Here is a 144179-nt window from a genome sequence, read left to right as displayed (position 1 = left end):
TAACCTTACTCTTAATGAGAGTAATTATGAGGAAGCTATAAAACTCCTGAAGTTGAACTATTGCAACAAAGAGTTAAGTATAGCTACCCTCTATTATCAACTACTAGATCTGAATGCACCAAACAGTAGACCAGAGTCACTTCAAAGCTTCAGACTAGAAGTAGAGTCTCTAGTAAAGGCCTTAGGTACCAAGGTCGATATACCTGGTTCTGAATGGTCTATCAAGCTATTGTTACAGAGGAAATTACCTCGAAATGTCTTGACAGAGCTCTGCTCACATTATAATACTGAGTTTCTTACTCTCGATCAAATTTTCGAGGGGTTGAGGATCACAGTTAATAGGTTAAAGACTCATGACAAAATTAAACCTGAGTCTAAACCAATTAGTGCTGATATTTCAGTCAAACCCAAACAGACTCCAAGTAAGTCTAATAAATATAAATCCATATCTACTCCATCCACTAGGAAAAGAAGTGGAAATGTAGGTACCTATTCAGTATCTTCTTCAGAGATAACCAATGACTCGTCTACTAAAGAGACTAAGTCTATTAATCAGAGAAAGTGTCTGTTCTGCAATCAGGAACACACCACTTACCAATGCTCTGCTTATCCTACGTATAATGCTAGAGTTAAAAGGTTACAGGAATTGCACAAATGCACCAAATGTATGGGCTCTCATGATCCCAAGAAATGTGCAGTAGCACTACGTACCTGCAACCGTTGTAACCAAGGTGTACACCACTACGCCTTGTGTAGAAAATCTTCTACACCAACCATGACCACTGGAGAGAATTTTACTAATTCTACTGCAGTGCAATATTGTAAAGTACATCACGAAGTGAATGTACTTGCTACTGAGTCAGGCAATAATACTACTTTGCCTACAGCTCAACTTAAATTAATAAATCGAAGATCTAGAATTAACACTAGGGGTCTTTTTGACCAAGGTTCACAGAAAACCTTCATTACACAACAGTTGGTAGATGAGTTAAATTTAAAACCTGCCAAAAGTGTGAAGTTAAACATTTCTGGTTTCCTGTCAAATAGTGGACCTCGTGACTACAAGGTAGTTAAATTACTAGTTAGATTAGGATCCTCTACTAGCCCAATCCATGCGGTGGTAGTGGATAAAATTCCTACGGACCTGCAGGTCACAGGATTAGCTCGCACTGCGAGACACCTTAAGCGAAACCGCATGAGGCTAGCGGATCATAAAATAAATTCCGATTGCCTCACAGATATTGGAATATTAATAGGCGCGGATCATTATTACAAGTTTATCACTGGATGCACTAGGCAACATGGTATGAATTTGTTGTCGTCCGCAGGTGGCAAATTGCTCACAGGACCCGTGCTTTTCAGACAAGGTCCAGCGTCCACAAACCAACAATCCAATAATGTAATTGTGGCGTGACTAGGCTTAGAGCAGTCACCCCTACGCTTCAGGGAAATAGCCGAGGACATTGAGTCTGACCCACCAATACATCGTTTGTGGGATTTAGATACGTTAGGCATCATCCCTGAGCAACCAAGTCCTGATGATACGTGGACTTACCAGCAATATCTGGATACAGTTGTCTACTCAAATAAACAATACTGGGTAAGACTCCCATGGAAGTTAGATCATCCACAACTTCCAGTAAATTATTTTATGGCAGCCTCACAATTGCAGTCTCAATTAACACGACTGCAGAAGCAGCCAGACAAACTAACCATGTATCACCAACTTATCCAACAACAACTTAACAATAAGTTCATTGAAGTTGTTGAACACGATGACCGAAAAACAGGTCATTATTTACCTAACCATGCTGTGGTGAAAGACTCATTGACAACACCTATTCGTATTGTCTTTAACTGCAGTGATAAAGTAAAGCCGAGCAGTGTGTCTTTAAATGAATGTCTCCAAACGGGACCTAGCCTAACACAAAGGCTACATGACTTGTTGTTACGATTTCGCACAGGCATTTTTGCCTATACAGCTGACATCAGCAAAGCCTTTCTCCGAGTAGGATTGCAGGAGGAAGATCATGACTACACAAAATTCCTCTGGTTCAAGGATCCACTGGATCCTAATAGTGAAGTAATCACCTATCGGTTTGCCTCCGTATTATTTGGTGCTACGTCCTCACTGTTTCTTTTGCAAGCAACATTAGACACGCATCTGAGGAAATCAGACAGCCCTTATAAGGCAACCATTAGCGACAACTTGTATGTCGACAACTTCCAGGGGACAACTAATGATCAAGCTGATCTGGTAGAAATCTACCATGAGGCTAACCAAGAACTGTTAGGAGCCAATATGCCTCTACAGTCATGGGCCTCAAATAATAAACTGCTTAACCAGTTAATCGAGAAAGAATTTCCCGATTATCAGGTACCCAGTAAATTAAAGGTTCTAGGCGTGGAATGGAACACCAGCACTGACGAGATGAATGTCAAGTCAGTGCAAACTGATAATTCAACTCTTACCATGAGAACACTGCTCTCATTTGTCAGTCAACCATTTGACCCTTTAGGCCTACTTAGTCCTATATTAATAAGGGGCAAACTCCTAATGCAGGAGTGCTGGCAGAAACATATGGGATGGGATGATCCGTTATCAAGTGAGTTACAAGCCAAATGGCAAATACTCTCAACGGATTTTAATCAGTTAGGCGTTTTGAAATTTCCTCGTAATGCTTCAGGACCAAACTTACCCACCAATTTGCACGTTTTTTGCGATGCCTCTGGCAAAGCATATGGCGCAGTAGCCTATTTAGTTAACAGTGCTCAATCAATTTTACTTACATCTAAAGCAAGAGTTGCTCCCATCAAGAAGAGATCCTTACCTCAGATGGAGTTGACTGCATTGCTAGTGGGAGTAAGATTAGCCCATTGCCTGGCAAAGACACTCAATAATATCCACTTTGGTGAGATTGTAGTGTGGTCAGACAACGAGGCAGTATTACAATGGATAAGAAACAATAACAACAAAACTCCTTACGTCAGTAATCGCGTCAGGGAGATTCATGATTTATCCACAGGATATAAGTTTAGACATGTCCCTACTAAGGACAATCCTGCAGATTATTTATCAAGAGGATTGACATTAAAACAACTTGTCAAGTCTTCGCTGTGGTTCAATGGACCTTCATGGCTTGTTGGTGGTCAGTGGCCCAAACAAAAGCCACAAGTCATAGTGACCAATATCACCACTCCCATGACGGAACCAGAGCCTCAGCGAACATTAGCCATTGATCCTCGTCATTATTCCAACTTAAGCAAATTGTTACGAGTTACTGCGCACGTGTTTGATTTCCTCGCCAAAATAGGAATTCGACATAAATTTCCCAATCCTGTCCACTATTGGATCAAGCGTGCACAGAAAGAGACTTACGGAAGCGAATTTGAGAATCTTCCGGATAAACTCACTAAGTCTCTGGGCATCTGGTACGATGCCAACACTCATAACATACTACGATGTGGAGGACGTTTGCTGCATGCAAAGATTGACTTAGACACTAAGAATCCCATTCTTTTACCTCGTCACCACATCATAACTAAACTTCTTGTCTTACATCACCATCAATATGGAACACTACATGGTGGAGTTTTAGATACTCTCACCGACCTTAGACAAAAGTACTGGCATCCTCAAGGTCGTCAGACTGTTAAGATCATTATTAAATCTTGTGTAATCTGTAAGAGATACGACGCTAGAGTCTGTCCTTACCCAGGACCTCCCCCACTCCCAGAAGAGCGAGTGGTTCATCTTCGTCCTTTCGAAACCACTGGAGTTGATTATACAGGAGCCTTACTCCTCACTGGTAACCCAAATAATATACCAGTGAAGGCGTACATTTGTCTCTTTACATGTGCTACAACCAGAGGCGTGCACTTAGAGGTCACCCCAGACATGAGTGCTGAAGCTTTCATTCAAGCTTTCCGCAGATTTGCCGCCCGCCGATCATGTCCTAGATTAATGATATCAGACAACGGATCTAATTTTGTGGCAGGAGAAAGTTGTTTGCGAGAAGTCTGGAACCACCCTGAAGTACAGTCAGTCTTACAAAGAAGACAATGTCACTGGAAATTCATAGCACCGAGAGCCCCTTGGCAAGGTGGGTTCTATGAGCGAATGGTAGGCACAGTCAAGAAGTGTCTAAGGAAAACTTTACACCGACAAAGGGTCAGTTACTCAGAACTCCAAACTATAGTTGTGGAAATCGAGGCGCGAGTCAATAACCGCCCAATCACCTACCTGTCTGATGATTACACCCAGAGAGAACCACTGAGCCCCTCTCACTTGATCCTTGGAGGTCTACTGAGCCCTCTCATCCCGTTAGCCGAAGAGGACCCTGTAGACCCGTCCCATGTGACCAGAGGAGACTTGGTGGAAAGCTACCAGCATCTTTCTAGAGTTATTAACAGGTGGAATGAGGTGTGGACTCGAGAGTACCTCACAGCTCTACGAGAGTACCACTACGGAGCTTCGAGTCCTTACAATAAGGTGCAATTAAAGCCAGGAGACCTAGTGCTAGTCGACAGCGATGGACCGAGGTCAGAATGGCCTATTGGTAAAATTATCACCATTCATCCAGATCGACAAGGTGTCCTAAGAGTGGTTAAAGTCCTATGCAGAGGCAACACTACTCTAAAAACTTTAGAGAAGCTGGTTCCCCTTGAACTGACTGAACAAGAATATCAGCCAGATCCAGTTACCCCAGTAATTTCAGAGGACGATGAATTTGTTCCTCCAAGCAACCGCCCCACTAGAGCTGCAGCTCAACAATGTAGGCGGAATTTGCAAGCCTATTACAACTCTGAAGAAGAGTAATTTCCTTCACTTCCCACTGAGATAACTATATTGATGCTACGATGTGATATCACGTAACAAAACATTAAATGTCACTATGACCCAGGATATCGTATCACTGTAGATTCTGTTAGTTTAAATTGGGTGAGTTAGATTCTACAAATATTGTGTAGGCTACAAGCAACATGTTTCATTTGACATGTAAATAGCAAGACTCAAGTTCTTGTAAGTCCTTGATCAATCCGGGACGTTCGTTATGTGTGTACTAACATACTAACATATTAACATACTAATGTACTAATCTTAATATCACTTCGGGATAGGTCAGTACAACACAGTACACTACGACCCTAGAATCCTCCCCCCGGAGTTATGTTGGAAATTTCCAACACCGAATACAACACTGTTGTATTCTCATTACTTATTACTAACAATACTAATTATTGTAGTAAGTAAAATTAACAACACGTAGAATTCTCATGTACTAATAATTTCATCTGTGCAGTAGGCTAGGATTCTCACGTCACCTGACGCCAGTATTGCGTCAGATTTCCTTACAGTAAACACATTATATCCAATGTATGTGAGAATTAAACACGATTCTCTATACCTAAGGCATTCTGTATGATAACTAATTGCAGATTAATTGACTTCCAACTAAAAGCCGAATAGAGCGTTGGAGTCATAGCGTCTATCTCGTAATAACGTTAACGTCACCAGTGAATGCCATGGGGAGACATTAATTCCTCTCCCTTATATATTTACTATTCTTAAATTGGTAAATAATAATAATTTCCTCCTCTAAATAATAAACCCGTCCAGTCTTCAACGTTTCAAGCGTAAATGCGAGAAATATTAATGTTCGTGACAATAATTTGTTTTATGAACGCGGATGCGGCGTGGGTAGAGGAAGGCCAACTCAGTACACGCGGAGAGCCGCTCAGAGGCAGACCTGCGTATTCCGTACTCACAAGGAGATGCCATTGTCCAGCCACTAGGGCAGACGTTATCCATCCTCAGATGAAAGTCGCCACTGTGAGGCGTGAATAACCTTGCAGATAATATCTTCAGCTAGTGCTGGTGTCAAATAAGGAACCTTTTAACCTGGTTCTTGACGACACGTGACCGGCCAGCGAAGCGCGTCACTATCTAGGATAGGTCAAACCGGAGCCTGGGACGCGAAGCACGGCAATCTTAATACTTATACAGTGCCCACAGCTAAGTATATTCCTTTATGTGATGCATCAGGTAAAAGTCTAATGGTAGCTGGGTGATTGTCCGTTATGACGCACGATAACATCTAATAACAGGTGATTAAATTCTGTCACCTGTAACTCTCAATTTCTTGAATATAGATTTAGTAGTTAAATTAGTTACTACTGTACATATTTGTCTTGCAGCACGAGAGAGGAACTCTCCATGCCGCCTTCTCCAATATTAATCCGTCCCTTTCGTCAGCCGACCGAGTCCAGAGAATAAGAGGAACTTCCATGGCTTGTCTAAAGGAATCATCATTAAGCTAAGACTATATTTTTTCATGATTCTATTGCAATTTCTTATGTGCAGAATCCCTCAGGATTAATATGTGGTTTACTGTAACTCTCATTGCTATACTCATAATCTATGTTTCCATCTATGGTAATGATAGCAGTTTCAATATAATTTTATAGGATTAGATTATTATTAATTGAATTAGTGAACGAACCACACTAATTCCTGGACGTACTTACCTCCAGTAATAACCCCCCAATGTAGGTGCTTGAGGGTTTGATTCATTTAATAATACAGCCCATTAATTATTTCTATGATCATAAATTCTAGTATTTTTATCCATAGTTACTGGTTTCATCTAGGAATTATTTAATGATCAGAAATTCTCAGATTCCCTCTTTACTATAAAAGTGGGTGGTCCTTCGTAATTTAATTTACTACATTAATATTTAATTAATCAGATTCAAGCCCCAAATATCCCACACACTACGACACAACCCCACCACACTACCACACACCCCACCACACTACCACACAACCCCACCACACTACACACAACCCCACCATACTACCACACAACCACGCAACACTACCACACACCCCACCACACTACCACACAACCCCACCACACTACACACAACCCCACCACACTACGACACAACCCCACCACACTACCACACACCCCACCACACTAAAACTCAACCCCACCACACTACACACACCCCACCACACTACCACACACCCCACCACACTACCACACAACCCCACCACACTACACACAACCCCACCACTCTACCACACAACCCCACTACACACCCCACAACAATACAACACAACTCCACCACACTACCACTCCCCCACCACACTACCACACCCCCCTCCACACAACCACACAACCGCCCCACACTACCACACACCCCACCACACTACGACACAACCCCACCACACTACACACAACCCCACCACACTACGACACAACCCCACCACACTACCACACACCCCACCACACTACCACTCAACCCCACCACACTATGCACAACCCACCACACTACCACACCACACTACCACACACCCCACCACACTACCACACAACCCCACCACACTACACACAACCCCACCACTCTACCACACAACCCCACTACACACCCCACCACACTACAACACAACTCCACCACACTAACACACCCCCCACCACACTACCACACCCCCACCACACTACCACACAACCCCACCACACTACCACACATCCCACCACATTACCACACAACCCCCACCACACTGCACACAACCCCACCACACTACGACACAACCCCACCACACTACACACAACCCCACCACACTACGACACAACCCCACCACACTACCACTCAACCCCTCCACACTACGCACAACCCCACCACACTACCACACAACCACACACCCCACCACACTACCACACAACCCCACCACACTACACACAACCCCACCACTCTACCACACAACCCCACTACACACCCCACCACACTACAACACAACTCCACCACACTACCACACCCCCCCACAGTACCACACCCCCACCACACTACCACACAACCCCACCACACTACCACACAACCCCACCACACTACCACACACCCCACCACACTACCACACAACCCCACAACACTACCAAACACCCCATCACACTACCACACAACCCCATCACACTACCACACACCCAACCACACACCCAACCACACTACCACACAACCCCACAACACTACCACACAACCAACCACACTACCACACACTACCATACACCCCACCACATTACCACACACCTCACCACACTACCACACAACCCCACAACACTACCACACACCCCACAACACTACCACACACCCCACCATATTACCACACATCCCACCACACTACCACACACTCCACCACACTACCACACAACCCCACAACACTATCACACACCCCACCATACTACCACACACCCCACCACATTACCACACACCCCACCATACTACCACACACTCCACTACACTACCACACACACCCCACCACACTACTACCTTGACTTGTATACCATGCAAGGTGATGGAGAAGATCGTGAGAAAAAACCTGGTGTCACATCTGGAGAGAAGGGACTTCGTGACAAATCGCCAACTTGGGTTCAGGGAAGGTAAATCTTGCCTGACTGGCTGAATAGAATTCTACGACCAGGTGACAAAGATTAAGCAAGAAAGAGAGGGCTGGGTGGACTGCATTTTCTTGGATTGTCGGAATGCCTTTGACACAGTACCGAATATGAGGCTGGTACATAATATTATAGTTGTGTGGGTTGTTGGTGTTGTCATGTTGTTCCTCCTTTACGGGCAACCCAACCCACAACTCGGTAGAGTGCTTATACCTCACTAGGAGATCTCACTAGGAGTAGTGGGAAACGACTCATAGACCGTGCGTTTTGCTCCTTCCGGCACACAGTCTATGAGTCGTGCATTTTTCGTTGCCCCAGTGACCCATTGACGCACGGTCTATGAGTCGTGCATTTTTCGTTGCCCCAGTAACCCGTGCACAGGCATCGCTAATGGTCAATGACGTCATCAGCTAGCCAGTCTTCATCTTCCCTGAATAAGTCCGTTTTCTGTTATAGTGTATTTATGCCCATTTTCAATATTTATAGTAAAGGGGGATTAAAAGGCCGCCTTCTGTCAAGCCTAATGTACAATGATGTCATCCATTATAAGCTCGTTTTTCTCAATAATGTATTTCCATACTGTTTCCCATTTTTCTAGGATCATTTCAAAGCTAAGATTTCATATTAACACAATAAATGAGTTCAGCTCTGTCACCAAAGGAGTATTTACCCAGGTCTTTTTCCTAAATCTAAAACCTATTCCAATTTATACCCATTGTTTCGTGTTCTATCTCGTGTTTATAGCCTATTAATATCCCCCTTTATCATGTCCATTCTTTAACACCTCTATCATGCCACCCCTATTTCTTCTTCGTCTATCTAGAGAATGTAATTTAAGCTTTGTCCATCTTTCTTCAAGGATCGTTTATTGAGCATAGGGCAAATAAAATTGAAAACCCACTATCATCCATTTGTTTGAAAACAGTCCCCTGCCAGGCGTGGAGACTTCAATGCGATTTCAGTACTAATCCAATATTACTGTATAAACTAACAGTCCCCTGCCAGGCATGGTGACTTCAATGCAATTTCAGTAGTAATCCAATATTACTGCATAAACGCATAAATATATATATGCGCATCTCACATTTACTGAAAACATATCTACCACACCTTACTGTAGCATATAACGGATCAAAAATACTCATTCAGTAAAAGCAAAGCCTCTTATGTTTTTTAAATAAGTCCTTCTGCAGTTACCTTCTTTTTCTAACGTCATCATCCCTACTACGGGGCCAACGCGCTAAATGCGGATTCCAGGAGGTTCACACATAAGTGTGAACTTTATACCTCAACTGTACTTTGTGCTTCACCAGAGACGATATTCAGCTACAATGGCTCGTATTTTTGCTCATTGCTCATATTTTCTGATATTCATAAACCCTATCAAACCATCCTAACCTAACCTAACTTATTATATATAACAAACAAATACATTCTACAGACCAGTTGTTGTTGTTGTTGTTTAGTGACATAGTGAAAAGCGACCTCAGGTATAGGGATAAGGTATTGATGGCCATTAGCATATAGGTGTCAAGGTATTACAGCACCTGACTGGTCAACTATGTATGACGTCACCAGATAACCAATGCGCCCTTTGGCGTCCTACTGGCATGTGTATTTGATGTTATTATTAAAAAATGACTAGACTATCCATCCCCTACCTAACCTAATCAGAGGTTTAAGAATATACATTGTATAGGTTTCTATTATTTTATTGGTAATAAAGTTTACATTCTAGTCTTAACAGTAAAATTGTAATGGGGAACAAGCATGATATTTAAGACGTTGATCATAGCAATCCCAGATCCTGGTAATTTTTTGTGAGACCAGTTCCTCTGCCACATCATATCTGGAACAAAGAATAAAAACCATATAAGCAACACATAATAATAATAATAATAATAATAATAAATCAACAATAATATGAAAGACGATATATAGCAAACATCTAGAAATATACTTACAGCTCAGTAATATGAGGATTCATCACACAGCGATAGACATTTATCCTGTCCATCTATGCAAAATGTCTTTTTGCAGTTAGGCATTGCAAAATTAGAATATGCAAATTGAATTATCTTCCTATCGTTCATATTATATTCCCCATATTCAAATAAAGTTTAAAATTTATGTAGTGCAGCTCTCAAGTTAAGGTTGCATAATTGATAGAAGAAAAACATGGCATAGGCTCCACAATAATAGGAGTCCATGCTCTGAATGCGTTTTGTGAACATGTATACTCTATAATCTTCAAAATAAGAGAGGAATTCCTGTAAATAACGTGAATGGAATTCCGTCTTCAGCCCAAAACTGTCCATCAGAGCGATAATGGCTCCTGAAGGTTTATTGTGTACATACACAGTCATCCAATGACCCATCATCGTTGCAGGGGATTTCTCATCTAAAGTATTTAAAATAAATACCACTGGCTCTTTATTCAATATCTTAAAGATTCTCCGTACATCGTTCGCTAAATAACATCCGATATATATGGCTTCTTCCCCTAAATATATATTTTTCAACCCATTGTTTATTTCAAAACAATTCATGTTTCTTAGGCTCTCGTTTCACAAATAATACGTCGATCAGCATTAATTTTCATAACCCCAGTAGTAGGACCAAACAGCAGTATAACTTTATTTCCCACTATGGCTGTATTAAATTCCAATGTAATTCTTAAATTCCCTGTCGCTTCCAAGGAAACTGTACCCTTTATTTCTTCTGGTAATAAATTAAAGACCAGCAGAGTTTGTCCTTTAACGAACGATTCGTAGGACAAAATATTATCTAACATTAAATCCTACGGCATTCAGGACCGTATAATATAATTTCGAACATTTATGGGGGAAATCACACGCGATATTAAATAAACTCGTGCCGTTCACCGAGATATATACGTTGCTCAAGGCGGAATTGTTAAAATATAATGGGTTTAAGGTATAATCTCCAGAAATGGCTTCCATATCAATAATGGCCATGTATAATTTCTCAGGGATCACTCCACCCCAGGGCTGGTCCATAGTTAACGATTTTTGGCCCTGACTTAGAATATAGGTTTTAAGTAGGGTTTTATCAAATATATACGTTACTGCTCCATTATTTTGGGCGAGTGCTCTGTTAATAGCTAGTAGCCCAGAAGGGAATGGGGTTAATCTATCGATCCATAAGCGGGCCATATTTATATTATATTTATAATTAGCAGTTGCTGTATCACTGCCAATAACCCATTTATCACTATTTAACTCCAAACGTATTCTTACATCTACGTTATCCAGTAAATATTCGCTAATAGATGCAATATCCAGCAATAATTTAAAGCACGTATAAATGCCCTGTTCTTTCATATTAGCCATTTTCTCATCCTGATCTATCGTGGTCGTAGCAAAATACTGCGTATCAATTTTATTAGGTATCGTTAGCGCCTCTTCTTTATAAAAATACGCTAGATGCTTAAAACCATCAATTTTACTTCTGGAAAGAGTCGTTAGCAGCTTTATATACGCCCAATAAGAAAATAAAGAATTATTTTCAACTACTTGTTCGTTAAAATACACCACCACTGTTTTAAAAAGTGTTTGTGATAAACCATTGGCGACAGTCACTTTTTTGCCCGAATCTATTGCGGCGTCAGCTTCTGTTAATTCTATGCCCACTTCTAGGGCTAGTGATGACATATCCAGGAAATGACCAGGAATGCCAGGGATTCTAAATTCGATATTCGAGTCCTTAAATTTATTAATTCCTAAATTAACAGGTAAAATATCAATATTTTTCCTGCTTGCTATAGTGGACTCAATCATACGTGCTGAATTAAGTTTGGGAAATCCATCTGTTACAGCCACTGTGTAACTTTCCAAAGGGGATTGTAGCCCCGCTCCTAGTGTAGTAGTAGTATTCATGCTGGATGCTATGAGAGGAATGAATTGCAATTTATGCAAACACGTCATTATATCTCTTATTCTGTTTTGTGAAACTGCGAATAAGTGCTAATTTGGTGGCCTTAGCCTTTCTCTTAGACTTTGTCCGCCTTTTACCACCACCTAAAATCTGACGCCCAACTCCCTTCAATGATTCGATCCCATGCTTCTTCATTGACTTTCTAAAGGAATGTTCTGTTTGCATGTCTTGCAATACATTCTGACCCATACTTAAGACGGCAGGAGCAAGGGTTCTCATTAAAAATGGGGCTGCTTTACGGGCTAAACCAGTGAGGAAACTGAATATACCACCTCCTCTTATATGACTCCTATTGAATATTCTAATATCACTCAGCCCACCTCCTTTATATGAGGCAGGTGGGCTAATTAAGAATAATATTTCGTCTACAGACGGAGGGATGAAATTGACGCGCATTTTGTAGCTTGCAGATGAGTAATGAGGCTCGGAACTGTAATGTCCTTATTATATAGACCCAATTCGGGGTCGTATATGTAAAACAGCTGTTGTGCTTCCTCGTTTATCGAAATAAATAGGAGTCCCATTAGGATCGGTTACTGCAATACTTATACTATCCAGTACATTTGTATTTAGAGGTTTATATAGTTTCCTATTCGTGCTTTCACCGCCCTGCAAAGACACTACGTCTAATGTATTCACTGTATTCACAATTCCCATACATCGTGGGCGCAATTTTATCGCAATAAACACACAAGTAATCCATCATGCCCCTGGGTTGTGGAGGGTAGAGGCACGTGTCTGATATGGGTGTTTCATCCAAATAATTCTTGTGTACGTATATATCATAATTTTTATGCTGTTCAGTTCCTAAAACCTTGCCAATACTCGCCCCAAAAGATAGGGAAATCCTGCATATTGCTCGATTATCGTCATAATACAATACATTCTCATCGCTGCTCGCGGTATTGAACTTTACTCTATTGGAAACCGATCCATATTTAATATATGCATCAGCATATCTTGGGAAATGCGTCTTATAGACATCAGACACAAAACTCAAATCGTTCATTGAAAATATATGGGTAATTTCATTATTGATGGCGTATATAATTTCCTTTATGCCACCAGCTAAAATATTAGTTTTCGGTAGAAATTTGGAATGTTTGTAACTAATTCCTTTAGCATCTAGGTACATAATTCTCACGCGGATATAACTTTCCAGATCATCCGATCTTATTATGTAATATGACGAAGGCAATAATATATTCTGGAGACACATTTCGTAGGAACGTCTAGAATCCAGTACAAGTTGATTATACAGTCTGTTTTCAAAAGCACTAGGTTCATTATTAGGAAATAAATCTGTATTAGAAACACTAGTAGCGTAAATAACGTGGGAATCCATTGCTGGACTAAAAATAAATAAAATGGACAATGAATAAACTAAAAAACAAAACAGAACATCTATTTATACACTCACCTTTAATAAGCTAGCCAAGTTGCTCCTCCGCCAACTATAGGGCGTTTAGTTTCTCCAGCAGCTGTAGTAGGAGCATACGCCCGTTTTCTTCTTAGTACCACGTCATCATTAAATACTTGTTTACGAGATTCTGTATTCCTAAACATTTCTCGTGGAGTTGAGGTTAAAGAGATGAATAATTTAACCAGCGGTAATTTTTCTCGTGGGAATACAGAGCGGTGAATTGTCATTTTAGTTAAAATATCATCAATTATGTTTATTCCAGTCACTGGCATTTGCAGATTCCCATTGACGTCCCATTGCACCATCTTGCTTTCATCAAAATAATTCAACAGCGAAGTAGCATAATCATGATCTTTAGCTTTCAATTTTAAATGTACCAAATGTATTATTGAAGGATTAGCTCGTACTGAAACTGGTGCTACTGGAGTACTTGCTGCCTGTGTTGGAGCTACTGATGGCGCCACTTCTGCTTTTTTAACTACTGGTAGTTTAGCAGGTCCCTCATCGATGGATTTACGAGGTACTAGATAATATTCTTTCATTTTTTATTTATTAAATAGCCTGGAAATTAAACTAGCAGCTATGGGTAATAATATACCGAGGATACTGCCTCCTTTGCGAGTCAATAAAATGCGTTTTTTGTTCGAAATTGAGGGTTTCTTGCAAGCCAGCGAATGCAAGGTGTCTCTGTATTTCTTCAATTTGACTATAACTTTCTTTTTAACCGGAAGCCTATTTTTCAGAAAATTGTTGAAAATCTCTGACAAGCAATGAATATGTGGTTTTTTAAACTGTGCAATAAATTTTTTCCTAGCTGAGGAATTGAGTTTGCTCAGCAAGGTCACCAACTCTCTGTACTTGTATACTAATGGCTTCTTCATATCTTCAACAAATCATCAGCATCAATCCACTGATCAAATGAAGAATCGTAGCCTTCGTACCTTACTTTATACTGTAATTTATTATTAGGCAATGTACGTTTGCGTAGTACTTTCTCAATATTAAATGCAACTGGTAAATGGGTTAGGGTTAATTCTTCCTTGTAAAACCCTCCGTCAATGGGCTTGTTATTCAAATCTTGTAAAAAATATAATGGGATAGGCTGACTTTTATCTATACGAATAATTCTGAAAATTTCTTCGTGTTTTGTCTAGCAAAACCTTTCTTGAATGTCGAAATTCTGTTGGAGAGAGTAATGCGAACTGTGTCCCCGACAGCTAGTAGCGAACTAAGACCCGCTTTAGGTTTGTCCTTACTTTTATACATGAGATTGAACTGTTTCTTTATATCTTGTGGACGAGATAAAGCATGGACGTCAACTGGAGTCCGTCCACCTAACCCTCGGTGGGGTGTTGTGTTATAGGCCTTTATGATATCAGGCAATATGGGCAGATATCTAGAGGTATTGTGCACAGTCATATATTTATAAATCTTAGTTTTCATGGTACGTATAAAGCGTTCTGCAATTGCGGCTTTTGTTTCTTGAGAAAATACGCTATACAGTTAAATATTTTTAGCTGCAAGCATTCGTTGCATATGAGAATTATAAAATTCAGCTCCTCGAACTGTATTTATTTTACGTATTCCTTGGAAATATGAGGATTCCAATAAGTTTTTCAGAGCTTTACTCACAGTCTGTCCATCTTTGCGTATCAGAGGTGCTACTTGCACATACTGTGAAAAAATATCGACACAGACGAGAATGTATTTAATATCATCATTGTGTTTAGCTATTAATCCCATTTCTGCTAAATATATACGGGGTTTAGGACTCAGCACCTTTCTTCGTTGAAATTTGCGAGGTTTTAATGCGTGCAAAGTGTAGGCTTTAGACGATTTCAAGTATTCTTTCACATCTGATAAAGTAATATCTGGCTTTAGGGTTTTAGCAGCTTTATACAACCTATTGACCCCCCCTAACCCTCCTGTGGATGCGGGGTTATAATAAATTTTATCTAGTACATGCTCCATCTTCTAATAAAGTGATATCGGATTGTATGGTTTTAGCTGTTTTATACATCCGATATACCAACCCCCCTAACCTCCCCTTGTGGTTGTTGTTGTTGTTGTGGGGAATACATCCTATACACCCAACCGCCCTAACCTCCCCTTGTGGTTGTTGTTGTTGTTGTAGAGGACACATCCTATACACCCAACCGCCCTAACCTCCCCTTGTGGTTGTTGTGGGGAATACATCCTATACACCCAACCGCCCTAACCTCCCCTTGTGGTTGTTGTTGTTGTTGTAGGGGACACATCCTATACATCCAACCGCCCTAACCTATCCTTGTGGTTATGATTGTTGTTGTGGGGGACACATCCTATACACCAAACCCCCCTAACCTCCCCTTGTGGTTGTTGTTGTTGTTGTAGGGGACACATCCTATACACCCAACCGCCCTAACCTCCCCTTGTGGTTGTTGTTGTTGTTGTGGGGGACACATCCTATACACCAAACCCCCCTAACCTCCCCTTGTGGTTGTTGTTGTTGTTGTAGGGGACACATCCTATACATCCAACCGCCCTAACCTACCCTTGTGGTTATGATTGTTGTTGTGGGGGACACATCCTATACACCAAACCCCCCTAACCTCCCCTTGTGGTTGTTGTTTAGTACATTCACCATTGGTATACAATTTCGTATGGATGCTCAACAACAATATTGCTATGGAAGGTGATGCGTTCAGGGGTTTTCACTCCTAAATCCACCAATAAATATCCATAGGGTTTACTGATGGCTTTCTTGTAGATATCCAAAAGCTTTTTAGAATTTTGTTTTCCAAATAACTGCCGCCCTAAAGTCTCAATTTGAGCTAATTCTCTAGATTTCACTAATATGAAATGGGAGGCGTTTAAACTGATACTTCTAGCATATTTCCCAGAGAAAAATATATTTTGGGTAATGAATATGCACGAAATAGCAAGATGTCTGCCTTTAGTGAAGATATCAAACACAATTTTGGAATTGGCAGATTCGATGAACAAGTCATCGATAATGTTTAAAATAGGTGAATCGTCTGTACGTTCATCTAAAGGGTTAATAATTTCAGGTTGAGCTATTATTTTCTTGTTAATTACTGGATCGTCTAGCAATGCTCTGTAACTGCCGCCGCATATAATAATACTGGAGAATTTCAGATGGTATTTTTGTACGAGTTTAGTGCACAAATAAGATTTTCCACCATTGGAAAATCTTGCAATGATTATTCTGCTAGGTTCATTGAAAATATCGAGTTGTTCTTCAGTGATAGGTGAACTATCCATGATGCGTGTTGGGTTTGTACTGACATAAGTATGATAAGGTTATTATATTTAAACATGGGAGGTTTTCATAGAAACATCAAAGCATACATTTCATATTTTTTTATTTTTTTTTGCATAGAACATTTTCAAAACATAGGTTAGGGGGCACGGTTTTATAAAAACATCAAAGTATACATTTCACAATTTTTTATTTTATTTTTTTATATACAACAGAACATTTTCAACATAGATATACAACAGAACATTTTCAACATAGGTTAAGGGAGACTGCATTTTCAGAACATCAGTGATTAGTCAGGGGCCCCGCAATTTTTTCAAACATCAATGACAGGTTAGGGGAGGTAGCAATTTTCTAACATCAATGACAGGTTAGGGGAGGTAGCAATTTTCAAACATCAATGACGGGTTAGGGGAGGCAGCAATTTTCAAACATCAATGTCAGGTTAGGGGAGGCAGCAATTTTCCAACCCAAAGATAGGTTAGGGGAGGTTGCAAATTTTCTATCACCAATTTCTTCAGTCACTAATTGTGAGGATACGTCTTGTTCACCAGTGCATCGCGTTTTCCCCACATGTTGAATATGGGATGGAATCCACGTCTCACAGGACGTGCAGCAGCAGCAGCAGGTGCAGGTACATCCTCCTCCTCCTCCTCATTCTCTTCTTCATTAATTTCTGCTCGAGGTATATCGGGGTGACCATACGCCAAAGACTGTGTAGGACTCAGTACATAACGTTTATCGTCAAAGGCGGACAGTCCACGTTTTGTAGTGAGACAGGTACACATACGGCCTTTAACATTCCTAATAGATCTGGATTGGAACCTCTGCCCAATATTTAACTCTAAAGCACTTTAGAAAGCAGCATGAGTGAGTTTAGACTGATGATAAGTGGGAATTCCTTTACAACGACAGATCTGAACCTGATCTTGAGTGAGAATTGAGTACATTTTAGGCTTCAATGCAATGAGTTCCTTGATAATTTTGGCTCCAACTTCCGATTTTAGCAAACCCAATTGACCTTTGCGGGAGTCATCGAAATAGGGATTTTCAGGAGGGAAATTACTGAAATCCATATGCTGAGATAAAGGCAGTTTATTTAATTCCTCAAAAGCATTTGGACAGCTTAATTCAATCAAATACGAATCTGTATCCGTATACAGCAATCTAGCTTTGTCTCCATAATGAGCTTTGACGGTATTGTACCAAAAATCATATAGGATCCTCTTAGCTATTTGCAAGATCTGGAACCCCAGATAGGTTGGTGTATTGACTTTAAGTGATTGTTTCTTAACTGTGCAAACACTCTGTCTTCACTTAACAAAATGCTCCGTTTGAAGAACAGATTGCGTGCATGCTTTTGGAATTTGTCTCGTGATGTAACTAAATAATGCTGATCGCCATATTTACTCACATTTGTCAAACTCTTGCCGTAAATTGCATATGATACCAGCTTGAAAGCTTTACCCTTAATGGCGCAAGGTGTATTTGCACGTTCACGAGCATTTGTTTCGACAAATTCCTTAAGGTACTTGCTCTGTTGGAATTCATAAACTGCATTTACCTTAGCCACTTCCAATCCCAATTTCATCAGCATCTGAAGCAAATCTAAACTCACCAAGTAATCTTTTTGAGGGAGATGTGACGCAATTAATTTATTGTTTTTCTTGGGGAGTTTACGATCATCGGTATTTAAAATATGTTTGCTATAATCGGAGAGAAGATCAGTTGAAATATTAGCATGCGACAGGGTTAATGGCAAGTCATCGGTGTATCGAGCCACCTCAGGTGCGACATGTTTGGTATCACACATGACCCAATACCCTTTATCCCCATCACATGTAATATTTCCCAATCCCTGTTCGAGCCAATCATTGCATTCGGCAGCAGATAATTTACGGATCCCACCTTGAGGAAGCAGTTCTGTCATACAGGTGTCGTATAAGCCATTAAAATCTAAATAAAGAATATATATATCGGTGCTAGAAGGATCAGCACCCGTATGCTCATTTTGTACACTTGTGTGTTGCCGCACAACAGAGGTAAATCCGCCTCTTAGATTTCTACGCAATACATCGTACAAATGGGGATCAGAAATAGAGTCCAAGACAACTTGACTCTTAAACAAGAAAACGTCCCATGCAAAACTAGATAACGAGACATAGTGTGTAATGTCTAACTTGTACAGCTCAAGCATGGTCTTGCGCCATACAGTGAACACATCACACAATAGTCCAGTATCTACTTTCAAATAGACCTTCAAGTAATCCCCATTGGTCTTGCATTCCGCTAATCTGAAGACTTCTTTAGCCTGTGTATAATCGGTCTCGCTTATGGCCTCGTGCTTTAAACTATTGAAAAAGGCTTCGGGAGGAGGAAGAGCCGGTTCATTTAATTTCTCCAAAGATGAAATGTAGTCATAACAGAAGACCTGTTTGCCTGTCTTTAATAAATGGTGGGCAGCTGCAGGGACGTCATCTAGCATAACTGAGGTTTAAGTGGTGGGTTTACCTTCCATGATATGTTCTTTAGCTAGTTTTTCCAGCCCACCATTTAGTAAAGCCAGACTATCCATAAACCGAAGTTTACCGATATCTACTTTCATGAACTTAAATCCATCTTTGGAGGCAATATCAATTTCACGGTTAGGGAGGTTGGACAATTCATTTAAAATTACCCCGAGGTCATAAGCTGCATTGTGAGAGAATGTATACAGATATTTATAAGAATTTCTGCACAACATGTTGCATCTTTGGCAATAGGCAGCTAGATAATTATTAAATTCAATAGCATGATCATGATGACGGTGCTTGTCGTTATCTGATTTAAATGGCCTATAACACATTCCACATGTGGTCTGACGTCTATAGGCTCGCCAATGTTCACGTGTCATAGATATTTTGTATTTAGGCATGGTAGATTTGATTCTCTTCCATGCTTTCTCCAAAGTCTCTATGAAATGATTCACAGGGTCATCCCCCATATAAGTTAATTTATCTACCACCTCCAATTCCCTGTTGATGATGATGAAAGCATATGCCACGGCTTTGTGACGCTTCTCAATCATACCTTGGGGATTGGAGGGGTCCAACAAGCACTCGAAATCATAATATGCTGTGTGAGACGGCCCATAAGCACGACCGTAATTTTTGAACTTAATTTTATGTCCTTCAGGGTAAAATTTCAATGTTTGTTTAACTTCGCATGACTCTTCGTGATCCCGCATCGCATCAGGTGACAAATGAATTAAACATAAATGACAGAAAATATGATTATCTGCGGCTCTGGTTAATTGACGACGCATGTTGCGAACATACTGATTGAAATCTTTAATGAGCACAAGATGCTGATCCTCCAACATGAGCAAAGGTACTTTAGGAGCGGAATGTTCCCTGCCTTTTCTAGCTAAGCTAATGTAGTATCTATTATCTTCACGCGTAAGCACATAGATAAATATACTTAATTTATTTATGCTTTCTATTTTATTGATGTTATCATACGTTATGGGAATTTCAATATCCTCACTCCAACGGACGAATCTAAGACACCACCTGGCTGACTTGCAACGTGCTCTGATATTGTCTAAATGCATCCCCCGAGCTAGACATATATATGCCGCTAAACATTGGATCAAACATATATTTTGTTCACCTTTAGGGTTGAAAATATGTCTTGAACCACACAATTTATCTGGATAAGGTACGTATTTTCCTAGACGGATGGGATGCTGAACAGCTATGGAATTGATATAAAAACCAGAAATGCTCTGTATACCTAGACTCGAACCTTCTGTCTCGGCAAAGAACTCTTCTAACTTATTGTCCAGTTCAGCAATCCATTGATCTACGACAACACTAGCCTCATGCCTAGATACAGTGCGTTGCTCGGCCCTTATAGGTAACTCTCCCTCAAAATCAGGTTCATTTTCTTGATTAAGCCGTTGTAAATTAAAAGAAAAATCGGGGGGATATCAAGAGGGCAGGAGGGAAATTGGGGTGAACGGCATCAAACAAGGATTCTATTTGCTGAATAAAATAATCACGATATATAGTCAAATAATGGGCAGGATCTCCTTGGGCATGATCTGGGATGCTATATGAATGGCGTATGTACCCCCAATTGAAATTATTAATCACTTCAAGAACTTCGGGTTGAGGAGGAAGTAAAACATCTACCTGCTGCTGCTGCTGTTCCTGAGGTGGTGGAGAATTAGCGATAGGCTGGCTGGCTTCCACATCTGAATCTGCTTCCCAAACCAAATGCAGGGAGTCCTCATCCTCTAGATGGCTACCTAGAGTAAAAAGAATTGAGATTTTTAATAAAAAATAATATAAATTTAATATAGGAATGTTTACAAATAAATAATGCAAGGTTATGGAAATAATTACTGAGGATGATACTTACGATCTAGACTTGGCCTGCTATTGTTACTATCTTCTAATGGCGGTGTACGAGCTTGACTAGTGCTAGGTTCTCCAGCCTCATTCCCTCCTCCACGAGGATATTCCTCATCCAACTGTTCAACAGATGATCCTGAAAAAAAAAAACATTAATTATTTTTTGTAGATGTTAGTTAGCATTCATAACATATATATTTTTAAATGACTGATTAATGATGGGAATAGTGCAATATTATCTCAGATTAATAAAATTAATAATGAATACTGATGATGGATATTAACTTACTTTTGCTCTGAGGCTGTAACAAACTAGGCTGTTGTAAGAATTATTCCAGAAGGTTCCAGAAGTTCGAGTAGGGACCTGACCTCTCAACAACGCCCAGTCCCCTGGGAATTAGCAGGTCTGAGTCACAAATGGCGGGCATCTTTGTTCATAGTTTTGTATAATGAACCATCCTATAGTATTCAGTAATTTAGAGAAATTAGCCTTTATTCATTTTGCATTAAAATTGTATTGTATAATAGTACTGGATACAATATCAAGAGTATTCTAATTATTGAGTTTAAGTCACCATCAGTGACGTCACGAATCAGATCTAACTTGTAAGGCGGAGTGACCGGCGGTCATAGGTCATCAGGGTTGACATGTCTACTATTTCTCAAAGTTCAATTAACCATTTAGGGGATCGGGAACAGCTCTGCCGTTAGATGCTTGTGTAATTTAATTTCAGTAAAATAATTCAACCAGTCTGGATCAATTCAGTACAAACAGAGGTTAATTGTTATAACTTAAACCTGGCTAAGTAACTGGTAAGCGAGGCGGAAGGATACAATGTTCTAGTCTGGGCTAGATCAGACGAGGACAGATCAGTGTGGACACAAGAGCGACTGGGAGAGGCCAACCATCTTACCTCTCCCCAAGACCAGCCCAACATCTTTAGCTGGTTGCCCAAGGTATAGTTGCTATGGTTATGTATAGGAATAGTCTTCATTGCCACTCAGGTCAAGTAGGGAGTGTTAAAGTGACAGGGAGTGAACATATTTAGATTTTGTTTTAGTTCTTTTTTCTTTTAATAAATTAATTAAGGAATAAATTGCATTTTTATTATTTCCATGTGTTTTATGTGTATACTTGTCCTGGTCACGTGGTCCACACGAGGCAGAGTTGGATTGGGCGCCGATTCTAACATCGAATCATTCCCGTGTAATTAATTTCACACTCTTAAGTTTCCACGGTCACCGGTTATAGTGGGGATCAAGCCCCAAGGTTGATTAATTAGCGTGATCGATCCAGACCTCGATCATTGCTCGGTGTTGCTGGTCTGGTGGTGGCAGCGTAGAGGCGACTCTAGGGTTTTGCTCAAAGCCTAGGTCACGCCATACTGGTTGTAGAATCCTAAGTCGGTCAATCGTCTTAGGACCACGTGGCGTGGAGTTGGCTTTGGTAAAAGTTTTGGAGTCCCTTGGTAGAGAATAAAAAGTAAGAATACGGGTAGAGGGAAAAGAAGGAAAGATAAGTAGAGAGGAACCCTACCCCGTGTTACAATGGTGGCAGCGGAGGGATTCCTCTCTACTTATCTTTCCTTCTTTTCCCTCTACCCGTATTCTTACTTTTTATTCTCTACCAAGGGACTCCAAAACTTTTACCAAAGCCAACTCCACGCCACGTGGTCCTAAGACGATTGACCGACTTAGGATTCTACAACCAGTATGGCGTGACCTAGGCTTTGAGCAAAACCCTAGAGTCGCCTCTACGCTGCCACCACCAGACCAGCAACACCGAGCAATGATCGAGGTCTGGATCGATCACGCTAATTAATCAACCTTGGGGCTTGATCCCCACTATAACCGATGACCGTGGAAACTTAAGAGTGTGAAATTAATTACACGGGAATGATTCGATGTTAGAATCGGCGCCCAATCCAACTCTGCCTCGTGTGGACCACGTGACCAGGACAAGTATACACATAAAACACATGGAAATAATAAAAATGCAATTCACGGGTAGGGTTCCTCTCTTCTTATCTTTCCTTCTTTTCCCTCTTCCCGTATTCTTACTTTTTATTCTCTACCAAGGGACTCCAAAACTTTTACCAAAGCCAACTCCATGCCACGTGGTCCTAAGACGATTGACCGACTTAGGATTCTACAACCAGTATGGCGTGACCTAGGCTTTGAGCAAAACCCTAGAGTCGCCTCTACGCTGCCACCACCAGACCAGCAACACCGAGCAATGATCGAGGTCTGGATCGATCACGCTAATTAATCAACCTTGGGGCTTGATCCCCACTATAACCGATGACCATGGAAACTTAAGAGTGTGAAATTAATTACACGAGAATGATTCGATGTTAGAATCGATGTTAGAATCGGCGCCCAATCCAACTCTGCCTCGTGTGGACCACGTGACCAGGACAAGTATACACATAAAACACATGGAAATAATAAAAATGCAATTTATTCCCTAATTAATTTATTTAAAGAAAAAAAAACTAAAACAAAATCTAAATATGTTCACTCCCTGTCACTTTAACACTCCCTACTTGACCTGAGTGGCAATGAAGACTATTCCTATACATAACCATAGCAACTTCACCTTGGGCAACCAGCTAAAGATGTTGGGCTGGTCTTGGGGAGAGGTAAGATGGTTGGCCTCTCCCAGTCGCTCTTGTTTCCACACTGATCTGTCCTCGTCTGATCTAGCCCAGACTAGAACATTGTATCCTTCCACCTCGCTTACCAGTTACTTAGCCAGGTTTAAGTTATAACAATTAACCTCTGTTTGTACTGAATTGATCCAGACTGGTTGAATTCTTTTACTGAAATTGAATTACACAAGCATCTAACGGCAGAGCTGTTCCCGATCCCCAAAATGGTTAATTGAACTTTGAGAAATAGTAGACATGTCAACCCTGATGACCTATGAACGCCGGTCACTCCGCCTTACAAGTTAGATCTGATTCGTGACGTCACTGATGGTGACTTAAACTCAATAATTAGAATACTCTTGATATTGTATCCAGTACTATTATACAATACAATTTTAATGCAAAATGAATAAAGGCTAATTTCTCTAAATTACTGAATACTATAGGATGGTTCATTATACAAAACTATGAACAAAGATGCCCGCCATTTGTGACTCAGACCTGCTAATTCCCAGGGGACTGGGCGTTGTTGAGAGGTCAGGTCCCTACTCGAACTTCTGGAACCTTCTGGAATAATTCTTACAACAGCCTAGTTTGTTACAACCCCCCCGCTCAAGCACTTAGTAAACCTTGTTAATTTGTAAAAAAATCACGAGGTTTAGTATCCAAACCCAGAATTCAACTCATGCCACAAACAAAAGCTAACCTAACTAATAAAATTTGACAAATAATAGTCCAACATCATAATAAACATGTTCACATTTCATAAATTTCTCAGCTGTCAACTGACTGCAATCCTCTAACATCAGGAAACATACATCCTATCCTTACTGACATAGCTAAATAACATGTCCCTACTCTACCATCAAAGACTAGCTATTAAACTCTCTTGGCTCTTCACTAGCCAAGTCCATGTGTCCTCTAGAGCCGGCCACACCGTGCTCAAACAAACATTAGAGTTATATCTTCAGACTGAACTTTCAGTCATCCGGGAGCGTACTACGGAACTATCAGGTACACATCCGTGTACTAACCACTCCCCATCAATGTCAACCTTGACATGTTAAGAAACACACCTAATGTTTATTACATGTATCTAAAAATATAAAAAAAATTCCTATACTATATCACAGGTTTCAGCTGACTGTACAGCCAAGTGTTCTCACTCACTAGAAGTGTCAATGTTTATATTGGTCCGCCTCTCCTGTGTTCAAACATTCTGCAAAAATAACACAACATAATTTTCCATAACCGTTTGTTCTGGGCTGAGACAATTCTGAGGTCTCAGAATCGTATCTGGTGTTAGACTCCGTATCGTCATCAACATCCAGATTCATACAAAATGGACAGGTTTCGGGGTCGCGACCTGTGGATCACAGTAATATTATTTATGCGAATAAAAACAATATTTCTGAAGCTGGTAGGCAATATTTTTTTTATAAAATATCACATGCTGCTGGTGTAATTCTATATAAAATTATTTGATAATAAACGAAGCAAGTGTTGCTGATATTAATAATACTCATGACTGGTGCAGAAGATTTTGGAGCACGAGGTGCAGACTGCATCATAATGTCCACGAGGGATATTAACGCACTGGAGACAGCATAACACACACTCACGACGCGAGTTGGCTGTATATGAAATACGACATTCAATGCACCTTACTTCGCACAAGTGCAATTTCCCCTGCTTTGGCTTATTGCAGAAAGGGCAAGTTTCCATGGTTGCGTATTGTTGTTGAATACTACAGAGGTCTGGTGAAATATCCAGGAGCGATGTTGGCTGCTTGTGATGGCTGGGAGAGCTAGAGATGTACTGACCTATTTGACTGGGGAATTACGGCCAGGTCAGCTTACCAGCTGTGCTGCCAGACGTTCGATGCTTCTAACAATTGCGGTACGACATTTGGGCATCTATTCTAGTTTTGAACTTATTACGGCATAATGAATGATTACAGTCGCAGATGACTAAAATGTATATTCTTAAACCTCTGATTAGGTTAGGTGGGGATGGATAGTCTAGCCATTTTAGAATAATAACATAAAAAAATAATACATATGCAGGTAGGAAGCTAAAGGCCGCATTGGCAATCGGGTGACGTCATACATAGTTGACCAGTCAGATGCTGTAATACCTTGACACTTATATGCTAATGACCAACAATACCTTATCCCTATACCTGGTCTGGTGACGTCATACATAGTTGACCAGTCAGGTGCTGTAATACCTTGACACCTATATGCTAATGGCCAGCAATACCTTATCCCTATATCTGAGGTCGCTTTTGGTGATGTCGCCAAACAACAACAATACCTGGTCTGTAGAATGCATTTGTTTGTTATATATAATAAGTTAGGTTAGGTTAGGTTAGGATGGTTTGATCGGGTTTATGAATAACAGAAAATATGAGCAATGAGCGAAAATACGAGCCATTGTAGCTGAATATCGTCTCTGGTGAAGCACAAAGTACAGTTGAGGTATTAAGCCAGATTAAGAGTTCACACTTATGTGTGAACCTCCTGGGATCCGCATTTAGCTCGTTGGCCCCGTATTAGGGATGATGACGTTAGAAAAAGAAGGTAACTGCAGAAGGACTTATTTAAAAAACGTGAGAGGCTTTGCTTTTACTGACTGAGTATCTTTGATCTGTTATATGCTACAGTAAGGTGTGGTAGGTATGTTTTGAGTGAATGTGAGATGCGCATATATATATTTATGCGTTTATGCAGTAATATTGGATTACTACTGAAATTGCATTGAAGTCACCATGCCTGGCAGGGGACTGTTAGTTTATACAGTAATATTGGATTAGTACTGAAATCGCATTGAAGTCTCCACGCCTGGCAGGGGACTGTTTTTCATACAAATGGATGATAGTGGGTTTTCAATTTTATTTGCCCTATGCTCAATAAACGATCCTTGAAGAAAGATGGACAAAGCTTAAATTACATTCTCTAGATAGACGAAGAAGAAATAGGGGTGGCATGATAGAGGTGTTAAAGAATGGACATGATACAGGGGGATATTAATAGGCCATAAACACGAGATAGAACACGAAACAATGGGTATAAATTGGAATAGGTTTTAGATTTAGGAAAAAGACCTGGGTAAATACTCCTTTGGTGACAGAGCTGAACTCATTTATTGTGTTAATATGAAATCTTAGCTTTGAAATGATCCTAGAAAAATGGGAAACAGTATGGAAATACCTTATTGAGAAAAACGAGCTTATAATGGAAGACGTCATTGTACATTAGGCTTGACCGAAGGCGACCTTTTAATCCCCCTTTTCTATAAATATTGAAAATGGGAATAAATTCACTATAACAGAAAACGGATTTATTCAGGGAAGATGAAGACTGGCTAGCTGATGACGTCATTGACCATTAGCGATGCCTGTGCACGGGTTACTGGGGCAACGAAAAATACACGACTCATAGACCGTGTGTCAATGGCTCACTGGGGCAACGAAAAATACATGACTCATAGACCGTGCGGCAATGGGACACTGGGGCAACGAAAAATTTACAACTCATAGACCGTGCGTCAATGGGTCACTGGGGCAACGAAAAATGCACGACTCATAGACCGTGCGTCAATGGGTCACTGGGGCAACGAAAAATGCACGACTCATAGACCGTGCGCCGGAAAAAGCAAAACGCACGGTCTATGAGTCGTTTCCCACTACTACTAGGCGCTTCTGGCTCTTTGAGAGGGGCTCAACGTCACACGTTTAGGGGATGCGGCTCCAACACTTAGCCTCGTTGACACGTGCACACACCCACTCGAGCCGCTGTGACTCCCCACTCTCTCCTTATGTGATATGATCTCCTCAATCCCCTTTGACTTACTAGTTTTCCGTCCTACCCTGTCCACAGCAGTGGTTCTTGGTTCTTTCTCTTTCTCTCTCTCTCTCTTCCTTTACTATTTCCTGGGAAGCTTCACTAGGACAAGGGCAAACACCAGCAAATTGGAATACATTTACTGGACAAAGCACATACACAATACATACACACATATAATAATAATGAATCCTATGCTCTATACTATTACAATCAGGTTGCACTCCAACCCATCAGAACTATCATCAGCTTATCAAGTGGTATCCTATCTCCTGATTCACCGCCTAATATTACCAACCTCCTCAAGTAGGACAAGTCTTATATTACAATGTTGCACCATCAGCAAGAGAATATATATATATCTATGAACATGTACAAGGAAAATCAACATATGATTGCAATAACATAAATATATCAGTATAATAACATAAATATATCAGTATAAATGTTCCTTGATACACAACAATGATCAGTCGATCACCCTATCAGTCCTAGAACACATACATTGTAGGTAATCCAGCCTACGACTGTAACTCTATGCTTCAGTATAAAACACTCCTTGACATAAGAATGCAAACAATCACCCACCTCTCACTGCGTCTTGCACGCTAATGACAACCAAACACTCGATTACCTCCCTACAAGTAATCATTTAGAACCTCCCTTCCACATCTGGAAGTTCACTACCCTGATCTCATCAGGTTCTTCCGGGTTTAACTACCAGGATCCTCTGCAGCTCCTCCAGGCTGCTATCATGAAGTTTCCTTGAGCATCTACGGTGCTTCACTCTTCTGCTAGGGTCCTCCACAGCTCTCTTGGCTGCTACACCATGAAGTTTCCTCGAGCAACTATAGTGCTTCACCACCTCTACAGAAGCATGGAACACTCCTCTTCACTGCTTCTACTCACAGCTCGAGGTCCTCTCTTCCACTACCTTGGAGTCTCATCAATTACTCCCTCTGTACTGGCTTCGAAGTTCTCAGCAACTTCTTCCCCAAAGACAAACCTGCAACCCATCGACACTCCAATAAAAATGTTTCCCCTTCAACACATAAATAAAAATAATCACACAATATGTTTGCGTCAAACCTCTATCTGTCCTCTACATACTGTGAGAGTGGACTCCCCCGTTGGGCGGGTCCATGCTCCACCTCGCCCTGCGGGCCTCCACACTCTCCTCCGCGCCCCTCAGTCAGTTGGCTTCAAACGGTCGACGGGAGAGGATGCGCTGCTCGTCCCTCCAGCTGTCTCTCTCATCTCCGTCCTCTTATTTAGGCTTCCTGCCTTACCAAAACATTTCTAACTCATCAATAAACATTGCTACTGTCGCTGGGCACACGACCAACTACAAGCAATCACTATGAACTGGCTTAAATCGTGCTTACCACAGATTGTCTCGTCGAGGGCGCTCCTCCCTCTGATGAGCCTGGTCTGGGCGCTTCCACAGCCCACGAAAATGTCTCTGGGCGGCATAATAAACACTCCTTGCCATCCAGGACTTGAGACCACACATCCCCAGCTCAATTCCACAGCTGGGACGTCTACACACTTCTCTTCTCTTGGAGATATATCACTAGTGGTTCCTTTCTGACGGGAGCTCAAACGGAGCGCGGCTTTCCCCCTGCGATGTCTGGCCTCAAGTGAGGTCAAAGCCCTCCAGAAGCAAGCCTCACGCCTCCAGCAAATTATCCACATCTCCTAACCAGTCATTTATCTGTTTTCTTCTTCACTGCCCATAATCTCAAATTGTTATTTAAATCCAACAAACTATTTTACATCTGTGTTATCACCTCCATATTTCCTAGACCTTCCGGTTAGGTCAGGCTCGCTGAATAACTCTCAAGGGGGAGACTCGTTTCTCCTGTAGGCTGAGATCATAACAATAAGCTGGAGAGACAGGCAGGTGTAGCTGGTAAGGTGCTCCAGTGGATAAGGGAGTACCTAAGCAATAGGAAGCAGAGAGTTACGGTGAGGGGTGAGACCTCCGATTGGCGTGAAGTCACCAGTGGAGTCCCACAGGGCTCTGTACTCGGTCCTATCTTGTTTCTGAAATATGTAAATGATCTTCCGGAGGGTATAGATTCATTTCTCTCAGTGTTTGCGGACGATGCCAAAATTATGAGAAGAATTAAGACAGAAGAGGACTGTTTGAGGCTTCAATTAGACCTAGACAAGCTGAAGGAATGGTCGAATAAATGGTTGTTAGAGTTTAACCCAACCAAATGTAATGTAATGGAGATAGGTGAAGGGAGCAGGAGGTCAGATACAAGGTATCATCTGGTAGAGGAAATTCTTCAGGAGCCAGAGAAAGAAAAAGACTTGGGGGTTGATATCACGCCAGACCTGTCTCCTGCAGCACATATCAAGAAGATAACATCAGCGGCATATGCCAGGCTGGCCAACATACGAACGGCATTCAGAAACTTGTGTAAAGAATCATTCACAACTTTGTATACCACATATGTCAGGCCAATCCTGGAGTATGCAGCCCCCAGCATGGAGTCCATATCTAGTCAAGCATAAGACTAAACTGGAAAAGCTTCAAAGGTTTGCCACCAGACTAGTACCCAAGCTGAGAGGTATGAGCTACGAGGAGAGACTAAGGGAATTAAACCTCACTTTGCTGGAAGACAGAAGAGTTAGGGGGGACATGATCACCACATTCAAGATTCTCAAGGGAATCGACAGGGTTGATAAAGATAGGCTATTTAACACAAGGGGCACACGCACTAGGGGACACAGGTGCAAACTGAGTGCTCAAATGAGCCACAAAGATATTAGAAAGAACTTTTTTATTGTCAGAGTGGTTGACAAATGGAATGCATTAGGAAGTGATGTGGTGGAGGCTGACTCCATACACAGTTTCAAGTGTAGATATGATAGAGCCCAATAGGCTCAGGAACCCGTACACCTGTTGATTGACGGTTGAAAGGTGGGACCAAAGAGCCAGAACTCAACCCCCGCAAGCACAACTAAGTGAGTACAACTAGGTGAGTACAATACTACTCACCCCACAATACTATCACACACCCGACCATAGTACCACACACTCCACCACACTACCACACAACCCCATAATACTACCACACACCCCACCACACAACCACACACCTCACCACACTACCACACACACCATGTATATCAAAATGGTATCAAGATTACACAATAACGAATGTACAAGCCTTCTCCAGAGATCTCGTTGATACGATTACTACCTACTATGACACATGGGTGTGTTGGGGAACAGGTCGTAAGCCTAACAGAAGTGGGCAAAACCTACCACCCCCCAAGTGGGTCCTTGACCCCGTATTTGTTAAAGAACATGAACGAGTAAAGAAACTTGGAGATACGTACAAACGAACCAAAGCACAAGGTGACTTGCATGCATTTCTAGTTGCAAATAGAGAGGTGAGAGACATGAGCAACGTTATACGTAATAAACATTGGGAAGAGTTTCTACAAAGTATAAATGAGCACACAACACTTGTTGAAGTTTGGGAAAAGATACGAAAAATCTCTAGAAGCAGCCCAACCAAACCGCTGCACCACAACCCACTAGAACAAGCAAACATCCTCCTTGATCAATGGGCACTAACATCGAGCTACGACTCACTCCCAATTAACAAACAGCACAAACTTGATTACACACGCCCCAATAGGCAACGAACCATCAATCTTGCCTGTACAGCTATCGGCGTGTCGGACCTTAATGATGTAACTGAATGGGAATTAAATCATGCCCTAAAGATGGGAAAATCAACTGCTCCTGGAGAGGATGGTATTACTTACAGTCTACTGAGATTAGTCTCACACGTACCAGGTAATCCATTATTAGTGTTGTACAGAATGAGTTTACGTGAAGGAGTATTACCTGATGCTTGGACAAAGAGTGCCATTGTTCCAATCCCCAAACCACACTCAGATAATTATAGACCCATATCTCTAACATCGTGTGTTTGCAAAGTGCTTGAACGTATTGTTCTTAACCGACTCATGTATCGTATACAGGGGCACCTGTCACCTCAACTGTTTGGATTTATGCCTGGGCTCAGTACACAACACTGTTTTGCTGAGCACTTCGCACATATTGAAGCTTTCCTTCAAACAGTCTTCATCGACCTAGCAGCAGCTTTTGATACAGCAAACAGAGAAATCATACTGGAACAGCTTGCCGAGCTGGGAATACAAGGAAAATTACTCAAATGGATAAAGGGCTATTTGTCTAATCGAACAGCATATGTTTTGTTTAACGGTGTTAAAAGCACAGAGAGCAAACACTTTGAACAGGGAACTCCACAAGGTGGGGTCCTCAGCCCCTTGTTGTTCAACGTTCTGATGCATAAACTTATTAAAGATCTTCCAACTAATAATGAAGACACTGTCATTTGTTATGCTGATGATTTATGTTTACAGGCTGCCACCGAGCCTAGAATGCAAGTTCTGCTCGACGCTTTTGCTACTAGAGCTGAGGAATGTGGCCTCCTTATCTCTGTACAGAAAACTCGCGCCCTCATTCCATGTGGTATTCCACCAGCCAATTATCATATAGATGAGCGAGCACTTGAGAACTGCGAGTCTTACAGATACCTTGGTGTCCCCATTAACGACCCTGGGTACCTTTCTTCTCTCAAGAGGAGACTGTGGGAGAGATTAAAGCCCTTGCGGGTCTTGTTGGTGTCAATCATGGACTTAACGTGAGACTTGCTAGAATGTTTTATGTATCATTTATACGCTCTGTGATTGACTACAATGCTTTACATCTCACACTGTATACTGACAAAGAGCTGAAATCTCTTGAAACCTTGCAAAATGAAGCTATGCGTCTCATCCCTGGGGCTCGAAAGTCCACGAGAATAGTTAATATGAGAGCAGAGTTAAAATTACCTACCATAAGTGAGAGAATTTTGTCTATTAGCAAAGTTTTCGGCGTGAAGGCATTAAGTAGATCTAGACAACACATGAAGTTTCAATCTAAACTTTCTAATATGCTGCACTCACCTGAGGTCTATAGAAGAAGAACGAAATCTGATTATGTATATTGGTTCTACAAGGTAGCCAACTCCATCAAAATATTAAATATGTACCCAACTCAACTAATGATTAATCAGCCAATTACTCCATGGGATAACTGGGATCTATCAGTTGATTTTGTAAATGCTCCCAAGAAAGATAGTGTGCACACTACATTATTAAAACAGTTAACACTGAAAAGCATCACTGAAAGTACTTAGAGAATGGGTAACGATGTGTATCAGTGCTATACCGACGGCTCTGTAGAAGAAGGTGGACGATGTACCGGATGTGCATGCAATATATTTGAACAATCTTCTCTCGTACATACAGCAATGAAGCGCGTCAATGACTGGGCAAGTACAACTCAAACCGAACTTGCAGGCATATACCTTGCCACTGAATTTTTAAAAGACAAAGGCAGTGGACTTATATACTGTGACTCGCAGAGTGCACTCCTGGCATTGAACGCACATAGTAGTGACACCCAGAAAATAGTCAGTGATATTCGAATGAATGTTTTAGCTGCCAAAGAAAATAGATTTGAGATTAAATTCCTATGGATACTATCACATGTTGGCATCTCAAGGCATGACACTGTTGATATGCTTGCTAAGACAGCCTGGAGAAAACCAGTGGTAGAAATTGATATGGGTGTTTCATTAGCAGTGACAAAGAGAATACTTAAACAAATATTTAATGAAAATCTCACCGACCTAACAAATTCACAAAGACCTGAAAGTTGTAGCATTAAATATTATGATAGATATCGTGAGGAGACATTCACATATGGGACTAATAGAACAAGAACCCGGCAATGTGATGTTATAGTGCCCAGAATACGCCTGGGATATAGACGTATCTGGCAGCTTCTCAAAACCCAAATGTCGAGTACACAATGTGTCAACTTTGTGAAAGAGAAAACATGCACTCTCTTGAACATTATATTGTAGAATGTCCCATACTGACTGACTTTCGCCCTCCTGGGCTAAGGAATGATGAACTCTGTAATTATTATATGAGTACTGGAACACTTGATGATATATTGGACTTGTATCCAAGATTGACCATGTAATATATCAATCATACAATGTATATATATGATGTAACTATATAACCTGAGCTTGTAAAAGCACCTTCAGTGATTAAGTGCTTAATTGCACACTAGTTTCTTTATCAGCTATCTCACCCTGTCAGAGTAAATGAGACAAATGTATGTGAATGCATGTGTGTGTGTATATATGTATGTATATGTTACATCATATATATACAATGTATATATATGATGTAACTATATAACCTGAGCTTGTAAAAGCACCTTCATCACCTTCAGTGATTAAGTGCTTAATTGCACACTAGTTTCTTTATCAGCTATCTCACCTTGTCAGAGTAAATGAGACAAATGTATGTGAATGCATTTGTACTCACCTAGTTGTACTCACCTAGTTGTGCTTGCGGGGGTTGAGCTCTGGCTCTTTGGTCCCGCCTCGCAACTGTCAATCAACAGGTGTACAGGTTCCTGAGCCTATTGGGCTCTATCATATCTACACTTGAAACTGTGTATGGAGTCAGCCTCCACCACATCACTTCCTAATGCATTCCATTTGTCAACCACTCTGACACTAAAAAAGTTCTTTCTAATATCTCTGTGGCTCATTTGGGCACTCAGTTTCCACCTGTGTCCCCTAGTGCGTGTGCCCCTTGTGTTAAACAGCCTGTCCTTATCAACCCTGTCAATTCCCTTGAGGATCTTGAATGTGGTGATCATGTCCCCCCTAACTCTTCTGTCTTCCAACGAAGTGAGGTTTAATTCCCGTAGTCTCTCCTCGTAGCTCATACCTCTCAGCTCGGCTACTAGTCTGGTGGCAAACTTTTAAACCTTTTCCATTTTAGTCTTATGCTTGACTAGATATGGACTCCATGCTGGTGCCGCATACTCCAGGATTGGTCTGACATATGTGGTATATAATGTTCTGAAAGATTCCTAACACAAGTTTCTAAAGGCCGTTCTTATGTTAGCCAACCTGGCATATGCTGCTGCTGTTATCCTCTTGATATGAGCATCAGGGGACAGGTCTGGCCTGATATCAACCCCCAGGTCTTTGTCTCTCTCGGACTCTTGAAGTATTTCATCTCCCAAGTGATACCTTGTATCTGTGTATATGTGTGTGTATATATGTATGTATATATCCAGTCTATGTATGTATGTATATATCCAGTCCACCAGTCTCCGTGGTGTAGTGGTAAGACACTCGCCTGGCGTTCCGCGAGCGCTATGTCATGGGTTCGTATCCTGGCCGGGGAGGATTTACTGGGCGCAATTCCTTAACTATAGCCTCTGTTTAACTCAACAGTAAAATGTGTACTTGGATGAAAAAACGATTCTTTGCGGCGGGGATCGTATTCCAGGGACCTGCCCGAAACGCTACGCGTACTAGTGGCTGTACAAGAATGTAACAAATCTTGTATATATCTCAAAAAAAAAAAAATAAAATAAAAAAATGTGTGTATGTATATGTATGGGTATAAAGTATATATAGAAGCTGATCAGAATTACATTTCACCTTTGTGAATGTACATTAATGACACTATGTAAAAGACACATCAAACACTTTATGTAGGGCATACGTAAATCTGTGTATCTATGTATTTACGTATGTAGGTTAGCTTAGCATTTTAAAAGCACCGAATCACCTTCTGTGGTTGAGTGTTCAATAAACCCTTGAACTATATGTTTAACACTTCTCTAACCCTGTTCATAGAGGACAGAAGAAAATGTATATATGCTGCTTAGTATTGTAAATGTGTGGCCACGTCTGTGGTAGAAAATTATATAAAAAACACACTACCACACACCCCACAACATTACCACACACCGCACCACACTACCACATACCCCACCACAATACTACACAACCACACCCCCACCACACTACTACACACCTACCACAATACTACACAACCCCACCACACAACCACACCCCTCCCACCACACACCCCATCACATTACCACAACACCCCACCACACTACAACACACCCAACCACACAACCACACACCCCACCACACTACCACACACCCCCACAACACTACCACACACACCACCTCACTACCACATATCCCACCACAATACTACACAACCCCACCACACTACCACACACCCCACTACAATACTACACAACCCACCACACTACTACACCCCCATCACACTACCACACACCCCCATCACACTACCAGACAACCCCACCACACTACCATACCCCCCACCACACTACACACAGCCCACCACAATACTACACAACCCCACCAGACTACCACATACCCCCACCACTCTACCACACAACCCCACCACTCTACAACACATCCTCACAGTACTACCACACAACCCCCACCACTCTACCACACAAGCCCACAACTCTACCACACAACCCTCCACACTACCACACATCCCCACCACTCTACCACACAACCCCACCACACTACCACACAAACCCACCACACTACCAGACAAACCACTACACTACCACACAACCCTACCACACTACCACACACTCCACCACACTACCACACAGCTCCACCACAATACTACACAACCCCACCACACAACCCCGTAATACTATTACACATCCCACCACACTACCGCACACTCCCATAACACTACCACACAACCCCACTACACTACCACACACCTCACCAAAAAACCACACATCCCACCACATACCATAAACCCCACCGCACTACCACACAACCCAACCACACTACCTCACACACCCTCCCTCACTACCACACACCGCACCACACTACCACACACCCCACAACACTACCACACACCCCCACCACTCTACCACACACCCCACAACACTACCACACACCCCCACCACTCTACCACACAACCCCACCACTCTACCACACAACCCCACAACTCTGCCACACAACCGCCAACACTACCACACATCCCCACCACTCTACATCACAACCCCACCACACTACCACACAAACCCACCCCACTACCCCACTACCACACAACTCAACCACACTACCACACACTTCCCCACATTACTACACACTCCACCACACGTCTACACCACAATGTCACACAACCCAACCACACTACCACACACCCCACCACACTACCACACAACCCCACCATACTACCACACTTCCCGACCACACTACCAAAAACCCCACCTCACTATTACACACCCCACCACACTACCACACACCCCACCACACTACCACACAACCCACCACACTACCACATCCCCCCCCACCCCATTACCACACACCCCCACCACACTACCACACAACCTCACCACACTACCACACACCCTACAACACTACCACATAACCCCACCACACTACTACACACCCCACCACACTACAACACAACTCCACTACACTGCCACACAATCGCTTCTCACTACCATACACCCCTCCACAGTACCACACAACCCCCACCACTCTACCACACAAGCCCACAACTCTACCACACAACCCTCCACACTACCACACATCCCCACCACTCTACCACACAACCCCACCACACTACCACACAAACCCACCACACTACCAGACAAACCACTACACTACCACACAACCCTACCACACTACCACACACTCCACCACACTACCACACAGCTCCACCACAATACTACACAACCCCACCACACAACCCCGTAATACTATTACACATCCCACCACACTACCGCACACTCCCATAACACTACCACACAACCCCACTACACTACCACACACCTCACCAAAAAACCACACATCCCACCACATACCATAAACCCCACCACACTACCACACAACCCAACCACACTACCACACACACCCTCCCTCACTACCACACACCGCACCACACTACCACACACCCCACAACACTACCACACACCCCCACCACTCTACCACACACCCCACAACACTACCACACACCCCCACCACTCTACCACACAACCCCACCACTCTACCACACAACCCCACAATAGTACCACACAACCCCAACACACTACCACACACGCCACCACTCTACAACACAACCCCACAACTCTGCCACACAACCGCCAACACTACCACACATCCCCACCACTCTACATCACAACCCCACCACACTACCACACAAACCCACCCCACTACCACACAACTCAACCACACTACCACACACTTCCCCACATTACTACACACTCCACCACACGTCTACACCACAATGTCACACAACCCAACCACACTACCACACACCCCACCACACTACCACACAACCCACCACACTACCACATCCCCCCCCACCCCATTACCACACACCCCCACCACACTACCACACAACCTCACCACACAACCACACACCCTACAACACTACCACATAACCCCACCACACTACTACACACCCCACCACACTACAACACAACTCCACTACACTGCCACACAATCGCTTCTCACTACCATACACCCCTCCACAGTACCACACAACCCCACCACACTACTACACAACCCCAATACACTACCACACACCCAACCACATACCCCACCTCACTACCACACAACCCCACAACACTACCACACACCCCACCAAGCTACCACACACCCCACCACATTACCACACACCCCACCACACTACCACACACTCCACCACACTACCACACACACACCCCACCACACTACTACCTTGACTTGTATACCATGCAAGGTGATGGAGAAGATCGTGAGAAAAAACCTGGTGTCACATCTGGAGAGAAGGGACTTCGTGACAAATCACCAACATGGGTTCAGGGAGGGTAAATCTTGCCTGACTGGCTGAATAGAATTCTACGACCAGGTGACAAAGATTAAGCAAGAAAGAGACGGCTGGACGGACTGCATTTTCTTGGAATGTCGGAAAGCCTTAGACACAGTATCGCATAAAAGATTGATGCATAAGCTGGAGAGACAGGCTCAGGCAGGTGTAGGCAGGTGTAGCTGGTAGGGCGCTCCAGTGGATAAGGGAGTGCCTAAGCAATAGGTGTGGGATATTTGGGACTTGAATCTAATTATTTAAATATTAATATAGTAAAATGAATTACGAAGGACCACCCGCTTTTATAGTAAAGAGGGAAACTGAGAAATTATGATCATTAGAACATTCCTAGATGAACCAGTAACTATGGATAAAATACTAGAGAAAATGATCATTGAAATAATTAATGGGCTGTATAATTAAATGAATCAAAGCCTCAAACACCTACATTGGGGGGTTATTACTGGAACTCAGTACGTCCAGGAACTAGTGTGGTTCGTTCACCAGTCCAATGTATAATAATCTAATCCTATGAATACTTGTGAAATCATTATCGTTATCATTAATGGGAACATAGATTATGAACATAAATAATAATAATCATAATAAACACATGTTAATCCAATGAACAGAGTTCTGCATGTAAAAGAGTACAGATAATAAATTCGAGGAATACAAAACGAATCTTAGCTTAATGACGATTCCTTAGAAGTTAGTCACGACGCTTCCTCTGATTCTCCTGGACTCGTCATGGAACACTGGGAGTTGATTAACATGGGAAATGACAGCTCGGAGAATTCTTCACACACGCTGCAAAAACAATTATTTCCAGTAGCAACAATTTAAACTACTGGATTTCTATGTTCAATAAATTGATATTAATGGTAAGCGAAAGATAATGACCTGTGATTTTTAGTTGCCATACGTCGTCACGACAAGCTACCCAGCTATAAACCCACTCCCGATCTGATGCATCAAAACAAGAATAAGGTACTTAGCTAATATGGGCACTGTATAAGTTAAGGCTTGCCGAAGGTCGCGTCCTAGGCTCTAGACTTGTCTATCCTAGATACTGACGCGCTCCACTGGCCGGTCACATAGAGTTACATGAACCCAAATTTAACAGGTTCCGTAAATGACACTGACACCAGGTGGAGGTATTGTCTGCAAGGTTCTTCACACCTCACAGTGGCGACTTTCTTCTGGAGATTTGATAGCGTCTACCCTGGTGGCTGGGTAATGGCGTCTCCTCGTGAGCACCACGTGAACAGGTCTGCTCGTGAGCGATTCAACACGTGGACTGGCATCTCTACTGCCCCGCTCCGCGTCCCGCGTTTATTAACCAAATGATTTATTATGGATATTATCATTTCTCGCGGTTGTGCTTGAAATGTTCGGGTTAGGACGGGTTTATTATTTAGAAGAGTTAAATATTATTATTTGCCAGTTCCATGATAGTAAACGTACAATGGAGAAGAATTAATGTCTCTCCAGGGCATTCACGCGTGACGGTAATTTTATTACTAGACAACAGCTATAACTATAAACGCTCTATTTGGCTTTAGTTGGAGATCAGTTTATCTGTAATTAATTATCACACAGAACGCCGTTGATTATAGAGAATCGAATTCAATTCTCAGGCACATTGGATATAAATGTGTTTATTACAATGAAATCTGACGCAATACTGGCGTCGGGTGATGTAAGAATTCTAGCCTATTGTACAGATGTAATTATTAGTACATGTGAACTCTACGTTGGGTTAATTTTACTCACTACAATGATTAGTAGAATTAGTTATAATTAATGAGAATACAACAGTGTTGTATTCAGTGTTGGAAATTTAGAACATAACTCCGGGGGGAGGATTCTAGGGTCGTAGTGTAATGTGTAGTACTGACCTATCCCGAAGTTGAGATTAATATTAGTATATTAGTAGGTTAATATGTTAGTATGTTAGTACACATAACGAATGTCCCGTATTTATCAAGGACATACAAGAACTTAAGTCTTGCTAATTTCATGTCAAATGAAACATGTTATTTATAGCCTACACAATAATTAAAGATTTTAAATCACACAATATAAACAACAGAATCTACTGTGATAGGAATGTCCTGGGTCATAGTGACTTGTAATGGTTTGTTACGTGACATCACACCGCAGTATCATCATAGTTATCTAAATTGGATGTGAAAGGAATTACTCTTGTTCAGAGTTGTAATAGGCTTGCAAATTCTGCCTACATTGTTGAGCAGCAGCTCTAGTGGGGCTGTTGCTCGGAGGATCAGAATTACTGTCCTCGGAAATTACTGGGGAAACTGGATCTGGCTGATATTCTCGCTCAGTCAATTCAAGGGGAACCAGCTTCTCTAAAGTTTTTAGAGTAGTGTTGCCTCGGCATAAAACTTTAACTACTCTCAGGACACCTTGATGATCTGGATGAATGGCAACAATTTTGCCTATGGGCCACTCTGACCTTGGTCCATCACTGTCAACTAGTAATAGGTCCCCTGGTTTTAATTGCACTTTATTATAAGGACTCGAAGCTCCGAAGTGGTACTCTCGTAGAGCTGTGAGGTACTCTCGAGTCCACACCTCGTTCCACCTGTTAATAACTCTTGAGAGATGCTGGTAGCTTTCCACCAAGTCTCCTCTGGTCACATGTGACGGGTCTACAGGGTCCTCTTCGGCTAAAGGGATGAGAGGGCTCAGTAGACCTCCATGGATCAAGTGTGAGGGACTCAGAGGTTCTCTCTGGGTGAAATCATCAGACAGGTAGGTTATTGGGCGGTTATTGACTCGCGCCTCGATTTCCACAACAATAGTTTGGAGTTCGGAGTAACTGACCTTTTGTCTGTGTAAAGTTTTCCTTAGACACTTCTTGACTGTGCCTACCATTCGCTCATAGAACCCACCTTGCCAAGGGGCTCTCGGTGCTATTAATTTCCAGTGACATTGTCGTCTCTGTAGGACTGACTGTACTTCTGGGTGGTTTCAGACTTCTCGCAAACAAGTTTCTCCTGCCACAAAATTGGAACAATTGTCCGATATCATTAATTTGGGACAAGATCTGCGAGCAGCAAATCTGCGGAAAGCCTGGATGAAGTCTTCAGCACTCATATCTGAAGTGACTTCTAAATGTACGCCTCTGGTTGTAGCACACGTAAAGAGACAAATGTATGCTTCCACTGGTATATTATCTGGGTTACCAGTGAGAAGTAAGGCTCCTGTGTAATCAACACCAGTGGTTTCGAAAGGACGAAGATGAACCACTCTTTCCTCAGGGAGTGGTGGAGGTCCTGGGTAAGGACATACTCTAGCATCGACAGATTACACAAGATTTAATAATTGACTTAACTGTCTGACGACCTTGAGGAAGCCAGTACTTTTGTCTAAGGTCGGTGAGAGTATCTAACACTCCACCATGTAAAGTACCATATTGATGGTGATGTAAAACAAGAAGTTTAGTGATGATGTGGTGACGAGGTAGAAGAATTGGATTCTTTGTGTCCAAATCAATTTTTGCATGAAGCAAACGTCCTCCACATCGTAGTATATTATGAGTGTTGGCATCATACCAGATACCTAGAGACTTAGTTAATTTATCTGGAAGATCTTCATATTCGCTTCCATATGTCTCTTGTTGTGCACGTTTGATCCAGTAGAGGATAGGATTGAGAAACTTATGTCGAATTCCTATCTTAGCAAGAAAATCAAACACATGTGCAGTTACTCTTAATAACTTGCTTAAGTTAGAATAATGGTGAGGATCAATGGCTAATATTCGTTGAGGTTCTGGTTCTTTCATGGGAGTGGTGATATTGGTCACTATGACTTGTGGCTTTTGTTTGGGCCACTGACCACCAACAAGCCATGAAGGTCCATTGAACCACAGCGAAGACTTGATAAGTTGTTTTAATGTTAACCCTTGAGATAAATAATCTGCAGGATTGTCCTTAGTAGGAACATGTCTGAATTTATATCCAGCAGATAACTCATGAATCTCCCTGACACGATTACTGACGTAGGGAGTCTTGTTGTTGTTGTTTCTTACCCATTGTAAGACTGCCTCATTGTCTGACCACACTACAATCTCACCAAAGTGGATATTATTGAGTGTCTTTGCCAGACAATGAGCCAATCTTACTCCCACCAGCAATGCAGTCAACTCCATTTGAGGCAAAGATCTCTTCTTAATGGGAGCAACTCTTGCTTTAGATGTGAGCAAAATTGATTGTGCACTATTAACTAAATAGGCTACTGCGCCATATGCTTTGCCAGAGGCATCGCAGAAAACGTGCAAATTGGTGGGTAAGTTTGGTCCTGAAGCATTATGAGGAAATTCCAAAACGCCTAACTGATTAAAATCCGTTGAGAGTATTTGCCATTTAGCTTGTAACTCACTTGGTAACGGATCATCCCATCCCATATGTTTCTGCCAGCACTCCTGCATTAGGAGTTTGCTCCTTATTAATATAGGACTAAGTAGGCCTAAAGGGTCAAATGGTTGACTGACAAACGAGAGCAGTGTTCTCATGGTAAGGGTTGAATTATCAGTTTGTACTGACTTGACATTCATCTCGTCAGTACTGGTGTTCCATTCCACGCCTAGAACCTTTAATTGACTGGGTACCTGATAATCTGGAAATTCTTTCTCGATTACCTGGTTGAGCAGTTCATTATTTGAGGCCCATGACTGTAGTGGCATATTGGCTCCTAATAGTTCACGGTTAGCCTCATGGTAGATTTCTACCAGATCAGCTTGATCATTAGTTGTCCCCTGGAAATTGTCGACATACAAGTTGTCGCTAATGTCTGCCTTATAGGGGCTGTTTGATTTCCTCAAATGCGTGTCTAATGTTGCTTGCAAAAGAAACGGTGAGTACGTAGCTCCAAATAATACTGAGGCAAAACGATAGGTGATTATTTCACTGTTAGGATCCAGTGGATCCTTAATCCAGAGGAATTTTGTGTAGTTACGATCTTCCTCCTGCAAACCTACTCGGAGGAAAGCTTTGCTAATATCAGCAGTATAGGCGAACATACCTGTGCGAAATCGTAACAGCACATCATGTAGCCTTTGTGTTAGGCTAGGTCCCGTTTGGAGACATTCATTTAAAGACACACTGCTTGGCTTTACTTTAGCACTGCAGTTAAAGACAATACGAATAGGTGTTGTCAATGAGTCTTTCACCACAGCGTGATGAGGTAAATAATGACCTATTTTTCGGTCATCGTGTTCAACAACTTCAATAAATTTACTGTTAAGTTGTTGTTGGATAAGTTGATGATACATGTTCAGTTTGTCTGGCTGCTTCTGTAGTCGTGTTAATTGAGACTGCAATTGTGAGGCTGCCAAAAAAAATTAACTGGAAGTTGTGGATGATCCAACTTCCATGGGAGTCTTACCCAGTACTGTTTATTTACATAGACAACTGTATCCAGGTATTGCTGGTAAGTCCACGTATCATCAGGACTTGGTTGTTCAGGGATAATGCCTAAAGTGTCTAAATCCCACAAACGATGTATTGGTGGGTCAGACTCAATATCCTCAGATATTTCCCTGAAACGTAGGGGTGACTGTTCCAAGCCTAGTCACGCCACTATTATGTTATTAGATTGTTGGTTTGCGGACGCTGGACCGTGTCTGAAAAGCACCGGTCCCGTAAGCAATTTGCCTCCTGCAGTCGACAACAAATTCATTCCGTGTTGTCTAGCGCATCCAGTTATAAACTTGTAATAATGATCCGCGCCTATAAGTATTCCAACATCTGTGAGGCAGTCGGAATTTATTTTATAATCTGCTACCCTCATGCGGTTTCGTCTAAGATGTCTCGCAGTGCGAGCTAACCCAGTGACCTGCAGGTCTGTAGGAAGTTTATCTACCACTACCGCTTGTATTGGACTAGTAGAAGATCCGAGTCTTACTAATACCTTAACTGCTTTGTAGTCACGAGGTCCACTATTTGACAAGAAACCAGAAATATTTAACCTCACACTTTTGGCAGGTTTTAAATTTAACTCATCTACCAACTGTTGTGTAATGAAGGTTTTCTGTGAACCTTGGTCAAAAAGACCTCTAGTGTTAATTCTAGATCTTCGGTTTATTAGTCTAAGTTGAGCTGTAGGCAGAGAAGTATTATTGCCTGACTCATTAGCAAGTACATTTACTTCTTGATGCACTTTGCAATATTGCACTGCGGTAGAATTCGTGGAATTCTCCCCAGTGGTCATGGTTGGTGTAGAAGATTTTCTACATAAGGCGTAGTGGTGTACACCTTGGTTACATCGGTTGCAGGAACGTGGCTGCACTACACATTTCTTGGGATCATGAGAGCCCATGCACTTGGTGCACTTGTATAATTCTTGCAACCTTTTAACCCTAACATTATAAGTAGGATAAACAGAGCATCGGTAAGTGGTGTGTCCTTGATTGCAGAACAGACACCTTCTCTGGTTAATAGACTTGGTCTCTTTAGTAGACAAGTCATTGGTTATCTCAGAAGGAGACACCGAATATGTCCCTACATTTCCACTTCTTTTCCCAGTGGATGGAGTAGTTTTGGATTTATATTTATTAGACTTACTCAGAGTCTGTTTAGGTTTGACTGAAGTATCAGTATTAGTTGGTTTAGACTCAGGTTTAATTTTATCATGAGTCTTCAACCTGTTAACCGTTATTCTCAATTCCTCGAATATTTGGTCAAGAGTGAGAAACTCGGTATTATAATGTGAGCAGAGCTCTGTCAAGACATTTCGAGGTAATTTCCTCTGCAATATTAACTTGATAGACCATTCTGAAGCAGGTATATTAACTTTAGTACCTAAGGCCTTTACTAGAGACTCTACTTCTAGTCTGAAGCTTTGAAGTGACTCTGGTCTACTATTTGGTGCATTCAGATCTAGCAATTGATAATAGAGGGTAGCTATACTTAACTCCTTGTTGCAATAGTTCAACTTCAAGAGTTTTATAGCTTCCTCATAATTACTCTCATCAAGAGTAAGGTTATGTATGACCTTTTTAGCCTCTCCTTTGAGAAGACTAAGTAGGTATGAAAATTTAGAAACCTTGTCTAGAGACGGCTTCTTATGGATGTGAACTTCAAATGAAGTCCAAAAATTGTCCCAATTTTCTGTATCTAATCCTGAAAATGTAGGTAAGTCTAAACGAGGCAAACGAACCTCTGGTAGTTGGTTATTGAAGTGAGACCCTGTGTTACTGGCATTGGATCCAGATTGTTTTGCTAATTTAGATAGCCTGATAATTATATCTTGAGTCTCATCTTCATACTGGGAGATGTCGTCTACAATTTGACTTACTTGCTCAGGATCGATTTCTACAGTATTTAGCAGATCAAGATAAGATTGACTTGCAGATTTGACTTGATCAAATTTCAGATCAGCCACTCTAACTGATGTCTCTAAGTGATAAGAGTCAATGGGAGTATCTTTAGATAAGCCCTCAGCCTTGTTAATTAATCTGGTCAAATGACCTTTAAGGCCAATGTAGGTTCTCCTTAATTGCTCAGGAGTAGCCATGTTGGGCTTGGGTCCAAACTTCATGGGATTAGTATATGTATTACTAATGAAGCTTGGGTACTTGTTCATTAGTGGACAAGTAACATTAAATGTAGCCTAATTTAAGGTGGCTAATTTATACTTTACCTCACTTGAGGTTAAATGTACCTACCTAACAACGAGTAGCTAGATATTTTGTGCAGTGTCTGAACTTCACCATTAGTTCTCGTGCGGTTAGCTCTTCTATATCACCATCAGAGTTAATGGAGATTATCCAGCAATACACAAAATAGATACACAAATAATGAATACAAGAGAAATATTATGGAGACACAATCAGAGTTATCTCAAAATTTAATCCCACCCTGTTTAGGGTCAGCACAAATAGTATAATACATACACTACTGACTAGCTTAGGTCTAGTCGTGATAATTCCTAACTAAGAACTATAATTTTATTTAGTCTGGGCTTGTACCAAATTCAGCACAATCTCAGCCTAAATTCTACCTAATAATATTGGTAAAGATTATTGTGATGCAGTAAGGTGAATATAATTGTGCTGTATTTTTGGGTTTTTTGTTTTTATAAGAGTGCACTTGCACACACAGGTGAAAACATATAAGGGTTATGAGCTATTGCTCTTGGTGACCTAAAGATTCTCACGTCTGTATGAGGTATAGGTCTAAGTGTTGTGGGTAATTGGCTGTGACCCACTAAAGCTACCTTATACATGAGGTGAAAGTAGCAATATGTTAGTGTGATTTAGACTAACTGATGTGTTACACTGTTAGTTGACACAATTAATTAAATAGTTAGTCTAGCTTATATCACACAAGGATTAGTTATTAATGATTAATATTTGTAATTATAAATTTAATGCCTATCCGGTTCGATAAGGACCTTAATGTGGGATATTTGGGACTTGAATCTAATTATTTAAATATTAATATAGTAAAATGAATTATGAAGGACCACCCGCTTTTATAGTAAAGAGGGAAACTGAGAAATTATGATCATTAGAACATTCCTAGATGAACCAGTAACTATGGATAAAATACTAGAGAATATGATCATTGAAATAATTAATGGGCTGTATAATTAAATGAATGAAAGCCTCAAACACCTACATTGGGGGTTATTACTGGAACTCAGTACGTCCAGGAACTAGTGTGGTTCGTTCACCAGTCCAATGTATAATAATCTAATCCTATGAATACTTGTGAAATCATTATCGTTATCATTAATGGGAACATATATTATGAACATAAATAATAATAATCATAATAAACACATGTTAGTCCAATGAACAGAGTTCTGCATGTAAAAGAGTACAGATAATAAATTCGAGGAATACAAAACGAATCTTAGCTTAATGACGATTCCTTAGAAGTTAGTCACGACGCTTCCTGGATGATTCTCCTGGACTCGTCATGGAACACTGGGAATTGATTAACATGGGAAATGGCAGCTCGGAGAATTCTTCACACACGCTGCAAGAACAATTATTTCCAGTAGCAACAATTTAAACTACTGGATTTCTATGTTCAATAAATTGATATTAATGGTAAGTGAAAGATAATGACCTGTGATTTTTAGTTGCCATACGTCGTCACGACAAGCTACCCAGCTATAAACCCACTCCCGATCTGATGCATCAAAACAAGAATAAGGTACTTAGCTAATATGGGCACTGTATAAGTTAAGGCTTGCCAAAGGTCGCGTCCTAGGCTCTAGACTTGTCTATCCTAGATACTGCCGCGCTCCACTGGCCGGTCACAAAGAGTTACATAAACCCAAATTTAACGTAAATAAATGACCCTAAATGACACTGACACCAGGTGGAGGTATTGTCTGCAAGGTTCTTCACACCTCACAGTGGCGACTTTCTTCTGGAGATTTGATAGCGTCTACCCTGGTGGCTGGGTAATGGCGTCTCCTCGTGAGCACCACGTGAACAGGTCTGCTCGTGAGCGATTCAACACGTGGACTGGCGTCTCTACCGCCCCGCTCCGCGTCCCGCGTTTATTAATCAAATTATTTATTATGGATATTATCATTTCTCGCTTTTGTGCTTGAAATGTTTAGGTTAGGACGGGTTTATTATTTGGAAGAGTTAAATATTATTATTTGCCAGTTCCATGATAGTAAACGTACAATGGAGAAGAATTAATGTCTCTCCAGGGCATTCACACGTGACGTTAATTTTATTACTAGACAACAGCTATAACTATAAACGCTCTATTTGGCTTTAGTTGGAGATCAGTTTATCTGTAATTAATTATCACACAGAACGCCGTTGATTATAGAGAATCGAATTCAATTCTCAGGCACATTGGATATAAATGTGTTTATTACAATGAAATCTGACGCAATACTGGCGTCGGGTGACGTAAGAATTCTAGCCTATGGTACAGATGTAATTATTAGTACATGTGAACTCTACATTGGGTTAATTTTACTCACTACAATGATTAGTAGAATTAGTAATAATTAATGAGAATACAACAGTGTTGGAAATTTCACACAATAGGAAGCAGAGAGTTACGGTGAGGGTTGAGACCTCCGATTGGCGTGAAGTCACCAGTAGAGTCCCACAGGGGTCTGTACTCGGTCCGTTTTTGTTTCTGATATATGTAAATGATCTCCCGGAGGGTATAGATTCTTTTCTCTCAATGTTTGCGAACGATGCTAAAATTATGAGAAGGATTTAGACCAAAGAGGACTGTTTGAGGCTTCAAGAAGACCTAGACAAGCTGAAGGAATGGTCGAACAAATAGGGGCAAGATACAAGGTATCTTCTGGGAGAGGAAATTCTTCAGGTGTCAAAGAAAGAAAAAGAGTTGGGGGTTGATATCACGTAAGACCTGTGTTACGGTGCCCTCTCCTATTTCTTTCGTTTGCCGGCTTAAAGAGTCATATCAGCTCTCCCTACTGATTCTCTGAGGTTCAGGGAGTCTAGTGATATATGTGGCGACCAGACCGGCTGCCATTTAATGGAAGGAGGTTATATTATAAGTTGTAAATAAAGGAAAATTGGCGCCCTGTTATAAAATGAAACAGTATCCCCTACGGCAGATATGACCTTTTGGAAGGGAGACAAGCCGATCGCGGATTGGCCGACGTAGGTCGCGGGCGACAAATCAGGGCCCGCCATGACGTCACCGAGTGCCCCGGGCGGCGCCAACGTCAGAGTTGTACTGACCGTGGAAGCGACAGGACGCGCCTCGGTCTGCTCTCAAAGATTGGAGGCTCTGCAAGCCTTGTTCAGTGGATTGAGCTGGCCTTCGCTGCCCCTCACAGTCATTGGAGACCCTGCGCTTCTGGGAAGCCAAAGAGGAACCAAGTTCAGTGAGCAGAGAAGTGCCAAACTTGGAAAACAGTCGGCGACGACGCTGGGCGGCGCCGCTGGCTGGACGTTGAGGTCTGAAGGGTGGGCGAGCAAGCCCTGCTGTGACTGGGGTCACATCCACTGAGAATCTTGGAAGGACGACACAGTGCCTAGGACAAGGAGCGACGCCCTGTGGGAGAGGCGAGTGTGGGGAAAAATAGTGATTAGCTCAGCGCCCATCGATGAACCAGGATTGGGGCAGCTGAATCTCAGGGATTGGAACGGCGACGACGCGAAGGCTTCACGACACCTGAGGACCTGTGGAACGCCCTGGATCGTCGAGGATCGACCTAAGGAAGCGTGGGAACCTCACTCCATCGAGGGACAGGCGTCGTGAGCCAGGAGTGTAAGGTAGATCATTTTTCCCTCCCATTACCCCTTGTATGAGTAGGCTAGTTAGGCCACAATATTTACTTGTGTATGTGGCAGCACGACTTTATTACTTTAATAGTAGAATAGGCTGCAAAGCAGCTTGTGTCCAGGACTGTCAGAGAGGACAGTGTGGATGGATGGCAGGACAGTGAAGAAGAGGTGCCGACGTGGTGAAGAGGCCCTCCTGTGAGAGTGTGAGACTCCTGTCTTCCTGCCCAAGTGAAGGAGAGTTGGAGGTCGTGGAAGAAGAGGCTGACGATCTCCAGACTCATTATCCATATTCCATATTCATGTATTACTTGTGATTGTGTGTGTGCGTTCATGTAATTTGCGTCAGTAAATCCACACATTTTATTACTGTGTTTGAGTGTGCCTCCATTTGTGATATTTCTCTATGAGCATACATTTCTGGCTACAAACGATATATGATACACCCACTGAACTGCATTGCTGGGGTGCAGATATAATAACCCAGCTGGCGACCTTGCTAAGAGGAAGATAGAGAAGACAGGCGGGAAAGGAGTTCCTGCAACCTTTTTTTTGTCTGGCAGGCAAGACTCAGGGAGGTTATGTTTATAGGTAAGCCTGAGTCTTCCTTCACTCCCCCACGGGTCTAGGCCGGAACTGTTAACAGCAGTTTCCCCGTGGTTGACTGAAGGGCTTCCAGGGTGAATCAGTGGCACCCCTTTGTGGTGGAAGCAAAGACCTGCGGAGGTGGGCATCGTTGGTCCTATCTTGTGTGACCAAGGAGACTCCGGTGAATCCAGGGAGTCGGAGGGGCTGAGTATTTGGGCCCTTTGAGCCCCTAGCAGCCGAGTGTTAGCAGAGCCCCGGACCGCCCACCCCCACGTGACAAGAGAACTGGCGACCTCGCCAGGATTCGAACCCCAGTAGCCAAGAACTGGGAACCTCGCCAGGAAGCGTGGATCAAGCTACAGTGTGGACCAAATTGCAAGACAAGTGTTGCCAGGGTACTAATACAGTGTGGCCAGTGAATTCGGTGGTACTGTTACTCAACCAGCTAAGGGACTGAAACGGTGAAATTAGTGCCTACTAACTTGTCTGTGCTGTCGTGTATGCTCAATGATATAGAGATGGAGGAAGACAAAGTAAAGAAATTTATTGACACAAGGGACGAGAGAATTTTGGAAGAGTGCACCAAGGCCCAGCTCCAACAAGTGGCAAACCACTTTGGGATCAGGTTGAGGACGACTAAGGTAGCGGAGCGAAGGATAGAGATCATGGCACAGCTCACAGCTCGAGAGGAAGCGACGGGAGAGGAGCCATCTCAAGAGGAGCCGTCCCGAGGAGAGCCGTCGCAAGGTGAACCGTCCCGACTAGGGCCTCCCCGAGCGCCTACCAGTGTGGAGAGAATTCACAGTGAACATGGGAGCAGTGGAAGGTCCAGCTGTAGTAAGAGGAGCCTGCAACTGGAAATAATGAAGATGCAACTGGAAGCCCAGCTGCGACGAGAGGAGAGAGAAGCGCAAATGCAGCGAGAGGAACGTGCGGCTGAGCTGCAGCGAGAGGAACGTGCGGCTGAGCTGCAGCGAGAGGAACGTGCGGCTGAGCTGCAGCGAGAGGAACGTGCGGCTGAACTGCAGCGAGAGGAACGTGCAGCTGAGCTGCAGCGAGGTGAGCGAGAAGCACGGCTGCAGCTGCAGCGAGAAGAAGGAGAGAGACAACTGCGACTGGAGGAGATAAAGGCAAAGAAAGAAGTCGAATTGCGTCGCGTTGAACGTGGTCTGCCCTCACTACCTGCACGGCGGGATGACCTCAAGGTAAGGGAACGTGACTTACCTACGTTCGAACCACAAGAAGCTGAGGCGTTCTTCGAACACTTTGAGCGGATAGCGACTCTGAAGGAGTGGCCGGAAGATGATTGGGCTGCTCTGGTCCAGGGCAGGTTGACTGGAGAGGCCCGGGAAGCCTATAACATGCTGGACCTAGAGGAGTGTACTAGTTATGACGCGATTAAGAATGCGGTTCTCCACTCATTCCGGCTGACTCCGGAGATGTACCGGAAGCGGTTCAGAGAGTGTACAAGAGCGTCGGGAAAGACTTACGCCGAGACCGCCAGGGATATGGAACGGAAATTCCTACGATGGTTGAAGGCGGAGGAAGCGGAGTCGGTGGATGATGTTAAACGACTGATAGTGATGGAGAAGTTCATGTCGGTGCTCCATCCTGAGTTGCGAGTAAGGGTGAGAGAAGCAGGTATTAAGGACCTGAAGGCTGCGGCGGACCGAGCCGACATGCTGGAGGAGGCACTACATATCAGGAGGGAGGGGCCGCCCAGACACTCGCCTTACCCCAGGTCGGGAGGGAACCTTAGGAGTCCAGGAGGAGCGGGGACGGGTGGGGACTCTCCCAAGAGTAGTGTGCCCGATGAAGTAACGTGGTTCAAGAGCTCAAGAGACGCGGGGAGGAAGCCCCAAGCTGTGAGCAGTGGACCTAACTCGGGAGCAAATGCTGCAGTCCCGGACACGACGACAGGGAGTCCAAGGAGGACCCAGGGGACGTCTGCAAGTGGTACCGCCAGAGTGACTGGCGAGTGGCCGCCCAGGAGAGGCAGCCGATGCTACAACTGTGGCGTGAGAGGACATTATGCCCGCGAGTGTGAGGAGCACCAAAGGAATGTAGGATTAATGTTGGAAGAGGAGAGAGTGTTTGTTCACACCCCATATTATAGTGGACCCAACGTGAATGGTTGGGAAATGAAGTTGGGTGAACATCCCTTCGTTTTCGAGGCCAACGTGAAGTTTGGAAAGTCAGACCCAGTGGAGGTGGCCGTTCTTCGAGATACGGGTGCTGACATAAGTATGGTGACCACGAGTATTCTCCCCAAGGAATTTAATGATTCACCTGTGGGAGTGGTGAGGATACGCAGTGTGGGGGAGGAATACAGGTTGCCACTTCACGAAGTACAGCTGATTGCCGACTACGGAGTCGAGAGAGCTATAGTAGCTGTAGCCCCTAAGTTACCCCTAGAGCATGTACAGATGGTGCTGGGTAATGACCTCGGAGGAGGCAGGATACAACCCGATTGGGCCAGGAGTGCCTATGTTTCAAGCAGCAGTACAACCCTGCCAGGTGAGGTATCAGTCGCTCCAAATAATAGTGAGGAAGCCGACTTCGCCAGGGAAAACGTCGCCAGAGACGACGACAACGAGGGCGAGAGTGCAGAGAGGTCGTCGGAGGTTGTGGAAAACCCCGACGGGGACCTCCGACTAAGCCTGATGATGCGTGTGGAGGAGTGGCGAGGAGCAGCTGTACAAACGCCTGGGGCGGTGAAGAGGCTGCAGACCGCACTCCCTCCATACAGAAACGTGAATAGAGTAAGCTCAGTGGATGAGCGAACGGCGGTGAGGGGCAGAGTGGAGGAACCACGACGCAGTGCACCCTATGCCGGCCAGATGAATAGTGGTAGGTGCAAGATGAACCACCGTGGTGAGGTGAGCCACAGGGAGGTGGATGAGCCCAACCACGAACCGAAGAAGACGTCTGCAGGGAAGAGAATCTCATGGAGGAGTGAAGATGTTCGTCGGGAACTAAGGAGCGAGTGGTATAGGAAAGGCAATACGAAGAAAGCAGGGAATAGGTACACCCAGGGTAGGCGCCAGCCTAACCAGAGGGGCATTGGGCCATCGCAAAAGCCTAGTGTGGAAGAGAGGAAGCTGCTGGATGGAGTACAGGTTACAAGTGCCACTGTGAGGAGACAACGCACCTATGGGAGAAGAGGAACCGAGAAGAGAGAAGATTGGCGAAGAGGAGATCATGGGAGGAAACATGGAGTACCTGTAGGACGCAATGGAAATGCAAGACTATCTCGGAGTGCACGACGCGGTGGAGGCGCTGCATGCACTGAATCTTACAGTGGTAACGAGCCGTGGGAGTACACTCGTAGCCACGGAGAGAGGATTTCTTGTAGGTGTTCAGGGAACACCCATCACACCCGGTACTATGCGAGGTGGAGATACAATGAGGCAAGTGACTGGCAAGGTGGTACGAGCCACGTCACCAACTGGAGGAGTGACACTTCAGGAACGGAGGGAGCAAGAGTATAGATTGCCCTCTTGAGTGCTGCTCTTCCGATATGACTCTTATTTTAAGGGGAGGGGTATGTTACGGTGCCCTCTCCTATTTCTTTCGTTTGCCGGCTTAAAGAGTCATATCAGCTCTCCCTACTGATTCTCTGAGGTTCAGGGAGTCTAGTGATATATGTGGCGACCAGACCGGCTGCCATTTAATGGAAGGAGGTTATATTATAAGTTGTAAATAAAGGAAAATTGGCGCCCTGTTATAAAATGAAACAGTATCCCCTACGGCAGATATGACCTTTTGGAAGGGAGACAAGCCGATCGCGGATTGGCCGACGTAGGTCGCGGGCGACAAATCAGGGCCCGCCATGACGTCACCGAGTGCCCCGGGCGGCGCCAACGTCAGAGTTGTACTGACCGTGGAAGCGACAGGACGCGCCTCGGTCTGCTCTCAAAGATTGGAGGCTCTGCAAGCCTTGTTCAGTGGATTGAGCTGGCCTTCGCTGCCCCTCACAGTCATTGGAGACCCTGCGCTTCTGGGAAGCCAAAGAGGAACCAAGTTCAGTGAGCAGAGAAGTGCCAAACTTGGAAAACAGTCGGCGACGACGCTGGGCGGCGCCGCTGGCTGGACGTTGAGGTCTGAAGGGTGGGCGAGCAAGCCCTGCTGTGACTGGGGTCACATCCACTGAGAATCTTGGAAGGACGACACAGTGCCTAGGACAAGGAGCGACGCCCTGTGGGAGAGGCGAGTGTGGGGAAAAATAGTGATTAGCTCAGCGCCCATCGATGAACCAGGATTGGGGCAGCTGAATCTCAGGGATTGGAACGGCGACGACGCGAAGGCTTCACGACACCTGAGGACCTGTGGAACGCCCTGGATCGTCGAGGATCGACCCAAGGAAGCGTGGGAACCTCACTCCATCGAGGGACATGCGTCGTGAGCCAGGAGTGTAAGGTAGATCATTTTTCCCTCCCATTACCCCTTGTATGAGTAGGCTAGTTAGGCCACAATATTTACTTGTGTATGTGGCAGCACGACTTTATTACTTTAATAGTAGAATAGGCTGCAAAGCAGCTTGTGTCCAGGACTGTCAGAGAGGACAGTGTGGATGGATGGCAGGACAGTGAAGAAGAGGTGCCGACGTGGTGAAGAGGCCCTCCTGTGAGAGTGTGAGACTCCTGTCTTCCTGCCCAAGTGAAGGAGAGTTGGAGGTCGTGGAAGAAGAGGCTGACGATCTCCAGACTCATTATCCATATTCCATATTCATGTATTACTTGTGATTGTGTGTGTGCGTTCATGTAATTTGCGTCAGTAAATCCACACATTTTATTACTGTGTTTGAGTGTGCCTCCATTTGTGATATTTCTCTATGAGCATACATTTCTGGCTACAAACGATATATGATACACCCACTGAACTGCATTGCTGGGGTGCAGATATAATAACCCAGCTGGCGACCTTGCTAAGAGGAAGATAGAGAAGACAGGCGGGAAAGGAGTTCCTGCAACCTTTTTTTTGTCTGGCAGGCAAGACTCAGGGAGGTTATGTTTATAGGTAAGCCTGAGTCTTCCTTCACTCCCCCACGGGTCTAGGCCGGAACTGTTAACAGCAGTTTCCCCGTGGTTGACTGAAGGGCTTCCAGGGTGAATCAGTGGCACCCCTTTGTGGTGGAAGCAAAGACCTGCGGAGGTGGGCATCGTTGGTCCTATCTTGTGTGACCAAGGAGACTCCGGTGAATCCAGGGAGTCGGAGGGGCTGAGTATTTGGGCCCTTTGAGCCCCTAGCAGCCGAGTGTTAGCAGAGCCCCGGACCGCCCACCCCCACGTGACACCTGTCTCCTGCTGACCATATCAAGAGGATAAAATCAGCGGCATATGCCAGGCTGGCCAACATACGAACGGCATTCAGAAACTTGTGTAAAGAATCCTTCACAACTTTGTATACCACATATATCAGGCCAATCCTGGAGTATGCAGCCCCAGCATGGAGTTCATATCTAGTCAATGATAAGACTAAACTGGAAAAGGTTCAAAGGTTTGCCACCAGACTAGTACCCGAGCTGAGAGGTATGAGCTACGAGGAGAGACTACGAGAATTAAACCTCACTTCGCTGGAAGACAGAAGAGTTAGAGGGTACATGATCACCACATTCAAGATTCTGAAGGGAATTGATAGGGTAGATAAAGACAGGCTATTTAACACAAGGGGTACATGCACAAGAGGACATAGGTGGAAACTGAGTGCCCAGATGAGCCACAGAGATATTAGAAAGAACTTTTTTTAGTGTCAGAGTGGTTGAAAAATGGAATGCATTAGGAAGTGATGTGGTGGAGGCTGACTCCATACAGAGTTTCATGTGTAGATATGATAGAGCCCAATAGCGTCATGAACCTGTACACCTGTTGGTTGATGGTTGAGAGGCGGGACCAAAGAGCCACAGCTCAACCCCCGCAAGCACAACTAGGTGAGTACAACTAGGTGAGTACAACTAGGTGAGTACACACCCAACCACACTTCCCACCATACTACCACACACCCAACCACCACCATCTCAAAGATTAAGCCATGCATGTGTAAGTACAAACCGAGTTAAGGCGAAACCGGGAATGGCTCATTAAATCAACTAGGTGAGTACAACCACACCCCCACCACACTACCATACACCCCATCACTCTACCACACAACCCCCCCCTCCAAACTACCACACCCCCAAGCACACAACCACACACCCCACCACAATACTACACAACCCCACCACAATACCACACACCCAACTACACTACTACACACGCCACCACAGTACTACGCACCCCACAACAATATTTCACAACCCCACTTCACTACTACATACCCCCATTACTCTACAACACAACCCCACAACTCTACCACAAACCACCACCACACTACCACACACTCCACCAAACTACCACACACTCCACCACACTACTACACGTACCCACCACACTGCCACACAACCCGACCACACATCCCACCACACTACCACACACCCCACCATACACCTCACCACACTACCACACTACAATACTACTCAGCCCACAACACTATCACACACCCCAACACACTACCACACACCCCACCACAATACTACTCACCCCACCACACTATCACACACCCCACCACACGAACCACCACACTACCCCACACCCCACCACACTACCCCACACCCCACCACACAGCCCCACTACACTACCACACACCCCACCACTCTACCACACACCCCATCACACTACAACACACCCCACCACAATACTACACAACCCCACCACACTACCACAGAACCCCACCACACAAACACACATCCCACCACATTACCTCAGAACCCCACGACTACCACACACCCCATCATTCTACCACACACCCCACATCACACTACCAAACACCCCATCACACTATCACACAACCCCACCACACTCCCTCAGAACCACACACTCAACCACACTACCACACACCCCCCACAACACTTCCACACACACCACCTCACTACCACATATCCCACCACAATACTACACAACACCACCATACTATCACACAGTGGTGTAGCTCTGCTGGTAAGAAAAGGCTGGGATTTTGAGGAGATGGATATTCAGGGCTGTGAAGGTGTCAGTGACTACATAGCAGGTACTGTAACAAATGGAGGGAAAAAAATTATAGTCGCAGTCATATATAATCCACCACCAAATGACAGAACACCTAGACAGGAATATGATAGAAACAACATGGCCACCATTAACATAATAGAAAGAGCAGCTTCTGTTGCTAGCAGGAATGGATCTGGACTACTAATTATGGGAGACTTCAACCATGGGAAGATAGATTGGAAGAACAGAGACCCGCATGGAGGACCAGAAACATGGAGAGCTAAGCTGCTGGACGTGGCAACAAGAAACTTTCTAAGCCAGCACACCAAAGAACCAACAAGAATGAGAGGAGAAGATGAACCAGCAATGCTTGATTTGATATTTACCCTAAATGAATGGGATATAAGGGAAGTTAAGATGGAAGCGCCCTTGGGAGTGAGTGACCACAGTGTATTGAACTTTGAGTACCTGGTAGAGCTAGGACTTATCTCCCCCCAAAAAGAACTAGGAATCAAAAGGCTGGCATACCGAAAGGGGAATTATGAACAAATGAGAAGTTTCCTAAGTGAAATACCTTGGGACACAGACCTCAGAGACAAGTCTGTACAGGGTATGATGGACTATGTTACCCAAAAGTGTCAGGAGGCAGTAAACAGGTTCATCCCGGCCCAAAGGGAAAAATCCGAGAAGCAACAGAAGAATCCATGGTATAATAGGGCATGTATGGAAGCGAAGAAACTGAACAAAAAGGCGTGGAGGAACTTCCGGAATAACAGAACACCAGAAAGCAGAGAGAGATACCAGAGAACCAGGAATGAGTACGTCAGGGTGAGAAGAGAAGCAGAGAAATATTTTGAAAATGATATAGCAAACAAAGCCAAGACCGAACCAAAGCTACTCCACAGTCACATCAGAAGGAAAACAACAGTGAAAGAACAGGTATTGAAACTTAGAACAGGCGAGGACAGGTATACAGAGAATGACAGAGAGGTGTGTGAGGAACTCAACAAGAGGTTCCAGGAGGTCTTCACAATAGAAGAGGGTGAGGTCACTGTGCTAAGGGAAAGGGAGGTAAACCAGGCGGCCTTGGAGGAGTTCGAAATTACGAGAGAGGAGGTCAAGAGACACCTGCTGGATCTGGATGTTAGAAAGGCTGTTGGTCCAGATGGGATCTCACCATGGGTACTGAAAGAGTGTGCAGAGGCACTTTGCTTGCCACTCTCCATAGTGTATAGTAAGTCACTGAGACGGGAGACCTACCAGAAATATGGAAGACGGCGAATGTGGTCCCAATATACAAAAAGGGCGACAGACAAGAGGCACTGAACTACAGGCCAGTGTCCTTGACTTGTATACCATGCAAGGTGATGGAGAAGATCGTGAGAAAAAACCTGGTAACACATCTGGAGAGAAGGGACTTCGTGACAAATCGCCAACATGGATTCAGGGAGGGTAAATCTTGCCTTACAGGCTTGATAGAATTCTACGATCAGGTGACACAGATTAAGCAAGAAAGAGAGGGCTGGGCGGACTGCATTTTCTTGGATTGTCGGAAAGCCTTTGACACAGTACCGCATAAGAGGCTGGTACATAAGCTGGAGAGACAGGCAGGTGTAGCTGGTAAGGTGCTCCAGTGGATAAGGGAGTATCTAAGCAATAGAAAGCAGAGAGTTACGGTGAGGGGTGAGACCTCCGATTGGCGTGAAGTCACCAGTGGAGTCCCACAGGGCTCTGTACTCGGTCCTATCTTGTTTCTGATATATGTAAATGATCTCCCGGAGGGTATCGATTCATTTCTCTCAATGTTTGCGGACGATGCTAAAATTATGAGAAGGATTAAAACAGAAGAGGACTGTTTGAGGCTTCAAGAAGACCTAGACAAGCTGAAGGAATGGTCGAACAAATGGTTGTTAGAGTTTAACCCAACCAAATGTAATGTAATGAAGATAGGTGTAGGGAGCAGGAGGCCAGATACAAGGTATCATCTGGGAGAGGAAATTCTTCAGTAGTCAGAGAAGGAAAAAGACTTGGGGGTTGATATCACGCCAGACCTGTCTCCTGCAGCACATATCAAGCGGATAACATCAGCGGCATATGCCAGGCTGGCCAACATACGAACGGCATTCAGAAACTTGTGTAAAGAATCATTCAGAAATTTGTATACCACATATGTCAGGCCAATCCTGGAGTATGCAGCTCCAGCATGGAGTCCATATCTAGTCAAGGATAAGACTAAACTGGAAAAGGTTCAAAGGTTTGCCACCAGACTAGTACCCGAGCTGAGAGGTATGAGCTACGAGGAGAGACTACGGGAATTAAACCTCACTTCGCTGGAAGACAGAAGAGTTAGGGGGGACATGATCACCACATTCAAGATTCTGAAGGGGATTGATAGGGTAGATAAAGACAGTCTATTTAACACAAGGGGAACACGCACAAGGGGACACAGGTGGAAACTGAGTGCCCAAATGAGCCACAGAGATATTAGAAAGAGCTTTTTTATTGTCAGAGTGGTTGACAAATGGAATGCATTAGGGGGTGATGTGGTCGAGGCTGACTCCATACACAGTTTCAAGTGTAGATATGACAGAGCCCGATAGGCTCAGGAATCTGTACACCTGTTGATTGACGGTTGAGAGGCGGGACCAAAGAGCCAGAGCTCAACCCCCGCAAACACAACTAGGTGAGTACACACCCCACTACACTACTACACACGCCACCACACACTCCACCAAAATACTACACAGCCCACCACACTACCACACCCCCATCACAATACCACACCCCCCACACCACACTACCACACAACCCCACCACACTACCACACACCCCACCACAATACTACACAACCCCACCAGACTACCACATAAGTAGTGGGATAAGGCACAACTCGCTGCAGTTTTGCTTTTTCCGACTGCAGCGAGTTGAGTCGTGTGTTTTTCGTTACCCCAGTGAGATTGAACTGCAGCGAGTTGAGTCGTGTGTTTTTCGTTACCCCAGTGAGATTGAACTGCAGCGAGTTGAGTCGTGTGTTTTTCGTTACCCCGCTGACCCAAGCACAGGCATCGCTAATGGTCAATGACGTCACCAGGTAGTCGCTCAGCGTTCCTGCACAAGGAACGCTGAGCGGTTCCTGTTCAAGGGGATTAAAAAGCCGGTCTATGAGTCGTGTGTTTTGCGTTACAACAGTGACCCTGAAACCTAATGTATAATACAATCAACCATAGTCTATTTTAAATTTCCTATTTACTTCCAACTATCGTCCATTGCAAAAGGGGAATCAACACAGAGCATGAACTACCATGTATCTCAGCGTTCATCCATGTAACCGAACCAGTATTTACCCAGGTCTTTTTTCCTAAATGTAAAATGCATCCAAATTATATCCATTGTTTCGTGTTCTGTCTAGTGTTGATAATTTTAATAGCCTATTAATATCCCCCTTTGACATGTCCATTCATTCACAGCTCTATCATGTCACTCCTATTTCTTCGTCTATCTAGAGAAAGTAATTTGAGCTTTGCCCATCTTTCTTCAAGGATCGTTTATTGAGCATAGGGCAAATAAAAATGAAAACCTGCTATCATCCATTTGTATGAAAACAGTCCCCTGCCAGGCGTGGTGACTTCAATGCGATTTCAGTAGTAATCCAATATTACTGTATAAACTAACAGTCCCATGCCAGGTATGGTGACTTCAATGTGATTTCAGTAGTAATCCAATATTACTGCATAAACGCATAAATATGTATATATATATATATATATTTTATTAAATATGACCGAAAAAGTAAGATTAATAATTCTAACACGAATTTTCTCAATCTTTCGTACATTATGCTTCACTGTTGGAGGTAAATCAAAAATCACTTCTCCAAAATTCATTTTTATTTCTAGTCTGACGCGACACGGGCGCGTTTCGTAAAACTTATTACATTTTCAAAGACTTCACAAATACACAACTGATTAGAACTTGCGTTTCCCTGATTTTATATCTACATTTGAGTGAGGTGGGAAGGGTGATGTGGCATTACATTTGAGTGAGGTGGGAAGGATGATGTGGCATTAGAGGATATTAATAGGGTATTAAAAGTATCAACACAAGACAGAACACGAAACAATGGATATTGAATAGAAGTGTTTGTAGAAAGCCTATTGGTCCATATTTCTTGATGCTTCTATATTGGAGCGGAGTCTTGAGGTGGGTAGAATATAGTTGTGCAATAATTGGCTGTTGATTGCTGGTGTTGACTTCTTGATGTGTAGTGCCTCGCAAACGTCAAGCCGCCTGCTATCGCTGTATCTATCGATGATTTCTGTGTTGTTTACTAGGATTTCTCTGGCGATGGTTTGGTTATGGGAAGAGATTATATGTTCCTTAATGGAGCCCTGTTGTTTATGCATCGTTAAACGCCTAGAAAGAGATGTTGTTGTCTTGCCTATATACTGGGTTTTTTGGAGCTTACAGTCCCCAAGTGGGCATTTGAAGGCATAGACGACGTTAGTCTCTTTTAAAGCGTTCTGTTTCGTGTCTGGAGAGTTTCTCATGAGTAGGCTGGCCGTTTTTCTGGTTTTATAGTAAATCGTCAGTTGTATCCTCTGATTTTTGTCTGTAGGGATAACGTTTCTATTAACAATATCTTTCAGGACCCTTTCCTCTGTTTTATGAGCTGTGGAAAAGAAGTTCCTGTAAAATAGTCTAATAGGGGGTATAGGTGTTGTGTTAGTTGTCTCTTCGGAGGTTGCATGGCTTTTCACTTTCCTTCTTATGATGTCTTCGATGAAACCATTGGAGAAGCCGTTATTGACTAGAACCTGCCTTACCCTACAGAGTTCTTCGTCGACTTGCTTCCATTCTGAGCTGTGGCTGAGAGCACGGTCGACGTATGCGTTAACAACACTCCTCTTGTACCTGTCAGGGCAGTCGCTGTTGGCATTTAGGCACATTCCTATGTTTGTTTCCTTTGTGTAGACTGCAGTGTGGAAACCTCCGCCCTTTTCCATGACTGTTACATCTAGAAAAGGCAGCTTCCCATCCTTTTCCGTCTCGTAAGTGAAACGCAGCACGGAACTCTGCTCAAATGCCTCCTTCAGCTCCTGCAGATGTCTGACATCAGGTACCTGTGTAAAAATGTCGTCAACATACCTGCAGTATATGGCCGGTTTCAAGTTCATGTCGACTAAGACTTTTTGCTCGATGGTACCCATGTAGAAGTTTGCAAACAGGACACCTAGGGGAGAACCCATAGCGACCCCATCTACTTGCTTATACATATGCCCATCCGGGCTCAAGAAGGGTGCCTCTTTAGTACAAGCTTGGAGTAGTTTCCTCAGAATACTTTCTGGCATGTCAAGAGGAGTACAGGCTGGATCACGATACACTCTGTCGGCTATCATTCCGATTGTCTCGTCCACAGGTACGTTGGTAAACAGCGATTCTACGTCCAACGAGGCTCTTATCCCTGTGGCCCGTGCGCCCCGCAGTAAGTCCACAAATTCCTTTGGAGACTTCAGGCTGAAGGCGCAAGGAACATAAGGAGTCAGCAGGCCGTTGAGTCGCTTTGCCAATCTGTACGTGGGTGTGGGTATCTGGCTAATGATTGGCCGAAGTGGGTTTCCAGGCTTGTGCGTCTTGACATTTCCATACGCATATCCAGGTTTATATTCCCCAATGATCTTTGGCAGGTGGAGTCCGGATTTCTTGGCGTTCACAGTTTCGATCAGTTTGTTGACCTTTGCTTTTAATTCGGCTGTAGTGTCCTTCGTTACCCTTTGGAACTTAGTTTGGTCAGAGAGTATGATGTTCATTTTCGCCAGATATTCGTCTTTTTTAAGAATGACATATATTGGCGACTTGTCACCTCTCCTGACAACTATCTCCTTGTTCTCACGAAGGCTTTTAGCTGCCGCTCTAAGCTCGGGGGACAGTATGGTGCTTCTGTAGTTGCCTCGATTCTTTCCTCCTTCTGCAATAAGTTCTGCTTGTAAGGTATCTTTGGTAGTGACCTTCTTTTGTGTCTCGAGGTCGAATATGTCGTCCAACAGAATTTCCAACTCCACTTTCCGGGCCATTTCACTCGGTCTGGACATAACATGACAGTTTATGCCCAGATTTAGGAGAGTGACTTGGTCCTAACAACATTATATGGAGGACCTATGGCAATTCCACGACCAAGAGATGGCTTCCTGAACCTTGCAGGAGTTAACCTCACTGAGGACCAAGTCACTCTCCTAAATCTGGGCATAAACTGTCATGTTATGTCCAGACCGAGTGAAATGGCCCGGAAAGTGGAGTTGGAAATTCTGTTGGACGACATATTCGACCTCGAGACACAAAAGAAGGTCACTACCAAAGATACCTTACAAGCAGAACTTATTGCAGAAGGAGGAAAGAATCGAGGCAACTACAGAAGCACCATACTGTCCCCCGAGCTTAGAGCGGCAGCTAAAAGCCTTCGTGAGAACAAGGAGATAGTTGTCAGGAGAGGTGACAAGTCGCCAATATATGTCATTCTTAAAAAAGACGAATATCTGGCGAAAATGAACATCATACTCTCTGACCAAACTAAGTTCCAAAGGGTAACGAAGGACACTACAGCCGAATTAAAAGCAAAGGTCAACAAACTGATCGAAACTGTGAACGCCAAGAAATCCGGACTCCACCTGCCAAAGATCATTGGGGAATATAAACCTGGATATGCGTATGGAAATGTCAAGACGCACAAGCCTGGAAACCCACTTCGGCCAATCATTAGCCAGATACCCACACCCACGTACAGATTGGCAAAGCGACTCAACGGCCTGCTGACTCCTTATGTTCCTTGCGCCTTCAGCCTGAAGTCTCCAAAGGAATTTGTGGACTTACTGCGGGGCGCACGGGCCACAGGGATAAGAGCCTCGTTGGACGTAGAATCGCTGTTTACCAACGTACCTGTGGACGAGACAATCGGAATGATAGCCGACAGAGTGTATCGTGATCCAGCCTGTACTCCTCTTGACATGCCAGAAAGTATTCTGAGGAAACTACTCCAAGCTTGTACTAAAGAGGCACCCTTCTTGAGCCCGGATGGGCATATGTATAAGCAAGTAGATGGGGTCGCTATGGGTTCTCCCCTAGGTGTCCTGTTTGCAAACTTCTACATGGGTACCATCGAGCAAAAAGTCTTAGTCGACATGAACTTGAAACCGGCCATATACTGCAGGTATGTTGACGACATTTTTACACAGGTACCTGATGTCAGACATCTGCAGGAGCTGAAGGAGGCATTTGAGCAGAGTTCCGTGCTGCGTTTCACTTACGAGACGGAAAAGGATGGGAAGCTGCCTTTTCTAGATGTAACAGTCATGGAAAAGGGCGGAGGTTTCCACACTGCAGTCTACACAAAGGAAACAAACATAGGAATGTGCCTAAATGCCAACAGCGACTGCCCTGACAGGTACAAGAGGAGTGTTGTTAACGCATACGTCGACCGTGCTCTCAGCCACAGCTCAGAATGGAAGCAAGTCGACGAAGAACTCTGTAGGGTAAGGCAGGTTCTAGTCAATAACGGCTTCTCCAATGGTTTCATCGAAGACATCATAAGAAGGAAAGTGAAAAGCCATGCAACCTCCGAAGAGACAACTAACACAACACCTATACCCCCTATTAGACTATTTTACAGGAACTTCTTTTCCACAGCTCATAAAACAGAGGAAAGGGTCCTGAAAGATATTGTTAATAGAAACGTTATCCCTACAGACAAAAATCAGAGGATACAACTGACGATTTACTATAAAACCAGAAAAACGGCCAGCCTACTCATGAGAAACTCTCCAGACACGAAACAGAACGCTTTAAAAGAGACTAACGTCGTCTATGCCTTCAAATGCCCACTTGGGGACTGTAAGCTCCAAAAAACCCAGTATATAGGCAAGACAACAACATCTCTTTCTAGGCGTTTAACGATGCATAAACAACAGGGCTCCATTAAGGAACATATAATCTCTTCCCATAACCAAACCATCGCCAGAGAAATCCTAGTAAACAACACAGAAATCATCGATAGATACAGCGATAGCAGGCGGCTTGACGTTTGCGAGGCACTACACATCAAGAAGTCAACACCAGCAATCAACAGCCAATTATTGCACAACTATATTCTACCCACCTCAAGACTCCGCTCCAATATAGAAGCATCAAGAAATATGGACCAATAGGCTTTCTACAAACACTTCTATTCAATATCCATTGTTTCGTGTTCTGTCTTGTGTTGATACTTTTAATACCCTATTAATATCCTCTAATGCCACATCATCCTTCCCACCTCACTCAAATGTAATGCCACATCACCCTTCCCACCTCACTCAAATGTAGATATAAAATCAGGGAAACGCAAGTTCTAATCAGTTGTGTATTTGTGAAGTCTTTGAAAATGTAATAAGTTTTACGAAACGCGCCCGTGTCGCGTCAGACTAGAAATAAAAATGAATTTTGGAGAAGTGATTTTTGATTTACCTCCAACAGTGAAGCATAATGTACGAAAGATTGAGAAAATTCGTGTTAGAATTATTAATCTTACTTTTTCGGTCATATTTAATAAAATATGTCTACAGGAAAGACTGCTACCAAAATATACTAATATATATATATATATATATATATATATATATATATATATATATATATATATATATATATATATATATATATATATATATATATATATATATGTATATATATATATATATATATATATATGTATATACATATATATATATATATATATATATATATATATATATATATATATATATGTATATATATATATATATATATATATATATATATATATATATATATATATATATATATATATATATATTAATATGGAAGGGAGTACCACCTCTAGCTGGAAGAAGGGGGACCCATAGCCTCGGAGGAAACCACGCATAATGCATTAGAGGGAATGTTTAGATCCCCTCCAATACAGTTTCTGTGTGCTTTTCTTCTACCACCCCCTTCCTTTTTTATTTTTTGTGCTTTGTTATGCATTTGATGGTTACAAGATATACATGGGTTGATACAAAAATAATAATGTAAAAAGGTGCTTAAAGGTTATGGATCTCTTGAAAAACACAACAATGGGAAACATTGATGAATGTCACAGACGGGTTCGATCATTGTTGCAAGTCAAACACTTCTTCGAATTCCTCTGAAGTTGGACTAGTGTCCAAGACGCAACAGGCATTTCCCCTCTGAATCACAACACTGAGGCGCTGGAACAAGAAACTTTTTGCTCTCTGGTCTTTTGTAGCGCTGATCAATTTGTCCCCCAATTCCTTCAGGAATTCAATGCACATTTTCCCCACGACCCAAGGGTCTCCGAGCCGATCGGAACAAAGCTGTAGCAGTGTGCTAGACCTCTGTATTTAATAATTTTCTGCGATTCCCTGAAAGAAGCAGCACCACCGCTTTCACGTGTATATATATATATATATATATATATATATATATATATATATATATATATATATATATATATATATATATATATATATATATATATATATATATATATGCGCATCTCACATTCGCTCAAAACATACCTACCACACCTTACTGTAGCATATAACAGATCAAAATACTCATTCAGCAAAAGCAAGGCCTTCTGCAGTTACCTGCTTTTCTGACGTCATCATCCCTAATGTGGCGCGAGGCATCAACGTGCTAAATGCGGATCCCAGAAGGTTCACACATAAGTGTGAACTCTTAATCTGGCTTAATACCTCAACTGTACTCTGTGCTTCATCAAAGTTGATATTCAGCTACAATAGCTCGTATTTTTGCTCATTGCTCATATACTCTGTTATTCATAAACCCAATCAAACCCATCCTAACCTATCTTATTATATATAACAAACAAATACATTCTACAGACCAGTTATTGTTGTTGTTTAGTGACATCACAAAAAGCGACCTCGGATATAGGGATAAGGTATTGCTGGCCATTAGCATATAGGTGTCAAGGTATTACAGCACCTGACTGGTCAACTATGTGTGACGTCACCAGATAACCAATGCGACCTTTGGCGTCCTACTGGCATGTGTATTTGATGTTATTATTCAAAAATGACTAGACTATCCATCCCCTACCTAACCTAATCAGAGGTTTAAGAATATACATTGTATAGGTTTCTATTACTTTATTGGTAATAAAAGTTTACATTCTAGTCTTAACAGTAAAATTGTAATGGGGAACAAGCATGATATTTCATATATTTGTTGTAGCAATCCTAGATCCTGGTGATTTTTTGTGAGACCAGTTCCTCTTCCACATCATATCTGGAACAATGAATAAAAACCATATAAGCAACATATAATAATAATAATAATAATAATAATAAATCAGCAATAATATGAAAGACAATATATGGCAAACATCTAGAAATATACTTACAGCTCAGTAATATGAGGATTCATCACACAGCGATAGACATTTATCCTGTCCATCTATGCAAAATGTGTTTTTGCAGTTAGGCATTGCAAAATTAGAATATGCAAATTGAATTATCTTCCTATCGTTCATATTATATTCCCCATATTCAAATAAAGTTTCAAATTTATGTTGTGCAGCTCTCAAGTTAAGGTTACATAATTGATAGACGAAAAACATGGCATAGGCTCCACAATAATAGGAGTCCATGCTCTGAATGTGTTTTGTGAACATGTATTCTCTATAATCTTCAAAATAAGAGAGGAATTCCTGTAAATAACGTGAATGGAATTCCATTTTCACCCCAAAACTGTCCAACAGGGCGATAATGGCTCCTGAAGGTTTATTGTGTACATACACAGTCATCCAATGACCCGTCATCGTTGCAGGGGATTTCTCATCTAAAGTATTTAAAATAAATACCACTGGCTCTTTATTCAATTTCTTAAAGATTCTCCGTACATCGTTCGCTAAATAACATCCGATATATATGGCTTCTTCCCCTAAATATATATTTTTCAACCCGTTGTTTATTTCTAAACAATTCATGTTTCTTAGGCTCTCGTTTCACAAATAATACGTCGGTCAGCATTAATTTTCATAACCCCAGTAGTAGGACCATACAGCAGTATAACTTTATTTCCCACTATGGCTGTATTAAATTCCAATGTAATTCTCAAATTCCCTGTCGCTTCCAAGGAAACTGTACCCTTTATTTCTTCTGGTAATAAATTAGAGACCAGCAGAGTTTGACCTTTAACGAACGATTCGTAGGACAAAGTATTATCTACATTAAATCCTACAGCATTCAGGACCTTATAATATAATTTCGAACATTTATGGGGGAAATCACACGCGATATTAAATAAACTCGTGCCGTTCACCGAGATATATACGTTGCTCAAGGCGGAATTGTTGAAATATAATGGGTTTAAGGTATAATCTCCAGAAATGGCTTCCATATCAATAATGGCCATGTATAATTTCTCAGGGATCACTCCACCCCAGGGCTGGTCCATAGTTAATGATTTTTGACCCTGACCTAGAATATAGGTTTTAAATAGGGTTTTATCAAATATATACGTTACTGCTCCATTATTTTGGGCGAGTGCTCTGTTAATAGCTAGTAGTCCAGAAGGGAATGGGGTTAATCTATCGATCCATAAGCAGGTTTAAGAATATACATTTTAGTCATTCCCAACTGTAATCATTATTCAGTGATAAGTTCAAAACTAGAATAGCAACCCAAATGTCGTACCGCAATTTGAGCAGAATCGTACGTCTGGCATCATGACAGGTAAGTTGACCTGGTTTAAGAATATACATTTTAATTATCCACAACTGTAATCATTATTCAGTGATAAGTGCAAAAGTATAACAGCAACCCAAATGTCGTACCGCAATTTTTTGTAGAATCGTACATCTGGCAGCATAGCAGGTGTGCTGAACATAAGAATAAAGGTAACTGCAAAAGTCCTATTGGCCCATACGAGGCAGCTCCTATATATTTCCACCCAATCTCATTCATATTCATGTCCACCCTATGCTTAAAGCAACCAAGGGAACCCACTTAAAGTATTAGTGTACAATAATAGTTTTAATAAATAGCTGTCATTCTAGTTTTATACACAACAGCAATTATGAAACCCTATAGCTAGATATTCTACTATAATCCACAAGTAGCCACCACACATCTGGCAGCACAGCGGATTAGTAGCTGTGTTCATAGGCTAGTCAACTGTCCTCACATCCATCAAATAGCTATCCAAATGCCGCACCTCAATTCATCCATCTAGCAACTCAGCTGGATGCTAGCCACTATATTCATAAGCTAATCATTTCTACACCTCGAAAATAAAAAATCCTAGTTTTGCTACACAAATCAGCTAACTTGTTTATAAACCAACAGTCGCAAATACAATCATATATACCTACACATACTTCACACTATATATTCATAGAGAATAGCCTAATTATTTTTTACCACCATTTCCCCATTAATCAGATGTAATTTATGCCATACACAGAAAATACAGCATTTACACACCATATATGCCATTTATGCACAAAATATATTATTTACACTCAAAATATACCATCACACAAATATATGTCATTTATAGACAAAAATATGTCATTTACATACAAAAGATGCCAGTTGCACCCAAAATATGCCATTTACACAATATTGCATGTACACTCAGATTATAACATTTACAGAAAGTATGATATTTGTACAAATATATCAAAATGCTTATGCATTTAGACAATCAAAAATGCGCTTTCACTAAAATTACACAATTCCACAAACATAATTTTCACAAAATACTCATACATTGTCTCATAAACCAAATACACTTACACCACTAAGGTCTATTTTTTCAGATTACAGAGCTTACACAAAATACACAATTTGCACACAAAAATACAGTTGCACCAGTTCCACGTCAACAAATTAAAAACACAACTTGCATAAATGCACTATTAGTACAAAAATTATTATAAAACATGTACAATTATTGCACAATTTGTGTAATTATTGTACATCTTTGCACAATTAATACAAGAAAACTTGCTATATAATTTCTCGACTTGCACAATGACAATAAATACACAAAGGTATAAATAAACAATTCGTCCATATGCAATTACACAACATGCGCAATTAATAAACAACTCTCACAAATATTACACATCTTTCATAATTATTACACAACTTGCACAAATACATATCTAGCTCAAATACGTACAATACATAACTACCCCAAATATGAAAATACACAACTGGCATAAAACACGATTTACACAAATACAATTGCTACATTTACACAACTTGCTCAAAAATAAAATCAATACACAACTGAACAATACATAACTAGCACATATTCATTAAATACACAACTAGAAAATTTCCACAAATACATATACAAATAATACATACGACTTACACAAAACAATACACAATTTATAGAAATATAATCAATACATAATTGCAATAATCATACGACTTATTCAAAATATATAATCTGCACAATCAATACACAAGTATATTAATTGTGCAATATATGTACAAATACAAACACAACCAACTGGGTCAAACAATACACAATTTGCAAGATATTTTTCTAGGTATATTTAGGACATTAATTACAATATGCTGAGTTTAACCAACTCCCCAAAAATCAGAATTTCACATATTAAAAAGGTACATATGACTTCCGATGAGCGCTATTATTAACACATTCATTTTCCATTAATATTTCAACATTATCAGTGCTAAACTATTCATCTAACATATGTCCATTGTTTGTAATACATTCCTTGTTACATCCTCTCCAATCAGGCCACCCATATATATTTATGCAAACCATCTAACAGACTTATTTATTCTAGCCTTAGATATGTTAGGTTTGGTGAAGTCAGTATTTTATGATAATTTTAAGAAAATTTGCTATATCTTATCAAAAATGCATGCTATCAAAACCTAAATTCATCAAAATCTATAAAAAAAATATACTTATACTTCACAAATTTACCTAAATTCAACCTAGTAAAAGCTAAACTAAAAAAATATGAGCATCCCATATCCTCACATATAAGCCTATAACACCTCTGTCCATACATTACATGAGTTGGCCATATAGCTCGAACCCCAAATAGGAAAATTTACACTATATCATAAACATGCTAGTTCATGACCCCTAAGATATTATATGTATATGTCCTTCCCTACACGACCTCATCTAACCTGACCTAGCATATCTAAACCTGGATTTGGTTAAAGTTGGCGAAATTTATGCTATGCCACCTAAATATGACCAAATTTAAGGCAATTACAACCAAATATACCCAAATGTTGTGTATCATAGCATCACCAAAGCCCATTTTTACCTACATTTTCTCCTATTCCATCCTACCCTACACAACCTCACTTAACCTATCCTAGCATATCCAAACCTGGATTTGGTTAAGGTCTGCGAAATTTAAGCTATTCCACATAAATTCGACCTAATTTAAGGCAATTCCCACCATATATGCCCAAATGTTGCGTATCACAGCAATGCCAAAGCCCATTTTTACCTACATTTTCTCCTATTCCATCCTACCCTACGCAACCTTACCTAACCTATCCTACCATATCCAAACCTAGATTTGGTTAAAGTCTGCGAAATTTAAGCTATCCCACCTAAATTCGATCTAATTTAAGGCAATTCTCACCAAATATCCCCAAATGTTGTGTATCACAGCACTGCCAAAGCCCATTTTTACCTACATTTTCTCCTATTCCATCCTACCCTACGCAACCTTACCTAACCTATCCTACCATATCCAAACCTAGATTTGGTTAAAGTCTGCGAAATTTAAGCTATCCCACCTAAATTCGATCTAATTTAAGGCAATTCCCACCAAATATCCCCAAATGTTGTGTATCACAGCACTGCCAAAGCCCATTTTTACCTACATTTTCTCCTATTCCATCCTACCCTACGCAACCTTACCTAACCTATCCTACCATATCCAAACCTAGATTTGGTTAAAGTCTGCGAAATTTAAGCTATCCCACCTAAATTCGATCTAATTTAAGGCAATTCCCACCAAATATCCCCATATGTTGTGTATCACAGCACTGCCAAAGCCCATTTTTACCTACATTTTCTCCTATTCCATCCTACCCAACGCAACCTTACCTAACCTATCCTACCATATCCAAACCTAGATTTGGTTAAAGTCGGCGAAATTTAAGTTATCCCATATAAATTTGACCTAATTTAAGGCAGTTTCCACCAAATATACCCAAAAATGTTTTTGGAACATAGCACGGCCAAAGCTCATTTTGGCTGAGTTTTCACCTATTCCAACCTGCCCTAGACAACCCTACCCAGCCTCTCCTGGCATATCCAAAGTCAGATTTGCTTATAGTTGGCAAAATTTATGCCTTTCCCACCTAAATTTAACCTAATTTAAGCCAATTTCCACCGAATATACCCAAATGTTTTGTATCTTAGCATAGCCAAAGTTCATTTCACCCAAGTTTTCACCTATTCCATCTTACCTTACACAGCCTTACCTAACCTGACCTAGCATATCCCTAGCTAGATTTGATTAGAGTTCGTGAAATTTATGCTTACTCACCTAAATTCAACCTAATTTAAGACAATTTCTACCCAATATACCCAAAATGTTTTGTTACATAGCTCAGCCAAAGACCATTTTAGCCGAGTTTTCACATATTCCAACCTACCCTACATAGCCATACCTATCCCTGACCTAGCAGATTTGATTAAAGTTGGGGAAATTTAAGCTTTCGCCATCAAATTGGAGACAATTTCCACCAAATATGCCTAAATGTTGTGTATCATAGCACAGCCAAAACCTATTTTATCCACATTTTCACCCATTCCAACTAAACCTGGACCCAACCTCTGATGCGACATATACTCAGAGAAGTGATGTTTTTTGGATATGAACCTAAATGCCCGTGCCTAACCTGCAAGAGTCTTGGAGCTTTGTTGAATATTTTATCTATTTTTCTTCGAAAACTGAAGTTTTGGATATGAACCTATCCGCACTGTGCCTAACCTGCTAGGTTCTTTGTTAAACATCGTAACCATATTCATAGAAAAGTGATGTTTTGGATATGGACCTAACAGCCCCTCATCTTTAAAACTTGGAACTGTGTTCAATATTGTAGATATAGTGTTGGGTATGTGTTTTGTTTTTACACATCAACCCAACTGTCCTGGACCTAACCTTCCTTTATCTAACTTTAAATTTATTGTATTTATAGGAGGAACGTGTTGTTTGTGCATCAACCCAACCATCCTGGACCTAACCTCCCTTTATCTGACTTCAAATTCATCATAAATATGGGAGGACCGTGTTGTTTGTGTATAAACCCAGCTGTCCTGGGCCTAACCTCCCTTTATCTAACTTCAAATTTATTGTATTTATGGGAAGAAGGTGTTGTTTATGCATCAACCGAACCGCCCTGGACCTAACCTCTGATACACGAATCTTGGTTCAATATTGCATCATACTTGTAGCATTTTTTTTCACGTAATTCAATCATCCTCAACCTAACTTCTATTACCTGGGGGGAGGGAGGTTAATGGAAAATATGATAATAATGGGAATTTTCTCTACATCAGTTCAACTTAACCATCCTTAATCTAACCTTAGTTAGAAAGGGATATAACTCACCAAAACTGTTTAATTACCATTTACCCAATTTTCCTTATCCTAACCCATAACCAGAGGGTTTAGACCCCCCTTTACCTCGAAATTATTCTATATATTTAAGATAGGAATATATTTTCACATATAAACCTAACATTCCCTAATTTAACCCTATACTATAATTTCGAGGTAAAGGGGGGGTCTAAACCCTCTAGTTATAGGTTAGGATAAGGAAAATTGGGTAAATGGTAATTAAATAGTTTTGGTGAGTTATAACCCTTTCTAACTAAGGTTAGGTTAAGGATGGTTAAGTTGAACTGATGTAGAGAAAATTCCCATTATTATCATATTTTCCATTAACCTCCTTCCCCCCAGGTAATAAAGGTTAGGTTGAGGATGGTTGAATTATGTGAAAATAAATATGCTACGAGTATGATGCAATATTGAACAAAGATTCGTGTATCAGACGTTAGGTCCAGGGAGGTTGGGTTGATGCATAAACAACACCTTCTTCCCATATATACAATTAATTTGAAGTTAGATAAAGGGACGTTAGGCCCAGGACGGCTGGGTTGATGCACAAATAACACGGTCCTCCCATATTTATGATAAATTTGAAGTTTGATAAATGGAGGTTAGGTCAAGGACGGTTGGGTTGATGCACAAACAACACGTTCCTACCATATTTACGATAAATTTGAAGTTAGATGAAGAGAGGTTAGGTCCAGGACGGTTGGGTTGATGTGTAAAAACAAAACACATACCCAACACTATATCTACAATATTGAACACAATTCCAAGTTTTAAAGATGAGGGGCTGTTAGGTCCATATCCAAAACATCACTTTTCTATGAATATGGTTACAATGTTCAACAAAGAACCTAGCAGGTTAGGCACAGTGCGGATAGGTTCATATCCAAAACTTCAGTTTTCGAAGAAAAATAGATAAAATATTCAACAAAACTCCAAGACTCTTGCAGGTTAGGCACGGGCATTTAGGTTCATATCCAAAAAACATCACTTCTCTGGGTACATGTCGCATGAAAGGTTGGGTCCAGGTTTAGATGGAATGGGTGAAAATGTGGATAAAATAGGTTTTGGCTGTGCTATGATACAAAACATTTAGGCATATTTGGTGGAAATTGTCTCCAATTTGATGGCGATAGCTTAAATTTCCCCCAACTTTAATCAAATCTGCTAGGTCAGGGATAGGTAAGGCTATGTAGGGTAGGTTGGAATATGTGAACACTTGGCTAAAATGGTCTTTGACTGAGCTATGTAACAAAACATTTTGGGTATATTGGGTAGAAATTGTCTTAAATTAGGTTGAATTTAGGTGAGTATGCATAAATTTCACGAACTTTATTCAAATCTAGCTTGGGATATGCTAGGTCAGGTTAGGTAATGTTGTGTAAGGTAAGATGGAATAGGTGAAAACTTGGGTGAAATGAACTTTGGCCATGCTAAGATACAAAACATTTGGGTATATTCAGTGGAAATTCGCTTAAATTAGGTTAAATTTAGGTGGGAAAGGCATAAATTTTGCCAACTATAATCAAATCTGACTTTGGATATGCCAGGAGAGGCTGGGTAGGGTGGTCTAGGGCAGGTTGGAATAGGTGAAAACTCAGCTAAAATGAGCTTTGGCCGTGCTATGTTCCAAAACATTTTTGGGTATATTTGGTGGAAACTGCCTTAAATTAGGTCAAATTTATATGGGATAACTTAAATTTCGCCAACTTTAACGAAATCTAGGTTTGGATATGCTAGGATAGGTTAGGTAAGGTTGCGTAGGGTAGGATGGAATAGGAGAAAATGTAGGTAAAATAATGGGCTTTGGCAATGCTATGATACAGAACATTTGGATATATTTGGTGGGAATTGGCTTAAATTAGGTAAAATTTAGGTGGGAATAGCTTAAATTTCATCAACTTTAATCAAATCTAGGTTAGGATATGCTAGGATAGGTTAGGTAAGGTTGCATAGGGTAGGATGGAATAGGAGAAAATGTGGGTAACAATGGGCTTTGGCAGTGTTGTGATACACAACATTGGGGTATATTTGGTGGAAATTGCCATGAATTAGATTGAATATAGGTGGCATAGCTTAAATTTTACCAACTTGAACTAAATCTAGGTTTGGATATGCTAGGTCAGGTTAGATGAGGTCGTGTAGGGAAGGACATATATATATATATATATATATATATATATATATATATATATATATATATATATATATATATATATATATATATATATATATATATATATATATATATATATATATAATATCTTAGGGGTCATGAACTAGCATGTTTATGAAATAGTGTAAATTTTCCTATTTGGGGTTCAAGCTATATGGCCAACTCATGTAATGTATGGACAGAGGTGACATAGGCTTGTATGTGAGGATATGGGATGCTCATATTTAGTTAGTTTAGCTTTTGCTAGGTTAAATTTAGTCAAATTTGCGTAGTATAAGTATATTTTTTTTTATAGATTTAGATGAATTTAGGTTTTAATAGGATGCATTTTTGATAAGATATAGCAAATTTGCTAAAAATTATCATAGAAAATATTGACTTCACCTAACGCTACCTGCCCTAACATAACTACGGCTAGAACAAATATGTCTGTTAGATGGTTTGCATAAATATATATTGGTGGCCTGATTGGAGAGGATGTGACAAGGAAGGTATTAATAAGACATTAAAAACAATGGACATATGTTAGATGAATAGTTTAGCACTAATAATGTTGAAATATTAATGGAAAATGAATGTGTTTTATATTGAGCTCATCAGAAGTCATATGTACCTTTTTTATATGTGAAATTCTGACTTTTGGGGAGTTGGTTAATCTCAGCATATTGTAATTAATGTCCTAAATATACTTAGAAAAACATCATGCAAATTGTGTATTGTTTGACCCAGTTGGTTGTGTTTGTATTTGTTCATATATTGCACAATTAATATACTTGTGTATTATTGTGCAGATTATGTATTTTGCATAAGTTGTATGATTATTGCAATTATGTATTGATTATATCTCTATAAATTGTGTATTGTTTTGTGCAAGTTGTATGTATTAATTGTATATGTATTTGTGGAAATTTTCTAGTTGTGTATTTAATGAATATGTGCTAGTTATGTATTGTTCAGTTGTGTATTGATTTTATTTTCGAGCAATTTGTGTAAATGTCGCAACTGTATTTGTGTAAATCGTGTATTTATGCTAGTTGTGTATTTTCATATTTGGGGTAGTTACGTATTGTACGTACTTGTGCTAGATATGTATTTGTGCAAGTTGTGTAATAATTATGAAAGATGTGTGTAATATATGTGAAAGTTGTGTATTAATTGCGCATGTTGTGTAATTGCATATGGACGAATTGTTTATTTATACCTTTGTTTATTGATTGTCATTGCGCAAGTCGAGAAATTATATAGCAAGTTTTCTTGTATTAATTGCGCAAAGATGTACAATAATTACACAAATTGTGTAATAATTGTCCATGTTTTATAATCATTTTGTGCTAATAGTGCATTTATGCAAGTTGTGTTTTTAATTTGTTGAAGTGGAATTGGTGCAACTGTATTTTGTGTGCAAATTGTGTATTTTGTGTAAGCTCTGTAATCTGAAAAGTTAGACCTCTATGGTGTAAGTGTATTTTTGTTCATGAGACAATGTATGAGTATTTTGTGAAAATTATGTATGTGGAATTGTGTAATTTTAGTGAAAGCGCATTTTGATTGTCTAAATGCATAAGCATTTTGATATATTTGTGCAAATACCCTACTTTGTGTAAATGTCATACTCTGAGTGTACATGCAATATTATGCAAATGGTATATTTTTGTGTGCAACTGACATATTTCGTATGTAAATGTCATATTTTTGTGTGATGGTATATTTTGAGTGTAAATAATATATTTTGTGCATAAATGGCATATTTGGCGTGTAACTGCTGTATTTTCTGTGTATGGCATAAGTCACATCTGATTAATGGGGGAAATGGTGGCACAAAACTAGACTATTCTCTATGAATGTATGGGTTGTGGAGTATGTGTAGGTATGTATGCACGTATTTGCGAGTGTTGGTTTAGAAACTAGGATTTTTTATTTTTGAGGTGTAGAAATGATTAGGCTATGAATATAATGACTAGCATCCAGCTAAGTTGCTAGATGGATGAATTGAGGTGCGACATTTGGATAGCTATTTGATGGATGTGAGAACAGTTGACTAGCCTATCAACACAGCTAATAATCCGCTGTGCTGCCAGATGTGTGGTAGCTACTTGTGGATTACAGTAGCTTAAGTGGATCCCTTGGTTGTTTTAAGCATAGGGTGGACATGAATATGAATGAGATTGGGTGGAGATATATAGGAGCCTCGTATGGGCCAATAGGACTTCTGCAGTTACCTTTATTCTTATGTTCAGCTCACCTACAATGCTGCCAGATGTACGATTCTACAAAAAATTGCGGTATGACATTTGGGTTGCTGTTATACTTTTGCACTTATCACCGAATAATGATTGCAGTTGTGGATAATTAAAATGTATATTCTTAAACCTCTGATTAGGTTAGGTGGGGATGGATTGTCTAGTCATTTTTGAATAATAATATCAAATTCACATGCTAGTAGGACGCTAAAGGCTGCATTGGATATCTGGTGACGTCACACATAGTTGACCAGTCAGGTGCTGTAATGCCTTGACACTTATATTCTAATGGCCATTAATACCTTATCCCTATACCTGAGTTCACTAAACAACAACAACAACTGGTCTGTAGAATGTATGAATGTGTATATATATATATATATATATATATATATATATATATATATATATATATATATATATATATATATATATATATATATATATATATATAATATGTTAGGTTAGGATAGGTTAGGATGTGTGACTGTATTCATACAAACGAAAGATAGTAAGTTTTCATTTTTATTTTGCCCTATGCTCAATAAGTAATCTCCGAAGAAAGATTGACAAAGCTTAAATTACATTCTCTAGAAAGGCAAAGAAATAGAGGTGACATGATAGAGCTGTGAATGAATGGTAGCTGATGACGTCATTGACCATTAGCAATGCCTGTGCAGGGTCATTGAGCGGCTACCTGGTGACGTCATTGGCCATCAGCGATGTCTGTTCAAGGGACACTGGGGTAACGAAAAACATGTATGAATACGAGAGACCTTTTAATCCCTTGAGCGAAATTTATGGACTATAAGGCAATCACCTGCTGGGGGTAACGAAAAACTACTGTGCCGGATCGTGTCCACTCACAAAACTGTAACCAAAAACATGTATGACGGATCGTGTCCCTCGAAACTGTAACGAAAAACAGGTATGACGGATCGTGTCCCTCGAAACTGTAACGAAAAACAGGTATGACTACGAGTGTCCCTTCAAAACTGCAACGAAAAACAGGTATGACTACGAGTGTCTCTTCAAAACTGTAACGAAAAACAGGTATGACTACGAGTGTCCCTTCAAAACTGTAACGAAAAACAGGTATGACTACGAGTGTCCCTTTAAAACTGCAACGAAAAACAGGTATGACTACGAGTGTCCCTTCAAAACTGTAACGAAAAACAGGTATGACTACGGGTGTCCCTTCAAAACTGCAACGAAAAACAGGTATGACGGATCGCGTCCCTCGAAACAAGTATGACGTACCGTGTCGACTTAAAACTGTAACGAAAAACAGGTATGACTACGAGTGTCCCTCGAAACTGCAACAAAAAACAGGTATGACGGATCGTGTCCCCTTAAAACTGTAGCGAAAAACAGGTATGACTACGCGTGTCCCTCGAAAAAAGCAAAACGGACACGCGTAGTCATAAATCCCACTACTGGCGGGCACCCGTACAGGTGTGGGATATCTGCAGGCGGGCACCCATACAAGGGTGGGATATATGGGGGCGGGCACCCGTACAGGGGTGGGATATATGAGGGCGGGCACCCGTACAGTGGTGGGATATATGCAGGCGGGCACCCGTACATGGGTGGGATATATGCAGGTGGGCACCCGTACGGGGGTGGGATATATGCAGGCGGGCACCCATACAAGGGTGGGATATATGGGGGCGGGCACCCGTACAGGGGAGGGATATATGAGGGCGGGCACCCGTACAGGGGTGGGATATATGCAGGCGGGCACCCGTACATGGGTGGGATATATGCAGGTGGGCTCCCGTATGAGGGTGGGATATATGCAAGCGGGCACCCATACAAGGATGGGATATATGGGGACGGGCACCCGTACAGAGGTTGGATATATGAGGGTGGGCACCCATACATGAATGAGATATATCTGGGCGGGCACCCGAACAGTGGTGGGATATATGAGGGTAGGCACCCGTACAGGGGTGGAATATATGCAGGTGGCCAACCGTACAGGGGTGGGATATATGCAGGCGGGCATCTGTATAGGGGTGGGATATATGCAGGCGGTCACCCGTACAGGGGGTGGGATATATGCAGGCGGGCACCCGAACAGGGGTGGGATATATGCAGGTGGGCACCCATACAGGGGTGGGATATATGAAGGCGGGCACCTGTACAGGGGTGGGATATAAGAGGACGGGTACCCGTACAGGGGTGGGATATATGCAGGCGGGCACCCGTACAGGGTTGGGATATATGCAGGCGGGCAACAGTACAGGGTTGGGATATATGAGGACGGGTACCCGTACAGGGGTGGGATATATGCAGGCGGGCACCCGTACAGGGGTGGAATATATGCAGGCGGGCACCCGAACAGGGGTGGGATATATGCAGGTGGGCACCCATACAGGGGTGGGATATATGAAGGCGGGCACCTGTACAGGGGTGGGATATAAGAGGACGGGTACCCGTACAGGGGTGGGATATATGCAGGCGGGCACCCGTACAGGGTTGGGATATATGCAGGCGGGCAACAGTACAGGGTTGGGATATATGAGGACGGGTACCCGTACAGGGGTGGGATATATGCAGGCGGGCACCCGTACAGGGGTGGAATATATGCAGGCGGGCACCCGTACAGGGGTGGGATATATGAGGGCGGGCACCCATACAGAGGTGGGATATATGCAGGCGGACACCCGTATAGGGGTGGTATATATGAGGGCGTGCACCGGTACAGGGGTGTGATATATGAGGGTGGGCACCCGTACAGGAGTGAGATATATTAGGGCGGGCACCCGTACAGGGGACAGATATATGAGGGAGGGCACCCGAACAGGGGTGGGATATATGAGGATAGGCACCCGTACAGGGGTGTGATATATGAGGGCGGGAACTCGTACAGGGGGTGGGACATATGAGGGCGGGCACCCGTACAGGGATGGGATATATGCGGGTGGGCACCCGTACAGGGGTGGAATATATGCAGGCGGGCACCCGTACAGGGGTGGGATATATGAGGGCGTGCACCCGTACAGGAGTGGGATATATGAGTGTGGGCACCCGTACAGGGGTGAGATATATTAGGGCGCGCACCCGTACAGGGGACAGATATATAAGGGTGAGCACCCGTACAGGCATGAGATGTATTAGGGCGGGCACCCGTACAGGGTAAGATATATGAGGATAGGCACCCGTACAGGGGTGTGATATATGAGGGCGGGCACTCGTACAAGGGGTGGGATATATGAGGGCGGGCACCCGTACAGTGATGGGATATATGCAGGCGGGCACCCATACAAGGGTGGGATATATGGGGGCGGGCACCCGTACAGGGGTTGGATATATGAGGGCGGGCACCGGTACAGAGGTGGGATATATGCAGGCGGGCACCCATACAAGGGAGGGATATATGGGGTTGGCACCCGTACAGGGGTGGGATATATGCAGGCGGGGACCCGCACAGGGGTGGGATATATGCAGGTGGGCACCTATACAGGGGTGGGATATATGCAGGCGGGCACCCATACAAGGCTGTGATATATGGGGGCGGGCACCCGTACAGAGGTTGGATATATAAGGGCGGGCACCCGTACAGAGGTGGGATATATGCAGGCGGGCACCCATACAAGGGAGGGATATATGGGGCGGGAACCCCTACACGGGTGGGATATTAGCAGGTGGGCACCCGTAAAGGGGTGGAATATATGCAGGCGGGCACCCGTACAGGGGGGGATATATGAGGGCGGGAACCAGTACAGGGGTGGAATATACGCAGGAGGGCACCCATACAGGGGGGGGATATATGAGGGCGGGAACCAGTACAGGGGTGGAATATATGCAGGCGGGCACCCGTACAGGGCTGGGATATACGCAGGCGGGCACCCTTTCAGGAAGGGGATATATGATGGCGGGAACCAGTACAGGAGTGGGATATATGCCGGTGGGCACCCATACAGGGGTGGGATATATGCAGGTGGGCACCCGTACATGAGTGGAATAAATGCAGGCTGGCACCCTAACAGGGGGGGGGGGGGGATATACGCAGGCTGGCACCCGTACCGGGGAGGGATATATGAGGGCGGACACCTGTACAGGGGTGGGATATATGAGGGCGGGCACCCGTTCAGGGGTGGGATATTTGCAGGCGGGCACTCGTACAGAGGTGGAAAATATGCAGGCAGGCACCCATACAGGGGTGGGATATAAGAGGGCGGGCACCCGTTCGGGGGTGGGATATATGCAGGTGGGCAACCGTACAGGGGTGGGATATATGCAGGCGGGCACCTGTACAGGGGTGGGATATATGAGGGCGGGCACCCGTTCAGGGGTGGGATATATGCAGGCGGGCACCCTTACAGGGTTGGAATATATGCAGGCGGGCAGCAGTACAGGGCTGGGATATATGAGGACGGGTACCCGTACAGGGGTGGGATATATGCAGGAGGGCACCCGTACAGGGGTGGAATATATGCAGGCGGGCACCCGTACAGGGGTGGGATATATGAGGGCGGGAACCCGTACAAGGGTGGGATATATGCAGGCGGGCACCCGTACAGGGGTGGAATATATGCAGGCAGTCACCCATACAGGGGTGGGATATATGATGGCGGGCACCCGTTCAGGGGTGGGATATATGCAGGCGGGCACCCTTACAGGGTTGGAATATATGCAGGTGGGCACCAGTACAGGGCTGGGATATATGAGGACGGGTACCCGTTCAGGGGTGGGATATATGCAGGCAGGCACCCTTTCAGGGTTGGAATATATGCAGGCGGGCACCAGTACAGGGCTGGGATATATGAGGACGGGTACCCGTACAGGGGTGGGATATATGCAGGCGGGCACCCGTACAGGGGTGGAATATATGCAGGCGGGCACCCGTACAGGGGTGGGATATATGAGGGCGGGAACCCGTACAGGGGTGGGATATATGCAGGCGGGCACCCGTAAAGGGGTGGGATATATGAGGGCGTGCACCCGTACAGGGGTGGGATATATGAGGGTGGGCACCCGTACAGGGGTGGGATATATGAGGGCGTGCATCCGTACAGGGGTGAGATATATGAGGGCGTGCACCCGTACAGGGGTGGGATATATGAGGGCGTGCATCCGTACAAGGGTGAGATATATTAGGGCGGGCACCCGTAGAAGTGTGAGATATATGAGGGCAGGCACCTGTACAGGGGTGGGATATATGAGGGCGGCTACCCGTTCAGGGGTGGGATATATGAGGGCAGGCACCTGTTATTTGGATGGGATATATGACGGCGGGCACCCGTACAGGGGTTAGTTACAAGATGGTGGACACCCGTACAGGGGTGGGATATATGAGAGTGAGCACCCGTACAGGCATGAGATGTATTTGGGCGGGCACCCGTACAGGGGTAAGATATATGAGGATAGGCACCCGTACAGGGGTGTGATATATGAGGGCGGGCACTCGTACAAGGGGTGGGATATATGAGGGCGGGCACCCGTACAGTGATGGGATATATGCAGGCGGGCACCCATACAAGGGTGGGATATATGGGGGCGGGCACCCGTACAGGGGTTGGATATATGAGGGCGGGCACCGGTACAGAGGTGGGATATATGCAGGCGGGCACCCATACAAGGGAGGGATATATGGGGTGGGCACCAGTACAGGGGTGGGATATATGCAGGCGGGGACCCGCACAGGGGTGGGATATATGCAGGTGGGCACCTTTACAGGGGTGGGATATATGCAGGCGGGCACCCATAGAAGGCTGTGATATATGGGGGCGGGCACCCGTACAGAGGTTGGATATATGAGGGCGGGCACCCGTACAAGGGAGGGATATATGGGGCGGGCACCCCTACACGGGTGGGATATTAGCAGGTGGGCACCCGTAAAGGGGTGGAATATATGCAGGCGGGCACCCGTACAGAGGGGGGATATATGAGGGCGGGAACCCGTACAGGGGTGGGATATATGCAGGCGGGCACCCGTACAGGGGTGGAATATATGCAGGCGGGCACCCGTACAGGGGTGGGATATATGAGGGCGGGAACCCGTACAGGGGTGGGATATATGCAGGCGGGCACCCGTAAAGGGGTGGGATATATGAGGGCGTGCATCCGTACAGGGGTGAGATATATGAGGGCGTGCACCCGTACAGGGGTGGGATATATGAGGGCGTGCATCCGTACATGGGTGAGATATATTAGGGCGGGCACCCGTACAAGTGTGAGATATATGAGGGCAGGCACCTGTACAGGGGTGGGATATATGAGGGCGGCTACCCGTTCAGGGGTGGGATATATGAGGGCGGGCACCTGTTATTTGGGTGGGATATATGACGGCGGGCACCCGTACAGGGGTTAGTTACAAGATGGGGGGCACCCGTACAGGGGTGGGATATATGAGAGTGAGCACGCGTACAGGGGGGTGATATATGAGGGCGGGTACCCGTACAGGGGGTGGGATATATGAGGGCAGGCACCCGTACGGGGATGGGATATATGAGGGCGGGTACCAGTACAGAGGTGAGATATATGGGGCCGGCACCCGTACAGGGGAGGGATATATGTGGGGGAGGCACCCGTACAGGGTTGGGATATATTAAAGTGGGCACCCATACAGGGGTGAGATATATGAAGGCAGGCACCTGTACAGGGGAGGGATATATGAGGGCGGGCACCTGTACAGGGGTAGGATATATGAGGGCGGGAACCCGTATACGGGTGAGATATTTGAAGGTTGGCACCCATACAAGGGTGATATATATGAGGGAGGGCACCCGTACAGAGGTGGGATATATGCGGGTGGGCAACTGTACAGGGGTGGGATATATTAGGGTGGGCATCCGTACAGGGCTGAGACATATGAGGGTGGGCACCTGTACAGGGGTGAGATATATGAAGGCAGGCACCTGTACAGGGGTGGGATATATGAGGGCGGGCACCCGTACAGAGGTGGGATATATAAGGACGGGCACCCGTAAAGGGGTGGAATATATGAGTGTGGGCACCCGTTCAGGGGTGAGATATATGAGGGCGGGCACCCGTACAGGGGTGGGATATATGAGGGCAGGAACCCATACAGAGGTGGAATATATGATGACGGGCACCATTACAGGGGTGGGATATATGAGGGCGGGCACCCGTACAGGGGTGGGATATATGAGGGCGGGTACCCGTACAAAGGTGGGATATATAAGGGCGGGTACACTTACAGGGGTGGGATATATGCAGGCGGAAACCTGTACAGGGGTGGGATATATGAGAGCGGGCACCCGTACAGGGGTGGGATATATGAGTGTGGGCACCCATACAGGGGTGAGATATATGAGAGCGGGCACCCATACATGGGTGGGATAAATGATGGCGGGCACCCGTACAGGGGTGGGACATATGTGGGTAGGCACCCGTACAGGGGTGGGATATATGAGGGGGGGGGGCACCCGTACACGAGTGGGATATATAAGGGCGGGCAACCGTACAGGGTTGGGATATATGTGGGTGGGCACCCGCACAGGGATGGGATATATGCGGGCGGGCACCCGTACAGGGGTGGGATATATGCAGGCGGGCACGTGTACATGGGTGGGATACATGATTTCGGGCACCCGTACAGGGGTGGGATACATCCAGGCGGGCACCCGAACAGGTGTGGGATATATGAGGGCGGGCACCCATACAGGGGTGGAATATATGAGGGCGGGATACCGTACAGCGGTGGGATATATGAGAGCATGCACCTGCACAGAAGTGGGATACATCCAGGCGGGCACCCGTATAGGGGTGGGATATATGAGGGCGTGACCCCTTACAGGGTTGAGACATATGAGGGCGGGCACCCGTACATAGGTGGGATATATGAGGGCGGGCACCCGTACAGAGGTGGGATATATGCAGGCGGGCACCCGTACAGGGGTGGGATATATGCAGGCGGGCACCCGTACAGGGGTGGGATATATGCTGGTGGGCACCTGTACAGGGGTGGGATATATACAGGCGGCACCTGTACAGGGGTGGGATATATGAGGACGGGTACCCGTACAGCGGTGGGATATATGCCGGCTGGCACCCTAACAGGGTTTGGATATATGCAGGCGGGCACCCGAACAGGGGTGGGATATATGCGATCGGGCACCTGTACATGGGTGGGATATATGCAGGCGGACACCCGTACAGGGGTGGGATATACGAGGGCGGACACCCGTAGAGGGGTGGGATATATGCAGGCGGGCACCCGTTCAGTGGTGGGATATAAGAGGGCGGCCACCCGTACAGGGGTGGGATATATGAAGGTGGGCACTCGTACAGAGGTGAGATATATTAGGGCGGGCTCCCGTACAGGGGTAGGATATATGAGGGCGGCATCAGTACAAGGGTGAGATATATTAGGGCGGGTACCTGTACAAGGATGAGATATATGAGGGTGGGCTCCCGTACAGGGGTGAGATATATTAGGGCGGGGACCTGTACAGCAATGGGATATATGAGGGGTGGGCACCCGTAAAGGGGAGGAATATATGAGGGGGGCACCCGTACAGGGTTCAGATATATGAGGGCGGGCACCGGTACAGGGGTGAGATATATGAGGGCGGGCACCCGTTCAGGGGTGGGATATACGAGGGTGGGCACCTGTACAGAGGTGGGATATATGCAGGCGGGCACCCGTTCAGGGGTGGGATATAAGAAGGCGGCCACCCGTACAGGGGTGGGATATATGAAGGTGGGCACTCGTACAGAGGTGGGATATATGAGGGTGGGCACCCGAACAGGGGTGGGATATATGAGGGCGGGCACCCGTAGAGGGGAGGAATATATGAGGGAGGCACCTGTACAGGGGTAGGATATATGAGGGCGGACATCAGTAAAAGGGTGAGATATATTAGGGGGGGTACCTGTAAAAGGGTGAGATATATGAAGGTGGGCTCCCGTACAGGGGTGAGATATATTAGGTCGGGCACCCGTACAGCGGTTTGATATATGAGGGTGGGCACCCGAATAGGGGTGGAATATATGAGGGCGGGCACCCATACACGGGTGGGATACATGCAGGCGGGCACCCGTACAGGGGTGGGATATATGCGGGCGGGCACCCGTACAGGGGTGGAATATATGAGGGTGGGCACCCGTACAGGGGTGGGATATATGAGGGTGGGCACACGTACAGGCGTGGGATATATGAGGGTGGGCACCCGAACAAGGGTGGGATATATGAGGGCGAGCACCCGTACAGGGGAGGAATATATGAGGGGGGGCACTCGTACAGGGTTGAGATATATGAGGGCGGGCACCTGTACAGGGGTAAGATATATGAGGGCGGGCACCCGTACAGGGGAGGGATATACGAGGCCGGGCACCCGTACATGATTGCGATATATGAGGGCGGGCACCTGTACAGAGGTGGTGTATATGAGTGTGTGCACCCGTACAGGGGTGGGATATATGAGGGTGGGCACACGTACAGGAGTGGGATATATGAGGGTGGGCACCCGAACAGGGGTGGGATATATGAGGGCGGGCACCCGTACAGGGGAGGAATATATGAGGGGGGGCACTCGTACATTGTTGAGATATATGAGGGCGGGCACCCGTAAAGGGGTTGGATATAAGAGGGCGGGACCCCGTAAAGGGGTGGGACATATGAGAGCGGGCACCCGTAGAGGGGTGGGATATATGAGGGCGGGTACCCGTACAGGAGTCGGATATATGAGGGCGGGTACCCGAACAGGGGTGGGATGTATGCGCTCGGGCACCCATACAGGGGTGGGATATATGAGGGTGGGCACCCGTACAGGATTGGGATATATTAGGGCGGGCACCTGTACAGGGGTGGTATATATGAGGGCGGGCACACGGACAGGGGTGAGATATATTAGGGCGGGTACCCGTACAGGTGTGGAATATATGAGGGCGGGCACCAGTACAGGGGTGGGATACATGCAGGCTAGCACCCGTACAGGGGTGGGATATATGAGGGCGGGCTCCCGCACCAGGGGTGGGATATATGAGGGCGGGCTCCGGTACAGGGGTGGGATATATGAGCGCGTGCTCCCGTACAGGTGTGGGATATATGAGGGCGGGCCCCCGTACAGGGGTGGGATATGAGGGCGGGCACCCGTACAGGGGTGGGATACATGCAGTCAGGCAACCGTACTGGGCTGGGATATATGACAGCGGGCACCCGTACAGGGGTGGGATATATGAGGGCGGGCTGCCGTACAGGGATGGGATATATGAGGGCGGGCTCCCGTACAGGGGTGGGATATATGAGCCCGTGCTCCCGTACAGGTGTGGGATATATGAGGGCGGGCTCCCGTACAGGGGTGGGATATATGAGGGCGGGCACCCGTACAGGGGTGGGATACATGCAGGCAGGCACCTGTACAGCGGTGGGATATATGCGGGCGGGCACCCGTACCGGGGTGGGATATATGAGGGCGGGCACCCGTTTTGGGGTGGGATATATGAGACCGCTCACCTCGTACAGGCATGAGATATATTAGGGCGGGCACCTGTACAGGGGTGGGATATATGAAGGCAGGCACCTGTACAGGGGTGGGAAATATGCGGGCCGGCACCCGTACAGGGGTGGGATATATGAGGGGGGGCATCCGTACAGGGGTGGGTTATATGAGGGCAGGAACCCGTACAGGTGTGGGATATATGAGGGTAAGCACCCGTACAGGGGTGCGATATATGAGGGCGGGCACCCGAACAAGGGTGTGATATATGCAGGATGGCACCAGTGCAGGGGTGGTATATATGAGTGCGGCCACCCGTACAGGGGTGGGATACATGATGGCGGACACCCGTTTAGGGGTGGCATATATGAGACCGCGCACCTCGTAAAGGGGTGGAATATATGAGGATGGGCACCCGTAAAGGGATGGGATATGGGAGCGGGCACCCCGTACAGGGGTAAGATATATGTGGGCGGGCACCCGTACAGGGGTGGGATACATGTAGGCAAGTACCCGTACAGGGGTGGGATATATGCGGGCGGACACCCGTACAGGGGTGGGATATTTGAGGGTGGGCACCCGTACAGGGGTGGGATATATGAAGGAGGGCACCTCTACAGGGGAGGGATATATGAGGGCGGGCACCCGTACAGGGGTGGGATATTTGCGGGCGGACTCCCGTACAAGGGTGAGATATGTTAGTGCGGCACCCGTTCAGGGGTGGGATATATGAGGGCGGGCACCCGTTCAGGAGTGGGATATATGAGGGGGGCACCCGTACAGGGGTGGGATATTTGAGGGTGGGCACCCGTACAGGGGTGGGATATATGAAGGCGGGCACCCGTACTGGGGTGGGATATATACGGGCGGGCACCAGTACAGGGGTGGGATATATGCGGGCGGGCACCCGTACAGGGGTAGGATATATGAGGGGAGGCACACGTACACGGTTGGGATATATGAGGGCGAGCACCCGTACAGGGGTGAGATATATGAAGGCAGGCACCTGTATAGGTGTGGGATATGAGGGCGGGCACCCGTACAGGGGTAGGATATATGAGGGCGGGCACCCAAATAGGGGTGAGATATATGAAGGTGGGCACCCGTACAAGGGTGAGATATATGAGGGTGGGCACCCGGACAGGAATGGAATAAATGCAGGCGAGCACCTGTACAGGGGCTGGGATATATGCGGGCGGGCACCCATACAAGGGTGGGATATATGAGGGCGGGCACCCGTACAGGGGTGGGATATATGAGGGCGGGATCCCGTAAAGGGGTGGGACATATGAGGGCGGGCACCCGTACAGAGGTGGTATATATGAGGGCGGGTACCCGTACATGGGTGGGGCATATGAGGGCGGGCACCCGTACAGAGGTGGGATATATGAGGGCGGGTACCAATACAGGGGTGAGATATATGAGGGCGGGCACCCTTACAGGGGTGGGATATATGAGGGCGGGTACCCGTACAGGGGTGGGATATATAAGAGCAGCACACGTACAGGTGTGGGATGTATGAGGGCAAGAACCCGTACAGGCGTGGGATATATGAGGGCAGGCACCCGTACAGGGATGGGATACATGAGGGCAGGCACCCGTACAGGGGTGGGATATATGAGGGCGGCCACTCGTACAGGGGTACGATATATGAGGGCGGGTACCCGTACACGGGTTAGATATATGCCGCCGGGCACCCCGTACAGTGGTTTTATATATGAGGGCGGGCACCTTTACAGGGGAGGGATACATGAGATCGGGCACCCGTACAGGGGTGGGATATATGCGGGCGGACACCCGTACAGAGGTGAGATATGTTAGGGCGGGCACCCGTTCAGGGGTGAGATATATGAGGGCGGGCACCCGTTCAGGAGTGGGATATATGAGGGGGAGCACCCGTACAGGGGTGAGATATATGAGGGCGGGCACCCATACATGGGTGGGATAAATGATGGCGGGCACCCGTACAGGGGTGGGATATACGAGGGCGGGCACCCGTACAGGGGTGAGATATTCGAGGGTGGGCACCCGTACAGGCGTTTGATATATTAATGCGGGAACCCATAAAAGGGTGCGATATATGAGAGCGAGGACCTGTACAGGGGTGGGATATATGAGGGCGGGCACCCGTACATGATTGGGATATATGAGGGCGGGCACCTGTACAGAGGTCGTATATATGAGTGTGGGCACCCTTACAGGAGTGAGATATATTAGGGCGGGCGCCCGTAAAGTGGTTGGATATAAGAGGGCGGGACCCCGTAGAGGGGTGGGACATATGAGGGCGGGCACCCGTAGAGGGGTGGGATATATGAGGGCGGGTACCCGTACATGGGTCGGATATATGAGGGCGGGTACCCGAACAGGGGTGGGATATATGCGCTCGGACACCCATACAGGGATGGGATATATGAGGGTGGGCACCCGTACAGGATTGGGATATATTAGGGCGGGCACCTGTACAGGGGTGGTATATATGAGGGCGGGCACACGGACAGGGGTGAGATATATTAGGGCGGGTACCCGTACAGTTGTAGGATATATGAGGGCGGGTACCCGAACTGGGGTCGGATATATGCGCTCGGGCACCCATACTGGGCTGGGATATATGAGAGCGGGCACCCGTACAGGGGTGGGATACATGCAGGCTAGCACCCGAACAGGGGTGGGATATATGAGGGCGGGCTCCCGCACCAGGGGTGGGATATATGAGGCGGGCTCCCGTACAGGGGTGGGATACATGCAGTCGGGCACCCGTACTGGGCTGGGATATATGACAGCGGGCACCCGTACAGGGGTGGGATATATGAGGGCGGGCTCCCGTACAGGGGTGGGATATATGAGGGCGGGTTCCCTTACAGGGGTGGGACATATGAGGGCGGGCTCCCGTACTGGTGTGGGATATATGAGGGCGCGCTCCCGTACGGGGATGGGATATATGAGGGCGGGCACCCGTACAGGGGTGGGATACATGCAGGCAGGCACCTGTACAGCGGTGGGATATATGAGGGCGGGCACCCGTACAGGGTTGGGATATATGAGGGCTAGCACCCAGACAGGGGTGAGATATATGAAGGCAGGCACCTGTACAGGGGTGGGATATATGCGGACGGGCACCCGAACAAGGGTGGGATATATGAGGGCGGGCACCCGTTTAGGGGTGGGATATATGAGACCGCGCACCTCGTACAGGCATGAGATATATTTGGGCGGGCACCCGTACAGGGGTGGGATATATGAGGGTGGGAACTCGTACAGGGATGTGATATATGAGGGCGGGCACCCGTACAGGGGTGGGATATATGAGACCGCGCACCTCGTACAGGGGGGGAATATATGAGGATGGGCACCCGTAAGGGGATGGGATATGGGAGCGGGCACCCCGTACAGGGGTAAGATATATGTAGGCGGGCACCCGTACAGGGGTGGGATATATGAGGGCGGGCATCTTTACAGGGGAGGGATATATGAGGGCGGGCACCCGTACAGGGGTGGGATATATGCAGGGGACACCCGTACAGGGGTGAGATATGTTAAGGCGGGCACCCGTTCAGGGGTGGGATATATGAGGGCGGGCACCCGTTCAGGAGTGGGATATATGAGGGGGGGCACCCGTACAGAGGTGGGATATTTAAGGGTGGGCTTCCGTACATTGGTGGGATATATGAAGGCGGGCACCCGTACGGGGGTGGGATATATACGGGCGGGCACCCGTACCAGGGTGGGATATATGAGGGGAGGCACCCGTACAGGGTTGGGATATATGAGGGCGAGCACCCATACAGGGGTGAGATATATGAAGGCAGGCACCTGTATAGGTGTGGGATATGAGGGCGGTCACCCAAACAGGGGTGAGATAAACGAGGGTGGGGACCCGTACAGGCGTTTGATATATTAATGCGGGCACCCGTACAAGGGTGAGATATATGGGGGTGGGCACCCGGACAGGGGTGGAATGAATGCAATCGGGCACCTGTACAGGGGGTGGGATATATGCGGGCGGGCACCTATACAAGGCTGGGATACATGAGGGCGGACACCCGGACAGGGGTGGAATAAATGCAGGCGGGCACCCATACTGGAGTGGGATATATGCGGGCGGGCACCCATACAAGGCTGGGATACATGAGGGCGGGCACCCATACATGGGTGGGATAAATGATGGCGGGCACCCGTACAGGGGTGGGATATACGAGGGCGGGCACCCGTACAGGGGTGAGATATACGAGGGTGGGGACCCGTACAGGCGTTTGATATATTAATGCAGGCACCCATAAAAGGGTGGGATATATGAGAGCGGGCACCTCTACAGGGGTGGGATATATGAGGGCGGGCACAAGTACAGGGGTGGGATATATGAGGGCGGGCACCCGTACAGGGTTGGGATATATGAGGGAAGGCACCCGTACAGGGGTGGGATATATGCGGGCGGGCACCGGTACAGGGGTGGGTTATATGAGGGCGGGCACCCGTACAGGGGTGGGATATATGCGGGCGGGCACCCGTACAGGGGTGGGATATTTAAGGGTGGGCACCCGTACATTGGTGGGATATATGAAGGCGGGCACCCGTACGGGGGTGGGATATATACGGGCGGGCACCCGTACCAGGGTGGGATATATGAGGGGAGGCACCCGTACAGGGTTGGGATATATGAGGGCGAGCACCCATACAGGGGTGAGATATATGAAGGCAGGCACCTGTATAGGTGTGGGATATGAGGGCGGTCACCCAAACAGGGGTGAGATAAACGAGGGTGGGGACCCGTACAGGCGTTTGATATATTAATGCGGGCACCCGTACAAGGGTGAGATATATGGGGGTGGGCACCCGGACAGGGGTGGAATGAATGCAATCGGGCACCTGTACAGGGGGTGGGATATATGCGGGCGGGCACCCATACAAGGCTGGGATACATGAGGGCGGACACCCGGACAGGGGTGGAATAAATGCAGGCGGGCACCCATACTGGAGTGGGATATATGCGGGCGGGCACCCATACAAGGCTGGGATACATGAGGGCGGGCACCCATACATGGGTGGGATAAATGATGGCGGGCACCCGTACAGGGGTGGGATATACGAGGGCGGGCACCCGTACAGGGGTGAGATATACGAGGGTGGGGACCCGTACAGGCGTTTGATATATTAATGCGTGCACCCATAAAAGGGTGGGATATATGAGAGCGGGCACCTCTACAGGGGTGGGATATATGAGGGCGGGCACAAGTACAGGGGTGGGATATATGAGGGCGGGCACCCGTACAGGGTTGGGATATATGAGGGAAGGCACCCGTACAGGGGTGGGATATATGCGGGCGGGCACCCGTACAGGGGTGGGTTATATGAGGGCGGGCACCCGTACAGGGGTGGGATATATGCGGGCGGGCACCCGTACAGGGGTGGGATATTTAAGGGTGGGCACCCGTACATTGGTGGGATATATGAAGGCGGGCACCCGTACGGGGGTGGGATATATACGGGCGGGCACCCGTACCAGGGTGGGATATATGAGGGGAGGCACCCGTACAGGGTTGGGATATATGAGGGCGAGCACCCATACAGGGGTGAGATATATGAAGGCAGGCACCTGTATAGGTGTGGGATATGAGGGCGGTCACCCAAACAGGGGTGAGATAAACGAGGGTGGGGACCCGTACAGGCGTTTGATATATTAATGCGGGCACCCGTACAAGGGTGAGATATATGGGGGTGGGCACCCGGACAGGGGTGGAATGAATGCAATCGGGCACCTGTACAGGGGGTGGGATATATGCGGACGGGCACCCATACAAGGCTGGGATACATGAGGGCGGACACCCGGACAGGGGTGGAATAAATGCAGGCGGGCACCCATACTGGAGTGGGATATATGCGGGCGGGCACCCATACAAGGCTGGGATACATGAGGGCGGGCACCCATACATGGGTGGGATAAATGATGGCGGGCACCCGTACAGGGGTGGGATATACGACGGCGGGCACCCGTACAGGGGTGAGATATACGAGGGTGGGGACCCGTACAGGCGTTTGATATATTAATGCGGGCACCCATAAAAGGGTGGGATATATGAGAGCGGGCACCTCTACAGGGGTGGGATATATGAGGGCGGGCACAAGTACAGGGGTGGGATATATGAGGGTGGGCACCCGTACAGGGTTGGGATATATGAGGGAAGGCACCCGTACAGGGGTGGGATATATGCGGGCGGGCACCCGTACAGGGGTGGGTTATATGAGGGCGGGCACCCGTACAGGGGTAGGATATATGCGGGCGGGCACCCGTACAGGGGTGGGATATATGAGGGCGGGCACCCGTACAGGTGTGGGATATATGCGGGCGGGCACCCGTACAGGGGTGGGATATAAAAGAGCGGGCACCCATACAGGGGTGGGATATATGAGGAGGGCACCCGTACACGAGTGGGATATATAAGGTCGGGCAACCGTACAGGGTTGGGATATATGAGGGCGGGCACTCGTATAGGGATGGGATATATGCGGGTGGGCACCCGTACAGGGGTGGGATATATGCAGGCGGGCACGTGTACAGGGGTGGGATATATGAGGGCGGGCTCCCGTACAGGGGTGGAATATATGAGAGCGGGCAACCGTACTGGGGTGGGATACATCCAGGCAGGCACCCGTACAGGGGTGGGATATATAAGAGCGGGCACCCATACAGGGGTGGGATATATGAGGAGGGCACCCGTACACGAGTGGGATATATAAGGTCGGGCAATCGTACAGGGTTGGGATGTATGAGGGCGGGCACTCGTATAGGGATGGGATATATGCGGGCGGGCACCCGTACAGGGGTGGGATATATGCAGGCGGGCACGTGTACAGGGGTGGGATATATGAGGGCGGGCTCCCGTACAGGGGTGGAATATATGAGAGCGGGCAACCGTACTGGGGTGGGATACATCTAGGCAGGCACCCGTACAGGGGTGGGATATATGAGGGCGGGAAACCGTACAGCGGTGGGATATATGAGAGCAGGCACCCGTACAGGAGTGGGATACATCCAGGCGGGCACCCGTATAGGGGTGGGATATATGAGGGCGTGACCCTTTACAGGGGTGGGACATATGAAGGCGGGCACCCGTACAAGGGTGGGATATATGAGGGCGGGCACCCGTACAGAGGTGGGATATATGCAGGCGGGCACCCGTACAGGGGTGGGATATATGCAGGCGGGCACCCGTACAGGGGTGGGATATATGCTAGTGGGCTCCTGTACAGGTGTGGGATATATGAAGCGGGCACCTGTACAGGGGTGGGATATATGAGGACGGGTACCCGTACAGGGGTGGGATATATGAAGGCTGGCACCCTAACAGAGTTTGGATATATGCAGGCGGGCACCCGTACATGGGTGGGATATATGCAGACGGGCACCTGTACAGGGGTGGGATATATGCAAGCGGGCACCCGTACAGGGGTGGGATATATGAGGGCGGGCACCCGTACAGAGGTGGGATATATGCAGGCGGGCACCCGTTCAAGGGTGGGATATATGAGGGCGGCCACCCGTTCAGTGGAGGGATATATGAAGGTGGGCACTCGTACAGAGGTGAGATATATTAGGGCGGGCACACGTACATGGGTTGGATATATAAGGGCGGCATCAGTACAAGGGTGAGATATATTAGGGCGGGTACCTATATATTAATGGGATATATGAGGGTGGGCTCCCGTACAGGGGAGAGATACATTAGGGCGGGCACCCGTACAGCGGTGGGAAATATGAGGAGTGGGCACCCGTACAGGGGTGGGATATATGAGGGTGGGCACCCGAATAGGGGTGGAAGAATATATAAGGGCGGGCACCCATACACGGGTGGGATATATGCGGGGGGGCACCCGTACAGGGGTGGAATATATGAGGGTGGGCACCCGAACAGGGGTGGAATATATGAGGGCGGGCAGCCGTAAAGGGGAGGAATATATGAGGGGGGGCTCCCGTACAGGGTTCAGATATATGAGGGCAGGCACCTTTACAGGGGAGGGATATATGAGGGTGGGCACCCGAACAGGGGTGGAATATATGAGGGCGGGCAGCCGTAAAGGGGAGGAATATATGAGGGCGGGCACCTGTACAGGGTTGAGTTATATGAGGGCAGGCACCTTTACAGGGGAGGGATATATGAGAGCGGGCACCCGTACATCGGTGAGATATGTTAGGGCGGGCACCCGTTCAGGGGTGAGATATATGAGGGCGGGCAACAGTTCAGGAGTGGGATATATGAGGGAGGGCACCCGTACAGGGGTGAGATATATGAGGGCGGGCACCCATACATGGGTGGGATAAATGATGGCGGGCACCCGTACAGGGGTGGGATATATGAGGGCGGGCACCCGTACAGGGGTGAGATATACGAGGGTGGGCACCCGAACAGGCGTTTGATATATTAATGCGGGCACCCATAAAGGGGTGGGATATATGAGATCGGGCACCTGTACAGGGGTGGGATATATGAAGGCGGGCACCCGTACGGGGGTGGGATATATACGGGCGGGCACCAGTACAGGGGTGGGATATATGCGGGCAGTCACCCGTACAGGGTTGGGATATATGAGGGCGAGCACCCGTACACGGGTGAGGTATATGAAGGCAGGCACCTGTATAGGTGTGGGATATGAGGGCTGGCACCTAAACAGGGGTGAGATATATGAAGGTGGGCACCCGTACAAGGGTGAGGTATATGGCGGTGGGCACCCGGACAGGGGAGGAATAAATGCAGGCGGGCACCTGTACAGGGGTGGGATATATGCGGGCGGGCACCCATACAATGGTGGGATATATGAGGGCGGGCACCCGTTCAGGGGTGGGATATATGAGGGCGGGATCCCGTACAGGGGTGGGACATATGAGGGCGGGCACCCGTACAGAGGTGGGATACATGAGGGCGGGTACCAGTACAGGGGTGAGATATATGAGGGCGAGCACCCGTACAGGGGTGGGATATATGAGGGCGGGTACCCGTACAGGGGTGGGATATATAAGAGCGGCACACGTACAGGTGTGGGATATATGAGGGCAAGCACCCGTACAGGGGTGGGATATATGAGGGCAGGTACCCGTACAGGGATGGGATACATGAGGGCAGGCACCCGTACAGGGGTGGGATATATGAGGGCGGCCACTCGTACAGGAGTTTGATATATAAGGGCGGGCACCTTTACAGGGGAGGGATATATGAGGGCGGGCACCCGTACAGGGGTGGGATATATGCGGGTGGACACCCGTACAGGGGTGAGATATGTTAGGGCGGGCACCCGTTCAGGGGTGAGATATATGAGGGCGGGCACCCGTTCAGGAGTGGGATATATGAGGGGGGGTTCCCGTACAGGGGTGAGATATATGAGGGCGGGCACCCATACATGGGTTGGATTAATGATGGCGGGCACCCGTACAGGGGTGGGATATATGAGGGCGGGCATCCGTACAGGGGTGAGATATACGAGGGTGGGCACCCGTACAGGCGTTTGATATATTAATGCGGGCACCCATAAAGGGGTGGGATATATGAGAGCGGGCACCTATACAGTGGTGGGATATATGAGGGCGGGCACCCGTACAGGGGTGGGATATATGACGGCGGGCACCCGTACAGGGTTGGGATATATGAGGGAAGACACCCATACAGGGGTGGGATATATGAGGGCGGGCACCCGTACAGGGTTGGAATATATGAGGGCAGGCACCCATACAGGGGTGGGATATATGAGGGGGGGCACCCGTACACGAGTGGGATATATAAGGGCGGGCAACCGTACAGGGTTGGGATATATGAGGGCGGGCACTCGTACAGGGATGGGATATATGCGGGCGGGCACCCGTAAAGGGGGGGGGGATATATGCAGGCGGGCACGTGTACATGGGTGGGATACATGATGGCGGGCACCCGTACAGGGGTGGGATACATGAGGGCGGGCTCCCGTACAGGGGTGGGATATATGAGAGCGGGCAACCGTACTGGGGTGGGATACATCCAGGCAGGCACCCGTACAGGTGTAGGATATATGAGGGCGGGCACCCATACAGGGGTGCGATATATGAAGGCGGGATACCGTACAGCGGTGGGATATATGAGAGCAGGCACCCGTACAGGAGTGGGATACATCCAGGCGGGCACCCGTATAGGGGTGGGATATATGAGGGCGTGACCCCTTACAGGGGTGGGACATATGAGGGCGGGCACCCGTACAAGAGTGGGATATATGAGGGCGGGCACCCGTACAGAGATGGGATATATGCAGGCGGGCACTCGTAAAGAGGTGGGATATATGCAGGCGGGCACCCGTACAGGGGTGGGATATATGCTGGTTTGCACCTGTACAGGGGTGGGATATATGCAGGCGGGCACCTGTACAGGGGTGGGATATATGAGGACTGGTACCCGTACAGGGGTGGGATATATGAAGGCTAGCACCCTAACAGAGTTTGGATATATGCAGGCGGGCACCCGTACATGGGTGGGATATATGCAGACGGGCACCTGTACAGGGGTGGGATATATGCAGGCGGGCACCCGTACAGGGGTGGGATATATGAGGGCGGGCACCCGTACAAAGGTGGGATATATGTAGGCGGGCACTCGTTCAGGGGTGGGATATATGTAGGCGGGCACTCGTTCAGGGGTGGGATATATGAGGGCGGCCACCCATACAGGGGTGGGATATATGAAGGTGGGCACTCGTACAGAGGTGAGATATATTAGGGCGGGCACACGTACATGGGTAGGATATATGAGGGCGGCATCAGTACAAGGGTGAGATTTATTAGGGCGGGTACCTGTACAATGATGGGATATATGAGGGTGGGCTCCCGTACAGGGGTGAGATATATTAGGGTGGGCACCCGCACAGCGGTGGGATATATGAGGGGTGGGCACCCGTACAGGGGTGGGATATATGAGGTGGGCACCCGAATAGGGGTGGAATATATGAGGGCGGGCACCCATACACGGGTGGGATACATGCAGGCGGGCACCCGTACTGGGGTGGGATATATGCGGGCGGGCACCCTTACAGGGGTGGGATATATGAGGGTGGGCACCCGAACAGGGGTGGAATATATGAGGGCGGGCACCCGTAAAGGGGAGGAATATATGAGGGGGGGCTCCCGTACAGGGTTCAGATATATGAGGGCGGGTACCTGTACAGGGTTGAGATATATGAGGGCGGGCACCCGTACTGGGGAGGGATATACGAGGGCGGGCACCCGTACAGGGGTGAGATATATGAGGGCAGGCACCCGTACAGGGGTGCGATATATGAGGCCGGGCACCCGTACAGGATTGGGATATATGAGGGCGGGCACCTGTACAGGGGTGGTATATATGAGGGCGGGCACCCGTACAGGGTTGGGATATATGAGGGTGGGCACCCATACAGGGGTGAGATATATGAAGGCAGGCACCTGTACAGGGGTGGGAAATATACGGGCAAGCACCCGTACAGGGGTGGGATATAGGAGGGTGGGCATCCGTACAGGGGTGGGTTATATGAGGGCAGGAACCCGTACAGGGGTGGGATATATGAGGGAAAGCACCCGTACAGGGGTGCGATATATGAGGGCGGGCACCCGAACAAGGGTGTGATATATGCAGGATAGCACCAGTGCAGGGGTGGTATATATGAGGGCGGCCACCCGTACAGGGGTGGGATATATGAGGGCGGCCACCCGTACAGGGGTGGGATACATGATGGCGGACACCCGTTTAGGGGTGGGATATATGAGACCGCGCACCTCGTATAGGGGTGGAATATATGAGGATGGGCACCCGTAAAGGGATGGGATATGGGAGCGGGCACCCCGTACAGGGGTAAGATATATATGGGCGGGCACCCGTACAGGGGTGGGATACATGCAGGCAGGCACCCGTACAGGGGTGGGATATATGAGGGCGGGCACCTTTACAGGGGAGGGATATATGAGGGCGGGAACCCGTACAGGGGTGGGATATATGCGGGCGGACACCCGTACAGGGGTGAGATATGTTAGGGCGGGCACCCGTTCAGGGGTGGGATATATGAGGGCGGGCACCCGTTCAGAAGTGGGATATATGAGGGGGGCACCCGTACAGGGGTGGGATATTTGAGGGTGGGCACCCGTAAAGGGGTGGGATATATGAAGGCGGGCACCCGTACGGGGGTGGGATATATACGGGCGGGCACCGGTACAGGGGTGGGATATGTGCGGGCGGGCACCCGTACAGGGGTGGGATATATGAGGGGAGGCACCCGTACAGGGTTGGGATATATGAGAACCAGCACCCGTACAGGGGTGAGATATATGAAGGCAGGCACCTGTATAGGTGTGGTATATGAGGGCGGGCACGCGTACGGGGGTGGGATATATGAGGGAGGGCACCTGTACAAGGGTAGGATATATGAGGGCGGGCACCCAAACAGGGGTGAGATGTATGAAGGTGGGCACCCGTACAAGGGTGAGATATATGAGGGTGGGCACCCGGACAGGGGTGGAATAAATGCAGGCGGGCACCTGTACAGGGGGTGGGATATATGCGGGCGGGCACCCACACAGGTTTGGAATAAATGCAGGCGGGCACCCATACTGGGCTGGGATATATGAGAGCGGGCACCCATACAAGGGTGGGATATATGATAGCGGGCACCCGTACAGGGGTGGGATATATGAGGGCGGGATCCCGTACGGGGGTGGGACATATGAGGGCGGCAACCGTACAGAGGTGGGATATATGAGGGCGGGCACCCGTAAAGGGGTGGCATATATGAGGGCGAGCACCCGTACAGGGGTGGGATATATGAAGGCGGGTACCCGTACAGGGGTGGGATATATAAGAGCGGCACACGTACAGGTGTGGGATATATGAGGGCAAGCACCCGTACAGGGGTGGGATATATGAGGGCAGGCACCCGTACAGGGGTGGGATATATGAGGGTGGGCACCCGAATAGGGGAGGAATATATGAGGGCGGGCACCCATACACGGGTGGGATACATGCAGACGGGCACCCGTACAGGGGTGGGATATATGCGGGCGGACACCCGTACAGGGGTGGAATATATGAGGGCGGGCACCCGTAAAGGGGAGGAATATATGAGGGGGGGCTCCCGTACAGGCTTCAGATATATGAGGGCGGGCACCTGTACAGGGTTGAGATATATGAGGGCGGGCACCCGTACTGGGGAGGGATATACGTGGGCGGGCACCCGTACAGGGGTGAGATATATTAGGGCAGGCACCCGTACAGGGGTGGGATATATGAGGCCGGGCACCCGTACAGGATTGGGATATAAGAGGGCGGGCACCTGTACAGGGGTGGTATATATGAGGGCGGGCACCCGTACAGGGTTGGGATATATGAGGGCGGGCACCCATACAGGGGTGAGATATATGAAGGCAGGCACCTGTACAGGGGTGGGAAATATGCGGGCAGGCTCCCGTACAGGGGTGGGATATATGAGGGGGGGCATCCGTACAGGGGTGGGTTATATGAGGGCAGGAACCAGTACATGGGTGGGATATATGAGGGTAAGCACCCGTACAGGGGTGCGATATATAAGGGCGGGCACCCGAACAAGGGTGTGATATATGCAGGATGGCACCAGTGCAGGGGTGGTATATATGAGGGCGGCCACCCGTACATGGGTGGGATACATGATGGCGGACACCCGTTTAGGGGTGGGATATATGAGACCGCGCATCTCGTATAGGGGTGGAATATATGAGGATGGGCACCCGTAAAGGGATGGGATATGGGAGCGGGCACCCCGTACACGGGTAATATATATGTGGGCGGGCACCCGTACAGGGGTGGGATACATGCAGGCAGGCACCCGAACAGGGGTGGGATATCTGAGGGCGGGCACCTTTACAGGGGAGGGATATATGAGGGCGGGAACCCGGACAGGGGTGGGATATATGCGGGCGGACACCCGTACAGGGGTGAGATATGTTAGGGCGGGCACCCGTTCAGGAGTGGGATATATTAGGGGGGTACCCGTACACGGGTGGGATATTTGAGGGTGGGCACCCGTAAAGGGGTGAGATATATGAAGGCGGGCACCCGTTCAGGGGTGGGATATATGTGGGCGGGCACCCGTTCAGGAGTGGGATATATGAGGGGGGGCACCCGTAAGTAGTAGGGAAGGCGCCTCACAGGCCCTTTTTTTTCTGGGAAAAAAAGTGCCTGTGCGCCCCAAGGGTTTCAGGTAAGGGAAGGCGCCTCACAGGCCCTTTTTTTTCTGGGAAAAAAAGTGCCTGTGCGCCCCAAGGGTTTCAGGTAAGGGATGGCTCCACACAGGCCCTTTTTTTTTTCTGGGAAAAAAAGTGCCTGTGCGCCCCAAGGGTTTCAGGTAAGGGAAGGCGCCTCACAGGCCCTTTTTTTTCTGGGAAAAAAAGTGCCTGTGCGCCCCAAGGGTTTCAGGTAAGGGATGGCTCCACACAGGCCCTTTTTTTTTTCTGGGAAAAAAAGTGCCTGTGCGCCCCAAGGGTTTCAGGTAAATTTAGAATATCCCCTGTGCGCCCCAAGGGTTTCAGGTAAATTTAGAATATCCCCTGTGCGCCCCAAGGGTTTCAGGTAAATTTAGAATATCCCCTGTGCGCCCCAAGGGTTTCAGGTAAATTTAGAAAATCGTGTATAGCGCTTGGGGGTTTTCAGGTAAATTTGGGCAGTCGCAGATTTTAGAAGTAAGGATTTCTTATGAGAAAAATAATTTCCGAGACTTAGAAGTTTGTTAAAGCCTTATGGGAGAAATTCAAATAACGTGTGTAGCACTTTAGGGCTTCCAGGAGAACTCTACGGACATATTTTACATGTTTTCAACTTACAAAATCGTCTATGTAAGCCTTAGTTATTCATATAAATTTAGAAAATCACCTGTGTAAGTCAGGGTTTTCAAGTCTCGTACATCACACCCCCCTCCCTCCCCCCCTTGCCTCGCAATCTGTCGCATCACCTTTATTTACTTTGCGCCCAGCCAGTCAGTCGGCTCTTAATCTTATCTTATCTTATCCGTAATATCTGGACCGTCCCTCCTCTCTCTCTCTCTCCTTTCATTCAGTTCAACTATTTTCCAACATCGTATGTTTGCTCCTTTTCATTAAGCAAGTCAGTTTTACACAAATAAAACATGTTAGTAAGCAAGTTCTAGCTCACGTTCCCCCCACCTTAGTCCCCTGTCATATAATGAATACTATCATTCCAATCCCTCTAAAATTTAAAAATAATCATATTTCAAACGTAGTTCAATACAGTAATTTAGTTACCAAGCTCCAGCGCTTGTCCTCCGCCTTAGCTCTCTCTCGTATCTTCGTTAGTATCAGTCCAATTTCCCTGAAATTTTCACCCTCTGTATTTCAGGCACCATAAATAAGATCAAAACAGTTACCAAGCTCCAGCGCTTGTCCTCCGCCTTAGCTCTCTCTCATATCTTCGTTAGTAACAGTCCAAATTCCCCGAAATTTCTACCCGCTGTATTTCAGACATAGTTTAGTAAATGCAAACAATTATCAAACTCTAGCTCTTGTCCCCAGCTTAGTTCATTTGTACAAAATCATTAGTAACAGTCCAAATACCCTGAGATTTTTAGCCTCTGTATTTCAGACACCGTAAATAAGATCAAAACAGTTATCAAGCTCCAGCTCTCGTCCCCCACCTTAGTTCATTTGTACAAGATCGTTAGTAACAGATCAATTTTCCCCGAAATTTAAAGCAGACATACTTCAAAGTTAGTAAATAAGATCAAGTCAGTTACTGAGCTCCAGCTCTCGTCCCCCACCCTCTTCCACCCTCAAGTCTTTGTAAATAAACCATCAATTTCCCCGAAATTTTTACCCTCTGTATTTCAGACATAGTAAATATGAAGTAAACAATTATAAAACTCTAGCTCTTGTCCTCTGTCCAAGTTCACTCCTGTAAATTCATTACTATCAATCCAAATCCCCCTGAGCTTTAAACACCCAACTACATTTTCAGACATAGTAATAAAAACCAGTTCAGTTATCAAGTTACAACTCTTGTGCCCCAGCTTAGTTCATTTGTGCAAGTTCTTTATTTCCAACTAAATCACCCTGAGATTTAAGATCACCTTATTTTCTAACGTAGTAAAATTAATCTGGACATTAGCCTTAGATCATCAGACATAAATATATTCGATCAAGTCCGTCTCCAGCTTATCTCTTATCCGAGTATTTACTTTACCCTTCTCATCCCCAACGTATCAAAACCTTCAATAATCATACTGTATTTGCATATTTTCTCTATATTCAGCTGTGTTCTTCACATTTTGTCCATGTTTTCTGTGTTCACTCCATGTTCTTCAAATGTTCACAGTCCCATTCAGTTCTTATTTTCACAAGTATCTCCATTTTTTCTGTAATCTTTCTCTTAGTCTCATTACTTTCTCTACAAATTCTAGTCATATTTTCTATGTTTTCATGTTCATCACATGTTCTCTTTACAACTTTTATACTCAATATTCATGCTAACTTCCATATTTTGTGTTCTTTGTCAATATTCATGTTCCTCTACAAGTTCATGTTCCTCACAAGATCACTTCGTTTTTCACCTTCACTTACATGTTTTCTACATTCTTTTGTCATATTCTCCATGTTCTTCACAAGTCCATTGTTCATTCTTTGTAATCCCTATTCTCCTTATCATGTTTTCATGTTCTCTGTAAGTTCATATTCCCAGCATGTTCACTGTATTCATCAACTTTTCTTACATATGTTCTTTGCCATGTTCCCCATATGTTCTCTGGGTTTTTCCCCTTACATGTTATCTAACGTTCCTTAACTAAAAAATCTTTCACCAATCAACTAAAACATAGTCACTTTCGTCATTTCTCAACTAAACTTATTATCCAGTCAACTAAAAATAGTCAGAAATAGCCTCGTTCAACACTGTTCTTAACTAAAACAACCTTTCTCTTAGCTAAAAATTGTCAAAGGAAACTTTTTTCAGCACTTTCTTAACAGGCGCTATGTTTCATCAAGAAAAAATTGTCAAAGGAAACTTTCCAAAACTGTTCATAACTAGCTTTTATCCATCGTCAATCAACTAAAAATAATAACTTTCATCATTTCTTAACTAAACATATTCCCCATTCATCAGAAAATAACCGTGTTCATCATGTTTCATTGTCATTTCATAACTAAAATTATCTGCCAATCATCAGAAAAAGTAATGTTCATCATGTTTTCTCTTTTTCCATAACTAAAAGTATTCATCAGTCAACTAAAAAATAGTCACTTCATCATGTTTCCTTGTCATTTCTTATCTGAAATATCACTTCTCTCATCTGAAAATAGTCAGGATTAACCTCATTCAACACCGTTCTTAACTAAAACAGCCTTTCGCTTAGCTAAAAATTGTCAAAGGATTCTTTTCAGCACTGTTCATAACTAACTTTATCCATCATCAAGTAAGAAAATATAGTCAAAGATATCTATCATCGTCGTTCTTAACTGACATTTATACTTTGTGGAGCACTAAAATAGTCAAATGTAACTTTTCAACACTTTCGTAACTAAAATTATATGTCGCTAAGTAAGAAAAATAGTCAAAGGTGCTCTCCGTTACACCAAAGTTACTCTTCGAGAAATCAAAGACACTCTTCAATACATTAAGGACTTACTCAAAGACACCAAAGTTACACTCTAAGACATCCTTCGAGACTTCCTTAAGACTTCAATGGGACTCTTCCATTCATCAAAGACATTCTCTAAGCCCTCAAAGTTATTCTCAGCACAATCAAAAGTTATTCCAAGACAACAAAAGTCATTCTCAGAGCTATCAAAATTATTCTCGGAGTCATCAAAAGGTATTCTCTAACTCACTTTGGTCATTAAAGTTAATTTCCATGTTATAAAAGTTTGTCTCAGAGACATCTAAAGTTAATCTTAGAGTTATCAAATGTAATCTCTAACTCTCTTTTGTTCATCAAAGTTGATCTCAGAGTTAGCAAAGGTAATCTCTAACTCACTCTCGTTCATCAAAGTTGTTTCAAAGACATCAAAGTTATTCAAAGAGCTAACAAAAGTTATTCTCAGAGTCACCTTTGTTCTTCAGAGAAACTTTCCAAAACATCTTTATTCATCAAAGTTATTCTCAGAGGCATAAAAGTCATTCTCAGAGCTATCAAACTTGTTCTCAAAGTCATCAAACTTATTCACAGAGTCATCAAAGTTAATCTAAGACATCATTTTTCATCAAAGATATTCTCTCTAAACCATCAATGTTCTTCTCTAAGACATAAAAGTTATTCTCAGAGTCACCTTCGTTCGTCAGAGAAACTTTCAAAACATCTTTGTTCATCAAACTTGTTTTCAAAGTCATCAAAAGTTAATCTAAGACATCTTCTTTCATCAAAGTTATTTTCAGAGACATCTAAAGTTATTCTCAGAGCTATCAAACTTGTTCTCAGAGTCATCAAATGTTATTCTCGAAGTCATCAAAGTTAATCTAAGACATCATTTTTCATCAAAGTTGTTCTCTAAACATCAATGTTGTTCTCCAAGACATCAAAGATGTTCTCAAAATCATAAAAGTTATTCCCAGAGCTATCAAAGTTAATCTCAGAGTTATCCAAAGATATTCTCATGTCCACAAAAGTTATTCCAAGAGACGTCAAAGTTGTTTCAAAGACATCAAAGTTAATCTCAGAGTTATCCAAAGACATTCTCAGAGACATCTAAAGTTATTCTCTAAGACATCAAAGTTGTTCTAAGAGTTATCAAAAGTTATTCTCAGTCATGATATGTTATTCTCTAACTCACTTCCATTCATCAAAGACATTCTCTAAGTCCTGAAAGTTATTCTCTAAGACAACAAAGTCTTTCTCAGAGCTACCAAAGATGTTCTCTAAATCATAAAAGTTAATCTTAACTCACCTTCGTTCATTAGAGAAACTTTCCAATCCATATTCGTTGACCAGAGTTATTCTCAGAGTCATCAAAGCGATCTCTAATTCATCTTCGTTCTCCAAAGTTGTTCTCTAAGACACCTTCATTCATCAAAGAAACTCTCCTTCTTCCATCATGTTATTCTTTAAGACATCTTCAGTCATAAAATTTTCTCTCCAAAATGTAACTAGTTCAGCTTTTCATACCAAACCTGCATTTCTGTTAAAACATATTTTCTTAGTTGCTTTACCCTAAAACTGTTCTCTGAACTACACTGTTCAAACCTACGTAACCTATCCTCTCCACCCAATGTTACTTAGTTAACGTAACGTTCCTAAACCTAGCTTTACCTATCCTAACATACCTTACCTTACCTTCCCTATCTTACCTAACTTTACCTATCCTAACATATCTTACCTTACCTTCCCTAACTTAACCTAACTTTACCTATCCTAACTTAACTTGCCTTTCATAACCTAACTTTACCTATCCTAACATAACTTACCTTACCTTCCCTATCTTACCTAACTTTACCTATCCTAACATAACTTACCTTACCTTCCCTAACTTAACCTAACTTTACCTATCCTAACTTAACTTACCTAACTTATTCTGCTTAACATAACTTACCTTACATTCCCTAACTTAACCTAACTTTACCTATCCTAACTTAACTTGCCTTTCATAACCTAACTTTACCTATCCTAACATAACTTACCTTACCTTCCCTATCTTACCTAACTTTACCTATCCTAACATAACTTACCTTACCTTCCCTAACTTAACCTAACTTTACCTATCCTAACTTAACTTACCTAACTTATTCTGCTTAACATAACTTACCTTACCTTCCCTATCTTACATAACTTTACCTATCCTAACTTAACTTACCTAACTTATTCTGCTTAACATAACTTACCTTACCTTCCCTATCTTACCTAACTTTACCTATCCTAACCTAACTTGTCTTACCTAACTTAATCTTACTTTCCCAAACTGATGTATCCTAACTTATCTAGTCCAACCAGACATGATCTAACTTATGTATTCCTTCTTGTCTTTGTGTTTCGTCAATCATTGTCTCATATTCATTTACTCATTTCATTAGTTAATTTCTCAAATGGTCACTTATGCATTTCAAGTGCTATTTGTTAGAGATTGGATATTTAAGCATTTCAAAGAATTTTTGTTATATATGGGCATTTACTCATTTCAAGGGATAATTTCTCAAATGGACGTTTTTGCATTTCAAGTGTTATTTGTTTAAGATTGGGTATTTAACCATTTCAAAGGATTTTTGTTATATATGGGAACTTACTCGTTTCAAGGGCTAATTTCTCAAATGGTCATTTTTGCAGATCAAGGGTTATTTGTTAAAGTTCATCAAGTTGCCCATAAGTTGTATTTATTATGTTTGTTATCATATGTTCTTATTCCCCAACCCTTTAACCTAACCTTTCAGATGTAGTTTGTTGAATATATTATCCCTTTCCTAACCTTTCAGATGTAGTTTGTTGAATATATTATCCTTTTCCTAACCTTTCAGATGTAGTTTTGTTTCTCCTTTTTGTATATTTTTACCCAAACCATCTTTCCTTCTTTACTTTGTTTTCACATATAAGTTCATTCTTTATCATAGTAATAATAAAATTACAATAGTAAAGAATCAGATCTACTAAGACTTGAAATTGAGAAACAAGAGCTCAAGGGAGTGAGAGCATGAAAGAAGAGCAAGGAGTAAGAGAGAGGGGGCGGAAGAAAATGGGACCAAAGAAGAGAGAATGAGAGAGAGTGTGGGCATGGGAGCACTAAGACTTGAATTGAGAAAAAGAAAAACTAAGTGAATGAGAATGGGAGCAATAAGACTTGAATTGAGAAAAAGAAAAACTAAGTGAATGAGAATGAGGGTGTGAGAATGGGAGCAATAAGACTTGAATTTGAGAAACAAGAGAGCATTTGAGCAAATGAGGGAGAGAGAGGGGAGGAAGAGAGAGAATAAGGGAGAGAGATAGAAAAGGAGGGTTAGAAGGAGTAGGAGAATCAAAGTAAAGAAGGAAAGAGATAAGTTAGGATACATCAGTTTGGGAAAGTAAGATTAAGTTAGGTAAGACAAGTTAGGTTAGGATAGGTAAAGTTAGGTAAGATAGGGAAGGTAAGGTAAGTTATGTTAAGCAGAATAAGTTAGGTAAGTTAAGTTAGGATAGGTAAAGTTATGTAAGATAGGGAAGGTAAGGTAAGTTATGTTAAGCAGAATAAGTTAGGTAAGTTAAGTTAGGATAGGTAAAGTTAGGTTAAGTTAGGGAAGGTAAGGTAAGTTATGTTAGGATAGGTAAAGTTAGGTAAGATAGGGAAGGTAAGGTAAGTTATGTTAGGATAGGTAAAGTTAGGTTATGAAAGGCAAGTTAAGTTAGGATAGGTAAAGTTAGGTTAAGTTAGGGAATGTAAGGTAAGTTATGTTAAGCAGAATAAGTTAGGTAAGTTAAGTTAGGATAGGTAAAGTTAGGTTAAGTTAGGGAAGGTAAGGTAAGTTATGTTAGGATAGGTAAAGTTAGGTAAGATAGGGAAGGTAAGGTAAGTTATGTTAGGATAGGTAAAGTTAGGTTATGAAAGGCAAGTTAAGTTAGGATAGGTAAAGTTAGGTTAAGTTAGGGAAGGTAAGGTAAGATATGTTAGGATAGGTAAAGTTAGGTAAGATAGGGAAGGTAAGGTAAGGTATGTTAGGATAGGTAAAGCTAGGTTTAGGAACGTTACGTTAACTAAGTAACATTGGGTGGAGAGGATAGGTTACGTAGGTTTGAACAGTGTAGTTCAGAGAACAGTTTTAGGGTAAAGCAACTAAGAAAATATGTTTTAACAGAAATGCAGGTTTGGTATGAAAAGCTGAACTAGTTACATTTTGGAGAGAAAATTTTATGACTGAAGATGTCTTAAAGAATAACATGATGGAAGAAGGAGAGTTTCTTTGATGAATGAAGGTGTCTTAGAGAACAACTTTGGAGAACGAAGATGAATTAGAGATCGCTTTGATGACTCTGAGAATAACTCTGGTCAACGAATATGGATTGGAAAGTTTCTCTAATGAACGAAGGTGAGTTAAGATTAACTTTTATGATTTAGAGAACATCTTTGGTAGCTCTGAGAAAGACTTTGTTGTCTTAGAGAATAACTTTCAGGACTTAGAGAATGTCTTTGATGAATGGAAGTGAGTTAGAGAATAACATATCATGACTGAGAATAACTTTTGATAACTCTTAGAACAACTTTGATGTCTTAGAGAATAACTTTAGATGTCTCTGAGAATGTCTTTGGATAACTCTGAGATTAACTTTGATGTCTTTGAAACAACTTTGACGTCTCTTGGAATAACTTTTGTGGACATGAGAATATCTTTGGATAACTCTGAGATTAACTTTGATAGCTCTGGGAATAACTTTTATGATTTTGAGAACATCTTTGATGTCTTGGAGAACAACATTGATGTTTAGAGAACAACTTTGATGAAAAATGATGTCTTAGATTAACTTTGATGACTTCGAGAATAACATTTGATGACTCTGAGAACAAGTTTGATAGCTCTGAGAATAACTTTAGATGTCTCTGAAAATAACTTTGATGAAAGAAGATGTCTTAGATTAACTTTTGATGACTTTGAAAACAAGTTTGATGAACAAAGATGTTTTGAAAGTTTCTCTGACGAACGAAGGTGACTCTGAGAATAACTTTTATGTCTTAGAGAAGAACATTGATGGTTTAGAGAGAATATCTTTGATGAAAAATGATGTCTTAGATTAACTTTGATGACTCTGTGAATAAGTTTGATGACTTTGAGAACAAGTTTGATAGCTCTGAGAATGACTTTTATGCCTCTGAGAATAACTTTGATGAATAAAGATGTTTTGGAAAGTTTCTCTGAAGAACAAAGGTGACTCTGAGAATAACTTTTGTTAGCTCTTTGAATAACTTTGATGTCTTTGAAACAACTTTGATGAACGAGAGTGAGTTAGAGATTACCTTTGCTAACTCTGAGATCAACTTTGATGAACAAAAGAGAGTTAGAGATTACATTTGATAACTCTAAGATTAACTTTAGATGTCTCTGAGACAAACTTTTATAACATGGAAATTAACTTTAATGACCAAAGTGAGTTAGAGAATACCTTTTGATGACTCCGAGAATAATTTTGATAGCTCTGAGAATGACTTTTGTTGTCTTGGAATAACTTTTGATTGTGCTGAGAATAACTTTGAGGGCTTAGAGAATGTCTTTGATGAATGGAAGAGTCCCATTGAAGTCTTAAGGAAGTCTCGAAGGATGTCTTAGAGTGTAACTTTGGTGTCTTTGAGTAAGTCCTTAATGTATTGAAGAGTGTCTTTGATTTCTCGAAGAGTAACTTTGGTGTAACGGAGAGCACCTTTGACTATTTTTCTTACTTAGCGACATATAATTTTAGTTACGAAAGTGTTGAAAAGTTACATTTGACTATTTTAGTGCTCCACAAAGTATAAATGTCAGTTAAGAACGACGATGATAGATATCTTTGACTATATTTTCTTACTTGATGATGGATAAAGTTAGTTATGAACAGTGCTGAAAAGAATCCTTTGACAATTTTTAGCTAAGCGAAAGGCTGTTTTAGTTAAGAACGGTGTTGAATGAGGTTAATCCTGACTATTTTCAGATGAGAGAAGTGATATTTCAGATAAGAAATGACAAGGAAACATGATGAAGTGACTATTTTTTAGTTGACTGATGAATACTTTTAGTTATGGAAAAAGAGAAAACATGATGAACATTACTTTTTCTGATGATTGGCAGATAATTTTAGTTATGAAATGACAATGAAACATGATGAACACGGTTATTTTCTGATGAATGGGGAATATGTTTAGTTAAGAAATGATGAAAGTTATTATTTTTAGTTGATTGACGATGGATAAAAGCTAGTTATGAACAGTTTTGGAAAGTTTCCTTTGACAATTTTTTCTTGATGAAACATAGCGCCTGTTAAGAAAGTGCTGAAAAAAGTTTCCTTTGACAATTTTTAGCTAAGAGAAAGGTTGTTTTAGTTAAGAACAGTGTTGAACGAGGCTATTTCTGACTATTTTTAGTTGACTGGATAATAAGTTTAGTTGAGAAATGACGAAAGTGACTATGTTTTAGTTGATTGGTGAAAGATTTTTTAGTTAAGGAACGTTAGATAACATGTAAGGGGAAAAACCCAGAGAACATATGGGGAACATGGCAAAGAACATATGTAAGAAAAGTTGATGAATACAGTGAACATGCTGGGAATATGAACTTACAGAGAACATGAAAACATGATAAGGAGAATAGGGATTACAAAGAATGAACAATGGACTTGTGAAGAACATGGAGAATATGACAAAAGAATGTAGAAAACATGTAAGTGAAGGTGAAAAACGAAGTGATCTTGTGAGGAACATGAACTTGTAGAGGAACATGAATATTGACAAAGAACACAAAATATGGAAGTTAGCATGAATATTGAGTATAAAAGTTGTAAAGAGAACATGTGATGAACATGAAAACATAGAAAATATGACTAGAATTTGTAGAGAAAGTAATGAGACTAAGAGAAAGATTACAGAAAAAATGGAGATACTTGTGAAAATAAGAACTGAATGGGACTGTGAACATTTGAAGAACATGGAGTGAACACAGAAAACATGGACAAAATGTGAAGAACACAGCTGAATATAGAGAAAATATGCAAATACAGTATGATTATTGAAGGTTTTGATACGTTGGGGATGAGAAGGGTAAAGTAAATACTCGGATAAGAGATAAGCTGGAGACGGACTTGATCGAATATATTTATGTCTGATGATCTAAGGCTAATGTCCAGATTAATTTTACTACGTTAGAAAATAAGGTGATCTTAAATCTCAGGGTGATTTAGTTGGAAATAAAGAACTTGCACAAATGAACTAAGCTGGGGCACAAGAGTTGTAACTTGATAACTGAACTGGTTTTTATTACTATGTCTGAAAATGTAGTTGGGTGTTTAAAGCTCAGGGGGATTTGGATTGATAGTAATGAATTTACAGGAGTGAACTTGGACAGAGGACAAGAGCTAGAGTTTTATAATTGTTTACTTCATATTTACTATGTCTGAAATACAGAGGGTAAAAATTTCGGGGAAATTGATGGTTTATTTACAAAGACTTGAGGGTGGAAGAGGGTGGGGGACGAGAGCTGGAGCTCAGTAACTGACTTGATCTTATTTACTAACTTTGAAGTATGTCTGCTTTAAATTTCGGGGAAAATTGATCTGTTACTAACGATCTTGTACAAATGAACTAAGGTGGGGGACGAGAGCTGGAGCTTGATAACTGTTTTGATCTTATTTACGGTGTCTGAAATACAGAGGCTAAAAATCTCAGGGTATTTGGACTGTTACTAATGATTTTGTACAAATGAACTAAGCTGGGGACAAGAGCTAGAGTTTGATAATTGTTTGCATTTACTAAACTATGTCTGAAATACAGCGGGTAGAAATTTCGGGGAATTTGGACTGTTACTAACGAAGATATGAGAGAGAGCTAAGGCGGAGGACAAGCGCTGGAGCTTGGTAACTGTTTTGATCTTATTTATGGTGCCTGAAATACAGAGGGTGAAAATTTCAGGGAAATTGGACTGATACTAACGAAGATACGAGAGAGAGCTAAGGCGGAGGACAAGCGCTGGAGCTTGGTAACTAAATTACTGTATTGAACTACGTTTGAAATATGATTATTTTTAAATTTTAGAGGGATTGGAATGATAGTATTCATTATATGACAGGGGACTAAGGTGGGGGGAACGTGAGCTAGAACTTGCTTACTAACATGTTTTATTTGTGTAAAACTGACTTGCTTAATGAAAAGGAGCAAACATACGATGTTGGAAAATAGTTGAACTGAATGAAAGGAGAGAGAGAGAGAGGAGGGACGGTCCAGATATTACGGATAAGATAAGATAAGATTAAGAGCCGACTGACTGGCTGGGCGCAAAGTAAATAAAGGTGATGCGACAGATTGCGAGGCAAGGGGGGGAGGGAGGGGGGTGTGATGTACGAGACTTGAAAACCCTGACTTACACAGGTGATTTTCTAAATTTATATGAATAACTAAGGCTTACATAGACGATTTTGTAAGTTGAAAACATGTAAAATATGTCCGTAGAGTTCTCCTGGAAGCCCTAAAGTGCTACACACGTTATTTGAATTTCTCCCATAAGGCTTTAACAAACTTCTAAGTCTCGGAAATTATTTTTCTCATAAGAAATCCTTACTTCTAAAATCTGCGACTGCCCAAATTTACCTGAAAACCCCCAAGCGCTATACACGATTTTCTAAATTTACCTGAAACCCTTGGGGCGCACAGGGGATATTCTAAATTTACCTGAAACCCTTGGGGCGCACAGGGGATATTCTAAATTTACCTGAAACCCTTGGGGCGCACAGGGGATATTCTAAATTTACCTGAAACCCTTGGGGCGCACAGGCACTTTTTTTCCCAGAAAAAAAAAGGGCCTGTGTGGAGCCATCCCTTACCTGAAACCCTTGGGGCGCACAGGCACTTTTTTTCCCAGAAAAAAAAGGGCCTGTGAGGCGCCTTCCCTTACCTGAAACCCTTGGGGCGCACAGGCACTTTTTTTCCCAGAAAAAAAAGGGCCTGTGAGGCGCCTTCCCTACTACTCCCGTACACGGGTGGGATATTTGAGGGTGGGCACCCGTAAAGGGGTGGGATATATGAAGGTGGGCACCCGTACGGGGGTGGGATATATACGGGCGGGCACCAGTACAGAGGTGGGATATATGCAGGTGGGCACCCGTTCAGGGGTGGGATATAAGAGGGCGGCCACCTGTACAGGGGTGGGATATATGAGGCCGGGCTCCCGTACAGGATTGGGATATATGAAAGCGGGCACCTGTACAGAGGTGGTATATATGAGTGTGGGCACCTGTACAGGGGTGGGATATATGAGGGCGGGCACCCGTACAGGGTTGGGATATATGAGGGCGGGCGCCCATACAGGGGTAGGATATATGAAGGCGGGCACCCGTACAGGTGTGGGATATATGCGGGCGGGCACCCGTACAGGGTTGGGATATATGAGGGAAGGCACCCGTACATGGATGGGATATATGCAGGCAGGCACGTGTACATGGGTGGGATACATGATAGCGGGCTCCCGTACCGGGGTGGGATATATGAGGGCAGGCACCCATACTGGGGTGGGATATATGAGGGCGGGATACCGTACGGGAGTGGGATACATCCAGGCGGGCACCCGTACTGGGGTGGGATACATCCTGGCGGGCACCCGTACAGGGGTGGGATATATGCAGGCGGGCACCCGTACAGGGGTGGTATATATGAGGGCAGGCACCCATACCGGGGGGGATATATGCAGGCAGGCACCCGTTCAGGGGTGGGATATAAGAGGGCGGCCACCCGTACAGGGGTGGGATATATGAAGGTGGGCACTCTTACAGAGGTGAGATATATTAGGGCGGGCACCCGTACAGGGGTAGGATATATGAGGGCGGACATCAGTACAAGGGTGAGATATATTAGGCGGGTACCTGTACAAGGGTGGGCTCACGTACAGGGGTGAGATATATTTGGGCGGGCACCCGTACAGCGGTGGGATATATGAGGGGTGGGCACCCGTACAGGGGTGAGATATATGAGGGTGGGCACTTGAATAGGGGTGGAATATATGAGGGCGGGCACCTATACACGGGTGGGATACATGCAGGCGGGCACCCGTACAGGGGTGGGATATATGAGGGTGGGCACCCGTACAGAGGTGGGATATATGAGGGTGGGCACCCGTCCAGGGGTGGGATATATGAGGGTGGGCACCCGAACAGTGGTGTGATATATGAGGGCGGGCACCCGTACACGGGAGGAATATATGACGGGGGGCACCCATACAGGGTTGAGATATATGAGGGCGGGCAAGTGTACAGGGGTGAGATATATGAGGGCGGGCACCCGTACAGGGTTGAGATATATGAGGGCAGGCACCCGTACAGGCGTGGGATATATGAGGCCGGGCACCCGTACAGGCTTGAGATATATGAGGGCAGGCACCCGTACAGGAGTGAGATATATTAGGGCGGGCACCCGTAAAGGTTTTGGATATATGAGGTCGGGACCCTGTAAAGGGGTCATATGAGGGCGGGCACCCTTACAGGGGTAGGATATATGAGGGCGGGTACCCGAACAGGGGTGGGATATATGCGCTCGGGCACCCTTACAGGGGTGTTAAATATGAGGGTTGGCACCCGTACAGGATTGGGATATATGCGGGCGGGCACCCATACTGGGCTGGGATATATGAGAGCGGGCACCCGAACAGGGGTGGGATACATGCAGGCTAGCACCCGTACAGGGGTGGGATATATGAGGGCGGGCTCCCGTACCAGGGGTGGGATATATGAGGGCGGGCTCCTGTACAGGGGTGGGATACATGCAGTCGGGCACCCGTACTGGGCTGGGATATACGAGAGCGGGAACCCGTACAGGGGTGGGATATATGAGGGCGGGCTTCCGTACAGGGGTGGGATATATGACGGTGGGCTCCCGTACAGGGGTGGGATATATGAGGGCGGGCTCCCGTACAGGTGTGGGATATGTGAGGGCGGGCTCCCTTACAGGGGTGGGATATATGAGGGCGGGCACCAGTACAGGGGTGGGATACATGCAGGCAGGCACCTGTACAGGGGTAGGATATATGAGGGCGGGCACCCGTACAGGGTTGGGATATATGAAGGCGGGCACCCAAAGAGGGTTGAGATATATGAAGGCAGGCACCTGTACAGGGGTGGGATATATGCTAGCGGGCACCCGTACAGGGGTGGGATATATGAGGGCGGGCACCCGTACAGGGGTGGGATATATGAGAGGAGGCACCCGTACAGGCATGAGATATATTAGGGCGGGCACCCGTACAGGGGTGGGATATATGAGGGTGGGCACCCGTACAGGGGTGTGATATATGAGGGCGGGCACCCGTTCAGGGTTGGGATAGATGAGAGGAGGCACCCGTACTGGGTTGGGATATATGAGGGCGGGCACCCATACAGGGGTGAGATATATGAAGGCAGGCACCTGTACAGGGGTGGGATATATGAGGGCGGGCACCCGAACAAGAGTGTGATATATGCTGGAAGGCACCAGTGCAGGGGTGGTATATATGAGGGCGGCGACCCGTACAGGGGTGGGATATATGATGGCGGACACCCGTTTAGGGGTGGGATATATGAGACCGCGCACCTCGTAAAGGGGTGGAATATATGAGGATGGGCACCCGTAAAGGGATGGGATATGGGAGCGGGCACCCGTACAGGGGTGGGATATATGAGGGCGGGGACCTTTACAGGGGAGGGATATATGAGGGCGGGCACCCATACAGGGGTGGGATATATGCGGGCGGACACCCGTACAGGGGTGAGATATGTTAGGGCGGGCACCCGTACAGGGGTGGGAAATATGAGGGTGGGCACCCGTACAGGGGTGGGATATATGAAAGCGGGCACCCGTACGCGGGTGGGATATATGCGGGCGGGCACCAGTACAGGGGTGGGATATATGCGGGCGAACACCCGAACAGGGTTGGAATAAATGCAGGCGGGCACCCATACTGGGCTGGGATATATGAGAGCGGGCACCCATACAGGGGTGGGATATATGAGGGCGGGCACCCGTACAGGGGTGGGATACATGCAGGCGGGCACCTGAAAAGCGGTGGGATATATGAGGGCGGGATCCCGTACAGGGGTGGGACATATGAGGGCGGGCACCCGTTCAGAGGTGGGATATATGAGGGCGGGTACCAGTACAGGGGTGAGATATATGAGGGCGGCCACCCGTACAGGGATGGGATATATGAGGGCAGGCACCCGTACAGGGGTGGGATATATGAGGGCGGCCACCCGTACAGGGATGGAATATATGAGGGCCGGCACCCGTACAGGGGTGGGATATATAAGAGCGGCACACGTACAGGTGTGGAATATATGAGGGCAAGCACCCGTACAGTGGTGGGATATATGAGGGCAGGCACCCGTACAGGGATGGGATATATGAGGGCAGGCACCCGTACAGGGGTGGAATATATGAGGGCGGCCACCCGTACAGGGGTGGGATATATGAGGGCGAGTACCCGAACAGGGTTGGGATATATGCGTTCGGGCACCCATACAAGGGTGGGATATATGAGGGTGGGCACCCGTACAGGATTGGGATATATGAGGGCGGGCACCTGTACAGGGGTGGTATGTTTGAGGGCGGGCACCCGGACCGGGTTGAGATATATTAGGGCGGGCACCCGTAAAGGTGTGGGATATATGAGGGCGGGACCCCGTAAAGGGGTTGGACATATGAGGGCGGGCACTCCTACAGGGGTGGGATATATGAGGGCGGGTACCCGAACAGGTGTCGGATATATGCGCTCGGGCAACCATACAGGGGTGGGATATATGAGGGCGGGCACCCGTACAGGGATTTGATATATGCGGGCGGGCACTCATACTAGGCTGGGATATATGAGAGCGGGCACCCGTACAGGGATGGGATACATGCAGGCTAGCACCCGTACAGGGGTGGGATATATATAAAGGCGGGCACCCGTACAGCGGTGATATATATGAGGGCAGGCACCTGTACAGGGGTGGGATATATGAGGGCAGGCACCCGTACAGGGGTGGGATATATGAGGGCGAGTACCCGAACTGGGGTGGGATATATGCGTTCGGGCACCCATACAAGGGTGGGATATATGAGGGTGGGCACCCGTACAGGATTGGGATATATGAGGGCGGGCACCTGTACAGGGGTGGTATGTTTGAGGGCGGGCACCCGGACCGGGGTGAGATATATTAGGGCTGGCACCCGTAAAGGTGTGGGATATATCAGGGCGGGACCCCGTAAAGGGGTTGGACATATGAGGGCGGGCACTCGTACAAGGGTGGGATATATGAGGGCGGACAACCGTACAGGGGTGGGATATATGAGGGCGGGTAACCGTACAGGGGTGGGATATATGAGGGCGGGTACCCGAACAGGTGTCGGATATATGCGCTCGGGCAACCATACAGGGGTGGGATACATGAGGGCGGGCACCCGTACAGGGATTTGATATATGCGGGCGGGAACTCATACTGGGCTGGGATATATGAGAGCGGGCACCCGTACAGGGATGGGAAACATGCAGGCTAGGACCGGTACAGGGGTGGGATATATGAGGGTGGGCTCCCGTACCAGGGGTGGGATATATGAGGGCGGGCTCCCGTACAGGGGTGGGATACATGCAGTCGGGAACCCGTACTGGGCTGGGATATATGAGAGCGGGCACCCGTACAGGGGTGGGATATATGAGGGCGGGCTCCCATACAGGGGTGGGATATATGAGGGCGGGCTTCCGTACAGGGGTGGGATATATTAGGGCGGGCTCCCGTACAGGTGTGGGATATATGAGGGCGGGCTCCCGTACAGGAGTGGGATATATGAGGGCGGGCACCCGTACAGGGGTGGGATATATATAAAGGCGGGCACCCGTACAGCGGTGAGATATATGAGGGCAGGCACCTGTACAGGGGTGAAATATATGAGGGCGGGCACCCGTACAGGGTTGGGATATATGAGGGCGGGAACCCATACAAGGGTGAGATATATGAAGGCAGGCACCTGTACAAGGGTGGGATATATGCGGGCGGGCACCCGTACAGGGGTGGGATATATGAGGGCGGGCACCCGTACAGGGGTGGGATATATGAGGGGAGAAACCCGTACAGGCATGAGATATATTAGGGCGGGCACCCGTACAGGGGTGGGATATATGAGGGTGGGCACCCATACCGGGGTGTGATATATGAGGGCGGGCAACCGTACAGGGGTGGGATTTATGAGGGGAGGCACCCGTACATGGTTGGGATATATGAGGGCGGGCACCCATACAGTGGTGAGATATATGAAGGCAGGCACCTGTACAGGGGTGGGATATATTCGGACAGGCACCCGTACAGGGGTGGGATATATGAGGGCGGACATCCGTACAGGGGTGGGATATATGAGGGCGGCCACCCGTACAGGGGTGGGATATATGATGGCGGACACCCGTTTAGGGGTGGGATATATGAGACCGCGCACCTCGTACAGGGGTGGAATATATGAGGATGGGCACTCGTAAAGGGATGGGATATGGGAGCGGACACCCCGTACAGGGGTAAGATATATGTGGGCGGGCACCCGTACAGGGGTGGGATACAAGCAGGCAGGCACCCGTACAGGGATGGGATATATGAGGGCGGGCACCCGTACACGGGTGGGATATATGCGGGCGGACACCCGTACAGGGGTGAGATATGTTAGGGCAGGCACCCGTTCAGGGGTGGGATATATGAGGGCGGGCACCCGTTCAGGAGTGGGATATATGAGGGGGGGCACCCGAACAGGAATGGGATATATGAGAGTGGGCACCCGTACTGGGGTGGGATATATGAAGGCGGGCACCCGTACGGGGGTGGGATATATGCGGTCGGGCACCCGTACAGGGGTGGGATATATGAGGGGAGGCACCCGTACAGGGTTGGGATATATAAGAGCGGCACACGTACAGGTGTGGGATATATGAGGGCAAGCACCCGTACAGGGGTGGGATATATGAGGGCAGGCACCCGTACAGGGATGGGATATATGAGGGCAGGCACCCATACAGGGGTGGGATATATGTGGGCGGGTACCCGTACACGGGTGGGATATATGCCACCGGGCACCCGTTTAGGGGTGGGATATATGAGGCCGGGCACCTCGTACAGGGGTGGAATATATGAGGATGGGCACCCGTACAGGGGTGGGTATATGAGAGCGGGCACCCGTACAGGGGTAAGATATATAAGGGCGGGCACCCGTACAGTGGTGGGATACATGCAGGCAGGCACCCGTACAGGGGAGGGATATATGAGGGCGGGCACCTGTACAGGGTTGGGATATATGAGGGCGGGCACCCGTACAAGGGTGGGACATATGAGGGCGGGCACCCGTTCAGGGGTTGGATATATAAGGGCGGGCACCCGTACAGGGGTGGGATATATGAGGGCGGGCACCCGTACAGGGGTGGGATATATGTGGGTTGGCACCCGTACAGGGGTGGGATATATGCGGGCGGGCACCCGTACAGGGGTGGGATATATTAGGGCGGGCACCCGTACGGGGGTGGGATACATGCGGGCGGGCACCCGTACAGGGGTGGGATATATGAGGGTGGGGCACCAGTACAGGGGTGAGATATATGCGGGCGGGCACCCGTACAGGGGTGGGATATATGAGGGCGGGCACCCGTACAGGGGTGGGATATATGAGGGTGGGGCACCCGTACAGGGGTGGGATATATGCGGGCGGGCACCCGTAAAGGGGTGGGATATATTAGGGCGGGCACCCGTACGGGGGTGGGATATATGCGGGCGGGCACCCGTACAGGGGTGGGATATATGAGGGTGGGGCACCAGTACAGGGGTGAGATATATGTGGGCGGGCACCAGTACAGGGGTGGGATATATGAGGGCGGGCACCCGTCCACGCCCAGATATACGCATAAAAATATCTGTAAAAAATCTATTTAATAATGTATTGGAGTGAAAGTTTCACGACTGAGATGCCAAATGGTGTGAGATTTGATTGGAATATCTGAGAATTTTTTTACTTTGACGAAAATTTTTCATTTCTCTGTCTATGAGGAAATATTCCTCAGACCATCTATATGTGCATCTTTTTATCTATCATCCCATGAATCTATATATTCATCTAACATTATCCATCTATTTCTCAATCTTTCAATCCAACTACCTATCCAACGATCTGAGCATGAGCCTCTACCTATCCATCTATCTATCCATCTCTGTATCTAACATTTGAATCAATTATCTATCGAACCATCCATAAATCAATACATTCATTTATCTATCATCTATCTGTTCCTCTATCCGTCCTTTTATCCATCTAGCAATCCATCTACACATCCATTTATTCAACCATATATTCATCAAACTATACATCAATTCATTTATCTGTGCATCAATATGTTTATCTGTGCATCAATACATTTATCTGTGCATCAATACCTTTATCTGTGCATAAATACGTTTATCTGTGCATCAATCCATTTATCTGTGCATCAATACGTTTATCTGTGCATCAATCCATTTATCTGTGCATCAATACGCTTATCTGTGCATCAATTCCTTTATCTGTGCATCAATACGTTTATCTGTGCATCAATCCATTTATCTGTGCATCAATACGTTTATATGTGTATCAATACGTTTATCTGTGCATCAATACGTTTATCTGTGCATCAATCCATTTATCTGTGCATCAATACGTTTATCTGTGCATCAATCCATTTATCTGTGCATCAATACCTTTATCTGTGCATCAATACGTTTATCTGCGCATCAATCTATTTATCTGTGCATCAATACCTTTATCTGTGCATCAATACGTTTATCTGTGCATCAATCCATTTATCTGTGGATCAATACCTTTATCTGTGCATCAATACGTTTATCTGTGCATCAATCCATTTACCTGTGCATCAATCCATGTATCTATCTGTCTGTCTATCTCTGTCTATCTATACCATATCCATGTATATGTATATTAATGCAAGAATAATCACAAAAACACATAATGTCTGTGTTTCCTTACTAAAGTGGTCAAACACAAAAACGTTTTGAATATTTGTTTTATTTTCCAGGTGGATACTAATCCATTATATCTATGTATACCTATATATCCATTCATGTATGCATCATTCTATTACACACAGATATCACAATAACGTGATGCATTAAATGAACAAATCCACAAGGGCTGTGACGAGGACACGAACCTGCGTCCGAGAGCATCCCAGACGCTGCCTTTATCGACTGAGCTACGACATGGAAGAGAAATGAAACCAGAAGTTCTACTGAACTTACTTGGATCCTGCAGCCTCTTCGAGACACAAACCAGGGTTTTACACAACTCCCCCATGCACTCGAGCTATGTCAATAGGCCGTTCTCACTCTTCGCCCTTACTTCATTACACACAGAAATCACAGAAGCCAGAAGTTCAGTAGAACTTCTGGTTTCAATTCTCTTCCATGTCGTAGCTCAGTCGATAAAGGCAGCGTCTGGGATGCTCTCGGACTCAAGTTCGAATCCTCATCACGGCCCTTGTGAATTTGTGCATCATTCTATCTATCTATCCACCTTTTCATCCGCCTATCCATCTGTATATAAATAAATCTATCCATCTCCCTATTTATCCATCCATCTACTCATCTTTGTATGCATCTATCTGTCTAACCATCAATCCATCCATCTATCTATTCATCCATTAATCCATCCATCAATCTATCTATTTATCCATCAATCCATCCGTTTACTCATACGTATATTTATCTATGCCTACAGCTATCTATCAATAGATCTGAACCTAAATCTATTGATCCATAGATGGATAGATATATTCATTCTTTATGCACACATTTATCTGTTCTCTGTCTCTCTCTTTGTCTTTCTGCCTCTGCATCTCTCTTTCTCTGTCTGTCTGCCTCTATATCTCTGTATTGATATCTTTCTTATAAAATCTCTATATCTTTCTCTTATACAACAATTATTTTGTAATGTGTGGGTGATCACCTGTGAGGGAAACTTAAGGGTGTTAAATACTAAAAGGAAAATAGGTACCCCTTGCTCTGATAATGAACTTTTGGCTTGAGAAACCTTTAAAGCTGTGGAAGAATCGTCTGTTTTATCTAGTATGTGGCAAATTTTTGACGGAAGGAAATGTCTGTTAATTTTACCGAGAACAGCAAATAATGCTTCATATTACTATAAGGAAAAAAATACTTTGAGCGTTTGTTCATAAATTATTTTGCTTCGTAGATGGAATACAGTAACAAAAGTCTGTGTCGGGTTGAGAATGTGACCGAGGCATGCTGTTACCTTTGGAATTATGGCGACCCCGACAACCCAGTGTCCATCCTGTACACCGAACCATTCCCTCTGCCAAGTTCGGCTAGGTTGGTCCCAACCGTGTGGCCTCCAACGACCAACACTTACAATAACATTTTATATTTTAATTTATATTCATTGTGAATAATGTCACAACAAATGCTGAACATGTATTGATTCTTAGGTACCCTGGGAAACTTGGCAGCTTTTATGCTATATTGTAACAAGAGAATACCCGATGTTGCCTGGGTCTATCTGTCTCCAAACCGTCATATCGATCTATCTATCCACCTATCTCTATTTATCTCTCCATTAATATATATATATCCATTCATCTGTACATCTTTCAATCTACTCCACCAGCTACCAATCCATCCATTTATCCATCTACTCCTTCTGCTATCAATCCATCCAGAAATCTATCCATCTATCAGTCCATCTATCTCGGTATATCTATCAATCTATCCATCTATCTCGACCTATTAACCAGTCTATCTGCCAAACTATTTATCAATCTATCTGTTCAATTTTATATCCATCCATCTAATAAAGAATCTTTCCATTTATCCTTCCATCAACACATCTCCCCATCCATATAATCACCTATTTATCCATCTATCAATCTTTTAGTCTATCCACACGTCCATTAATCCATCTACCCACTCATCTGTCTATTTATCAATACCCCTATCTATTAATCTGTCCCTTTATCCATCCGTCTATCCATTTAACTATCTATCTATCTATATAGATATACATCTATCAACTCATCTACACATTTATCCATTCATCTACATATAAAATCGTAAGTTTTCCATCTATTCATTCACACTTTGAATGTCCATTTCTCTTTCTACCAATCCATCTTTCCATCAATGTAATTTGTGTCCATCCATCAGTGTAGTCATCTATCAATTTATCTATCCATCTAGTTTTGTTTCCATCTATTCACCTACCATTCTAACCATCTATATCTCTGTCTGTCAATGCATGTATTTATTTTTATCTATATACCTTTCTATCCACTTATCCATATTGCTTGCAATCCAACTAGCTTTCTACCAATCTATTTATGCATCTATCTATCCATGCCCCCACTCATCTTTCTATTCATCTCTCTATCCAATTATCTTTCCATCGATATATTTGTCAATTCAACTATCTGCCTATCCGTCCATTTATCTATCTACTCATCTTTCTACCCATATATCCATCCATCTATCTATCCACCTACTCATCAGTGTATCCATCTATAAATCCATCAATCATTCTATCCATCTACCTATCCATCAACCCATCCACTTATCTATCTATCTGCTGTCCGTCTCTGTCTACCTCTCTTTCTCTACCTTTAGGTGTGTCTGTTTCTGGGTCCCTATCTCTGTCTTTCTCTCTTTATTTCTTTAAATCTGTCAGTCTGTATGCCTGTATTTCTATCTCTATCTGTCTGTATTTCTATCTGTCTGTCTGTCTGTCTGTCTGTCTGTCTGTCTGTCTGTGTCTGTCTGTGTGTCTCTCTCTCTGATAAACAAAATAATTGTCTATGTGTGGTGGTCAGCAGTGGGAGGAGTTCAGTGGTGTGAACTACAAAAAGAATAGTTACCCCTTACTCTGATAAAGAACGGAGGAGAGGAGAAACCTTTGATGCACTGGAAAAATTATTGACAACAAGAAATTTCTGTTAATTTTTCTAAGATCAGTGAGAAATGGCCCATATTACCTAAATGCTTCTCTATAAAGTTTTGATGATAAATAGCTGTGTAGCTGTCCGACACGGCCAAAAGTCGTCGTAGAAGGATCTGAATGTGGCACTGGCACACTGTTCCTTTTTAAGTCTTGAGGCCTCAACTACCCTATGTTCATCCCGTTCCCCAGACCATCCCCTCTGCCAAATTGCCTGAGTCTAGCCCTAACCGTTAGGCCTCCAAATTTTAACAGACGAAGGTTCTCTCCTATAGCATGTAATAGAGGGATAACCCGGCATTGCCCGGGTCTGTCTGTGTGTAACTCTCATCTGTCCATCTAAATATCCCACCATTTATCTCTATTTGTCTATCAATTCATTTGTCAATCCATCCATCTGTCTCTCTGTCTAGCTATCCATCTTTCTCTACATCTATATGCTGGTCAATCTATCCAACAATCTTACCAACTATCTATCCATCTATACACTTAAAAATCAACCCATTCATTTATCGATCATCTCCCCATCTTGCCATCCATAAAATCATCTGGTTATCAATCTATGAATCCTTCTATCTACCTGTCCATCAATCTATCCATTCTTCCATCCAATCATCTATCCATTTATCTATATGTCTATCCATCAATCCCTCATTAAATCATTTTGTCCATCAATCCATATATATCAAAATCTAACTTTAAATCCACCCTTTGTGCAGCCATCTATCATTCAATCTATATATCCATCTAGCTTTTTATATATGTATCCATCTAGCTTTCTATCCACCTATCTATTAATCTATTTATCCATATATTTATATATCTAGTCATCTATCTAAATATACACCTAATCATCTTCCTACCCATCCAACTGCTTTACATCTATCTGTTCATCTATCATTTCGTCTATCCATCCATCTACCTTTCTATGCATTTATCCCTGCATTCATCTACTTATCCGTGTATCCATTTATCTATCAATGCATTTATTCATCCTCTTATCCATCTATCCATCCACCTATATCCGTCCATTTCTCTATTGTCTCTATCTCTGTTTCTGCCCCTCTTTTTCTCTTTCTGTGTCATAGACAGAGGACAGGCAGAGAGAGAGAGTCTGTTTCTGCCTGTCTATCTCTAGCTGTGAGTCTGAGTTTCTGTTTGTCTCTGTCTTTCTCTGTATCTGTCTTTACCTGTTTTCATCTGTTTTTATCTCTCTTTTTTGTCTATCTGTCTCTTTCTCTTATAAAAAAAAACCATTGTCTTTGTGTAGGTGGTCAGCAGTAGGAGGAGCGCTGTTGTGTGAAATACTAAAAAACGAATAGTTCCCCCTTAGACTGTTAGAAAGCCGTTGCTTGAAACCTTTGATATTGTGTAAAGATCGCCTGTTTTATGGGAGTACGGGTAAATTATTGACAGCAAAAAGTTTCAGTTAATTATCCCGAGATCAGTGAAGAATGCTGCATATTACCATATGAAAATAATTATTTGAAAAATTTGTTTTGAAAATATTTAGCTGCATAATTAGCTGACAGTGCCAAAAATCATCATAGGGGTGTGAATGGGCACTGGCACGTTATTCCCTTTTACATTTTGGTGACACCGACCAGCCTATGTTCATCCCGTTCCCCAGACCATTCCCTCTTGCAATTTGGGTAAGGCTAGCCCCATCTGTGTGATCTTTGACTTTCAACAGACTAGCAGACATTATCTCTAATGGTACTGATTATAAAATATAAATATTAAATTTTGTCACATGATACGTGCAGTGTACTATGTTGCATTGCTATATAATGTTGGAATGTATATGTGTAACTTTTACCATTTCTAACTTTAGCGTTGACGTCTGCTCCAGCGTCGAGGAGGACCTTCACAGTGTTGTCGCGACCACGTGCGGCTGCCCTGTGAAGGGCTGTCCTGCCTGTCAACAGATACCACAATTGTTATTATACATAAACCATCACGATTCCAATACTTTCTGTACATTATTGAAATAAGCTGTTCTAGTTTTTTTATAAACTAGTTACGTGTTCCGACTCTAAATATTTTGTAAAACTGTTTTCACCCTAAATTTAAAAAAGGAAGATAGTGATAATTTTTTAAGAATAGACCATTAAAATATCCGACATCCAACCAGTTCTTATTTGACAATTTATTACTTGTGGCGAGAGCGACAGTGGTGCTATTGTCTTGTCTGAAACGCTGAGTGTATTAGTGGCTTGAGGCATAGTATATACTTGTCCTACCTAGAGATCCAACATTCTTCTCGTATACCATTTTGTATGTATGTGATTTTCCCCTAATAAATATTATTATTAGTATTTTAAATATTAACATTATTATTATTATTTTAAATATTAACATTATTATTATTATTATTACTATTATTAATATATACATAAGAAGAGCATTATGCAGGATGCAGCAATAGCTGACCAACTAACAATAGCTGACTTTACAAGGGTGAACCGATAGCTCCAGTCTTGCCATCGTCAGTTAACCAATATAACCTTTATAAGCATCATACACCATAAACCTTGGCAATAAAATGTTGGTAATACTAGCTCGAGGCAAGATAAACATTGTTGCCATCACCATACAACCAATATAACCATAAATGACATGTAACTGATGATATTTGAGAATAGCTGATGGAGGCATGAGGAACATCGTTGTCGTCATCAGTTAACAATGACCTTCACAGACTCTCTGAACACCACCAGTCGTTATCTTGCCATGCACGCTTAAGGCATGAACAACACGATGTTACGCCTGACAAATATTATTATAATTTATGGTATCTTGCTTCACTAGTTGGCATCTAACCGTACTGACTTGAGAAAAGAGCATCATTGTGATATCATTGTCAGTTAACAAGATGATCACTGTGGATATCCTGCATCAACCAAATTGATATATGATCACACAAGTCTCTTTCAACTTGTGGGGCTCCAGACATCCTTGTCTCCACCGGTCCCCCGCCGCAGACAATAATAAAAAGAAACACAAAAACAATACCCCCAACTGACACCTCTGTGATGCCAATGGCACCATAATAAGTCACTTAACCACGTTTAATGTTTTGTAGGATGGGGCCATGTTGAATTAACATCAACAAGAACCTGTTGGCATATACCACATCTACTGCATAACCCGTAAGGAAGTCCTCTCTCAGTTATATTCTCTCAGGTGACCCAATACCCACTCTGTTTATTATTTCCCAACTCGATTTTATCTGAAAATTAATGTAACTAACCAGAAATTTGAATTTTCTCTCAAGAATTATCAGATCCGCAGAGGCAAGGAGTGAATCATCTTAATCTATAAGAACTGTAACATCTAATTAACATAAATATAATTAAACGAAATGTGGATGGTACCTCAATGTTACCCTTCGACTCTCTACCTGAATCTTATCACCAGAATAGTGTTAAATGAACTAATTTATATAAACATCTTCCCTGCAATTAGAGCAGCTCTCACTGAAAATATCCATTACCAATATGTCTTCAGAGTTAACTCTGGGATGCAGCTTCCATTCCCTAAATATAGTGATCATAGATGGATAAGTGAATAAGTGCAAGTACGTATATATTCAGTAGCTACAAGAACAAAATGTATGGTTAATACATTCATAATAACAATGTTCTCGGTATTTCTACACTCTTGGAAGGTGGTTATCCTTAAAGACATTCAATATAAGAGTTCACAAGATTACAACAGTACACCGAAATATAATACTAATAATGATGACTATCAACACGTCACTGGGCCTCTACCTCATCTTCCGACTGTCCTCAACCAACACTTCTGACACTTTGCCTAACAGTCACAATGGACTTAACTGGGTGTCCGACTGCAGCTTGATATTGTTGTCTAAAAGAATACACCAAAGACTCTCACCTTCAATCATTGCATGGGACAGACACGCTCTCACATGCACTACATGTCGTAAATAAATGACTCACGACAGTCCAGTTGGATTTTATCCACCACTGAAATGGATATGGATCCCTGGTGGTCCTTAATTAAGGTGTGTTGTATATTTCCTTGCTCATTGTCTTGCTCTTTTGCCTCTCAGTAGGTGTACAGAGTTCTGCAGTCATCCAAAACCTGAATAATACTTTCCTAACAAGAAATGTAAACACAAAAACATATATGAATTAGTGTTGCCTGGAAACCCTCCTCAGATATTCTAGTTGGTTGTATCTGCCACCTCCCCACTGAGCTCATGAATCAACCTTTCCACAGACCAAGTCCATTCCATCCAGTGGTAGACCCCAAAGACGCATTTGTCAATTTTAACATGATGTTCATTCAAAATAGGAATTTTCTCAAATATAAATTATTATTGTTATATGTTAACATACAGTGCAAATTTAAGTATTAGTTAGGTTAAGATAGGTTTTTAGGTTCTGTTGGCGATTATTTGTATTTGTAGTATGTGGGTGAAGCATTTACACCATTTTAGTTCGAACAAAATTCATTGTTGATGAGGACAGACTGCATATATTACTGCCGCTCACTGGGAGAGATCAGTTATAGCCCCGCTCCTGTGGCAGGTGAGTACGACAGGCTCACCATAGCCCACAACCCCTCCTCGACTCAAGTCCATTACATCCAGCGGTCGACCCCACAAACGCATTCATTAATTTTTACATTCTGGTAATTCAAAACGGGAATCTTCTCAAATATAAATTAACATTATAGTATATTAGCATATTGTGCATATATAGGCATAGGTTAGGTTAGGTGCTTAGGTTCTGTTGGCGATTATTTGTATTTGTACAACGTGGGTGAAACATTTGCAGCGTTGTGGTTCGAGCAAAATTCGTCAGTGAAGCACTTGTTCTGGAAGTGTTCGAACGTCAGCAGTTGTGAGTCGTGTGTAAACCGTTTTTCATTCATAAACAGGGGGCTTGGCCGGTCAATGGAATCACTTTTGGGTCTTTGTTTGAAGGACGGGCTGTAGCCCGTGCTGTTTGAAACTCTTTGTTTTGAGTAGCTGAATGTAAAACAACTTGGGAGAGATACAGTTTCAAGCGAGCAGGCGAGCCTTACAGAGTGTGAGGAGCATTATTTCATTGGTATTGAGGGCCATTGTGAGTATACCAGTTGAACTGCTAAGTCTTTAGCTCTCGCTTATGGTACATGTCAACAGGTACCATGCATTACAAGATTATGGTGTAGTTCCGAGGACCCAGACCATTACCTGGACGGAGATATTTCATATTCTTGGTAGCATCACTAGTGTTGCACCGATTGACATAAAAGAAAATGGCAATAGAGCCCTGCCCCTATTCTCTAGTGATAATGCTCTTCAGAGGCACTCTCTACCACCTCCACGATACCTGGTAGTGACGGCTGTTTTTGGTCCGTGTATAAGCATCTGGATTACCGACCACCTATAGTCGACATTATCGAGAGCATCAGCACACAAAACTGTACTAACTGGGGTTGCAGGAAAAATAAATGAGAAAGAAGCTAGCAATCAACAGTGAAATTCCCCTTCAACTCTGCTGATGAAGGGACCCTTGTTGAAGACAACTGATTCAGATACTTTGGTATATTCACACTACAAAGGCAAGTAACGAGGGAGAGAGGTTCATCCACTTCGACAAGGCTGCAAATATTACCAGTACACCTGGAAGTGTACACTGCCTGCAGGGAAGTGTAGCGTCTGTTCCCTCGACCATCACTACGGGGACTGAAATGCACTCCACAAACGATGTATATCACTACATCATCATTTCCCCTGACTGTCTGATCAGACAGGAAGATCTGGGTCCTTGGGAAACCTCGACAATCCGTTGAGATTTCATATTCTCGATAATGAAAACCCTAATGTTTAAACCAAAGAGTCCAGAAGCAGGAAGAGACCAAAGAGTCCAGAAGCAGGAAGAAACCAAAGAGTCCAGAAGCAGGAAGAGACCAAAGAGTCCAGAAGCAGAAAGAGACCAAAGAGTCCAGAAGCAGGAGACCAAAGAGTCCAGAGGCAGGAAGAGACCAAAGAGTCAAGATCAGGAAGAGACCAAAGAGTCCAGAAGCAGGAAAAGACCAAATAGAGTCCAGAAGCAGGAAAAGATCAAAGATTCCAGAGGCAGGAAGAGACCAAAGAGTCCAGAAGCAGGAAGAGACCAAAGAGTCCAGAAGCAGGAAGAGACCAAAGAGTCCAGAAGCAGGAAAAGACTAAAGAGTCCAGAAGCAGGAAGAGACCAAAGAGTCCAGAAGCAGGAAGAGACCAAAGAATCCAGAAGCAGAAAGAGTCCAGAAGCAGGAAGAGACCAAAGAGTCCAGAAGTAGGAAGAGACCAAAGAGTCCAGAAACAGGAAGAGACCAAAGAGTCCAGAAGCAGGAAGAGACCAAAGAGTCCAGAAGCAGGAAGAGACCAAAGAGTCCAGAAGCAGGAAGAGACCAAAGAGTCCAGAAGCAGGAAGAGACCAAAGAGTTCAGAAGCAGGAAGAGACCAAAGAGTCCAGAAACAGGAAGAGACAAAGAGTCCAGAAGCAGGAAGAGACCAAAGAGTCCAGAAGAAAGAAGAGACCAAAGAGTCCAGAAGCAGGAAGAGACCAAAGAGTCCAGAAGCAGGAAGAGACCAAAGAGTCCAGAAGCAGGAAGAGATCAATAAAATGTCTGTTGCCCACCAGGCTTCAACTACCAGTCCTCCAGCGACATCTCACAACCAATTAAGTCTTACAAGACAGTGGCGCCACTGTCCAACAGCCTAATTCTCGGGGAAGCCACATCCAGGGTCCGCCTCCACCACCCACCCAGCCACAACCTTCACCAGTCACGGCTTGTGAATGATTACAGTACGACTACTGAACTATTTCACCTAACGGGAAGGATTGCCGGATCAAACCACAGCAAGAGTGCAAAGACAATCAACAGCCTACTGTCTGCAAATGGACTGTCAACTGTCATTGTACTAGGTGACTTGCTTCCTGAAACATTGACTCCAGCACCTTTGACCCTGCAACAGCTGGGTGCAGGGGCACCAGCAACAGGTGGGTGTGGGGGAACCAGCAAAAGGAGGGTGTGGGGGCACCAGCAACAGCTGGGTGCAAGGGCACCAGCAACAGGTGGGTGTGGGGGCACCAGCAACAGCTGGGTGTGGGGGCACCAGCAACAGGTGGGTGTGGGGGCACCAGCAAAAGGTGGGTGTGGGAGCACCAGCAACAGCTGGGTGCAAGGGCACCAGCAACAGGTGGGTGTGGGGGCACCAGCAACAGCTGGGTGTGGGGGCACCAGCAACAGCTGGGTGTGGGGGCACCAGCAACAGATCGGTGTGGGGGGCACCAGCACCGGCTTCGTGTGGGGGGCACCAGCACCAGGTGGATATGGGGGGCACCAGCAACCGATGGGTGTGAGGGACAGCAGCAACAGGTGGGTGTGGGGGCACCAGCAACAGCTGGGTGTGGGGGGCACCAGCAACAGATGGTTGTGGGTGCACCAGCACCAGGTGGGTGTGGGGGGCACCAGCAAAAGGTGGGTGAGGGGGCACCAGCAACAGCTGGGTGTGGGGGGCACCAGCAACAGATGGGTGTGGGTGCACCAGCAACAGGTGGGTGTGGGGGGCAACAGCTGGGTGTGCGGGGCCCCAGCAACAGGTGGGTGTGGGAGGCACCAGTAAAATGTGGGTATGGGGGCACAAGCAACAAGTGGGTGTGGGGGGGGGCACCAGCAACAGGTGGGTGAGGAGGCACCAGCAACAGGTGGGTGAGGGAGGCACCAACAACAGTTGGGTGTGGGGGGCACCACCAACAGGTGGGTGTGGGGTGCAACAGGTGGGTGTGGGAGGCACCAGTAAAATGTGGGTATGGGGGCAACAGGTGGGTGTGGGGACACCGGCAACAGCTGGGTGTGGGGGCACCAGCAACAGCTGGGTGTGGGGGCACCAGCAACAGGTGGGTGTGGGGGCACCACACAAAAGGTAGGTGTGGGAGGCACCAGCACCAGGTGGGTGTGGGGGCAGCAGCAGGTGGGTGTGGGGGCACCAGCAACAGCTGGGTGTGGGGGGCACCAGCAACCGATGGGTGTGGTGGACAACAGCAACAGGTGGGTGAGGGACAGCAGCAACAGGTGGGTGTGGGGGCACCAGCAACAGGTGGGCGTGGGGGGCACCAGCAACAGGTGAGTGTGGGGGCAACAGCTGGGTGTGAGGGGCACCAGCAACAGATGGGTGTGGGTGCACCAGCAACAGCTGGGTGTGGGGGGAACCAGCAACAGCTGGGTGTGAGGGGCCCCAGCAACAGGTGGGTGTGGGAGGCACCAGTAAAATGTGGGTATGGGGGCAAAGGCAACAGGTGGGTGTGGGGACACCGGCAACAGCTGGGTGTGGGGGCACCAGCAACAGGTGGGTGTGGGGGCAACAGGTGGGTGAGGGGGCACCAGCAACAGGTGGGTGAGGGGGCACCACACAAAAGGTGGGTGTGGGGGGCACCAACACCAGGTGGGTGTGGGGGCAACAGCTGGGTGTGGGTGGCACCAGCAACCGATGGGTGTGGTGGACAACAGCAACAGGTGGGTGTGGGGGCACCAGCAACAGGTGGGTGTGGGGGCACCAGCAAAAGGTGGGCGTGGGGGCAACAGATGGGTGTGGGGGACAACAGCAACAGGAGGGTGTGGGGGACAACAGCAACAGGTGGGTGTGGGGGACAACAACAACAGGAGGGTGTGGGGGACAACAGCAACAGATGGGTGTGGGGGACAACAGCAACAGCTAGGTGTGGGGGACAACAGCAACAGGTGGGTGTGGGGGCCAGCAGCAAAAGGTGGGTGTTGGGGCACCAGCAACAGTTGGGTGTGGGGGGCACCAGCAACAGGTGGGTGAGGTGCACCAGCAACAGCTGCGTGCAGGGGCAACAGGTGGGTGTGGGGGCACCAGCAAAAGGTGGGCGTGGGGGCACCAGCACCAGGTAGGTGTGGGGGGCATCTGCAACCGATGGGTGTGGGGGACAACAGCAACAGGCGGGTGTGGGGGAAGCAGCAACAGATGGGTGTGGGGGCTTCAGCAACCGATGGGTGTGGGGGACAAAAGCAACAGGTGGGTGTGGGGGCACAAGCAACAGGTGGGTGTGGAGGGCACCAGCAACACGTGGGTGTGGGGGGCACCAGCAACAGGTGGGTGTGGGGTGCAACAGCAACCGATAGGTGTGGGGGACAGCAGCAACAGGTGGGTGTGGGGGCAACAGCAACAGGTGGGTGTGGGGGGGCACCCGCAACAGGTGAGTGTGGGGGCACCAGCAACAGCTGGGTGTGGGGGGGGGCACCAGCAACAGATGGGTGTGGGTGCACCAGCAACAGGTGGGTGTGGGAGGCACCAGTAAAATGTGGGTATGGGGGCACAAGCAACAGGTGGGTGTGGGGACACTGGCAACAGGTGGGTGTGGGGGCACCAGCAACAGGTGGGTGTGGGGGCACCAGCAACAGGTGGGTGTGGGGGCACCACACAAAAGGTGGGTGTGGGGGGCACCAACACCAGGTGGGTGTGGAGGCAGCAGCAGGTGGGTGTGGGGGCACCAGCAACAGCTGGGTGTGGGTGGCACCAGCAACCGATGGGTGTGGTGGACAACAGCAACAGGTGGGTGTGGGGGCAGCAGCAACAGGTGGGTGTGGGGGCACCAGCAACAGGTGGGTGTGGGGGGCACCAGCAACAGGTGTGTGTGGGGGCACCAGCAACAGGTGGGTGTGGGGGCACCAGCAAAAGGTGGGTGTGGGGGCAACAGATGGGTGTGGGGGACAACAGCAACAGGTGGGTGTGGGAGACAACAGCAACAGGAGGGTGTGGGGGACAACAGCAACAGGTGGGTGTGGGGGACAACAGCAACAGCTGGGTGTGGGGGACAACAGCAACAGGTGGGTGTGGGGGCAGCAGCAAAAGGTGGGTGTTGGGGCACCAGCAACAGTTGGGTGTGGGGGGCACCAGCAGCAGGTGGGTGAGGTGCACCAGCAACAGCTGGGTGTAGGGGCAACAGGTGGGTGTGGGGGCACCAGCAAAAGGTGGGCGTGGGGGCACCAGCACCAGGTATTTGTGGGGGGCACCTGCAACCGATGGGTGTGGGGGACAACAGCAACAGGTGGGTGTGGGGGAAGCAGCAACAGATGGGTGTGGGGGGCTTCAGCAACCGATGAGTGTGGGGGACAATAGCAACAGGTGGGTGTGGGGGCACAAGCAACAGGTGGGTGTGGGGTGCACCAGCAACACGTGGGTGTGGGGGGCACCAGCAACAGGTGGGTGTGGGGTGCAACAGCAACCGATAGGTGTGGGGGACAGCAGCAACAGGTGGGTGTGGGGGCACCAGCAACAGGTGGGTGTGGGGGGCACCAGCAACAGGTGAGTGTGGGGGGCACCAGCAACAGCTGGGTGTGGGGGGCACCAGCAACACGTGGGTGTGGGGGGCACCAGCAACAGGTAGGTGTGGGGGGGCACCAGCAACCGATGGGTGTGGGGGACAGCAGCAACAGGTGGGTGTGGGGGCAACAGGTGGGTGTGGGGGGCGCCAGCAACAGGTGAGTGTGGGGGCACCAGCAACAGCTGGGTGTGGGGGGCACCAGCAACAGATGGGTGAGGGTGCACCACACAAAAGGTGGGTGTGGGGGGCACCAGCACCAGGTGGGTGTGGGGGCAGCAGCAGGTGGGTGTGGGGGCACCAGCAACAGCTGGGTGTGGGTGGCACCAGCAACCGATGGGTGTGGTGGACAACAGCAACAGGTGGGTGTGGGGTTCAACAGGTGGGTGTGGGAGGCACCCGTAAAATGTGGGTATGGGGGCACCAGCAACAGGTGGGTGTGGGGACACCGGCAACAGCTGGGTGTGGGGGCACCAGCAACAGCTGGGTGTGGGGGCACCAGCAACAGGTTGGTTTGAGGGCACCAGCAACAGGTGGGTGTGGGGGTACCACACAAAAGGTGGGTGTGGGGGGCACCAGCACCAGGTGGGTCTGGGGGCAGCAGCAGGTGTGTGTGGGGGCACCAGCAACAGCTGGGTGTGGGTGGCACCAGCAACCGATGGGTGTGGTGGACAACAGCAACAGGTGAGTGTGGGGGCAGCAGCAACAGGTGGGTGTGGGGGCACCAGCAAGAGGTGGGTGTGGGGGGCACCACCAACAGGTGTGTGTGGGGGCACCAGCAACAGGTGGGTGTGGGGGCACCAGCAAAAGGTGGGCGTGGGGGCACCAGCAACAGATGGGTGTGGGGGGACAACAGCAACAGGAGGGTGTGGGGGACAACAGCAACAGGTGGGTGTGGGGGACAACAGCAACAGCTGGGTGTGGGGGACAACAGCAACAGGTGGGTGTGGGGGCAGCAGCAAAAGGTGGGTGTTGGGGCACCAGCACCAGGTAGGTGTGGGGGGCACCTGCAACCGATGGGTGTGGGGGACAACAGCAACAGGTGGGTGTGGGGGAAGCAGCAATAGATAGGTGTGGGAGGCTTCAGCAACCGATGGGTGTGGGGGACAATAGCAACAGGTGGGTGTGGGGGCACAAGCAACAGGTGGGTGTGGGGGGCACCAGCAACACGTGGGTGTGGGGGGCACCAGCAACAGGTGGGTGTGGGGTGCAACAGCAACCGATAGGTGTGGGGGACAGCAGCAACAGGTGGGTGTGGGGGCACCAGCAACAGGTGGGTATGGGGGGCACCAGCAACACGTGGGTGTGGGGGGCACCAGCAACAGGTAGGTGTGGGGGGGCACCAGCAACCGATGGGTGTGGGGGACAGCAGCAACAGGTGGGTGTGGGGGCACCAGCAACAGGTGGGTGTGGGGGCACCAGCAACAGGTGGGTGTTGGGGGCACCAGCAACAGGTGAGTGTGGGGGCACCAGCAACAGCTGGGTGTGGGGGGCACCAGCAACAGATGGGTGAGGGTGCACCAGCAACATGTGGGTGTGGGGGGCACCAGCAATAGCTGGGTGTGGGAGGCACCAGTAAAATGTTAAAATGGGGGCACAAGCAACAGGTGGGTGTGGGGGGGAGGGGCACCAGCAACAGGTGGGTGTGGAGGCAACAGGTGGGTGTGGGAGGCACCAGCAACAGTTGGGTGTGGGGGGCACCAGCAAAAGGTGAGTGAGGGGGCACAAGCAACAAATGGGTGTGGGGGTCTCCAGCAACAGAAGGGTGGGGGGGGCACACCAGCAACAGGTGGGTGTGGGGACCCCAGCAACAGGTGGGCGTGGGGGCACCAGCAAAAGGTGGGTGTGGAGGCACCAGCAATAGATTGATGTAGGGGTGGCACCAGCAGCAGGTGGGTGTGGAGGCACCAGCAACAGGTGGGGGGGCACCAGCAAGAGCTGGGAGTGTGGGCAACAGAAACAGGTGGGTGGATTGCGGGGGCACCAGCAACAGGTGGGTGTAGGGGCCACCAGCAGCAGGTGGGTGAGAGAGCACAAGCAACAGGTGGGTGTGGGGCCACCAGCAACAGGTGTGTGTGGGAGGCACCAGCAACAGCTGGGTTTGGGGGAACCAGCAAGAGGTGGGTGCGGGGGCACCAGCAACAGGTGGGTGTGGGGGGCACCAGCAACAGCTGGGTGTGGGGGCACCAGCAATAGATTGGTGTGGGGGTGGCACCAGCAACAGGTGGGTGTGAGGGCACCAGCAACAATTGGGTGTGGAGGCACTAGCAGCAGGTGCCTGTGGGGGCACCAGCAACAGCTGGGTGACCCCCCCCCCCATATATATATATATATATATATATATATATATATATATATATATATATATATATATATATATATATATATATATATACATATATATATATATATTTTTTTTTTTTTTAAAGTTTGTGAGGGTACCACCTCTGGTGCCAATGTGGGGACCCATAGCCTCGGGGAAGAAAATAAAAAGTATTCAGAGGAGACCTTGTGGTTTCTCACTGAACACTAATATTATCTTCTCCTACCACCCCCATTCTTTTGTATGTACACATATATATTTACTTTATTTGAACTGTGTTACAAAAAAGGAGTTACATACGGGTTACAAAGATGGTTATCATAGGTTGTCGAGTTCCTCCAGCTCCTCAGATGGCGGGCAGGAACCCTAGATGCAGTGCGCATTTCCCCTCTGTATCGCCACACTGTGGCGCTGGAAAAGAAAGCTTGCAGCTCTTGGGTCCCTTGTTGTTTCAATGAGCCTAGAACCCAGTTCCTTCAAAAAACTGGTAACACTTTTACCCCAGGCGCCGAGTGTCTCAGAAGCAATGGGGACAAAATTGTAGTGGTGATCCAGTTCACTATACTTACGGGATTTGGCTGCTTCCCTGTGGGTGGCAGCGCCACCTGGTTGTGCAACACTGAGGTTAATGTAGGTGTTAGCCAGGGTTGATACGCACGTGTAGTCCCATACCAACTGCTTGCCATTCTTCCAGGGGTTCACTGTGATACCATCCGGGCGACCAATAAGAGCATCAGAGTTACGGGGCGTTAGGTAACGGGGCTCTCTTTCAGCTGGGCATCCAGCTGTGGTGAGGCTCCTCTTGATGATGTCGTTAACTTCATTGTGCCTCGATTGCCATCCCCCTGTACTTTGGCAGAGTAGGTCATGGTGGCCGTACCTGTCAGCCACCACCTCGCTGCAAATACACCTATATCTGGTGTGGATTGGGGCAGCAAGGCAGAGGGCCACAGCAATTCGGAGGGCGTGTGGTGTGAGACGCGTGCCAGTTGCCGACATTGGGGTTGCTAACAGGAAATCCCCTGCATGTGGTGCTGCTACTGCTGTGAGGCGAGCAATGTCGTGTTGTGTTGTTGCAGCACCCAGGCACTCTGCAGCAACTTGGTCTACAATGGGGCAATCCCAGCTGGATTGCTTGTGGGCTTTTGGGGATGGTGGTTGAGGTGATTGGCCTGCACGAGAGGCCCACTCTGTGGCACAGCGTGTAAAATTGGGATCATGTACACCTGCCAGCTGATGTAAGTGGGCAGGTAGAATTTCCTTCACAAGGTCGTCGGATGCTGATAAGGAGGACAGGAAGGCTGGAACAGCGATTTGCGTTGCTGTTCGAACTCCGAGGCCCCCAAGTCGTATGGGAAGAGAGGCTTGTTTCCACTGTTGGTCATCGAGAGAGAGGTTAAGAGCTTTTTCTAGCATTGATTTCAGTAACCGGTCATACTCACTTAGTTTTTGGCTACTGTAAGATGGTGAACACCTCAGAAAGTAGGTTAACCTGGGGAGGGACAGACATCTTGTGATGAGGTAGAGTGCATCATGAGCATCAATATCCTCAATCCTCCTAAGGTCGACGATTTTCTTATCAAGGACCTCATCGATGGCTTTCAACCCCAGGGGAAATCCGAGGAGTGTGCTGTCTTCAGGTTTAGTTTTATGGATATTTGGCAGAAGACCCTCTATTCTCTCTACGATGCCCTAGTTGGAACATATTATTTCACATTTAGAAGGGTTCAGGGTGAGGCCTAAAACTGCACCTTGCTCCTGGATTTTTCTGATGTCCTCCAGGAGAGAGTCTTGGGAACCAGCTAGGGTACCATCACCCAAGAACCAGATGTTAAGCTCGCTGGACAGGACCTCTGTGACTTGTTTGATGACTAAGCAGAAAAGGAGAGGAGCAAGGGGGTCACCCTGTTGGACGCCTTCTCGCGAGTCAATTTCATGTTCGCCAAAAAGTAGCTTAAGATCCATACTGTAGCATGAATGTACAAAAGGGTAGAGGGAAGGGAAATGACTATGAACCGCACGGAGTACAGCATCCCTCCGCACCAAATTGAAGGCATTTTTTAAATCTAGCTTGATAAGGGCCTTTTCGTCTGTAATGTTGGCGATGAAGGCTCGAGCTGCATGGGCTGCCGCCTCACACCCTTGTGGAATGCCAAACCCGAGCTGTTTTGGCTTCAGCATGTTGGCCGCTGCATCACTAACTGTTCTTGCAGCTGCCTTTGCGACGAGATGCCGGAGAGAATTGCCCACAGCTATTGGCCTGATCCCTCCATCCTTTTTCTTTAGAGCACAGAGAGATGCTCCAAAAAAAGATAGGTCTTATGGACGCTGGTATGTTGCCAGCTAGACATGTGTTGGTGAATCTGGTTAGTTCCACCAAGAGGTTCTTTGCAATGTCACCCAGTGCAGGTTTGAGCATTTGCTGGAGGTGGTTGGGTTTTAGTCCTGTGAACCCACCTGCTGATCCTGTAGGGAAGGACATGGCTGCTTTATGGACCACAGATTCAGCCACCCAGAGAGGTTCTGCTCCGGTAGCCCTCACTTGTACAATGTCGTCCTCACGCGGAGCCCTGGGTGGGTGTTTCTCCCTTAGGGCTTGAGCTGTTGCGGCATCTCTGTCGGCAATTGAGTCCTCACTGGTGATGACTCTTATTGCGCCAATAGTGTTTCATTCTTCTATTTTATTTTCCTTCTTCTTCTTCTATTTACTTCTTGATGTGTAGTCAACACCAGCAATCAACAGCCAATTAATGCACAACTATATTCTACCCACCTCAAGACTCCGCTCCAATATAGAAGCATCAAGAAATATGGACCAATAGGCTTTCTACAATCACTTCTATTCAAATACCCATTGTTTCGTGTTCTGTCTTGTGTTGATGAAATTAATACCTTATTAAATACCACCTCACCCCATCCACCTCACTCAAATGTAGATATAAACAAATCGGATATGTGTAAGTTCTATTCAGTTGTGTATGTGTTAACTAAATTCTTTGAAAATGTAATAAGTTTTACGAAACGCGCTCAAGTGTCGCGTCAGACTAGAAATAAAAATGAATTTTGGAGAATTGATTTTTGAATTACCACCAACAGTGAAAAGAAATGTACGAAAGATTGAGAAAATTCGTGTTAGAATTATTAATCTTACTTTTTCGGTCATATTTAATAATATATGTCTACAGGAAAGACTGCTACCAAAATATATATATATATATATATATATATATATATATATATATATATATATATATATATATATATATATATATATATATATATATATATATATATATATATATATATATATATAATATGTGTGTGTGCTGTGTTTTTGGGTTTTCTAGATTGTGTAATGTATAAATGTGCACTTGCACACACAAGTGAAAATATAAAATAAATATAGTTAATTTTGGCTTGCTAGCCACAACCTTTTATGATGGTTGATTGCGTTGACCAATTTGTCAACTACATGAGACCTAGACTCACCTGACAGGTGTACATTATCTCTTGGCTGGTTTTGCCTGTATGGTCTGGCTGTAAATTGAATGTAAGTGGCATCCAAATGTACTCTTTTCCTCAGTCGAAAGTTTATATATTTGGCAGCCCTTTGGTAATATTCTGGACTTACTCCCCCAACGATTATCATTACTTAGTTAGCGTGGTTCCACTATTGTGAACACTACTGAACTGCTAACAAGTTTAAATGAGGAAATTGTTGTTTTAAGGTGATTAATTACCTCAGCTGGGTGTCGAGTAGGATGGATGTCATTACTACCTAGATAAATAGTGGTTAGATAGTGACGCCAATCTAACACTGGTGTTAATGTAGAGTTATTATTGAAATTGTGAGCTGTTGCTCCTGGTGACCTGAAGATTCTTACCTCTGTGCGAGGTATAGGTCTTAGTGTTGTGTGCAACTGACTATGTCCCACTAGAGCTACCTTATACATGAGGTATAGACAGCAAATAAATTGGTGTGAGTTAGGCTAACATATGTGGTACGCTGCTGGTTGCCACAGATAATGAAATATGGTTAGCCTAGGTTACTACACACAGTAATTAGTAATGGTTAATTAGGATAGCTTGATTCTCAGCATTCTATTAGGTTTGACGGACCAAATTTGTGTTGTGAAGGAATGCTAACTCTCAATATATTGATATTTAATTGATTGATCGAATTACTCGAAGGACCACCCTATTTTTACTGAATAGGGAAACAGATAAATAAACAATAGAGAAAGGACTGAAATACCAGTGCCTGTGGATAATGAAATCATTAAGAATTATTTATTGAATATTAATGGGCTGTAGATTAAATTACTATTTAAGAGTTAAACTTTCCCAAACTTCACAATTAAGGGTTAATACTAGAAGTTGATTGACTCCTAGAACGCTCCATCGAGGCTGGTTCTTCCTCGAATAAAATTAGTAAATCTTACTAAGATATATAAATGATATAAACATTTGATAATTTGGTTAGTACAAGAATATTAAATAATGGTTAGATAAGAAAATTGTTCCTATCTAAAGTTCATGAGGCTGTAGAATTGACTTCCTAGGTCCCGTAAATGAAATATAATTTCAAATTATTATTAGGTTTCAACTGTTCATAAGTAAGCAATAACTAAATTGATATAATCTCAGCTGCTTAGCTGTGACAGTGAACAGAAGCGTGGTGTTGAGATGGCGTCATCTGGAACTTGCTGG

General features: G+C 45.3%; 1 protein-coding gene across 1 annotated transcript; it reads right to left on the bottom strand.

Annotated features, from left to right (window-relative positions):
• Nucleotides 1–17949: 17949 nt before the first annotated feature.
• LOC138356145 (uncharacterized) lies at nt 17950–19580 on the bottom strand. Its single transcript, XM_069311892.1, has 2 exons — nt 18510–19580; nt 17950–18339 (listed from the first exon to the last, which is right to left on the bottom strand). The coding sequence occupies exons 1-2, from the start codon at nt 19578–19580 to the stop codon at nt 17950–17952; spliced, it is 1461 nt and encodes a 486-aa protein (XP_069167993.1).
• Between the last annotated feature and the right edge of the window lie 124599 nt (nt 19581–144179).

This window comes from Procambarus clarkii, chromosome 70 (genome assembly GCF_040958095.1).
Source record: "Procambarus clarkii isolate CNS0578487 chromosome 70, FALCON_Pclarkii_2.0, whole genome shotgun sequence".
In the NCBI taxonomy this organism is placed as follows: Eukaryota; Metazoa; Arthropoda; class Malacostraca; order Decapoda; family Cambaridae; genus Procambarus; species Procambarus clarkii.
The sequence above is the reverse complement of the archived record's forward strand: the minus strand, read 5'-3'. Positions and strand labels throughout refer to the sequence as shown.

What these genes read in the sequence shown, in the direction of transcription:
- LOC138356145 (XM_069311892.1), bottom strand. Translation starts at nt 19,580, where the DNA reads ATGCTAGATGACGTCCCTGCAGCTGCCCACCATTTATTAAAGACAGGC. An exon ending in ACGGCAAGAGTTTGACAAAT is followed by an intron (nt 18,340 to 18,509) that starts GTGAGTAAATAT and finishes CTGGGGTTCCAG; the next exon opens with ATCTTGCAAATAGCTAAGAG.